This window comes from Ciconia boyciana, chromosome 20, assembly GCF_034638445.1.
Source record: "Ciconia boyciana chromosome 20, ASM3463844v1, whole genome shotgun sequence".
NCBI classification, from domain to species: domain Eukaryota; kingdom Metazoa; phylum Chordata; class Aves; order Ciconiiformes; family Ciconiidae; genus Ciconia; species Ciconia boyciana.
In genome coordinates this window covers 4209746-4353924 of record NC_132953.1, presented here as the reverse complement: position 1 = coordinate 4353924, position 144179 = coordinate 4209746, and the positions used below count along the sequence as shown (strand labels likewise).

Here is a 144179-nt window from a genome sequence, read left to right as displayed (position 1 = left end):
TTCATTCCTTCAATGAGGTTTTTCTGGTTCTTTTTCTTTCTCTCTCTCTTTTTTTTTTTTAAACCTTAACTGCTGAGAAAGGCAAATGCTTAAAGGAGAAAGGACTATCCATTGTCTGGGGTGTCTGCTTCAGCTTCCTTTGTCTGGGAATTATAAGAGAGAGGTAGAGGCTCCTTTTTTTTTTTTTCCTTTTTATGCATCTAAAAAAAAAAATCAATTTTGCATTTAGCAGTGAAAAATAAAATATCATGATGCTAGAGCAGACGGACCAGCCTTTCTCCATTTGCCTTTTCTCACTTCTCCCCCTTCCACTTCTCGGCCCCCCTCCATAAGGTAGTAGTCGGATAAAATTTTCAGTCAAGCCCATCAGTCATTCCTGAATCCATTCCAAGGTTCCCCCTCCACCCCGACTCCTTCCACCTCCCCCTGCTCTCAACTCTGGCTATACTTGTCTAACAAATCATTTTTGTAGGACAAGCGACTGGCTCATGCGGAGATTGCACACATAACCCAGGCACCGCCGACAAACTGTCAGGGGAGGAAGAGCTTTAGTGGATTTTTTTGTTGTTGTTCCTTTATTTGTAAAAACATTCCTGTTCTGGGATGCCCTCCTCCTCTGTGCTCTCCCCCAGCCACTCCAACCTCAAGCTGACCACGCTGATTTTGCCTGAAGCTTCAGCAGAGTGCAGACCATGTTGGGAATTACATCACATAAAATGATCCTTTTATCAGCGTGTGGCGGCATGGTGGGATCCCTTCAGTGCGCAGCAGCCTCACCCAGCCTCATAAAAACATCTTTTGTGCTTTATGCCCAAGAATAGGTTTTCTGGCCACGCATGCAAAAGGTGCTGCTGTTTGCCCCCTCCCCACCCCGCTGTACACGCACAGATTTCGTGCTTCCTAAGGCTGGGGAGAAGGGAAAATTAGCTGGGGAATGACTACAGTTTTCTTTGTTTAGCAGCAGGACGCTCTGTTCATTGGGTTGGGGAGGGGAGGACGGTTGCTAAACTACCTGCAGGTTTTTGGGGGGGCTGCTGAGAGTCTGGGTGGACCGCAGCCAAACCAGCGGGTGACACAGAGCTCTGCCCAGCCTCACGCTGGAGAAGGCTGGTGCCACCCCGCGCTGGCCGTCTCCTCCGCTGCGAGTGCCAACGAGAGCCCCGTGGCAAACGCTCGGTGCCTGCAGCAGCGGGGATGGCAGGCCAGGCAGAGCAGCCGCCTGCCTCCCACAAGGAAAAGCATGGCTACTTTAAACAGCACAAGCTATTTAAAACTGTAGTGCTAAAATAACTCTAGACATGCAGAAAAATGCCCAGGTGAAGCCTCTGGAAACTGCTGATAATGGTGACATCCCCACACAAGGTATATTCAGAGAGCTTTTCTTGGTTATTGTTCTGGCAGACATTTGAACCAATCAATTAAAATTCATTTTAAGATTTTGTAGTCAGAGTCCAAAGTCCTCTGAGATACCAAGTGACTCTGGCTAGAGCTGTGGAAGACCAAGGTTTAAGTCCCCTACCTAATTAATCGGGATGAATTAAGTTCACTCTCTCCTGCTGATGGTTCTTCATTGACAATAAATTACACTGTGCATTTTTTCATTCAGTCATGCTAAGTTTCTAGCAGACACACTATTCTTCCTCATTTGTCACTTTTATTATAGCACTATCTTAGACGCATAGTTGTAGACACTTAATCAATCCTGCTGAGCTGTTATGTCTCTTTGCAACTTGCTGCAACTCTGAAGAAGATTCCTACATGATTCAGAGTCTTCACTAGAAAACCTTGGGACTCTTGCTTGTCTATATATTTTCTAAGGCTGAAAGTTAAGACATTTCATAGTGCCATTTGCCCCCTAAGAAGAGCTCACTGCCGAACAAAAATCACTCCCTGCTTTGCTTAGGTGTCAACTCCCCAAATATAGGGATAAAACGAATTCAAATGTCCCTTCTTTACACACAAGGCACTCCAAATCCAGAGATCTATTTCTCACATATTGACGTTTCTCCAGCTGTGGCCCTCCAAAGGGTTAAAGCAATGGCACATTTGTAGATGAAGACGATGCTGCAGGTGTGAGTGCACTAATTGGATAACTGAACAATAATGAAAGCAAGGGCAGGGGATGGTGGAAAGGGGTTTTGCAGTAGTCTGAAAAATCACAAGTGCAAGATTCTGTGAACGGAGATTAAAACCACAGCGAAGTTTAGTGGCTTGACACTGCCCCACATCCAATGCATGCAATTCCCACTGAGCTCAAGGAGAGTTACGCCGCCAGTGAGGCCGATTCCATACATCCCTCATTCATTTGCCACATCTCTCTAGAAGTACACATACGGCAGACCTCTCCATCCATATCAGGTTCTGCTGACCCAAATTAGTTTGGGCTGTGAGCCCAACCCAAGCCTCCAACTGAGAAGGGACCTGAATATTTGGGCTGTGATGGAACAGCACATCTAAAGTTTTCAGCCAAAGCCCAGGGGAAAAAAAAGTTTGTAATTTGGCTGAAGTTTCAGTGCTAAGGAAATAAAGCTAAATATTATTAATTATTACAAGCAGGTAGGCAAAAATGCCAGCAGTGGAGGATAAAAATAAAATCCCCAACTACGGTTCAGTCCAAGTTCCTTCCCTGAAGCCTGGCTCTGTTAATGGAAGAACCACAAGAGCAACGTAATTCAGTTCACGCATGGTAACCACCAATGGCCCTCTGAGCTTTCAGCAAGCTATGAAAGGGGCAGGCAAATGCAAAACAAGAGCTAATGCTACAGCAACACCCCAACTGTAGGTTTTAATGCCCACAACTGGTCACCTCTAGGGCAGGATCCCAAAATCTATTGGAAAGAGTCGATATGAGCATTAAGAGAAGATCTCTTGAAGCTATGACACACAAGGAAAGACTGAATGAGTTACTGCTGGATTGAAAGATTGGATGACTCGCTGTTTTTAAAAAAGGGGGGCTGGGGGTTAGTGGTGGGATGGGCGGGGTTACACGATTACACGATTACAAATACCTAGAAGGCTGGCACAAAAAGGAAGAGAATAATGATCATTTAGAACAAGAGGCTTCTTAGTCTCAGTACAAGGCACACCAAATTTGCTCACCAAGGGATTCAGCAGAGCCTCCAACAAAACTCTAAGTGGGAAAACATCTGCCAAGGGACAATCTGGGCCTTGTGATCCTGAACTGGAGGGCGGGGATGGACTACAGAGCATCCCCTCTAACCTTATGATTATAAAGCAATTTTTAACTCCTCCATTCTGCAGAAGTGGCCAACTTAGGTACAGTCAGGTGAAATCATGCAAGACACCAAGTCCTGAGAGGGGCTCTCATTATGAAATTACTGGGTTTTTTCCTCAGATGAGTATTAAATGGGCAATGCAGACCTCACACAGTATTTGTTTATTATAGCTAACAGGGAATGAATATCAGAGACTTCTAAAGTAGGAATAGCAAAGAACTTCCAGTGAAATTAAAAATGTAAATGTATTTCTGATATCAGTTTCAGAGTCCTTCCCCCCACCCCACTTCCTGAAAATTAGTGTATAAGCCTCTGCCACCAGATTTCCAAGATAGCTTCCTGTAATACGACTGGAGGCATATGCCATCAGCACCTGAATATTACTTTGTTGTTAGGGACCAGCCATATGTTTCCTATTTAAAAAAATTACTTTATATCACAGGAAGCCACTTTTTCTAGCAACAATAGCAGAGGTTCTTGTAACCGTTTCACCCATAGAGGGAAAAATAATGACTAACCACCAACTATAGCAGCTTTATCAAAGTCACAAGTGTAACCCGTTTTTTGAGTCTTCATATTCAACAAATCTTATGTTCTGATTAATTTATTCAGTGAAATGGTGCTATTGCAACAGCAGCCAGGGGAAATGAAAAGACTTCAGGATATGAACAACATGTTGGAATAGCATCAGCTTCCTCAGTCACTGTGCCTCCTGCCTCAAACTAACACTCAGCTTTACATAGGGACAGAAAACTAAATCTGACAGAACGTTTGGCTCTGACAAGGGGACACCTCTCCATCATGAAAACTGAGACCCAGTCACTTGACATAGAATTTCCAAAATCCTGTTAAAGATAGTTTCTGATACTACACACAAACGTAACATGGAGTATCTGGAATGGAAGGCAGATGGGAGTTTGCCAAAATTATATTAGATTTTTCATTTGAAAAGGAAACTTTCTTTCAAACAACATTATTTGCAATGACAGTGATTTTCCTCCTGAAAAACATCCTGAGTACATTTCAATGTGATAGACCACTGCATCACTCCACGCCCGAGACGGGAGGCTGGGGAGCATCGTGGGAGAGGGAGCAAAGTGTCTCCCATATAAAGAGGGACCAAGAAGCATCGCAATTACAGTTCATAAGACACCACGATGTCTTATTTCTGGAACCTAAATCATTTGGGTTTTCAACTACAATATTTAGTGTTTGATTTCTAGCAGGAACAAAAAAAAATTTTTCTTCCTCAGAAGCTCTTCTGGAAAAGCTCCACATCCCATTCCCTCCTTTGCCAGCTGGCCAAGCATTCAGAAACATGGCACTAGGCAGCAGTTGCTTGTGGGTATTTATTTCCCTTAGATATTGAGGTAGACATTTGATGCGTCTCTTGACAGAAATTGAAAGTGTAAGAAGTTTTAAGAAAAAGTGACAATGATAAGGAAAACCTTCCAAAGATGGAAGGTTCAATATTTCAGTATTGTCAAGGTATTCTGATGGTGGCAGGTACATCTTCCATCTACTTTACGAGAAGAAAGGTATCTGAGTCTCAAACTCTGCTTCGTGAGAAACAAGTTTATTTCTCTTTTCACTCAATTACAGCTGGGATTTTTCAATCGCCAATGTCAGAAAATTTCCAGTCAGATGCAGCGGAGTGCTAAAGCTGGTTTGTCATCGAATTTAGGTTGTCACAACATGTATTTGAAATTGAGTTGAAATTCTCATGATATTTTTGGGAAAATGAAAATATATGACAAACTCTGCCTTGCTCTGAATATAAGCATTTTAGGTTTTATACCCCAATCTAAATGTCCTCCTGAGGGGTAAAGTACTGCTCGTTGTGTAAAACTCTGACACACACGGTCTATCCTGGTCTCGTTACACCGTAATTCATATTGTCCCTCTGAAATTCCCACAAGCTCAGAGTCAGAATAATGATACCCTTTGTCTCAGAGCTTTGGCTGAGCTACTCTCAAGATATTTTGATGTTTCCAGTCCTAGATGAAACCACTCAACTCCCAAATATGTGAAAATTAGCAAACAAATACTTAGGGTTAAAAAAAAAAAAAATTATTCTTTTTCTGCCAAGTAGATATTTTGGACAAAGATTCTGGTTGGCTGCGGGTGTGTGCAAAGTGGTTCAAACTGCCATCTGCATTAGAGACAGTAATGGGATGTGATAGGAGCGCAGACACAACACGGCAAAGGCAGCTCTCCCTCGCTCACGCTATTGTCTTTCAGCCTCTGGGAGCTCTGCCTGCATCTGGCAGAAAAGTTGATCAACTTGGGGTAGCTAATCAGGCTGCTGCAATTTCCGGCCCTTTCTTTCCCAGATTCCTCAGATCAAAGTTCAAGTCCCAGAATTATTATTCCCCGAATGCTTAATGAGCTCCAACCGAGGGACACCAAAGGCAAAGCTAAAACATTGACCGTGCACTTCATTGAGTTTGGCCAATGTAGCTAAAAACAAGAGGGTGGGATCCATAGCATGCAAAATCACAATATACAGATTTGTATTTTAATCCAATTAAGATTCCTATGTGCGAGCAGCACCAGCAAAGGGCTTCAGTCACTTTGTAAAGAGATGTCTGCTTTCCTCATTGCTTTCCCCATATTAAAATTTTGCAAAGGTAGAATTGGCCTTGTCGTCAATCATTTCTAAAGAACTCTCTTTTGGGAGAACAGCAGAGCCCCACAAGCACAAAAGCCTCCTTGAAGACTAAAGTTCAGGATGTTGAAATGCAAAAGTCAGATTTTGCCAGGAGGCACGATTTCTGAAGCCAGATGATTCCACCTCAGATTAAGTTATTGAAGATCTTTGCATGCAGAAACATTTCTTTGTTCTGGCAAACACTCCCGGAGTTTTCTATTCACAAACGTGACCCCTAGGAAAGCCAGTCAAGATTCTTTCACGTTATCAGGTCAGAATGTTCAGGGCCCAATTATTTTAATAGTTATAAAAAAAACCCCCGACAATGGTTCAGTACGCCAGTGAGAACAGTATTCAGGGACTTAACAAGTCACTCTAACATCTGGCATGTTCTTTCGAGAAGACTAAACACATGGAGAGCCTTGCTGCAAAAGTCAATGGAAAGGAATGATAATTGCTCATTAGAATGCCTCCTCCACAGGTTATTTTTAACTTCCCCTACTCTTTGTAATCATGGTGCATGCATCAGATGATACTGAAAAAGGTCAGTGCATAGGTTTCTCCTCTCCAAAAAACACACTTATAACAAAGCCTTTTCATGAAGCTGAAGATTCACGTGCTACACCGATGGCACCTGTTTTGTTTTTAGACTACAAGCAGGGGCCCAAACAAAATACTCCCAAAGCTCCATGCCTTCAGCCAGCAATCCAGATTGCAAAGGCAAAGACACTGACTATAAAAACCAAGAATTTTATTTTAATCTACGATGAAGATAATTGTTTTCCCTCTCCCACAGCTTTAAGAGTGCTGTGCACGGGAAGAATCTGAGATGCCCAAATGCAAAGGCATTAGAAGACATAAGACACGGAGAACAAGGACAGAGTCCTAATATCAGGAGACCGGTGTCAACAAAGCAGTAAAGCAGAAGCCACTAAGTGTCAAATGAAGCAAAACAGCTATTCATCTACTTTTGAAGGAAGAAAAATTCTGGCTGAATTACCACAGCATATTTCACCTCATGTTTTCAAAACTCGGGCTGCAGGTTCTTTGCATTCTTAAAATCAGCGTTACCAGAGCATACCCACGAGTATGCAGAAGAGAGACAGCAAAGTGGTCGGGTCTGCACACTGTTCTTGAAAGGATGGACTGTATCAGCCTAGCTTGGCAGGGACGCCTTTACGTCCCTAGCTGTGTCTCCTCTGCCTTTCAGCCAGTGCAATGCAAAGACATCTCAGCTCAGCACTGTCTAAATGAGTTCAGGTCTTTTCGCTGAACCCATCACCATAGCATCTGAGCCTTTGTAAGTGACACAAAAACTATTTGCATGGGTCACCCCACTTCCTCTCAACCTAGTTACATTAAACTTTTTTTTTTTTAATAGGGGTTCAGCAGAGCATTAGGAAAAAGGGGAGATTCTTTGTGGTGTAACATCAAAGACTGCACACAAGGAATCTTGTTCTGAAGCCTCTTACCAGGAAAAGCCAAATGAATGAAAAGCTCACATCAGACAGTTAGAAGACAGCAAAGGCAAGGGACCTAGAGGCACAAGGAAAGCTTAAATCCAACAGTTTACAGCCAAGACTCAGGAGGCTGTGTCCTTATTTAAGGCTTTTTAAAACAGCAAAAAGCTGTTTGAAGAGGAACTGAAGGACATGCTCATAATGAGCTGTAATTTGTTTGTTTATCTGTCTGTTTTTAATGAAGGAACCACAGAGCCTAGTGGAGAATATTTGAGTTTCACTTCTGTCATTGTCCCAGCCATTCTCTAAAAGTGCTGCGACCACATCAAATAGCTGCCAGAGCTCCCTAGGAATGGGCCTTAAAACTTGTTTTAGAGCACTGAGCCCTGGGGGAAGGCGGTGGCTGGACGCTCCTGGAATGCCAATCTTCTTTCAGCGACCAGACGCGACCCTGACAGTAGCCGTGCAAGCATCCCTCGGGCCTCCTGCACCAACCTGCCCCCGGACCACCCTGGAAGGAGCAACTGCAGGCAGAGGAATTGAGATCAGGCAGAGAGGGCTTTTCAGCCTTGATAACTGGAGCGAAGCTGCCAACGAGCAGGCCACCTGCGCAGCAGCCGCGTACGCTGGGACGCCGGACGCCCTCCGCTCCGGCGGGCCCACGGCTGCCGAACCGCTTCACCTCCACCAAGCAGCTGTCTGGGGCTGCAAGGGCCAAAAACGAGGCAGTGATTCGGAGGTGAAAGCCTGCAGCTCCCCGGCCCAGCTCAGACCAGAGCCATCCCGTGTCCGTTCCCTGCGCCCTGCCTCCGCAAAGGCGTGAAACCCGGACCGCGCTCATTTTGCAGCTTTCCTGTCACGCTTGTGACAAATCCCCGCTCCTCCCAGGAGCATACTCCTCACTAGCACCGGGTTTTGCTGAACACAGAGGTAAAGCAGGGCGGCCAGCTACCCACGAGTGCCCAAAACGACTTAACCCTTCCTTCTGGGTCAAGTTTTCCTCCAAGGCCACGCTGCCTCTTCGCAGCCCCATCCGCAGTGCAACACTGACCTCCTGTGGCTGCCGGGGCCGCGGCTCTGCCCTGCGGCCCCGGCCAGCTCCCGAGGCAAAGAGGGGCTGGCAAACCCCTCTGTGCACATCTCCTCATCCTCCGCCTGCCACCACGGAGAGGAGGAAAGGAAAGCTTGCCTCTACTCAGCTCCCGGCAGCAGTCCCAAAAGAAAAGCCACCTTTAGGAGATAAAACTAGTCCCTGACGGAGGGACGGGAGACACGTACTGCTCCAAAATCAGGCTTGCGCTCGTCGGGGCCCTTGTGAAGCCGTCTACAAACAGATGAATTCCACCCATAGCTCAGTGGCAACGTTAAAGCGACTTCTGTTTTTTCTCGTGGCTGCCTAAATTGAAACAGAAATGGCATCCTGCCTGTGTCAGAAGGGGGTCCTGGGGAAGCCAGGACGTACAGTCATTCCCGTAGATACTGCTCTTCCGAGCAATAGGGTGGGAAGGCAGCTTGTTCGGGTTTTTATGGTTGTGACAGCTACCAGGTGTTGAAACAACTTCCATAGTGTGTTTTCTCTTCCTGCAAACTTATGCTCTTTTACCACAGGCAATAGGAAAATCCCTTCTGGAAGACAAATGCAGATTGTCCATGAGTTTCCACTTGAGAAATCATGCTGACCTGCCGTATAGCTCAGAGCTCACAGAAGCAAGGAATCCCACAGCAAATTCAAGTGCTTTTAAAAGATTACCATGGTAAAGACTTTCAAAATCTACGTCCTACTCAAAAATCATCTGGCCTGCATTCACGGCATTACCTGCCTTAGTTTTGCAAGCAAGCTTGCTCCTGAAGAGCTCTGTTTTCTGGCCGGCACCACCACGGAGCATGTTGGGAGTGGGGAGAGCCTCTCGGCAGCAGACTAATATCCCCATACGACAGTCCCAAGACACATGCCTCAACTCTCCGAGAGCCCAAGAGGAAGAGGGCTCTGGGATCACCTTGCAGGAGAAAGATGACAGCAGGTCCCCCAGGGAATTTCTCCATTCAGGACCATCGTAAGCCTGGCTACACAACGGAGCCATGCACAAGCAGGCAACGCTGGCCTCAGCCACGCTCTCGGATACCCTCTGGGATGCTCAGCAGCACCCAGCCCTGTACTGCCCGACTCCCATGCTGTCAGGAGCCACACACATGTTCCCAGGAACCACAGTTCGACTACCCACAGAGCGTGCTATCTCCAGATACCACCAGACACCTTTTGTGGGTGCTGTTCCTGCCTTGTTTCAAATATTTTAGGATCCTCTTTAGAACAGCCTGGCATTAGAAGACGTTTATACTGAACAGCATTAACACGCCACTCAAGGACAAACAGCTGCCTCCTAGATGCAACAGGAAATCAGCGGGGACCACTGTGTCTCGCAGAGCAAAATTATACCTGTTGGGTTGCTCTGGGTGACCCCAAAACCTGACAAGGTCCTGCAGATATGGCTTGGAAGCTGTACAGAGGGTACGGTCAGCTGATAGCGGTAACTTGCCACGGTGAAAGGAGACTTTCTCTGCCGTGCCAGCAGGAAGCGAGAGGGAACCAAGAACTGCTGCCCTTGCCAAAAGCTGTTAATCAGTTGGTTTTTGCCCCTGTGCAGAGCAGTGGCTCCTGCTGAGCTGAGAATTATAAACCTACATTTTCCCTCCCACCTGCCCCCAGCCTGCCCCTCATTTTGAACATTGGGTTATAAATGATGCATAACCCTTCTGGGCCTTCTGCCTGGGCACAGAAACTTTCCCATATCGAGGGAATTAAAAACTAGGTTAAACATACTTGTCACTCCAGTAAGTTCCTTAAAGCAGATGCAAAAGACTTTTTTTGGTCACTTCTCATTAGAGTTTTCTGACAAGATTCCCTGCAAAGGCTGGAGGTGTTAGATCACAGCTGAAGCACAGCAGAGAGGGGCTTGTGGTGGCCCATCCAGACAGCCACCTCCATGTGTTTAACAGGCTCGTTCTCCAACAACTATCAGCCCTTCCAGAATTTTCAGGGTAAAGCCATAAAAGTCACGTAAGACATTAAACTGACAGTATACCTGAGCGTGCACATTCCTTACCCTGAATGCTTGATCCTTAACTGAGCATATTGTAGCTCTATCACCCCTAAGGAAAGCCGGATGAGAATATTGATGTTCGGATATGAAGCATCCCAAAGTACAAAAGATCAGGTTACCACATGGGGCATCTTCTCTGCCAGATCTACATTATGTAAAGACAAGGTAGAAGCATTCAGAAGATTCTTTTTTAAAGCCCTGTTCTCAACACATGGTATACATGTCATTGATACACAATTAGCTGCATGTGTGCAATGACGGAGACATTGGCAGAAGAAATGTACGTCTAAAGGAAAAGAAAAGCAAAGAGACATGCCGTGACATGTTATCATTAGGGAGTCATAATTTCCTTCCTGTAGTCATACAACAGCTGTCACTAACATCTTGAACACAGACCATGTATTAGAATACCATAGCAAATGCCTTTTCAGGCAAAAGAAAGAGAGGGCATGTTAACTGGGTGAATAGCAGGAAGAATATTTTGACAGCTTGAATGCATTAACCTCCCCGTAGAACGCCCACAACCTTTGCTAGAACTTGGCTTGGTAGATACCTTCCACGTGGCGGGCGAGGAGCGAGGGACTCCAGCAGCTCTGTCGCAGGCACACCCAGAGGCCTCAGCTGTCCAGGGGCCGTTTTGGTAGGCAGGGGAGATGCATTTGCCCACAGTCACCTCTGGGGTGCACCTCTCCATCTCCACCCTCCCTGCTTTGCACTTTTGGGATTCAGAAGGGCCAAAGTGGATGTCTGAAATAGCATGAGTGTCCTGCCTTGTAGACAGAGGGAATGATACCACAGGTTGACCTTATGTTTGAGAATATGTCCTCTAGCCTTGTCTTCAGGAGGAGGGAAAGCATTTTCTTACCTCCTAGCTATGACTGTTAACCAACATAGAGGTCCCACCAAAGATGTTCCAGTTGCCGTTTCGAAACACAAGTAATTCAACCTAAGTAACTAGATTTCTCATGGTTTCTGCCTCAACCTTGTAACTTCTGAGAAAGCCACACACCACTGTCTTCACTAGGAATCCACCTTCTCTTAGCGGTAACATGTCAGCCAATGCATTTTGAGAACACATTTTCCTCAGGTGGATGAGGTCCTCAAAGGTTACCACGATAGGACCATGTTCAGGCACCTTGAATGTTTGCCCTAAGTAGTTTATCTAAGGCACACTGATTATTAAAGCTTTCAGTGCAGCTTTTCCAGGAGCGGTAGTTCTCATTACAAGGCAGGCTGCACCAACTCATCAATCTTGGGCAAAAGATAATTAATCAGCACTCAGAGCCATTTTTGCAAATACAAAGCCTGGTTGAAACAAACCAAAATAAGAGGGGAGGGGGTAAAAAAAAAACCATGACAGAGCTGTTGGCACTTGCCGACTCCTCTTGATTAAACTTATTTTCACCTCCAGGTGCATACACAGGATGAGTTTTGTTAATTAAACCTGCCAGTCAACTCATTATGCATTCAATTAAAAAAGCCTGATGCCTTGATTTTATGCAGCTGGCGGGCTGCACAGTGACAGGCCGTGTTGTTATAGTGCATAAGTTCTTAATGGGGAAGGGAGAAGAGACGCTCCAAAATATGGCTAAGTGTGATATTTGCTAATTGGACATCCTCTTGGTGTTTTGTCTTTTTTTTCCTTTTTTTTGAAGCTATAACGGATGGGGTTGTTTATCAGACATACAGCCTGGCTGCGTAAAGTGAAAGTCGAGGCAGAGAGTGGAAAAGCCTGTTCATCTCATTTGGAAACCCATCTAGATGCTCAGAATATTCATGATAGACTCTGGCAAGGTTAAGAGATGAGGAGAGTGGCACCTAGATGCCATGGTGATGAATGCGGTGTGAATAGATTAGACAGAGGCCCTGAAGCTTCTATAAAATTGTGGGGTTTTAATTTAGATGAAAGATAGCCTTTATTCTTAAGGCATCACACCGAGAGTCAGCAGATCTGGATGCAGGCCCTGGCTCTGCTACAAACTCCTTGCATGACCTTGAATAAATCCCAGAGGACCATGCTTTAAAGGTATCTACAGTTATATCTTTCAAGTGCCAACCCTTAGCCACCTCTGTGTTCCTCATCTATCCACCAGTAACTGAAGGCTATTGCTTCTGCTGTGCCTACCACTCTCTGAGCTATTTATATTCAACTTCCTAAGAACAGACAGTATCTCTTGTCATACCCTGCAAGAAAACCTGTTACAATGGATCTCCAGTCTCAGGTGACAGACAGAATGAAAACCTCTAACATTTGTGACAGAAGAATTTGTGGTCGCATGCAACAGTTTTACGGTTACCTCACACTGACATTTCTAAGTCTGCTTCATGCTGGCCACAAATATGAGAAATGACCTACAACAGAGGTGACCCATCTGTTGTGCTCTGAGGCAGAGAATTAATTTCCTTTCCACTGTTTCTGTTGTTTTCTTCAAGTTTGCAGGCTTTCGATATAGCTGCTTGTACAGACATTAGGTATACTATTCCAGTACTATGTTAATGTGTTAATGACATCTCTCCATCTCAGACCATGCTCCAGTTCTTGTGATAATCTAGGAACTTTATTTAATGCATATACCATCAATGGAAAGACCTTAGGACACTAGCAATAGCACTGATTTCCTCCTTTTTGTTTTTGTGCAGTGCTTTATGATTGTGCCTTTTCACGTCTTTACTGCAGCTCTTCAGTTTGTTACTGGATATTTTGTGACTGATGAGGAATGAACCAGATGTTCTGTGTAGCCCTCTAAACTACACCTCTGTCCTAGAGTTGACTGTAAGTGTGAGGAACTGAACTCTGACCAAGGAGATCCCTTGAGTCTTGTATGTTTTATTAGATCGTGAAACAAAGAGAGTTTTGTTATTATTATTGTAACCTTCTTTGCTACCTGGTTTCATGCCCCCTGCAACTGCTGGAAGCAATGGCCCGGATTCACAAGGATGTCTAAGGACAGAAAAGATACACAAAATACTTGGTAAATCCCAACACATATCTCTAGTGACCTGAATCCCATTGTCCACCAACACATAAGAATTGGTCCAAATCCAGAATGACTCTTCCAGACTCCAGCTAAATGCAAATCAACAGTCAAGCCTCTTTTCCCTTGCTGGATTTTTTTTTTCTGTTAGCAGCTGTGTCCCTATCATCAAAACTAGCAAGGCAATTAGTGGTTGGCAGTAGCTATCGCAGCTGGTCTGAATTTTTTATTACAACTTTCATTGAGAAACACTAGTTTGTCAGAACAAAAAAAAGTTGTGAAGGATGTTGAGTCGGATATTCTCTGTTGGGACCAAACCACAGGATGGATCATAGTCTCAGGGAGACACTGACCCCTATCCAGCCAAATGCCCTTGTGATCGAGTCTGCTGTTTGGAAAATGCCATGCTTAGGTTCAGATCTGCTTTCTGACTCAGACCTGGACTCAAGCCTTCCACATCCCAGGTGAGAACCTGGCCCACTGGGCCAGCAGCTGCTCTGTTCAAGGAGTCTCATTTCCCCATGAAAATCATGGCTTAGCCTCACATCTGGATGGAAGAAAGTGATAAAAACTCCAGCTTTTTTAAGCAACCTGTCATTCTTGAATTCCAGCCAACCATAGATGTTTATCACCTTTTCCAATAGATGGTTTGCAATTCCACCCATGTGTGAACAGTTTATTAACACATCCTAACACACAGAGACCAGCAGCTACTGCTAAACAGTCTTAAGACAGGACAAAATTTTCTGCCCCTCCTCAAACTTCCAGTACAGGAAAATAGGTTTGCATGGAAGATATCCCACCAAAGAGTTACGGTTGTTTCATCTGAAGGCAGCCCAGATCGGATGCTGCATCTGGTTCTCGCAAGAGACACAATGCAGGCAAGCATGTGTGTGCGCGCTGGTGTGTGCACGGAGGGAAGACTATGCATGTAAGATCGACAGCCCATCTAGTCCAAGTATCCTGTATGACCGTGGTACTAGGGAAGAATATAGGAACAGAATATGTAGAGAAAGATCCTTCCGTGCTCTGTCTTTCCAGCCTTGGACACAGGCACTTTAGGGATTTTCTCAGACAGAGGCTACACCAGCTTAAAACTAAACTTGCCACCTCAAAGGAAATTCAAAGTGAATATAAAATAAAAATAACAGATAGTCCAAGAGAAGTTGGAAAGCCTTTTTCCATCCCATCAGTGTAATTGCTCCTCTCCTCTATTCACAGTCATTTGCAAGGATAAAACAGAAAAAGAAAATTACTGGTCTACAAGTAATTGCTTTCTTCCCCTGACCTAGAAAATAATAGTTTGCATTTCTATAGCTCCTTCCATCCAGAGATCTCAAAGCACTTTGCAATTGCTTATTAATCATTGCTCTCAGACCCCTGCAAGGTAGGTAAGCAAAGTACAAAGTACTTTGTACATGCCTGGAGATGCACGGAAAACACATGGCACAGTCACAAATAAGCATATAGGGAATCTGACAGCGTCCCTCTCACCAAGCAATAAACTATATACCCCGTCAAATGGAAACAGCCCCATTCCCCTCCACTCCACTGCTGACTAACAGCACCACGGGAGGTGCATGTCCCTGCTCTCCAGGCTGGAGCAGCTCAGGGCACGGTCCAGGCTCCAGCATCCATGAGAATGGTTTTGCAAAGCTGTTCCTCCGGTCCTTGTAAAACACAACAGTTCTCTCTGTGCGGCTCATCTCTCACCTGATCTTGCTCTCCACTCTATGGACTAGAAAGCTGGATACTGTGCAAGTTTTATGTCACTTTTGCAATGAATGGGGACACTCTGGCTATACGTTCAGCATGTCTTCCCAATAATCAGCCTCTGGACAACTGAAAATTGAGCACAGGATCCGAGAAGGGAAAGGCAGGACGTGTCCAGGGTCTATGTATAAATTCGTCTCATCCTTTAAAGACCTAATGTTGTTATTTCGGTTCCCTATTCCTGTAGGCAACAACTGAAAATACTACCCTTAGCACAGGTCATTGTCAGCAAATTACTGCTTTCTAAAGATGAGACGGCAGTGACTTAAGCAGCAAGGAAAGATTAACATAACCAGAACAAATTCAGAGTTACTGCACTTCATAATGGTAAGTCCTCATTCCTCTAGCTCTTTCCTACTTGAAACGCTTTTATTACCCTTATGGTGTATTGTGTCCAATACTTAACCAGATTAAAAGTATGCCTGAAAGAAGACTATCTGTTTTAGCATATTAGAGTAAATGAAATAATAATTGTTCCCTTACCACTCTGACTTTTTATCCAAGAACTGTAATAATATTTTACATGTATTAAATTAAGACTACTCAATCTCTAGAAGGTAGGAAATATTCCCACTTGGTGGAATCAAGAGACAAAGAATCTGCCACTGTACCTAAAACTGCAGCCTCTATGCACTCTGCTGGGTAGGAAATATGTCTGATTTGCAAGTGTTACTGAGTCATTAGCAGAGCAAAGAAGCTTTGGAAAGCACACAACTGAACTAGGAGCTTCAGTTCTGTTTTCAGAAGTGTCTCAAGACCTTGCAGTTCATGTTACTTTCCAGTGACAGTGGGGTTCTTAACGTGCTTTTGGAAGTGAAGCTGTACTCCCTAACCCACGGCCACTACCCTCAACCCTTGCACCACACTGACTGTGTAGTTTCTTCCATCTGAAATCCTCTACCGATCCTCAAGCCAGATGGCCCTTTAGTACAAACTGACCTCTTTGGACCAGGAGCTAAACGCGTTAACAAAATTTCTTGCAAGAAACACCCTTCTCTACTGAGGTCTGAAAATGATTTCTCCCTCCTGGCAGATGGCAGAGCTGCCATACAAGTCACATCTTGGCACCGCTACAGGCTGGCCCTGCCAGGGGCTTTCTGGAGCACAGGACTATTATGAGATTCATAGAGAAGTCTGGAGGGAGTCAGTGATGCACAGGAAGATGGGGAGGAGCCTTCAGGTGTTGGATGTCAGTTCCATAACGGTATGGCAAAATACCAAACGATGTTGAGGTCAGATAGGGTATTTCAGACATTAAGCACACTTAACAGCATCCCCAAGAAAGCAAGGTTAATTTTGTGCCAGCATTTTAATACTTTACCTTGGATCCAAGTGAATTTGCTTAACAATTTAAAAAACTATTTTGTTCTTATTTACTTTCATAAATGCCAAGAATAGCCTCATCGCACACTGAAGAGTCCCCTTGCACCATTTAAAACTGCAACATGAATAAGCCCTTAGCGTTAGCTTTTTAAAGGAGGGACCTCCTTCACGTGAGAAATAGCTATTCTGGAAAAGAGATGAGGAAGGGGAAAGAACTCCCCGACCCATCACACGAGGGAGAACAACATGCAGCACCAATACAAAAACCAGGCCACAAAAGCATCAGCCCAGGAACAGCTACCCCATCCTAACCACCTCCGGTGGACGTGACCAACTTGTCCTCTCCCTTTTGGTCCCTCACTAGGGTCTCCTGGGACTTCCTAGCTCCTCCTCGACAGGCCACGTGCTCGCAGCAAATAAACAGGACAACCACGTCACGCGTGACCTCTACCAAGGCCAAGGGAGCATCAGAGCTCAGCTGCACTTTTGTCGCAGTTGGGCAGAGGTCAGTGACACAGAAAGGCTCGCACACACCCTGCTCAGGCAAACACTCTCTTGGCCAAAAAACAGAGGTCTTGGCTTCATGGTCCCAATTGTCCCCTTCCCTGCAAGCAGGAGGGCAGAGAAAGACCCATAACACATTTTATGTGTCTACAGTAAGTCCCAGTGTTCCCCACCTTGGCTTGCCTTTCACTCTGAGGCACAGCAAACCCGTATTTCTTCAAAAGCAGAACACATACAAACGTGGTACACACCAGAGCGTTGCCACCTTGGCAAGGTTACAGCCAGAGCCACCAAGCATTTGTCGTTTGAACATTCTTCAGTAAAAAATCCACCCGAGAGAACTCTTCCTCTGAAACCCAACACGTTTTATATCGTCTAAGTGTCCTTTTGTTTTGTTCTTTCCCAGTTCTGAATACCCATCCTTTTAAGCCCATACCCTCACCTAGATAATCTTGACGTTTTCCAAACTGTTCTTTTTGTAATCTCATTCTACCAAAAAATGTGCCCTATTCACTCACCACTTCCTTTCAATAACTAATGCTTGAGCTATTTCTCTGTGTGAGAACTAACTTTGTCTGTGTATTTAACATGTACAAGTATTGCTCAAACAGCCAGAAGGCAAAACTAAAATCGGGGACTGAGAGCTGCATTAGATAAATTGAACGCTGGAATTAAGATACTACAACAAACTCCAGGCTCAATACATAGTGTACCCACTAGATGGGGCAAAAAGCTATATTCTGTTTAAAAAAAAAAAAAAAGAAAGCTCTCCGGGTGCTCCTTTGACTACAGTTTCACCTGGCCCATACGACTAGGGAGAAGGCCAGGGCAGAAAGAGCTCTGGGTGCTAAACTGCTTTTTTCACTTCTAAAACTGCTGCAGGCTGGAGCAGCCCAGCGCCTTGGCTGTGCTCCCATATTCCCCACATATACACTGACCTGCCAGGCCTGAATTACTACAGCCAGGAATTAAATAACCCAGCCAAACCTAGCCCCCACGTCAAAGCTGCCACTTAGGAAAGGGATCCTCTGATGAGGCTGATGGGCAGGGGCTCCTCTGCACCGCCGTGACGTTGCAGAGGAAGGAAGGACATGATCCTTTGAAGAAGTGTACATCCACAGAGCTGCCCCGACTGACAGCTCGGCGTGTTGTAAGTGCCATGAACCCCACGCAAACCCTCAACTCCAAAGAAGCTGAAAGTAGCTAGAGGAAACGAAAGGACCTTAACTCTTCCCCCACCAAAAATTTTCCCTCCCGCACAAACGTTTTACATAGCTTAACGCGCCAAACCATTTGCTGAGCTTGGACCGTCGCCTTCATTTTAAGGCCCTGCTGCTTTGGTCATACGAGAGTCTTTTGTCTAGATAGTGTTGGTGTTAGGAAGTATTTTTAAGCTGGGCCCTGCGCTCAGCTGCTCTGCGTATGGGGTAACTGTTCACCCCCTATGGAATTACACCAGCTTCAAACTGATGACCCTGCGGGGGGGGATCAGGACATCTGCTTCACAAGCAATTGCTCTGGAAGCTGCATTTCTCCCCCTTCAGCATCACAACTATGTCCAGTACTTGCCTTTCACAGGATGAGCACGATATTCTAGTCAGAGCGATTTCAGGCACGGAAGAGGAATGAATTACATATATTCACTAGTATTGCACTAACAAGCTGCCAAAGCAAGCAACCTCCTCCAGTTTTTATGCTTCTAGGACGCAGGAATTTACACACAGCAACGTTAGCAAACAGCACATCAACTTGGAAGGCCATGAACACAGAGCACAGAATCCTGATCCAAAGCCCATTAGAAATTAGTAAGAATTATGGAGAAGCTTCCACTGATCTCCCATGGGCCATCCAGAAAGAAACTCAAGGCTGCTGACACACTGGGAGGGTCCTTTCCCAAAACCTTCCTGGAAAACACTTGGAGGATGAAGTTCAGGTATCAGGTAGGTTTTGCAGGCTGAAATCCCGTTACCAATTGCACCGTAATTCCAAACCCCACCGTCCCAGAGCTTGTCAGCACCTAGAAACCAAGCCTTTACAGGCACACTCATCCCATATCTCTCCTCCTAGCAATTCCTGCAACAACTGGAGTGGGCGTTAGACCCCAGTCTGTACGTAACAAAATAATGTCCATATTTGCTATTGACACGTACTACAAATGAACTTTCGAATCACCACGGTCTCCTCTCCAATGGAAAGGCCATCAACCCACACCCAGAATTACCAGCTGATTAATGAAATGTTCCCACCTCAAAAGGCTTCTTTCCTTCTTCTTTACGCTTTAATGAGACCACGTCACAAGAAATGAAGTAAAACTTGGCGAAGCTCCACAAACAAAAATAAACAAAACCTCAGTTTGAGTTACTGTGAACTTCCACTCTCTGAAGCCAGGAAGATCTGATTCACCAAAACAGTTGCTGTGTCCCTGTAGCTCTTTTTATAGCACAGCTCTGGTCTCTGCTGGGTGCCTGTCTGCCCGTTTCTTGTGGTACTGCACACCTGTGCAAAACCTGGCTCAGAAGTTAACTTTTTGCTTCCTTCAACTTGCTTCGTGCCTTCGCCCCCCTCCTGCAGGCACTCGTCACTTCCAACAGATTCCTTGAAAACGACCCATTCGCACAGGAAAGCCTGATTCAGCACCCAAAATGGAACGCGGCGACTCGCTGTAATCCTCTACGTCTCACCATCGAAATGCAGCTGCTCCTGGTCAGAAGAACGTGAACTTTTTAACAGGGGTATGTGTAAGGCAGGGAATAAGAAATCTTCAGTCCAGACTCAGTGGGACTGACGAAGAGGCTGGATGCTAACTCCCAGGCTGAATCAGAGCATGTATGAATGAATGAAGCCAGCTAATTTAGTTTGCCTTGCCCGTGGCTCAGACTGGCTTGGGTTTCTTATTTCTGTGCTGAAAGCTCTCGTGTACCTCCAAGGATGGCAATTCATCGCTAACAAGCCACAACCCTTTCTCCACCACTACCAAAGCACCTTGCAGTACTCTGAGAGGCAGCATGTGGCTCACGATCCCATTCTAGCTAAATATACTAATGCAGTCCCATTAAAGGTCTCACGTCATGTCTGAAAACCTCATCTTCAATCACACACTTGGCCTGCAGATACTGTACCTCGATTCATTTTTCCCCTCCTTGTTTTGTAATAAATAATTGCCAGGCTTTCAAGGAGGAGGATAAATGGAAACAAGTCATTTGAGGCCTGCATTAAAATCAAGTGCTCTCATCTCTCTTTACCTGACCTGCTGGAAACTTCCTCTTCGGCCCTGCTCCAAATCAATAGCTGAGAGCAGCATGGTGCACACTAAATAGCATCAAGCAAACCTACTTTGTATGGGAAGAACAGAAAGAAAGTCCGTACTTAAATGCCCTAGGGGAACTTTTGCCCAACAGGTAACTGCATCTCACCACAGAGACAGATAAATTTCAGCAGAGCAACTCCCAGTCTTTTGAAGACATGACTGGAAAATATTTCTATACAATATTCAGTGTGAGAAGTCCCTTTCAGCATAGTTAAGTAAGGGAAGCTGATCCCAACTCATATGTCTGCCTTCCTTATGGTGTCAAATCCAGAGCTGAGGGAGGAAGGCAGGCATCTGTCTGTATATACTACAAGGATGCCTGATCTTGTGCGCCCCATCTGCTATAAAACTATGTGTTTGGCTTTGTTGGGGTTTTTTGATTTGTCAAAAAAGTACCCAAATATTGTGCAGAATGCAGTGAAATCTTTCAGAAATAAAGCAGAATTTCCATATATGCCATGATAGCTCCCCCCTTTGAAATACCTCTGTGGGAGTACTGGTGGTCTGAGACTTTAACCTCTGGTGAATAGCTTAGGAAGAGCAAAACTAGGAAAAAAGCCACTATTAGTCGCACTGTAATTAAGCAGCTCCAACCTCCTTATTCATCCTGGTGAGAAATAATTTACTGGAGTCACTGTAGTTCTGGGGTTTTCACTACTACATGATTTTTCTTTAAAGAAAAATTAGAAAAATGTGCCGGAACGCAACTGCTGATAGAAAACCTCATCGCTTCATCTCTTGCCTAAAAAAAGTCAGGGAATACAATCATAGTTCAGACTTAATAGCTCTGGGACCAGACCCTGATTTTGCCATTGTTTACAGGCCGGTTTAAACTCCATGGACTGGAGTGTGAAAGGACAGGCAGGACCTTGCCCTCTTCAGAGAAATCAGTGTTCCCTTACGTGGACTTTTCTTTCATAAAAAAAAGTCAAAATGTCACTGTCCCAGGGCAACTCCTCTTCTTGTGACCTCAGCCATATGGTATACAAGCTGGTCAGAATTATCTCACGCTATACTCAGCGCACAAAACCAGGGCTCCTGCCTCGGGGCGGGGGGGAAAATGGCATGGGGAATTATTCAAGTATTCCAGCAACTCTTAGGAAAGAAGAAAATCAAGGAAGGGCAAACAAAAGCTGCTCGCCATTCCCCAGGATCTGGAGGGACACTGGGGAGGGGGGCGAGGCTCTCTGCGTGCCTTGCAAGCCCCCAGCTCCGCAGGCAGAGGACATACAGTATTACCAGCAAACACAAGAGGGAAGTGCAGCACCAAAATCCAGCCCGTTGCAGGGGAAGAGCAACAGGCTTTCAGGCTCAGCTTAAAGGTTTGTGCTCTGGGGCACGATGGTACAGAAGATGGGTCATTTCGTGGTAGAGCCTTTTCCCCGTCCCCTTCTACTGATGCCTGGGCCCATGAAGAATCTCATTTACCTTACATGGCTTCAAGGAGGCCATTTTAGTGAACAACATTGCAAGCTCAGGCTGAGTGCAAGATGCGTCGCAGCCATAGCCTCCAACTACTTAAGCAAATGCTGTCGTTTAAGCCCAATGTTACATTCAACTGGACTGCAAGTTCTATTGAAGGTACATTTGCAATTATTCCTATTTTTGCTTGTCTAAATTCAACTATTTCATCTACTACTCTTTGACAGAATGCCTCTAAAAAGGCAATGTTACTAGACCCTAAAGCGGGAATCTGAATCCAGTCACTTAGGTCTTTGTCTTCAGTATTTCAGAGGTTAACATGGGAAATCCTACCAGATTTAATGCAGACAGGGAGTTTTCAGACTGTACTTTGAGCACAGCCACAACAATTCTCCATCTTAATGATGCTACAGAACGATTCAAAAACCCCTTGTCCAACAAAACTTTATAATATTTGTTGTTGTTGTTTTGAAGTTGTAAAAAGAATTAATGCAGGGTCCCTTTGCATTTCCAGAAAACCCAAAGGACTGTTCTCTAGGAACTCTAGCAGTTCTGCAAAACCCTTTCACAGAGATGAAAGTCCCTCACACTTCATTACCACGTTTTCACTGAAATAGCACATCGGTCCAGACAGGGAAATGAAGGGGCAAGAGGCGATGAGCTTGCTGAGGCTGCACGCTGCTGAGCAGCAGCGCCAGTGGCTCCACTGCAGGTTCCTCAGCAGCCCCCGAGCTCTCCTCTGCCCCGGGGTCCCCATCCGGCCGCCCAGCCCTGCTGCAATCGCATCTCTATTTTCTACTCTTTCCCGTTTCTGAGCAGGTCTGTGCTTCACTAGGTGTGCAGCGTCAGCCCCTGCACCAGGGACTATCTCCGCTATTAGGCAGCAGCCCGCAGCTCGGTTGTAATTACTGCGGGGTTGCTTTTAGCCCAGCGCAACACCAAGGATCCCTGCAGGGCCATGGGCCGTTTACACAGATCCGAGTGAAATAGGAACCCAGTTCAGAAGTAGGAAGCTCAAAGTGTTCATCCAGACTTTGTGTTCTTTAAAATGAGACGTATACAGTGTGGAAATGTTCCCCGGAGTCAAACAGAATGAGAAACAGATGGGAAATTATTTGCAAACAGGAACTCTTTTCTTTCCTTGTTTGCTTGCCTTGTTTTGTTTACCCCTCAAAATCCTAACAAGAAACACAAGTAGGATAATACGACTGCAAGCTACTTCGTACTAGCAGAGCTGGATAAACAAAGCTACAAAGCACTGACAAAGCAACACATTTATTTTTATGTGATGTGTTGAATAAGGCATCAAGTCTTACCTTGGGCCCCAGTCCAGCAGACGCTGATGCATGGACTTAATTTCATTGCTGGGAGTACAATGAGGCTATGCTGAGCAGTGAAGTTAAACATATGCGTACACTTTCAGGACTGTGGCCTTAACCAGTAAATCTTAATTACTCTTTTTGCGGATGACAAGAGCAAGGTTTATGCTAAGTATTATTAGTAGAGATCAGAGTTTTGATTGAGGGAACAGAGCGTATTTAATTTGCTGCGTCGTTCAGTCAGATAAAGACAGTAGCAGCTGAAATCAAAGCACTACGGAAATTTATGCACTAAGTAGGAATGTAACATTTTAGTAAATGATTGCAAAGAGTTACACATGGAGCCACATACGGTGGAATTTAATTTACTGAGAACAGCTTCTATCTTTTAGCCATTCATATAATGAAGATTTAAATATGAAATAAATTGCAAACACTTGCAGCTGAAGCAGGATGTTGGATGATGTTCATTCATATTGAAATCACATCTTTCGGTTCCTCTCAAGCTACATAAATGTATCTATAACGGACATACACGTACATGTAAAAAAGTCCTCTTCTGTAATAAAAACATGTAGTATTAAAGTGCTGTTTTCCAGATAAAATTCTTATCATAAACATTAAAAATTGGTCTCTCATGCTCCTCAGCATGTTTGATGACTACATTAGAAACATTTTTTTCAAATTTTGTTTCTCTCTACTATTCCTGCTTTATTGCTGTTTTATTATTTCTATTTAAATGAACTCTCTGAAACTTGATTAATCATTTTCACTTTTGCTTGTAAGCACTTTCACTCTCTTCTCCATTCAAAGGCTGTTGCCGTATCCAAAGAGAGGAAAGTTAAAAGCAAAAATAACAAAACAAAAATGAGAAAAGGAACCAAAGCAATCCTTAGTGTCACTCAGCTGCTTTTAGTCTGTTATTGTCTGTCTTTGCAACTAAACCGTATCACCAATCTTCATATCTTTTCAAGCAATTCTACAAAAGAATTAGGAAGATTTCAAGTGACCATAAACAGCCCCTTCCCTTCCTTTTCAATGCTGTATCAAACAAATGCATTTTTCTTGAACTAATCTGAGAAGGGCCTCGTTAACGATACAGGAATGCAGCTAAACGAATCACAACAAAAAGTAGTAATTACAACAAAAGCAAAAGTCAAAAAGAAAGGCCTTTGCAGAAATGCTGCAGACTTTGTACAACCTCCTGCAGATCAGCGTATTTTACTGTGTGTGGGAGTTGGGGAAATCCCAGCAGCTTTCTATTGTATCTCATTATTTCTTGGCTCATTCCCAAGCAAATAAATAATCATCGTAATAAAATAGATTCATACAAGGGTAGCAGAAACAGACATGCAATCCAGTAGATAAGATAGCCAATGCTCAAGATGTTTCTTGCACATGGGCTAGAAGTAGGGAGCCTATTAATCTTTTGTTTGCTCAACTGTTCTTCCACTAACAGAGACCAGGATTACAGAGAGCAGACCATGGCAGGAACTAGCTAACCATGGTCCTCAAGCCCAGCATAAGTGGATTTCATACCAATATGCTAATTTACCGGTGCTTTAGTTCCCCTTGAAAATCCCACCTATGTTACTGAACAGAGCCTGCAAGCGCTTTTCACAGCGCACTGCACGTGCACGTCCCCCGGTCAGCTGGGCTGCCGCAGCAAGCAAGTCTGCAAGGAGAAATTAAAAGCAAGATTTGCTGCCTGCAACTATTTGCCGTATAAATGAAAGAACTAGGTACTGCCCAGGTTAAGAGAGGGTAAAGTCTGCCTTTGCAAAGCCTCAGCTATTCGCTATTCCTACGTATGTGGTTTGTTCGTTTTTTAATGACGCATGAAAGGCCATTCTGCTAAGACTGCCAAATGAAGCTGCCATCCCTCCCGGCAGGCAAATTTTGCTCTCACATACCCTGAGTACCCTCACTCCACGGGGCCACCGATCCGAGAGAACTGGGCTCCAGAGAAGAGTTGGCAGAGTAAATCATTTCCTATGCACATCCAGCAAGAAAGCCAGGAGTCCTTCCTCACACAGAATCCCCTGTTGCCTTCTAACCAAAAATAGCTCAAAGCATTTTAAAATACATATGTTATTTTATTTTTCTTTTACACTGAGAACTGGGATTGAAAGCTAGGCGAGCTGCACTAGATGTCATCTCCTGCCCCTTACTCTCAAAGTGCAATATCTGAAGGACGCTTTGCCTCTTGGCTCATACCTGACGGTCCTGCTCGACTCCATAGCTCTACACACAAATGAAGGGATTATGATGAAATTAAAGTGGATTTTGTTTGTAATGAGCAAAATACACTCCAAATTCGAAGGAAATCCAAGCTAGAAAAGCAAATTCTCCTGTGCCTGTGGCCAGCTTGGATCCTCCAGGCCCAAGCCCCAGCTGCTCTCTAATGAAGCCAATAGCCCTGTGACCAGCCCTGGACCCAAATCCACCTCCACGTCTGCAGCAGAGTTTGGAGCTACAGCCTCAAGGCAATAAAAGCTGGAGATGGATAAAAAATCCCTGGTCCTTCGGGAGTGCTCTGCAGCCCTAATGAATCCTCCCAGAGCCCAAATCTCATGGCAGAGGTTTGAGGTGAGGTAGATACGGTGAAGGGTGAGAAAGTCCTTTCACAGCCTTCTGGACGAAATACAAAATCCTGTTCTCCTATAAACCAGCTGCTCTTTCTATTTTTAAATACTCTGGAGGGACTCAAATATTGCGGTGATGAGAGAAGAGGAGGTTCATGTAAGTACCTAGGCAGATGGATGCTTAGCAAAGGAAGGAAACTACCCCTGCGGGACAGAGCCACAAATAAATGCTCATTCCAGCTCAATTATCGAAGCCCAAACAGGTAAAGTATCTGGACAAAGGTGTTTCAGGCTTTAAGACTAAGTTGCTCTCAGGAATGCTGTTCTTCCACTTTCACCAAGGCTCACCAGTTGTTCCAAACATGCTCAGATGGGTGTTGCAACACAAAGCCCAAGCAGTCACAAAACACTGCCCACAGAGCAATTACCAGCGACATAGGAAATGAGCTGAAGTTTGCTGAAGTTTCTTTGGTCTTAGCTTTGTAAAAACTCTGACTAATAATTTTGACTCAATTTTCATGCTGTTTTGAATCAAGTGTGAGGCAGCTGTTCATTTTCCTCAGTGATAAATCACCGTTTCTTGACATTTGGAAACTTGGGAGACAAAAAAAAAAGAAGAAGGGAAAAAGTGCTGAGGGTGGACTCAATTTTAATTATTTAGCACATTCAGGTGCTCAGCCTCAAAGGCGTGCTGACACCACTTCAACATGCAGGCAAATAATGGAAGGATGGACTTGCCAAAGCAAGACAAGGGGGAATGCGGTAGCCCTCCTTCCCCCCTAGCTGCCGATGGGCCTGGAGTTGCCATGTGGAATATCTGTGTATATAAAATGGCTTAAGCATGCAAATCATTGCAAGATCAGGCTCAAAGGCTAGGAAACGGCCATCTTGCTGTGTCCGTCATTGTTCAGCTCTTACTCAATGGTTGCCTTATGGCAGACTTCTTTTCTCTTCCTCTTCTCTGGGAGCGGGAGGGAGAAGGGACAGTCTTTTCCTTGCTGCTCCTACAAAGGAGGTGCTGGCCCAGAAGGAGCTCCACATCCTGTCCTGTCCCTGTCCCCGTCCCTTCCTCTCCCCCGGGGCAACAACGCAATTCAATTGGTAATAATTCAAAAACAGAGTCTTGAACAAGGACTTTCTGAAAGCATCTGACCCCTTTTTTAAGGGAGGGAAGTTGGGAAGGAGGAAAGCAAAACCCCTGCTCTGTTTCCTGCTGTTGTGCTGTTTATTTCAGAATATTTCCATTGTTAGAGAGTAAACCCTTTGCATGCGAATGCGAGGAGGTAGCATCAGCCTGGAAAGACTGCTAAATTTGTCTCAAATTCCTTAGGACCCTGACCTCTTCCTATTGAAGTATATAGCAACACTCCCACTCGCTGTCCAGTGTGGCATTTTCAAACACTCCCCCCCAATTAATTCTGTGTTGCATTGAAGGAAGTGATATAAATAATCCCCTAAGAAGGCATTTTCCTGTAGGTAAAGGGCTAATATTTGAGTTTTGCTCAGAAACACAGTAGAAGAGTGCAGAGGACACACACAAGCCTGTTGCTGCAGGAACTCGCACACTTGCCTGCCTTCGTGCACTCGGAAGCTGTTGCACTGAAGTCAGGAAAATGATGAGCAGGAATAAGTTAAGCACACATATAAGCTTCTAGGATCAGGCCAGCAGAGGGAAGGCCATGTGAAAAAAAAAGAGAAAGGTTTTATGTGAAAATCTAACAGCATTTAAAAATAAACTGCATATCAGAGGTTTCATACAGGTACAATCCTTCCATATATTTCAATTTTTTCACTAGAATTATTATACATTTGGGGGACTGAAACACAATTTTCTGGGTGTTTGCTTTTTTAAAAATTTGCTTTCTACTCCTTTTTTTTTCCTTTCCCTATTTGATCACTAAGACAGCTTTCATTTTCAGCTTTCAATCAAAAAAAAGGTGGGAGGAAGCATTATTTCAAGGCACATATTTAATTGTTGGGAAAAAAAAAAAAAAGGACTGCTTCCCAATGAAAGGATTTTGATGTAAAAAAGCACAGCCAGATCAAATGCAGAGGCACTCACTGAAGTTAAACGGACATGAGGCGTTTCTCTTAGCAGGCTTGAAATGATTTTTCATTTCGCGGTCGCAGTACGCAGCCAGTTTCACTGATGGGCTACGAATTACATATTCAGCTAGCCTCGCTGGGTAAACATCCTATTTCTGTTCCTTCTTGTTTGTTGTAACATCTTCAATGCTTCCAGTGGAGTTAGTTGCAGCAATTCATCCCACCAACAGAACTTCAATATTATAACTTCTATAATGTGGATTTTTTTTAATCAATCATGTGAATCTGTCACAGCTAGAGGAAAGAGATTCTCATCTGGGCAAAGTCCCTGGAAGCTCCTTCCATAGCAAATTACATTTTTATTGTTATTTCCTGATTGAGTAATACAGCTGGAGCGAAAAAACATCCATGAGTGAAGCATATCGAGTTAAGTCAAAACACAACAATCCTCACAGATTTCTGTGGGCTGCAAATCCCTGTAGATTGATCAGATTCTCCTGGGAATTGCCTGCAGTGCTTGTCTGGGCGGTGGGGATTTTCGCCTTCCCCTTTCACAGGTCCAGAACTAGCTGTATCTTTGTGCTGCTCCTAGCATGGCTGGGTATGAGTTTGTCGGTGACGAACACTTCTGGGAGCTCTGGCAATATATATTTCAGTGCAAATATTGTCATTAGTAACCCTTAACTCTCCTCCTCCATTAAGATTGAATAGATTGGGTGCCTGATCCCGATTTCATGGTTTCAAAATGTCTAACACGGCTGAAATCCATGACTAAACACTTCTTGGTTTCACCCACTGACTTTAACGAAGCTCTTGCTAATTAATAGTGGGGGTAAACCGAAGAATCAGTGCCTCAGCAATATCAAAGGAGTTAAAACTGACTTCAAGAAATGAACAAGTAGCGCTTTGTGCAATGTCCTTCTGGAGCTTTAATTTTCATGGCGCTTGGTAGTTCAGCCAGCGCGAGGATGACTTGCCGGCCTGCTGTCCCTGTGGGAACGCAGACCCAGGCGTAGCACGGGAGTGCTGACGGCAGCGCGCGGCCGTTTCTCATCACGCCTTTGGATAAAGCGGCAGAAAATAAACTGGCACGGGAGGGGAATGAGCAGATAGTTGGGAGGGGATTTCTTCGCTTCTCTGGCTTCACTGATACAACAAAATGGAAATGGGCTGTTTGTTTTCCCTAATGCTAATAATAATAACTGTAGCGATAGATTTGTCATTGCCAACATTGCTTTCCTTCCCCAACCTAAACTCTTGCACTTTTAAAAAATGCCTCTTAATGATTTTCATTTATTTGCAGGGTTGTAATTTCATGCTGTTCCCCACAGCCCTGTGAGCTGGGCCTGCTCTGGGAAGATGAGTAGCGGTATCTGCTTGTCTTTAAAAGTGAAGGGGAAAGCAGGGAGGCTGTGGGGTGGGTGGTGAAGGAGGGAAGAAGGGACGTCGGAAAAAAGACAGAGGAGAAGGAGGATGCCTCTTGCCACATATAAACCCCTTGGTTTACACCCCGAACACAAGCCTGAACTGAACTACAACTAGGAAGAAAGCAGCAGTATTTGTCCCGCGCAGCCCACAGGAACATGCAGCTTTTGCATGGGAGGGGAGAGGGGAGAGGAGCAGAGCTCCGTGCGGCAGCGGAGCTTACCCTGCCCTGGAACTGACAGGCTCTGAGGCCACGTATTGCGAGTGACGGCCTGGCCAGGGCCGAGAAGGATGCAGAAACACAGGAGTGAGGTGGAAATTTTTGGAGCGCAACTCTTTAACTGCAATTGACTTCAACCACTAGTGCTACCACATCAAAGCCGCGTCGAGCGGCGGACAGAGCCCCTGAAGTCCCAGCGTTGTCGTGCAGAGCACCCTACCTCCCCCTCTGCTCTCCCTCCTGCAGAGTTAGGTCAGTATCGGGCAGAGCTTTTCCTCAAAAAAAAAAAAAAAGAAAACCCAAAATGATGGCTTGTGCACGTGCTTTCGTCTTTTACAGCAAGCCTTCACTCTCCCACCTGCTCCAGCAGCCCTCCTGCTCAGCGCACCCCCGCTTACCTCCCCCGGGGTCGGCCCCAGAGCAGCGCCCCGACCCCCTTCCCCGCCCCGCGCCGCGCCGCGCCGCGCCCGCGGGGACGGCCCGGGGCTGGCTGCCGGCCGGGGCCGGGGCCGGGCCCGGGGCCGGGGCCGGGGCCGGCGCTCCGCGCCGGGGCTGCCCCCGCCCGCCCGGAGGCGGCTTTAAGAGCGGGGGCGGGCTGCGCGGGGCCGCGGCGCGGGCGGCTGCTCCGAGCCGCCCGCCGAGCCGCTGCCGAGTCGCCGCTGGCGGCGTGGGCTGCGCGGGGCGCGCACGTGTGGGGCGGCCGGGCCGGGGCGGGCGCGCCGAGCGGCGGCTGGGCTGGGCGCGGAGGAGGGCCCTGCCCCTGCCCCTGCCCCGGCCGCGGCCCCCGGCGGGGCGCTGGGCGCTGCGGGTGTGCATGGCCCTGCGCGGGCGGCGATGGCTGCGTGATGGCCCAGCGCGGGCAGCCCGCACCGCACGCCATGGCTGCCAAAGAGGAGCTGTACAGCAAAGTCATCCCCCGGCGGAACCGGCAGCACCGCGCGGGGACCATCAAACATGGCTCGTCGCTGGAGATCCTGCTGTCAATGGGCTTCCCCAAAGCCCGGGCGTAAGTCGCCGCACGGCCCCTTCCCCCCCGCCCCCCCCTTTCGTTTTACGGCGGCGAGAAGCGCCGGGCGCCTTTCTGCCTCGCTGCTCCAGACCGCGACAGGCGGGCGGCGCGGCGCGGAGCCGAGCCCGCGGGAGGAGGGAGCTCCGGCCGCCGGGGGATGCCGGCCCGCGCCGGGCAGCGGGGGGATGCGCTGCCGGAGCGGCCGGCGATGCGCTCCCGGCAGCGGCCTGGGCAGCGGGGCGATGCGCTCCCGGCAGCGGCCTGGGCAGCGGGGCGATGCGCCCCCCGCGGCTGCCTTCTCGGAGCGGCCGGGGCAGCGGGGGATGCGCCCCCGGAGCGGCCCGGGGCTGCCTTCTCGGAGCGGCCGGAGCAGCGGGGGATGCGCTCCCGGAGCGGCCCGGCGCGGCTCGGGGGTGCCGTACCGGCCGAGGGCTGCGCCGGGTCCGCCGCAGCCAGGCAGGAGCGCTGCCCCGGCGGCGGCGGGCGAGGGAGGCGGCGAGGTGCCGGGGGGCGGCAGGTGCCGTCCCGTCCCGTCCCGTCGCCGCCGCCCGCGGGAGCCGGGGTGCTGAAGGGCCCCCGCCCCGCCCGGGGCAGCCCGCCTGCACCGCCCGGCAGGCATCGCCGGAAAGTTGGGCATCGGCAGGGAGGGAGTTTTTTGCACCCCCGGTCGAAAGCAGAGCCCGTCGTTCCTCCGCTTTGGGAAGGAGTAGTCCTCGGCGCGATTGCTTTGGTCACCCGGGAGGTTTTCTTTAGACCGCGTACAAGTCAACCAGAAAGGAACGGAGCAATAGAAGAAAATTTCCGTAGTCCAAAGTGGTAGGTTTTTCTTGCCCGATTTAGCCGTGCCCTGGTGTAGTCTCCCTGCATGTGCTTATGCTTTAAATTAATTAGGCAGCAACCTAATGATAACTTAACAATGACTCTCCCAGCTTTAAACGTGGTGACTCCTGAAGTGGGACTGGGCGCTTTAGGATGCAGATGAAGCCAGCGGGGATTTGGATGATTCCTTGATCTGCTTAAGTTTTCCTTTTGTTCTTGATACCAGTCAGAACTCAGTGGTTTTGCAGCCTGTCTTTGTGCAGTTTTTTATAAATACAGAGATACACACATGCAGTTTTAAGGACGTATGTCATCTATGGATTCATGAGATTGCCGTAGACCCACTAGCACGTACAGAAAATCTAATGTGTTTTCCATTGTCCTACTTATGGTCCTTATGTCTGTCAGTGATCTATAGTTATCTATTGAAATCAATGTACAGCATTTATATACAACGCCTGCAAACCGAGATAGTAGGAGACCGGTGACTTCATGCTCTGCTCGTTTGGAAAAACAGATGCGCATCTTTCAGTGTAGCTAGAGAAAAAAGCAGCTTGGTACTATGAATGAAACTAGTTATTACCTGTACGACAGTGCCATCAAGGCTGACAGTCAGCCCTGGTCCTACCTAACCGTTAGCTGAGGAACTATGTCTATGGTTCATATTCTTGCCCAAGAAAACACTAACATTTGACAAAAATGGACCCAAAACTTCATCATTCAAGACAGGGAAGGTTAAACAGAGGGAGCAAGCCAGAGAAATGGGCAAAATATCCCCAACTGCAAAGAGTACTTATTGCAAATATAACCAGTCAGACGGGTCAAGCTGTCTTCATACTAGATTCAAGGTACTGCGATACGACCCTGTTTGACAACTCAGCTGTCTGCTGGGAGGGGGACCGCTTTCCTGATCTGAAGTAGCGATTAGTGCCCCCGTTCCAGCCTGATGGAAATACTACCAATAATTCATGACTAGAATTCAGATAAGAAGCAAAACAGAAATAAAACCAAACCACTAAGTACTGCCACCAAGGGCACACTATGGAACGGCACACAGGTTCGGAAGCACGAGAGACAGGACTGCATGGCAGAAAGACATTCCCTAAAGGTCGCTGCTTCCCAGAAGCAGCTTTTTAGCTCACAGCATGTTACTCTGCAAGTGTGAATGAAAGAGATTACCGAGTTGCCAAGGAGGTCAAAACACCCTGTCTCCCAAAGACGTTACTGAGAAGTAGCCTTAGAGTAAAGCCCTTTTGAGTCTTCTCCCAAAACTCTCCCACCCCTGTTTTCTACCCCAAAGCCGCAGTTACAAAAGGAGACAGACAATTCAGCGAAACATGGGATTTCAGATCTGTGCCTGTAGATCCTGCGTACAAATACAAGCCGGGCTGATACTTAAAAGTGGTGACCATCTGTTTGCATGGCTTATGCAAAACAAAGCTCGGAGCTGTCAGACGAGTCTATCAGGCATGTCACAAAATGCCGTTGCTGTTGGCATCAGTGGCCTCCCGGCTTCTTGTTAGAGCCAGGGGGACTGATTGGGGCAGGGGACAGAGAGGACTGTTGAAGCCAGGGCAGGAGACACAGGAGCTACCTGGAGATCACAAGAGTGCTGTTTTCAGATGGGGTATTGAGCCAGTACTGAGATCCTTGGGAGTACTCACATCGCCTAACTTTCAGCTTCTAATTCAGCTCCAGTAACTTCATGTACCTCACACCCCCACCAATGGACAGGTCAGCTTTTGTCTCTCCAAAACAGAAATCACTAATTATTTGATAATACTTTTCCATGCTTACAGTTTATAATGGCAACAAGAGCTCAGACGGCCAGGATGATCCTGGGCTTGCACTGCTGACAGGAGCTGAAGATTGTTCTGTCCATTTTATTTTCCTGGTTCCATGTTATTTTGGGCAAGCCACTTCCACCCTACATATGCTAAAATAATCAAAGGTGAAAGACTAAATATGATTTCCAAGTATTACTGGATGGTTAGTATAGACTTGCTCAGTTAAGGGTAGAAAACTGTATGAGCCAGGCTGAAACCAAGAGAGGATGTCATAGGCATTTACGCTTCAGGTATCAAGTGCAAAACTGCCATGGATCTTTTGTTCAAGTCATTATTAAATAAGTCTTTATTTGTCCATCCTGCATGTGGTTTATGGGGGACTGCGGATAAAGGGTCCGTCGAAGAAGGACATATCCTTCCGTTCTGAACAAAGATAAATTGAGATCAGGTGTTGAAATGAATGGAGCTCTACTGATGTCAATGTCCCACAACACAGACTGAGACCCCGGAGGTTTTCCCCACTCCCCCACTAAAGTCCTTGTCGGCACAGGTAGAAGAGCAGCTCTGTCGTGTGCTCCTGGACACGTGTCTGTCTGTCTGTCTCTCTTTTCCTCCTTCCCAGCAACAGCTTCAATTCAGCTGGGCTACTCTAAATTAAATGGTGATGCAGGGATGTACAAACCACCTTTGGATGCATTCACCTGTGCATGGCAATTGCTCAAACCACTGTAGTATGTCATTGCTTTGGACTATTACTATGAAGAGCTGTTCTATTTTGGGTTTTTTTGGCAGCACACAATCCGTATTTTTTTATTTCGCAATTAGCCCATTATATTACATACTGTCTAGTCACACAGGAGGAGGCTGTCCCTATCCCAAGTAGTTTCTGATTTAAAGAAGGAAGGAAGGCAAAGGTGATGTTCTGATTGCCATTTTGCAATTTGGGCACCAAGACAAGCATTTTACCCGGGGTCACACAAAAGCCTAACCAGATCCTCAGTGTCTCAAGACCCTAAGCAAAAGAACAGGCTTCCTCTAGAAAGAGATTTAGCACAACTATTATTTCCCAGTTGCCCCAAAATATTGTATCTCATCTCATTATGGATCTGCTGTCAGCAGTTGCACCCACAGACCTAATCTGACTGCCAGCGCCTCTCATTATTGTGTGATAATCCCTATACAGGTGTTGATAGTCTTCCTGAGAGTGAATAGAAAGGGAAGCACAGTGTAGTTTACAGGCCATTGAAACCACAGGGGATCATTGAAAACTATTATACATGTACAAGCAATTAAAAAAATGGATGCATAACATGTATCTCTGTAAAATGCTAAACACAGGAAAATTTAGTGATGGACTGCAGTTTCTTTCAGGATGGAAGAAAGCCTTTGACCAAGCTTCCGTTACTGGAACTAATACAGGGATAAGCAGTTGAAATCCTCTAGCCTGCACGGTGCAGAAATCAGTGTGGCTCCAGAACCTGCGAGTTCAGTGATTCACAAGTTTAAAAGTTTCATGTCAGAATTTAAACTCCTCAAAACATCCTCGAAAACAAAGTTTAAATTTTAGTATGAGAAAAAATTCTGCTTTCTTTCTGTTAATTCTGGGTGCACATATGTGCATGAATATATAAATATATAAAATTTAAAATGTTACTTGAGTTTCTGCATACAAGTCTGAATTCAAGCCACAGCCCTGAGGTACTGTTTCAGAAGAGATCCAGACCTAGGAAAATGAAGATAATTCTCTGGCCCCTGTCATTACTCAAACAGGGTAAATCACTGTCCATAAACAGAACACTTAAATTAGAGGCATCATGCTTTTTTGGTTGCCATGCTCTGTGTGATAAGCGTAAGAGATAAGCACTGTTCTTGACACAGGTGGCAAAGCTTTCCAAAACTAAACGGATGTTCCTGCCCATCATCTCAGCCTGAAAAAGGGGGACCATCTTCTGCAGACAGGTCCATCATGTTGGTTCAATGTGTAATGCTGTGCTCCTGCGTGGATCTGCTGATGCTAGACATAATTGCAGACACTTCCCCCTCATAAAAATGGGATAGACGGGAATATTGTACAGTTTACCATGAATCAACTTCACCACTTCCCCTATGCTACACATTTCCTCCCTCCCACAAAAGACCACCTGGGTTTAACTCTGTGTTCATGGGCGTGAAGAGGAGTTAATTCACAAAGCTGTACCACATTTCCCCCGGACCTGAATAGAACCAAGCCAGTCTGATTTTGATTTGCTTTCTCAGTAACGATGAGAATTTAGGAGTATTAAGAGTTTCATTATTCTCAAAGAAAAGAAGCTCAGATCCAGTTTACAAACAGTAAAATCTTCTCTTGTGTTTTGAAAATGTTTTCTAGGCTGCTAAAACATGTTTTGCCTAGTAACAGACTTAGCAACATAGCAGTATTTCAGCACAGAAAGGCTGCGAAGTCTCTCGTTCCTCTAGGGTTTGAGCTGGATTTGGGAAAATACTGCATGGGAAAAAAGCACTGCAGATAATCTTTCGGTTTTGAAGTGGTTTGTGTTCCTTCAGGGCCTTGCCTTCAGGGTATTAGTCTTCTGCAAATACTCTTGGCTGAAATTCATCCTACTACAAAGGACCAGCCCAAAACATAGGCATCCCGTAAGTCCCACTTAAGCCCAAGCTTTAGAAGGGTTTTCATGATTCACAGTGACTTGTGTTGGCCCGGGGTGTGGAGGGAAACCCCATCCCGAGTGAAGAAGTTGATGGATAGAAATGCTTCTAGAAGCAACAGTTTAGAAGGGTATGTTGAAGGTGGATTTCCAGGTTTGTTAACAGCACTGGAGGAAGCCTTCAGCTACTGAATAGAAAATCCAGGTGGTGTAGCTGCAAGGGCTTAGGGAAAAGCTTCCCCTAACGCTCTGTCTGTGGCCATCATTCAAGACAGTGGGTTTTGGGCTTGGATAGAGCCACTGGACCATGCGGTAGAGAAACCATCTAACCAAAATACTTCTACTTCCAGTACTGCATATCAGCCATCAGGCCGATAGACATTTTTAAGTAGGAGCTTGGTAGGAAGTATTTGTGACCTGTTTACACTCTACAAATAGCAAAAGAGGAAGAACTTGCTGGAGGTGCACCCTTTGGCAGGTCACTTGGACAAGACCTTCGTCCCCTACTGTGACCCTCCCTTTCCATGTGCCTGCCGCAGCTTTTGTGAGAAGTTGTGGAGCAGGCAGCTCTTTGTGCACACTGGGGTTTAACGGATGAGATTCTGCATTGTAACTTGAGCAACAATTTGAGCAATTAACTGGTCTAGTTCATGTATTGCAATTCCTGGGTTCAGCACAGAGGCCTCTGAACAATTTTGAACATCTGTGCTGGAAGGGATCCAACAGGTCTGCACTGCGCAGTGGAACATGGATGCTGCAATTGAGTTAGCAGCTGCCAGGAAGGTGCACTGGAGAAAGGCTTGAGCAAACGTACATTCGGGACTGAGTCCCATGGCTCCTCTACATATGGATTTTTTTTTCATTGGCTTTATTGCAGATTTCTGCTGGGGGACTGAGCGATGATTAGTGCAGTATTCAGACTGTTACGTGCCAGCGGCTCCATTGTGTTTGGTGTGGGGGAGATCTCTATCAGACGGTTCCTTACGTTAAAGATCTACAGTGATAAAACATAGAGGGCTCTTTATTTCCACTGTATAGTCTGGAAACTGAGGCACAGGGAAACTTAGATATATGTCAGACCTGTAGTTGGGCTGGCACTTGCACCTAAATCCGTAGCGTTTCAGTCTATTAGCTTAATAACAAGACTTAGATATCTGGTCTAAGTAGAACATCTATTTCCATGACATTGTATAAAATTTTCAAATGGAGAGAGACCTTCCCTTATCAGAGGCTGAAGAAGTCATTCCTGTGATAAGATCACGCTCTAAAATGGTAATGGCAGCAGTAGCACTCCATGTTACCTCAGTGATTCAGGATACTGTATACATAACTGCCATTAATCGTATCTGATAGTTGGGAGAAGTGGAACAATCAGATATTCAGGTCTGGTATCGACAAAGAAAATGCTTCTGCCACAAACATCGAGAAAATTGTTTAAGGACAGAGCATCCCTATACAAAAATTGCTCGCAGTAGAGCCAAGGTCAGTGAGTCACTGCAATAATTGCTGCATAAGTGCTAGCTGGCCAGAAAGCAAGCTTGCACGTGTTCAGGGGAGAAGAAAACCCCACCTTTAGAGTGCCTTCACACACCATGCTTCACTGGGATCTCATATTTAAATGTCTAAGTAGCATCACCATATGCAGTGAGTTCCTGGTTCAGTGGCAAGTCAGCCAGAAGACAGCGTTTCTGTCTGGATTTCTGAGATGTGTTTTTCAGGGCTATCTAACTTTGGCAAACACTGTAAGTGATGTCAGAAAGTTTCCTGGTCCCTGAGTACTTAGTTTGTTTTGGTATTAAAATAACATGGTGACAAGAAAACATTTGCTTGTGCTTCTGTCTCTCTGATGATTTTTTTGTCTTGGAGCAAAGGTCCTGAACTTGACCCTGCCCTCTACACTAGGAAGGAGAGGAGCTTCAGTAAGTGCAACCCAGACCCCACACGTCACTGACAGAGCCTGAAAAATTACATTGTGCCTTCTGTGTCAAAAACCCAAGCAGTTAAGAACTTGATCCTTAGTATGCAATTCCCTTTCAAGCTACATACCAGTTTTGAGTGATAGAGATACCAGTGTTATCTTTTCCTTTTCTGTCCCTTTTTCTCTCTCACTTCACAGACCTGATACTACTGTCAGGAGCCAGTATAAGTTTACTGATGAGATTCTCAAGACAAAGACTCGCTAGCGAAACACATGACTTCAGATATCCAGCATGGACTATTTGAATGGAGCCTTGTTCATATAAAATGCTGATTATTCTTCCTCCTTGGAGGCTTGGTGACAGAGGCAGCATGTTGGCCCGTTTCTGCAGAATTCTGCAGCACTTCCTTATAAAGCCCTCCAGAAGTTTACCCCTAGACTACTGCTGCCACTTTGCAATGCAAGAGCCCGTCCTCGAAGGGTGCTGCCAGCACTCGGGACCTCCTGAATAAATACACCGACGGAAGTTGCGGGGGAATTCCGCTCTTTGAAAGATCATGAGCAAAAGTTTAAATAAAAAAATAATTTGTTGCTTTTAAATGTCAAGTGCTAACTCTGCTGGCTCCTGATGAGACTTGCATTTTTAAGTCACCTTTGAAAGTGAATCTTAGCCTCCCAAGTCTTGCTCACACTTGAAAACGTTGCCCTAGGTTTTAACTGGTGCTCATAGTGGATTCACAGCATGTGCTCTGCAATTGCAGAAAGAATAGAGACATCCGTGTGTGTGTCTGTACTGCACCAGTCTAATTATCCTCAACAAGCAGAGTCATCAAAAGAGCTGTAGTTTAGCAGCTGACAGCGTTTTGGATTCCATCACCGAGACTCGCTGCAGGCTTTGTGCATTACAATGGGGTGCGACGCGGCGCCTGTGTCTTACTCACCCCCTATATAAACAGACCTGAGAAGAATAGGCCGTGGCTTTGCTCGGCATTATTCTGTCCCCACCATATCCTACACTGCCCGGTCTGTGCACAAAGACTGACTCTAGAGAGCAGCGTAAAGTGGAGGGGAAAAAACCAGCAGCAAGAAATAATAGGATGGGTTGAGGGAATTGCTAAAGTTACCGCAACAAAGCAGCTGATGACCTACATAAACAGTGTTTTAGACATCTTGTACCTCTTGTCTATGTTCATAAGACACAAGTGCTGTCCTTTCAAGTCCACTCTCCCAATATTTCTCCTGAAGCTTTGACAAGTCCCAGTAGCAAAAGGCGCTTTTTAAGGTACTCCTGAAGTACCCACAGCTCACAGTATGCAGCTAAGAAATGCCGCTCTCGCACCCCTGGGAAGCAGGAGCCATCGCTCCTCTGTTCTCTGGGAAGCCTCAGCCTTCCCCTTTTTTTTTTTATGAGGATTCCCAAAAGAATAAAGATAGGCACGGAGAGCAGAGCTGCATGTGCAGATACAACGATATCCTGACAGGTATTGTCAGGACCTGGGTGGTTTCTGTCACCCACCAAGCAACAACGTGAAATTTAAACAGAAGGCAAGCAATTATAAACTGGAACCTGGAATGAGTGACAGGAGATGTGTTTGATGTCTTTGCTTTTCCCAGACACCAGATTCAAGTCCTTGGGACTGAAGTCTCCTGTCATTGCCAGCACGAATACCTTGCAGGCCAGTCCCTGTCAGCAGGAATTAGCATGAAAATGCTAGCAAAAGGTTATGCAGGTGGCTGAGCAAACAGCAGCCCTGAGTAAACGTTGGGATATCTGTCTTCTGTGCTAGAAATGCAGAGGCATACCCATACGCATAACTCTGATAAACACCCTGGCCCTTCATAGCCTGACGTCGAAAGAGGTTTTAACTGCATTTCACTCACACCCATCACCCCCCTGTTATTATCAAACGCAAGGCAAGTGCCACTTTTTTCCCTTTCATGTAGTATTAGCTAGGCTCTGCAGTTCATGATAGTGCAGAATTAATCATTCGTGGTTGGTGACTGTGAAATAATTGCCAGCGTAGAGGCGGGTGTGTTTCGGAGAGATTTTTCATCTCCCGATTTGTAAAAATGACTGTTTTCTTTCTCCTCTACCTAATGAAATGTAGCAAGTTCTTACACGACACAAACTCATTAATGGCCTGATTCAGCAAAGCCCTTGAGCACGTGCTTCTCTTGAATGGCTGAGATCAAGACGTTCAATACATTTCTCCTGAGCATGAAGGGGGATGCGTTAAATGGCATTGGAAATACCTGAAATAGATGAAGTGGTACTTTTTTTTCTTCTAAGCTGTTCCTCATTTTATGGAGAGCAATTGAATCAGTTTCATGACGCAGATTTCCAGCGCTGAGTTTGCGCTGACATGAAACACTAGTATCGTTTTTCCCTTGTATGGCACCAGTGAGTAGAAGCCTGATTTTTATGCACCACAACCCTGTTGTGCTGAGGGCTGTACAAACAGAAAAGGAAAACATCATCCCTGCTCCAAGAGCCGGCAATCTAAATAGGAGCCAGAAAGAGCAAACGTCTCTAGAGAGGAGGACAGGGAGAGGCCACATGAGGAAGCAGACAGCATCATCTCCTGCTGACAGGCAGTGATCCCAGCATTGCCTCCAGAACCCTTTACTCCCAGTCGTTACCCATAGTTCCAGCCAGTTAGATTGATGGGTGAAATTCACAGCTGCATGAGAATGGCACTGTTATGAACAGCTACTTTGAAATAAGTATAATTCCCATTTTACAGACAGAAAAATTAAAAATGAGACAATACATCAAGTCGCTTGATGCCAGAGAGGGCACCTTAATTAACATTTGCCATCCACTCGAGACAAAGGGCGCTCCAGAATTGCAGGCTGTAAATGGTGTCAATGATGTCCTGCTCCCTTGTTCCACTATTATATTGAATTTATTCTTCACAATCAATATTTCTTTCTGAGAGTAGCTGCCAAGTCCTAGCAAGTGTCAAATCACAATATATTACCCATGGATAAGTTGCAGTCAGTTCTCCCAGGCACCGTTCAAAGAAATCGCAAACTAAACGAGAACTGGATCTGGTTCATATTCACACTAGTCTATGGGCAACGGAAACAAGCCTTGGAATAAATGTAACTTACAGCTGCACCTTACAAGACACATTTATATTCCCTTTACAGTCTCTTCGACCCCCTCCCATAGCGTGGCTGTATCATAAATGCATTCATGTTCTAAAGGGCAAAGCCTCCAGTAGTGTAAATCAGCCCAGCACCATTTACTTTGTTGGAGCGATACTAATACACACCAGCTGAGGATCTTACCCAGAAATAACCCGACTTCCATTGCTACGAAAGTTTGCTTTAGAGAAATAGGTTTTTTACACCATTCAGGTAATGCAAAGAGCCTGTGTGTGAATAAGAATCAGTACCAAAGGCTCTGGGAGAAAAATGTAAGCCTCGGGTGTTGTCTCGCCTGCCCACAGCGTATTTGTACGTTGGGGCCACAGAGTCTTTTACAGATAGTGGCTCCAGCTCTGCGCCGCGGCACAGCTACTTGCTGCCCAGCTGCCGTGTGCTCGGGGAGCACCGAGGCCTCACAGTGCTCTCCAGGGCTGGTGCACGTAATAACATTTTCCCGGGCAGGGCGGGTGCAGCTGGCTCCCCAGGTACCCCGATTATTTGGGTCTGAAACGCATCAGCCAAGCGCAGCAGGCTGGGGAGAGGATGAGTCAGGATGGGTCCACAGAGACCCGAATCGTGCACGCTCCCCGCAGCGGGCAGATAGCTTGTGCTGTGATGGCGCAGGACAGCTGATGCCGTTTCCTTCCAGTATTAACAGCGATTACAGGTTCACTGCTCCACGAGCATCCACCCTCTATGCTGTTTAACCCCCTCTCTTCTCAGAGTTAGCTCTGGTGTGCACGAGAGGCCTCCTGTGTGGGGCGAGTTGCACAACTGGGACCTCTTACACCAACCTGAAACCAGCTGTATGGGGGTATTTTAAGTCTCACTTTGATTTGATAAATATAGTGCAATTGGGGGAGGGGGGGGGAATGACCCGCTCCCCCATGGTATTTCCTCTTTTCTCCCTAAGGTAAAATTTTCTACTTGCAAATGGGAAGGTCAGCCTTTATAAGAATTCTCCATTTCATCATCCAGCTTCCCAAAGAAGCTCATCAGATGCCATCTCTGAGAGAGGAATGAACTCCCTATGAAGACCCTGACTTTGGGGGTCAATGTATCTTTCCAGCTTCCGCCAGTTCCTGGCCCAAAGCTGCTGATCCTCATCGGGACCGAAGGACTTTAAGCCCTTGGGAATTCTCTAAGGGAGAGAATGGCGTGTTAGAAGTGCATGATGTGACGGGGGTTGGTTTGATTCCCGTATGCCTACCAACATTTGACAGCCGTCATTCTCACAACCTTTAACTCCTCTGAAAGTGCATCGCACAGAGAGAAACTTCTGCTGGTGCATCACCCCTGTGATTTCAGCCTCGGCTGTGTCTTAGCGACTCGAGCGCCCAAGAAACGCGTCTCACCAGGCTTCTTGTGTGAGTCAGCCTAACCAAGGGCGCTGGGCAGCCTGCTGCGATCCTTTTCACGTTCTCCTAGGAAACTCCTGTGACCAGCTGCTGATTTCTTTGCTTGCACTTGGTGTTTAGATAGGCCCATCTGCTGCAACGTGAACTTTAAAAGGGTAGAGCCAAGGCCGCCCCACTAAAATGTGACAACAGGCAGGAAAAAATGAATAGGTCTTTTAGGACGATGCAGAAACGGGCTGCAGGAGCCTGAGGTCAGATTGGCAGAACTACATTTGGAAGTAGGTACTGGGATCCTTTGGGCTTAGAGATCCCTTAGCATGGGAACAGGATTGCCATGTCTTAATGATCTTTCCTCCCTCCAGTCGCCCCCCACCTCTGCTCCACCAGTCTGCATGACAAATGGGGATAAAATTCTCCCGTTGTTGTTGCGGCCACTGCCTCTTTTCAACCATAGGACTAAGAGCTTGCTGAGGTGTCATAGGATTTCCCTGGACGACAGCGTAAGAATTTTACATGCTTGTTGTCACTAGCTTGTTCTAGGGAAGAAGGATGGCAGAGACGACATTTCAGTCCTTCCTGACGGCCAGTGGGGTTATGCAGATTTGGGAAGGGATGAAGGCAGTGTATGCCAGAGCATGCAACCCAAGCCGAGCACCTAACGCCCTCTCTTACTTCTATGGGAGTGGGGGGCAGCGGAGAGGACACAGTCACCAGGGTCTGTTTTATCATCCTTTCTGACATCTAAAGGTCAGTGGAAAACCTTGTCAGATCTGACAGGAAGCTCAAGTGAGCAACACGGCGAGAGCCCCTGCAGAGCAGCCCGCCCAGCAGACCAGCTGCTGGCTTAGGAGGAGAAACATCTGCCTGGGATCCTTGCACCACAGCCAGCTTCAAGGGCAAGGTGCTGCTTTCTTTTGGCTTCAGGCGCCCATTGGTGGAGGAGTATAGTAACTCCCTGTCTCACAGGTGTTTCGGAGGATAAATACATTAAAGATTGGGAATAGAAAGGTGCGAGCTATGATAGTGATGGGGCGCAGGGGTTGTATATGGACAACAAAAAGGGCATGATTCCCCCCCAGATCACCAAAAGCCAAAAAAAAACCCACCCCAAAAATTACTTAGCAGCACACAGGAGAAAGTTGTATTGCTGGGTTTTGCCATTTTTTTCTTGCAAATAAGAGTTGATTCACTGAAAGAAACTAACTATGAAACCTGAGTGCTTTGCTGTGTCTGGAAACCAAGCCCTTTTCAGAGGTCCAAAATGGATTACCTAAAGTCAGCAACCACTCTGGAAAATCTTGGCTAGCTGATGCTCAGTGTCTCTGCAAATTAAACACCTCCCAACAAGCATGAGAGCATTATAAGGTATTTGCCTGAGGACACAAAGAGAGTCTCTTGCAGTACTGGGTTTAGATCTAGGTAATTTGGATTCGCCATCAGGCCATAAATAACACAAAAATGTACTCTTATGTGGCAATTAGATACTGTTCCAGGCATCTAGCTCAACTTTCCACCTACTAAATATGATTTCAATTTTGCTGCAGCATATCCCCCAGTCTTACAGGACCTTTGATGTGACTTTCATTTCAGTAATAGACAAGAAATTTTGTGGTTTCATAGGTTGGGTGTAAGTAATGGTAAGGCAGGAATCCTTTTTGCATGCTGCTTTATCTTTCCCTGACTTGCAACGCATTAGTTTTGAGTGTCAGGAACATGCAGTCAGTTTATTTGTGGAGTATCTTTCTAATCACAAAAGTATTTGAAGCAGTTGAACAATTTAGATGAGATTATGCAAATGGGATTGAATGTTGTGACTAGATAATTGTCCCTTTGCTTCAAGGTACGCGTCAAAGCAGAGACAAGTTTTCAGTTGGAATGAAAATTCCTGAAAACTACGGCTTTGGCTTTTTTGTTATTGTTATCGGTGGTCGGTGCGAAAATAATCGGCGAATCCTAGCAGCATCCCGTCTACGCCCTGCAAGGTCTGGGCAGAGTTGTTTCCGCTGCTGAAGGGTAGTTTAAGGTACGCCTAGTGTACAAACATCCCTGCGGCTTTTGGCGTTTAAGGCGAAGTCGAGCTTTGCAGCGGCACGCCAGGCAGCGGGAATGCCGTCCTTTGAACGGCGCGCTCTGGGGAACCACACAGGTTTCCACAGGCTCCCCCGCCAGGCCCCACGCTCCAGGAGGAAATCGGGATGAATTTAGGTGCCGATCTGGCAAAGGATTCAAACGTGTTGCTCGAGTTCAAACACATGAATAGTTCCATTGGTTTTAATTGAGATCACTCAGGCGCGTAAATGCATGGCTAGCTTGTGGCCTTTGAAGCAATTTTGTTTTTAAATACTGTGGCGCAGGGTGGAGTTTTGCTGATAGTCCTTTGCTGTTGTTGTTACCATTAGCTAACTGCCATCCCACATTAGAACTGCTTGATTTGGTTATCTGGATTAGTGTCTCTAATTTCATTTCCTCTTCGGTATTAATCAAGAAGGTTTTTTCCCATATGTGTATACGTGCATCCTGTTTGTTCTGAAATGTGCAATTCCATTAGGTAGCTCTAATTATTGCTGTACCCGCTGCCCATGCTGTTGCCCGTGTCCTTGATGTGCTACTTGTAAAGGAACAGGGTTTCAAGTACAGACATTGCCCCGTAATAGCTGTGAATGTTCTGCTGCCCACTGCAGTGTAAGGAAGGCAGAGAAATTTCCGGCAGCTTTCTTTGCCATCAGCAGGGTGATAAGTGTTATCGCCATCCTTGTTTCACAGATATGGAAACTGCAAGCACAGAAGGATTAAGCTTCTGTTTTCAAAACTGGCTTTCAATTTTTCGGTTTCAAACATGTAAAAACAGGCATGTGTCAGTGCTCACTCATCCAGTCCCCGATGCATCACACTCACCATCTTTGAAAATCCTTGCACTAGTGAAATGGAAGCATTCAAAATCAGCACCTGCTTTTGACAAACTGAGTCTATGTAATTTGTCCAAAGCCAAACTACCAGTCCAATTTGCATATACAACCTGGTATGGCATGTCTAACATAATCTATGAATTCAATAGCTATTTTCAAAGGTGATTTGGGGCTAGATTTTCAAAAGTATTTAGGCATCTAGACACGCAACAATTCCATCTTGTTTCCAACTATCTTTTTTAAAAGAAACCGCAGGTACGGTCCTGCCCTGGTCCCCACGTGAAATCCAGGACCAGCCCAGGACGGGTTCAGCCATCACCTCCTGTTCATTCTCAGCAGTTCTCTCAGCACTGTCTTGGCTGCTACCACGTGCCGTTCTGCACTTTCCTGCCTGCCAGATTTTGCTGTACATCTGAAATCGCTCCACTCATACCTGTGGTGTTACATTGCCTAAATGCAGCATATAAGTCGGAAGAAAAAGAGGCTAATATTCTACCTTATTCGGGTTAACCTTTCTTTTTCAATACTAGTGCTTAAGATCTTCTAACCACACGGAGGAGGCAAGGGGATCTAACATCTAACAGAAGAGCTTTCTTTAAAGATGTAGATTGCATTATAGGAAATGAGAAGCAATAATCAAAGGAAGTTCTTCATTCTCATTATCAGTTCTCACCGTCTCATTTCTCACAATAGAGTATTTCTGTATATCCAGCACAGCCCCTCTCAATTCTCTTCATTTGAGACTGGAGCCTGCCTGCCTCTCATCATCGCAACCTCTGCACAGCCACAATCACCTTCCCCAAGCCAGCATGGATTTTGCCTTTACTTTTAAACAACTCATTTTCAAACCGAGCAAAAGACGCAGCTCCTTTCCCTCAAAAATCAATTGCTATCAAAGCCTTCTTTTGTCTACTCTCATTCAGAGCATGCTGACTTGAAGAGGAATCATTCCCTTGGATTCAGCAGCCTTTGAATTGGGTTGTAAGCATTGATTTTCCTCCCTCGCTTGTGTGCTAGTGATATCCAAGTCATCTATAAACTAGCTTCAGCCAGGAAATGTGATGAGCCTGGCCAGCGAGATTGGCACGGCTTCAGCTGGTCAGAAGACCAGGCTGAGAAGCGAACGTGTAAATGTTTGCAATAATTGGTGACAATGAATCTTTGGTGACAATGAATCTTCTATGCCGATGGCTGAATGGGATCTATTAAGACATGCAGAGAAGGACATTTAGGTTCCCATTCGAGAAAGCCCTAAACACATGTTTACATCCCATTGATTTCAGGGAATGGGCTGGACTGAGGTAGAGAAATATTTTGCTGTCTCCCTCCCTGTGCAAGCTAAGCACAGCGGGCAGCCTGTCAGAACAGGAGTCGTTTCCCCACTTTGCACGTGTTCAAAATGGCTGCATAAAGCAAATGGCAGTACGAAACCCATCCCTCCAGGTTTCAGGGAGCGGTGTGCTTTACCGATACCGGCTGAAGTTTTCAGAAAGCACTGAAGGAACTAGAGGGTTTGACTCGGAGGAGGTTTCTGACTCACTGTGAGCATCCAGCTCTGTGCCATTTTCACCCCACCGGGCTTTCAGTGCCAGCTGACACGTTTGCAGAGGTTTGTCTCTGCGAGCGACGTTTGGGGAAACAAGAAGAGCAGATGTGGAGAGGGCCGTAGCCATCGTGACCTCCCGTCCAGCTGCAGAGCGTTTCCCTCACCGCCTTCCCTCCCCGCAGAGGTCATTCAGCATTAGTGTAAACACATGGCAAACCTTTCCTCCCCGTCGTGCTAACGCTTTCCAGGCATGCTCCACCGGCAGCTTTTGCCGGGGTTATTGTGCGTATTTTTTCCCTTCTCAGGGTCTCCGCTTTTGCAGAATCTCCTATTCCCATGATGTGATAGCTGACAGCAAAGCAGCATTGAACGTGGCCCAGAAACACAGTCCCTGGCTTCCTTTCCATCCCTTCCCTCTCCCAGGAGCGCGTCGGACAGAGTGCAGCACGCAACTGTCCTTGCTCTGGGCAGGAAACAAAGGTCAGAAATCTGGAGCTGTAAATCTGCCATCAGTGGCCATATCTGGTTTTAGCTCTGGTTACAGGAATATACTCTGGTGAAAGGTGATTTTGCTGGCCCACCTTAGGTGAAAAGAAATGTTGAAATACAGGATTTTTGTGTCTTCCTCTCTCCTCCTCTTTATGATGCATTCAAAGGAGAGAAACAGTAATTCTCCCCCCGTGAACTCTGCAAGTTTTAAAACTGCTATGACTTTTTATAAGTCATATTCTTCTGGTTTCTTGCCAAGGCCAGGGCAGCCCCAGGAGCACTTCTGACTTTCACCCATTTCCATAATCTTTACAAGCCACAAGAGAAGCACAGAGTATCTAGAAGATAGTGGAGGCCCCTTCCACCACCCAAACACTGGTACTCGGGTTTGCTCCCTGCTCGGCCTCCCCGACCATCCTGGGGAACTTGTCGTGACACAACACGGGCAGTTTGTCTCCTGTGTATTTCTGAATCTGGGAAGGAAAGGAAAGGGCTTCTTCCATCTCTGCAACCCTTCTGCAGCTATCTAGCTCACCCAAAACATCTTAAAGCAATTGCATATCTATTCAAATACAACATATCTATAGTGCTGAAAATCCCTGAGATTACGTAGGGCTAGTAGCTGTAAAAATACACAACAATGTACCTACTTACTATTTATATACAGGCGCATGCACACATTTATATATGCATACACAAGCATATGTTCCTGCAATATATACAATGAAGTATGCAGGGTATGTACAGTTGAAGTTAGGCAGCAATTTGTGGCCAATGTGTGGTTTTCTTTCTTTTTTTTTTCCCCCCCTCTCTACAAACCAAACCAAATACAAACCAAACCATCCGAATTAGCAGTAGAAGCCAGGAGAGCTTGTTGATTCGGAAAAGAACCTGGAGACTGACGACAAACACCACTTAAAAAAGCTGAACGACACATCCCAACCAGCCAGCGAACTATTGCGGAGGGGCTGCAGTGTTAAGCGATTCAGACCACAAGCAAAGTATGTGCAAGGGCCGGCACTAGAAACACAAACCTGTCCTACAGCATATTTGTTCTGAAGAGGTATGTCTTCCTGACCACACTCATAGGAACTTGATGCCTGATTAATAAAGTCTTACGTTTGCACCGCATATTACGTTACTATTTCACCCATGCTTTGCAAGTTGTGGCCTGGATTAACAGCGGGCTATTGTCAAGCAATACATAGGACAGACAGGGCTTAAAAAGAACAGGACACTCAGCAAATCGCCCTCAGACCCTTATTGAGATGAACAGTGCTTTGGGGAAAGTGGTGTGTATATATTGTCTTGCAAGGCCTCATTTTCTGTGGTTTCATCTAAGAGATGCACACCATTGCATGGTTGAACATATACAGGATGTGAGCCAGTGGTTTCAGGAAATGAATGGGCTTAATTCTGATCACGTTTGCACAGTGATAAATGAGCAGTCCAAATCCCCTGCTGCCAGTGGGGCTCTACCGTGGTTATCACACTGAACTCAGTGATCAGTCCTGGCCTGCTACGACACAAGGGATGTCAGAAATCATTCGTCCATGCTATAAAGAATAACGGCTTGCCCTTCCTCTAATGTGCACGCATAAAAATGTAAGACTTGGACAGCCCGTTAGCTGAAAGGTTCATTTAGCTTAATACGCCACTAAGCAGTTCTTCTGTTCTTAGTCTGTGCCAATCAGCAACTTGGAAATTTTCTGAGCCAAACTTTGCATTTGGCCCAAAAGGGTTGAAAGCCAACACTAAGCCAATCTTAATTTATATTTCCTTTTCTTAATGCAGTTATACTTTAACCTCCACAACACTATGTGCCAGTAACTTCCACCACTCAGTAATGCATTATCTTAAAAGTATTGAGTTTGCTTATGTTTTTAAGCACAAAAGACCTTGACTCTTTTAAGCTCAGATCTCGGGTTGCTTGAATAACCATCTAAACCAACTCCAGAGGGTGCCCAAGGTTCCTAAGCTTTTATTTTAGGTGGCTCAGTTAAACACAGCTAGTTATGTGAGAAGCATCCAAACCTGAGTTTAGCAAACAAGATTCAGCAGAGAGGACTGAATTTTACTGGTTAAAAAAGGTAAACTGCCTTCCCACTCTCCCCAAAGACACCTAAGCCCTTTATTCCTCAGCCACTCGTGTGGGTGCTGCTTGTGTATTTTAAAAATTGATAGACCTGGGAAAAAGCATGGACATGGTATGCCCTTAGTTCTTTTAAATGCATTTGAAAAAACTTAGTTATTAATCTTAGTATAGGTTTTGACAGCACAGAAAGTATTAGATCAGATACATTTTCATCCTGGCCTTCAATGGGTATTAACAAACCCATAGCTCGTCTGGGCTGAGCATCTGCTTGCTCTAACTCCATCAAGTACTACACTGAGGCCGTGAGCACATTATGGAGAGGTTTCAAAGACAATACTGCAAAGCCACATGAAAATCAATGGGAGCACATGGGATCAAATCATAGCAAATACAGTTTAGAAGTCCAATCTTATTGATTTTTTAAGGAAATGGAGAGAACCTGAGGATGTAAGTTACTGCAAGAGTCCAGACAAACAGAGATCGCCGGCTATTATTTAGCTGCATTCTCTTTTAATGGGAAGCAAAAAGGCATCCAGTAGAAGTGGGAAATCCCGCTTCTCCCTTTTAGATAAAAAAATGAGCTTAAAGTTTCAGCGTGAGAATCTTGTCTCCAGCCTGCTGCATGGGATTCCCCTGTTTTCCAGTCTGCAACGAGGGCTGTGTAATACTTCAGTATTAAAGTATTCTGAACTCAGCCTAGGTTGAACACCCCAGAAAGTTGTCAGCAAGAATAGGAGCGAGCCATTATCAGGCAAAGCAGTCATGTGTTTCTTCTCTGAGCCAGCTCTGGGATGAAGAGAATTATAAACCAGTTTACAGAATCGTGTAGAAGTGTGATATAAGCAAATCCCAGTGCCTAATTCCTTTGATTCTTAGCTGAGCTTATTATTGCATGGATGATAAAGGTTAATTGAACGGGGTGGGGGGGGGAACGATACAGGAATAGTTGGGAGCAGAGTCTGCCCCTTTGGTCTGTGCAGTTTATCCAGAAGGAAGTACTCCCATGTGAGCTTACGTCTGCACAGCCAAGAAACTGGAAGGACCTCAGAATTTGTCCTGCAGTTAACATAGTCTACAATCTGAACAAGAGCCAAATTGTGCAATCACTGGGATCCCTGCCATTCGATTTCCTTCGACCTGAATGGAAAGGTCACAGCCTCTACATTTTAAAAGTGACTAAGACTAATAAACAGCTGGTCCATCTTTTGGTAGCAGGAGAAGGTGTCATTGTATCTGCTATGTGGGTGGGAAAACACCTTACTTCTCTTTGGTGTCTGTCTATTCGTTCATCCCGGATGACACTTGATAACAGACCTTGCTCTAAAAGCTGTGGCTTGTCCCCTGAGCAGCAGGCAGCGTGCGTACCCTCAGCTGGGTGCGCAGGTGAGGGCAGCGAAGGCCATGAAATCATGCTGTGACCACCAGTGACTCCGTGCTAGCTGCACTTTTACCCCTCTTTCTTCAGAACAGGTCACTTCAACTGGAAGAGGATTTTTCCTGAGTAGTTTGCAAGAAGAAGATGATTCTTGGCGAAACAGGAGAGGCCAAAAGGTTCAGGGACAATTGCAGGGCTACCGGGATAAGGACTCTACCCAGATGGGTTTGGGTGGAAGCACTTTGGCAGCGAAGACTGAAATCGGCATGTGTATATGAGTGAACCTTTATTCTGCAACCAAATGCACACCAGATGCTGGGATTAAAACTGAAACTTTCCTACGGTCCTAGGAAGGCAGAATAAAATCTAAACATGGGCCACTTCAAAGATCAGCGGCAGTTTGAAAGCTATTTTGCTGTGATCTCTGGTGGTTCTGCTCTTAGCAGGTGCAGCGGTTGTAGTTGACAGGAGATTCAGCTGCTGACGGTACGGAAAAAGCTTCACACAGAGAGGTCACTTTTCAGTTTTGGAGCGAAGTGGAAAGTCATGTGAATGAGCAAGTGTTGGGCAGTTTTATAACCACTGGCTCCCCCCTGCCACAATCACACATCCTGTACACGTCTTAGACTGGGGGGGGTTGCCAAAGTCTACAGGATTACAATTTGGGGAAATACTGAAGGGAGAGAATTAGTCCATTGGCTTCTGTCACAGCCTGCAGCTAAAACCATAGATTACCGCCTCACATAGTCCACTTTCTTGGATGTTTGTGCCGAGAGATGATCGATCTCAGTAATAAATCTCAGTATTTGCCACGTAAAGCCCCTCTACCTATTGTTAAGAGCAGGTGATTCCGCTGGCACAGTAGTCTCTTACACAAGAGCCTCAGAGCGTTTTGCAGTGCTGCGTGACAGGGGTTTGGGGACGTAGGGGTGTCGGGGGCCACCCTGTGCGTGCAGAGTGGGATGTCCCGTGTGAAAGCTGAGGAGCTGCCTCCCCACGGCCCCGGCTGCTGTGGGTCCGTAAGAGTGCTGCAAGCTCCTTGTTCAAGCTTTGCTTTCAATTCCTTGCAGCAGCTTGAGCCATTACAGATTTACCTATTTGGCGGCTTGTCGGGCAGCTGAACAAGAGACAGCCAAGGGCTGTGCTGGTTTATGTGGAAGGGGAATAACCGAAATGATAGTGCTACTGCAGACATTACACTGCCTTGTGAAAGAAAAGCTTAGTAAAACAAGGGCTGAGACCTACGCAACACATCTGACCCACTCCCGCTTTGATGCCAGGAGGTCCCAAGGATGATATACTGTTTACTCCATTCTCTGTCTTCTCTGTTTAAGCTGTGAGTACTTCAGGGCAGGGATTGTGCCTTATCCTTTGAACAAACAGCCGCTCTGGGCCTGAAGGAAATTAAAGCATCTCTCTCAGCCTGCATATTTTAGCATGCCTAAGGAGCCTGGCTGTGAAAGCTCTGGGGAACGGCACACCGGGTTCAGCTCTTAAACTAACAGAATACACGAGATGGGAGAAAGTATAGTAAACATGTCTGGGTTATTACTGTTTATTTGATAGGGGGTTTGGGGATGTAGGTGGTGTGATCTTTTTTTCCCCAGTCACATCATAGTTTCTTGACTATTGGGTTGTGCCATGTTATAGTGAGAATTGATGGTTTGTTCCCGTGGAAATAGATGGAGCATTCGCAGAAACAACACCCTATTAGTTATGAGCAGATTTAACACCCCTGCAAAGCTACCATCTGCCACCAAGAAAGGGAAATTAAAGCAAGATGCCTGAGATTCAGACGGCTGCCAGGGTTTGACTGCCTCCTTGCTTTCTGCTTTCCCTCTAAGCAGTGATTCGTTCTAGGTAAGCATCAGCAAAAAAGAAAGCTGACATGTAGTTCAGGTTTTGTGCCATTAAAAGAGCATTTCTGTAACTTCTTGAAGATGAGAAACTGTTGCGTTTGTTTGGGGTTTTGCGTTTGTCATTGATAATTGTCAGCCTTGGGGCTATAATTAGCTTTTCTGTACCATGTATTTATACTGGGGAAAACGGTGCTTTAAAGATCACGATTTTCCCTCTGTTAACAAAATGGTTGTACCACATGCTGTTTGCTCTTTGCTGAGTCTTTCAGGGCTCAGATGAATACAAAACTAGCAGTACTGTTCATCTCGCCCCATCGATAGCACAGGAAGTGGTTCTCTGAGTATTTCCTAGACAACTACAAGAAGGAAGTACTCACCGAGGCAAGACTCCCCAAATGTCACTCTCCAGGTCCAGACCAAAAGGCCAGGGGGAATTATATTCATATAGGGACACCCACAATGTATCCCAGCCTACAGACAAGGGCAGTGCCTATTCCATAATGGTCTTAATCTAAGCATGGAGGCAGACGAAGGGAGCGAGAACCAGGTGGTATTACACAAGTCAGATGGATTCCCTGCTGGCAGAAAGAAGAGATACTTTGGTCCCTGTGAAGTCACGCAAAGGGACTGGTGTGAGCAGGGGCGGCATTTGGATAAAGGAGAGAGGAATTTCTTAGGACTTGAGGAACTTTGCATGAATTTATAAATAGCTGTGCATTTAGACTGCGATTCTTTTCAGTATTTCCATAGAGGGTTGCCAAACTCCAGGCGTAGCTGGAGACTGAGGGACACATCTGTGGGCACTGCCCTGGGACGTTATCTGTGCTGCGATATCTCTGCGGTGCCCCATTGCGCTGGAACGCAGCACCCCACCATGCGGGCACTGAGCTCTTTCAGGGGGATGGGGAAAATGACGCCAGAAGTATAAGTCTGAGTCTTCTCCCTTTTCTGGGGGTGTACTGTCCCTAGCAGGCTGTAAGCACGGAAATGACCAAGCAAGCTCGTTGGGTTTTTTGGTTCTTTTGCTCTCTTCCAAATCAGTCAACACGGTGTGGTAAAAAAGTGAGCACGCCAGAACTAGGTTTTGTCAGCTCTTCTGCCCATTTCCAAGGTCAAAATGACTGGGAGCCCATAAAAAAGCCCACATCCAGGATTATTCCTATGCTGATAAAATTAATTTCTACAAATGTACTGATCTGCTCAACACATGAAAATCAGAATTTCCTGGAAATAGCTGGACCAAACCGTGACCATTATCAAGGCAATGGTCTTTACAGAAAAGGATGGACAATTCCAGAGATATGAACTATTCACCATTATTAATAAAATTCATAACATGGCTCAGTCAGATGTTTTCATCTCTAATGTGCTTAGATAATTCCAACATGAAATTTTACTGTATATGCTTCCTTTTTTTCTTCCTTTATAAATGATGTCCCCATCATTCTGCCACTAACATTCCTGCTTAACTTTTTGCCCTTAAGTCCCTGAATATATTATTATCTATGAAAAGACAATTCTTGAGGCAAAAAACAATAGGAGCAGAAGAAAGATGAGAGATATTTTTTTTCTTCTAATGTTCAGCGAGCAGGACAGGGGAATTAGCTTGTTCCTTGTTCTCTCACTGAATTACCGTGTTCTAAGTTTAGCTACTAAACCCATTCGTGCTGTGGTTTTCTCTCCGTTAATAAGGGTAATGACTACCTGAGACGGCAGCGTAGAGTTTAATCCAGTGAGCACTATAAAGCATTCTGAAATTCTCAGAAAATAGGGTGCAAGAGTAATGCTTACCTTCAAATTATGGAAAATTCAAATTTATTCTGAAGCGAAACACTGTCCCTTTAAGTCATTAAATATGTAACTGCAATACAGACACACTTAAATAAATTATTTAAAGTTATTTCTAGTTGTGTGTGGGAGGTGGGTGGGCGATGAAGTTGATACTTAGTGGTTAGAGCAGCCTTTAGCCTTTACATTTCTCCCCGCTTTTGCACAAGCTTTTTTTTTTTTTTGTCTTTTTAACTCCTCTGTCTGATACAGACAATTGAGCTGGCTTTGATCAAACTTTTTGAGGGGTTGTGAGAGTTTATTCTAATTCTGCAGTTTTCTCATGCCAATTTCTGCACCTTGAAAATGTCAGTTTGCAGCAATACAAAAGCAGCTTTGCACTGTCCCATCAGTGACATGATGAGAGGCCACGCAGGACTCCTCATGCTTCAGAAGGCTTGTCAGACTCTTGGCTTCTATACTTTTTATTTAAGGATTAAAACATATCATTTCCATGGGATCCTAGTGGCTTTTTTCATGGAACTTCATCTGTCTATAACCAAAACTCAAAAATCGTTCCTAAGCCTGAATTACAGCCCTGTGAATGTTCCTTAATGAACCCAAAATTCAATGCCAGTTTCTCTCCCCATCTATCGCACGTCTAATCACTGCGGTACCCAGGTACAAACGTTCCTGCTGCAGGAGACGGAGCAAATTACATAAACCTCAATACTGACTTCTCCCTTTTGCCACACTTCTTTACCTTCTATTTCCTCTTCTAAAAATTGTTGGTTAGGAAAAATTCTTAACAGACAATTTGGCCTTTTTCTTTTTAACAAAAAATAAAAAAATTGACTTTAGCCAATGAATTTAGTATGAATAGGATTTAGTTTCAGAGAGAAGCAGGAAAACAGCAATGCTAGAAGATGAAAAGTGATGATTCTGTGAAAAAAACTGATCAGAAAGGTTCTTACAGGGTCGAAAAATACAGTTGCAGTTGACTTAGATCTGGATTGAGAAGGAACTACAGAGACTCGTGCATTGAGGACAGACACATACACTGACACCTTGAAAGCTGAATATATCATTCCTGTAAATGGCTTTTAATGTGTATTTGTTTATGAGTTGCCTCCCTGAAACCGATATATGAGCCTAGCATACATTTTCTGTCTTTCTCCACAGCTATAATCTGCTCGTCCCCATACCGCACAACCACAATCAGATTTTGTTGACTGGACATAAAAAATGCTCACCATTTTAAACACAATTTCTCAAGTTAATAAGAAAAATCTATTGAAGTTTTGAAAATGCCAGTGTTTTTAAGGAGCTCTAGCTTAGACACAGCAAGTACAAATGAAGCCGCTTGATCTATCCTCACAGACCTTTATATACCATAGTACAAGGGAAGAAAATTCTGGTTCCTCACAACTAGTTGCTACGATATTTGCATTAATAATGCATATGCTGGTAGAACCAAAAAGCCTCCTTCTGACATCAAGGTCACAAGCTGGTAAGCACTGTGCATACATATATTGATGCCCTTTACTACACAACGTTCCACCTCAGTAATGGAGAGGTAACATCATGTGAATACAGACAGGGAAAATGCACGGAAAGATGGGGACTGTAGCACAGGAAGACCTGCCCGCTTCATCATCCTATACAGAGATGGGCTTTGCATGGCAAATGGGAGTGCAGGACTGCAAATTGTCTACCCATAGAGCTTCCTAGAAAGACAGAAACATTAGCCCTTGTAACGTACCATGTATGTATAATGTGCTTCATTTCCCTCTGCAAGTTACTGACCCCACACCGAGCTACATTTCAGCATGCACAGCATGGACATTATAGATGAGCTCTAACTTACAAAGTCTTTCAGGGATGGGGTTTTCAGAGGAGGCTAAAGAAGTTAAGCAATTTAGATCTTTGCAAAGCAAGGTGATTTTTAAAACCAAAGTTGTTTTGGGAAGCTCACACTTCAGCGTGCCAGAAAAAAATCCCAGCTCAGGTGCTCCAGAATGCACAGGAAGAAAAAAATCATCAAAGACTTTGTCCTGCTGAGGTACCTACAGCAGAGACCTATCGACAAAGCAAGGAAATTCAGAGAAAAGCTGCAATGAATGCATGGAAGGAATAAAATGTAGGTTGGCTGAGCGGCAGGGAGATGCATCTCATGCCCTTGCTGGAGCACCGTGCACTGGCAAAGTGGTCGGTACGTAGGACTAACAGCCCAGGGCTGTTACCCGTTAGTGGACGCGCTGCCTTGCTGTGACTGCCAAAGCTCTGTGCTCTGGCTCTGAGGACCCTGGCTTCAAAGCCTGCTTTCAATCCATGCAAAAAAAAGTCCTTCCCTGAGCAGCCAGAAGGGAATGCAATTAAGGTTGCCTTGTGAAGTTCATAAAGGCTAATGCATGAAAATGAGCAAAGACAAATTACGGTGGAATATTAGGAAGAACATTTCTAATTGTAAGGTCGGCTGGCCTTGTTCCTTGAGCGTCTGACTACTGAGCTGAAGAAAGCAAACGAGACGATACTACCGGGAACAATTCTGTGCTGTCTGGGAGATGGGCAGGATGAATAATATGGAAGCTCCTTCTCTACAATATAATGCACTTTTTCAGCCTTTGTCTAGAAATCCAGCCACAGTTTCTGGCACTTATTTGTGAACCTGTGTCCTTCAGAAATGAAAATCTTTTTTTGTTGTTTTTGCCAAGCTGTTTTCTCTCTCCTCACTGGCATGTTTCCTTAGCGTAGTTTAGGATGTTAGCACAGGCTTTACTGATTCAGGAAAAAGGAATATCTCCTATCCTTAAACTCTCAGTCACTGCTGGAATTGGTCTCCAACTCATCTTCATGTATTTGGCTCTTCTTTTTGGTTTGTTTTCAGAATTTGGCTGTGACTTGAGCTTGAATTGCAAAAATACCACATGCACACACTGGAAAAAAAAAAACCTGTTCTCAATGTTTCCTGCCATGAAAAGCCAGATATTCTGCCTATTCTGGCCTTCTTTCCAAGCAGCTCTTGCAGGCTTGTGTGGTTCTTGTAGTTTAGTTCAGAGGGAAGCCTGGGAAAGCATCACCTTGAATCCATCTCCCGTCTTCTCACTGCTTAGGATCACCCACCAACTTCTTGTTTTTTCCCTGTGCCTGTTTTCCAGATTGTAAAATGGGGATATCCCATTAGTAACCCAGGCACTCTAGCAAAAACCAGCAAGCTTTTTCATGAGAGTCTAACTGTGGGAATTAGCATATTTGTCACAAATGTACCAGGGATTAAAACTGTTTCAGGGTTCATTCATGCCTCAGTGGGGAATGTGAGGTGAATATGAATATGTACATACATTTTTATTCTGTATCTCGTGTCTTCCAAGACAGCTGCGGGGCAGGGGGGATGGACAAATACTAGCATTATTCTGAAGTATGGGTGAGTGTATCTCACACACTCACGTACAGGGAAAAAATCATAAGATGGTGGTTAAATAAGTCTTTGTGTAATTTTTATCTATGATTTTCCACTATGAGTCACCATCATTTACATGTTATCTAACTTTGAGAATCCCAAGTTTATGCTACTTTCGGTTCTATTCAATGCTCGGTGGGAGAAACCGACTTCTTGAGGCTTATCCAGCCTGCTTGGAAGAGGTCCTCTCGGGCTGAAGGAGTTAATGGTTTGCTAGAATAACTGTCATCAGACAATTGTGTTATAAAGAGCAGCAGTTACCAAAATACGTTTCAGCCTGCAGCATACAAGAACAATACAGCTATTGTATTGTAACCAGAGAACTTGGCACACAGATAAGCTTGAAAGGGAATTGTGTTTTGTTTATTACGGAAGTGATGGAATCCATTGAAAGGTTATTGTTTGACTCCTTTTGAAGCAAATTCCAGCCCCTTTGTGAAGGGTGTTTGCAGTCTTTGGGTCAAAGGCAGAAGGGAGTTGATTCAGTGGTGTTACCTTTCTTCCACCAGAGATAGTCTGGAGGATAACAAAATCAACCTGCCTCCAGGTGACCCTTCAGAAACCCCTACCAAACCATAATTTCTATTACAAAGGCAAGGAAAGGGTGAAATGTTCCGTAGAAGAGTTTATCAGCATTTTCTATTCTCATCAGAAAACCCACTCCCTAAAAACAAATCCAAGTTTGAAAATCAGCACATTTTCAGCTCTTTTCAACAATGACGAAAAATGCATGTTTTGTTTGCAAACATGTAGTTCTCAGACAGGAAGAAAAGTTGATTTTCAGGCTACATAAAATGCTTAATCCTCATGGAAACGGGCGAGGTTTGAGGCTGTCACTTATTTGGCTTTTACCCAGGATCCTGCGTTCCGGTCTTAGTCAAGGTCCTCCATCACTTGATCTGTAGCGTGCTGGCGTATTATACTGACAGCCTCAGTTACCATTTTACACATTGCTTTGGCCACAAGCTACGTAAGAGGCTGCCTGGGTCCTACAGCTGGTGCGGGAGGCAAAAGGCTTAAAACAAGCTCAGGGAAGACATTTTTCACGCAGCGAATAACTACAGTGTGGAAGTCACAGAGGCAGGGTGTCGTAAAGGGGGAGCGGGGGTTCAGAGATCATCTATCACAGCCATTCAGATGCACTTTTTGGCTCCAGAAATACTTAAACTGCCAGTTGCTGAATGCTGGGAAGGCGCAAAGGTATGGGCAGAGGAAGACAACTTCTGTGTGCCTGCTTTTATACTGGTTTTAAGTGCTCACTGCTGGCCACGGAACAGGAAAAAAAAAAATGGTCTGCATGAGCCTTTTATCTGATGTAATATAACACTTCTCAAGTATCACAAAGATCAAGTGTCAAATACTGCAATAAAAACGAAAAATCATGAGTGGACTAGAATGCTCACAGAGATGGTTCTTTCAGCAAGTACAGACTTTTTCGCTTTTTCTGTATGAGTAATGTCTGAATTAATTCAAGCCACCTTGATTTGAGAGAAGAGAGGAGGAAAATGATGGGGACTTTAATATAGCGAGTAGATTTTTAAATGGTAGTGGATTGCCCCAAAAAACGCCCTTGCAGGTCTCCCCATTAATGGGATGGAGGGAGACAGAAAATTAGCCACATCCTCACCATAGACTGACATATATTTTTAATTCCTGTGGGGAACTGCCACAAAGTTTGAGGGATGGAAGAACTGGAGTTTCTGCCCCCTTTTTCTCTCCACCTTGCAGCTGCTCCAATAGAGGACTGCAAAACTTAGGGCTTATGACTAAGGACAGAAGCTCATGAGGTTGGCTTAAAGACAGTGAGATTTAATAACCAGAACATTAAAACTTGAATTTTTTTTTTGTCATGGTCTCCAAGGTTTTAGGATACACTTAAGTTGTTTTCTTAAGCCTTTCTCCCCAGCCAGGAAGGATATGGATTGACTTTGCTTTTTCTAATGAAACTCATTGATTCTGAAATAATCACTTGATATTAGGAGCTGTGCCATTAAAAAAAAAAGGAAGTAAAATTACAGGATTGAGGAACTCTAATAATATGAATATGAAAGGGCTTTTAAAATTCTTCAAAGGTTATTATGCCCTCAACACTTTGCTGATTTTTTAAAGTGCATAATTTCATTTGAGTCATTTCCCCTATAAATTACATACTTAAAAACCTGCTGATGTTGCCTCCAATACTTACAAAACCATCCCATTTTAGACTTTTTTCCCATCCCCCACTGTATCTCAATTTTACTTCAATAGATACTTTCAGGCATTTTTTTTTTTTAACCTCAGGAGTGCACAGATGAACTCAATTACAGTTAGCTATCACATACAATGCAGAGCCATCTTAAATCTTCAGTCCTAGTTGTTTTTCAACAGAAGGTTTATTTTCTGTGATTTTAATTAACTTTGGACTTGGTATTACTAATTTTAAGCCAAGTTCAGTAGGGAGCAGTGGCATTTCATATACTGTGGGATCTTATCCAAAATGCCTACACCTTTAATTAGAAATATTAAAGCCAAAGACATTCAGGCTTGGGTTTGTTAAGTTAAGCAGCAACATCCATATAAAGCAGAACAAAAGCAACCTGGTTTGACAAAAATACCGAGTGTTTGCTGATCCTCAGCCACAGATTACAACAACACATTTGAAATTCAAGGCAATTTTATTTAGGTTCGTATTGAAATGCCTGACCTCAGTGACTGACATTTGAAATTTTTTGCCCAAATAATCAAAATTCACAGTGCCTTGTGCAGCCCACAGCTTGTAAAACCCTCCTCCATCTTACAGATGCTGAAACCAAATGCAGAGAAGCAGATCCCTCCCTCCATGTAGCCGTCTTGAACTGGAGCACAGCCATAAAACAATCCTTTCACCCATCCTGAAAGAGTCAGACCAATTCATATAGATATCCCAAAGGCTTTTGTAAGCCACTGGGATTTTCTTCTGTGGGCTTCAGCAGGTTTTAGAAGAAATCTATGGTAACCTAAAGAATACCAGCAGCAGCCAGAGACCTCACTACCTCTATTTTGGGCACAGTATAAAATGCACCCAGAAATAAATAGATTTGTCAACATCAACCAGCAAAAGAGAACCAAATCCAGCACTCGATCTAGCTACTCAAGCCCCCTCATGACTTCAATAGTCATGTTTCTCCCTGAGTTTTGCTTGACCTTCCTTTTCTGCAATGAAGAGCTCCTCCACTAGAAAAAAAAAGCTACTTCTAATTTCTCTTCCGCCCACAGTCAGTCTGTCCGTCCATCCATTCATCCATCCATCCATCAGGGTACCACAAAGAACTGTGATTTCATGACACGGATGATGTGCCGCGGGAATTCATGAGATCTCATCAGTATTGGTGAATTACCAAACAACAGAGGTTCTATATTCACGTAAACACCCAGAGACAAAAATAGGGAAAACTCAGAGAAGTATAAATATGTTTATATCCAGAACAGTCTCCACAAAGAATACTTTGTACAGTTTTAGTAGTGTTGTTTTTTCCCGGAAGCATCAGCAGTTCCTTAGGCATGTAATTTATAAGAGGCTAAAATCTAAATTATGCATCAAAAAGGGAGAGATGCAACTTCAGGGTAATAATGCATTTCAAAAATAACTTCAAATGCATAGTTCAGAGCAGCAGCCTATAGCTGGAAACGAGTGCCCAGTCAGCAAAGGCAGCAGAGGAGTAAAAATGACTCTTCGCTACATAAAAAAAAACGGGTAGAGATCTTTATTTTTAAATCTGGCAGCAGCAGGGCTGTATCCTGGAATCCTGAATCTATTTGAAGGACTTATCTGAGGGGGTGATCCTTCAGAAATACGCTATACAAACTAAACAAGTGAGTCCTGCATGCAGGGCAGCCGGGTTTGCAGTACTGACCTCTTCCTTCATACGTGGCTGGATATCCGAAAGGACGTTGCAAATCAACAATGCAGCAACTGTCTGAAATGGTATTTCAAACCGAAAAGAGTCCCTCCTGTTTAACAGACACACCACTATGATATAGCCCAGGGCAGACGTTCGTACAAATACGAGTCCTAAAGCTGTCACTTTGAAATCTGAGAGAGCTCTGCAAGAGTACGATCCCTTTTAGTCCTCCTTGAGCTGCTGTACGCCAGTCTACAGCAGGGATATAGCTAAACTTCACTGAAACCTAGAGATGGCTGATCTTTTACTAATAATTTCTATCAGACTTCTCACAAGGGGTATTTAGTTGAGGATAAAGAAACTCTGAGTCACACATAAAAGGTGCTTGCATGGCTTAAGGGTAGAAGAACTTCCCCCTCAGCTCTTTTGATAGCGTAGAGACCACACTACGAATAGTTTGTTTCTCACGGCTGATTTTTTTTTCTGTCTGTATGTACTAATTGGAAAGTATTGTACTGTTATTTTTGTGAGGCTGCTGCTGAAAGATCCCAAGATACTGTCACGCTGACGTCATGCATTACAGGAGTTTACAGTGCCGAGGGGAATTTGTGATCTAAATATACAGGAGAAAAGGATGGAGCGCACCAGCAAGAGACAGAGAACAGGCACCGAGAAACAGAGGGCAGGAGCACTTTCACATAACCTGACATGTCAGCAGGTGATGCCCGTGTCTGGACCAGTCGACTCACTCTTTTTCCAGGCAATGGGGAGAAACAGGCACTTACAGAGCATGACTCACCTGACCTATTTTAAATGCCTACCCTCGCCAAAAGTAAACATGCCCTACAAGTGCCTCCGTTGACTGTAAAGACAAGTCTAGGTACAGGTCTCTACAGTATGAATAACTATATTTAAAAGGAATGATGCCACCACCACAAGATTCATTCACTTCACTGAAACTACCCACAAACTCAGTAATTGGTGCCACCACTGCTGATTTAATGGAGTGAATACCCCTCGACCTTTCCTTGACGCAAAAGTCCGTCCTTACACTACTGCCACGTCACGAGGCTTTTTAACTGTCCACATTTACTGCCACAAAGGAACAGATTCAACCTGAAATTCGACTAGACAAAGGAAAGGTGGAGAAATCGAGGCATAAAATGATGAAGAACCACCAGAATGGGATGATACAGATTCTCCTTCATGTTGTCTTACTGTTTCCCACTAACAGCTGGCACTCACAGTATAAGCCAGATTCTGCTCCCGGCGACCCAGATGGAGTCACTCCAGATTTGCTGTGAATCCAGCACAGTTTCTGGGGATTCCTGCCAGGATAACTGAGAAGAGCACATCCTCCCCAGCTCCCTTCACACTGCGCTGCAAGAGTAAAAGTGTGAAACGCTTGTTTGGGAGGTGACAAAGCCCTGTGCCCACAGGTGGCCGCCTTACACTCTCTTGGTCGACCAAAAAAAGCCTTTTTTTTTCAGGCGAGTGCTAGAAACAAAACAATAGCAACAGGGAAAGCAATAGCTCTGAGCTAGTACACCTCTCCTTACTCCCCTTCCCACAAAGCTACAGGAGAGATGACTTTGGACGTGCAATTTGTTATCTCTCAGGCTTTAGTTTCTCATCAGGTCTGTCGCAAATGGAGTCCTTGACCATCACAGTGAGCAAATTTTTATCCGTCACCGATATCAGGGCTCCAGTTAGGTGTCAGGACCAGGGCTGGAGCTGGCAACAGATTTTTCCCTTCCTCTTTTAATGGAGTTTCTCATTTTCCTCTTGTGACTAGGTTTACTGCTCCCAGGGAACACAGTCACATTGAAATACTACCAGAATATGTGATCGTAATGTAAGGAGATACAACAATAATCACTGATTAAAAAGGAAGAATGAAAAGAGTAAGAGCTGGTGGCAGGATTGCTAAATGCTGATCAGTGCTGTAAGACAACCTTTGATTTTTTTAATTAATTATACATTCCCTCATACTTTGTACTGCTGTTGATTTAATTGGACTCCTTATTTTTAGACAACTACAGCAAGAGGAAGATAGGGTACAGCTTTCAGAAGCTCAGCTCTAGCCTAATTCTGCCTCATTCAATACCACTGGGAGCAAAATTAGGCTAATGCTGAGCTCTTCTGAAAACCTCGTGGTCTTGATGCAGTTTAGCACACTGCATGTTTATCTGTCTTGCAGGATGGAGTAATTTCTATGCAGTTCAGCCCATCCACACAGGAAACCCTGCAGAACTGGGCTTAGCATCCACAAACATCCCAAAAGCTTAATGCGGGAACGAGTAAGTGTTGAGCAGCAGAAAATGGTACCGAGGTCTGTCTCCTACCAACAGAATTTTTCATGATATTCACCGCAGCCTCACTCCATGCAATTTATTTGCACCCTATATAGAAACATGACTGCCAACGTGCTTTGCGGAGATAAAGCATTAAATGTTAAACTGCAGAAGGGGCAAAGAGGAATGCACCGTCTGTTTTCAGATGCAGCCTGAAATCATGTATTGCCACAGGCGAAAAGGACATGGGGAGAGAGAGAAGATCCCTGCATGCACACAATAATTCATATTTCATGGAACCTCCTTACCTGTGCTTCCCAAGCGTGTTTTGTGAAACTGTGGAGAGACATAGGAGCAGTGAGAGTCTAGCAGAAGCAGGTCTGTTCCGAGAACGGGGAAGGACTGAGGAAAGGTTACGTTCTCTGACATGCCTGTACACACATGAAATGGCAGCTGCCAGCATTGGGGGCACAGGAGCCTGCAGATCGGCAGCTGGGAGGCCATTATCCTGCAATATTCGTTGACTTTCTCTAAGCCTCAGCTCCTGTAGTGGTGGGATCCTCCAGACACGTATGTCTTGTTGAAACACACATTCTGCTCTTTCGGCTTTCCCAGGATAGCAATTTCTGCAAAACTTTCCCAATATATCTGCAACTGTAGCACATATTCTGTGCTTGTGTTGATATACTTTATGCGCTTTCAGATCTGAACTCTTGTGCAGTCCTGATCTTGCTCAGGCTTTCACTGTCTGCACAAAAGCCCTGCCTACCCTGATGAATCTACGGCAGAAAAATGTGTAGAGCATGCTGTAGCTGCCTTTGAACCTTCCCTGTCTTTGAACAATCAGCTCTGGGAATGCCAGAACTCACAAAGCCTCATTTTGTGCACATGTCTTTCTGATGGTTGACTGCAGCATTTCTTAGGGCTTGCTTCTGTGAGGATCCTCTGATGTCTAATAACCAGTAAGCTCACCTCACAATCTTTTCCAGCCGGTGCACTCCTAAGGTTACTTATGGCTATCCAAGAACCTATTTTTACAGAAGTTGCAAGACATGAAATATCCTTGATAGTTCTACATCTCTGTCACACTGGGTTTAAATATACTAGTAAGTTCAGAAGTTATTGAAGGGAGTTGGAGAGACTCACAGATGCACACACGGACGCAGCGCGGTCCTATAAGCCTCAGCTCCTTTGAGAACCAGACTAAAGAAAGGCCTCACTACAGAGGAAAGCTTGAAACGTGTTCCCGGGATACCCTCAAATTTTAAAACCTAGAAAAAATGCAAGAAGAAATCACAGTGTCTTCCTTTTCAATGTTTTTGAGAAGTAGGTTCCATTTTTTCAACTCCTTCGACATAAAATTTTGTATTTTCTCTTTTTGCCTTAATCTGAGGATCTCTGAGCCTGTCTCCTGGCTTGGTGATGGCAAGCCTGCAGCTGACTCAGGCTGCAGACTGTAGGGCAGCAGCTCACATGGGCAGTGACACCCTGAATGCGTTTGCATTGAGAAGGCAATGCTGGGCAGGGATAAAAGCAGGGCTGCAGCTTTCTATTCCTATGAAACCCACTGGAATGAGTTTGTCTCTTGGAATAATGGGATTCTGGACTCCAGAAGGGCTCTCCCACCTCTTGCAGCACACTTACATGCACGATTTACCACACATGCCTTGCTATTAGCCTCTGAAATTTACTGCAAAGAATTATTCTGAACTAGCATCTAGTATTCTCCTTTCTTGCCTACTTTTCACAAGGCAGCTCTTAAATATTTACCGAGAAGGAAGCTCATTCAGTCTAGGTCCTCTACCATAATGACAGGAGCCTGCCTAACAAAGTACTCTTTAAAAACCAAGGGGACTTTATAACTGATCCTTATCCACACTAAGTACCTGTCATTCATTTAACGTATAGCTCGCTCTTATTTCATCTCCCAAGAGCTCCCTCTGACAGGGCAGAGAGAGGGGGTCTCGCTGTAAGCACTGCTATTATTTTGCAGTACCAGTGCTGCAAGGTGCTCTTCCTGGGTACCGCCGCTGACGTGCCGCACTTGCTAATGCTGCTGTTAGTGACAGCGGTCTGGCTAGCAAGAGCTGAAGTGGGTCAGTGACATACAGCACAGGACAGGCTGCCTCGTCAGCGTGATGGAAAGAAAAGCTGCAATATTATTACCATTCTTTCTGCATTTAAGAAAAAAATTGCGCTTAGAATGCTTTCAAGATATCAGACACATACGCAAAACAGATAAGATGGGGATCAGTTGTAAAAGATTTGCATCGTGAATAATTTTAGAAATACACCCCCACATCAGTACTTATACTCCAGCGCGGGGGAGAGCTACGCTATGGAAATGAGGTGATGCTAGTGCGTATGTGTCTCTGTCTGTCTAACAATACCTGCCTGAAAAGATCAATCTGGATAACAAGGTCTTCAAGGCAAGCATCCAAGACTTGGCCTCCTACACAACCCTGGCAAGAGGATGAAGTGTGCCTCCACATGGGAGATGCTTCTGGTAAAGTGCTAAGGCGAGACGCTGGGTGTCTTTGGTGACTGGCAAAGGAAAAATCATGAGAAAAAACACCCTTTACTCAGACAACACATCTCATCTGCGAATCCTTATGGTCAAAACTCTTAACTAAAGGGAAGCCCCAAATCTCCCACCATTTAGGTACTCCAGCAATCACAAAACTTCAGTAGTCATATTGGCCAAGCATATGAGTAGAGGAGGCAGAGGACAGGCCAGGTTATGTCTCTGATCCTCATACACATGCACAACGAGCTTTTCTCAGACAAAAGGAGCAAGGATTATCTGCTTACTTATTCCCAGCCCATTGCTCCCAGTACCTGCTTTCTTACGTGTCAGAAATTAAAATGATAATGCTGAGAGGAGGAGAAGGAAGGAGACATAGCTAGACTGTGGGACCCGCTTCACATATTCTAGATGTGCAAAATGCAGAATAGGAGTCAAGCACCTTTACGGTCGGCGCTGTAAAGTTTGCAGGGTTTCAGCCGTGCTTAGCCTCTGGGAATTCCCATCCCTTGCAGTCGGATGAAACTGTGTGCTGAGCACTTTTTAAGACCTAACGCTGCTTGTGTTTACTCAGATGGCTCAGAAGAGACTGAAATGACTGGGGGAGAGACCCGCTGAGCTGATGTTTTATGATCTGTACTGTGGTGTGCCCTACCAAGGCCTCTGAGCCCCATTGTTCCAGGCACTGGAAAGTGCTGCAGCTGCAGAGAGCATTTTACGTTGTTAAACAGACATCTTGGAGTACAGAAAGGTGAAGTTATTCCTCCACAAACGTGAGAACTGAGCGCTAGAGTAAACCAGTGCGTCACGATATCTGCTAGATTTGGGAGCCCTTAATCGGAGGCTAGGAACTGGGTCAAGGAGAATCCCGTGGTGAGGGGACAGAGCGGGACCGTGCGGGTGATGTGCTGTGCTGAAGGTTGCGACAGACCTTCCTTCGGTCTGTTGCTGCTGCTGCTGCTTCGGGGTTTTTTTGAGAGGGGGTCGGGGTGTTAAGTACAGTCCTGCCCCAGCAAATACATATCCATTTGTTACTTGCTGGCATCAAATCCTCAAGTTTTCAGTGAACTGAAAAAAGTTACTTTTACCATGGCGAATGCTTGTTTTAAAATCCTTAGAAATTCTGCTGGAAGAAAGAATAGACCCAAAGCCTTGATTTGCAATAACCTTTCAGCACATGCTTTGCAGAAGAGCAGTTGGCGTGTGCATATGCCTCGCTAAAGTCTATAAGTACGTGCTTGAAGTTAAATATATGCATAAGCACTCTTTGGTGCAGGGATAATTACGAAATCCAGGTCTCATTAAGGTCTTCCTATTTTCTTTTTTGTAATTCGCTTACTTATTCTGCAAGAATATGATCAGATACGGGAATAAAGACTCTACAGTTAGAAGGTACAGTTTCTTCTGACAGGCCAGAAGAAAACCAGAAAAGTATGCAGGGAAATATTCCCAGTCTGTGGTAAAGTTTTCTCATTACATTCTCAGATCCTTCTTTATCTCATTGTTTCTCAGTTTATCACAATTCTTCATTTCCTGTTCCCATTTAGACTTCAAACATATATATTTTTAATGTGGCTTTTTTTTCATGCTTCCATAGTTAGTATTTAAACCTTTCAGAGACTCTTGGCTAGACCTCATGTACAAATTCCAGATAACTTAACTGGACACTACAAGGAGGTTTTTAATCTGGTATTAGAGTTTAAAGTCTGGCCAAGAGTTTATGACTTCTCATTGTTATTAATGTTATAACAGCAAAATAATTGTACTGTGCATTTTTACAGCTTCTGCCACTTCAGGCTGGTAAAGGACAGATATTAGCACAGCAATACTTCACTCCAATTTGGATAGCTCACCTTACTTTAGCGTACAGGACTCTCAAAAGCATCCACATTTGCCTAAATTTCCTCCTATTGCAACAAGAAGTAGAAGAGGCAAGCCAAAGCTGAGCTAACTTAAAAATCTCCACCAAAGTTTTTGTTACAGCTTCAGTTGACTGGAGTTTTCCTGATGTCCTGGTCTGCAGGGTTGCTTTAGAGAGTTCACCACAACCAGCAAAGACTTGTATCGGCTGAGGACTACAGAGCGATCTGAAGGAGACCAAATACTGTTACCCAAATTGAAATTCAGACCAGAGCTTGCTAACTAACTTTTTTTTCCCCCAATGGAAACTTTGACATTAGCTTTAGCTTACTGGTTTAACCACACACTTCAGAACCTCTGAGGCAAGAGGCTGAGACCTCTGTGCGATTTCTCACCCCAAGATGGAGCTTCTCGTACCATGGCACTCCCAACCCCAACACTGTTTGGGGGGTGTTTTAGCCTTGAGTCAGTGGCAAGCGTGGCTCATCATCTGCTGCATTAACCCTCCTTTCCCCCATTTCCTACAGCACTTAGGGGTTCTTGCCCAGGTCTCCCATATGAATATTGACATAACTTGGTCCTATCTAGATGGCGAGAAACAGTAAGCAAGGAAAAGCTATTTGAAATATTTTTAAATATTTGTGTTATTGAAAACAGCAAGGCTTATAAAAATTTCCTGAACAGAGCTGTCTAGAGCAGGAGGCTATTTTGAGTATCTCTTTTTGCCTTTAACCCAACTATCTCAGCACCCCACCCTTCTTCCTTCCACCTTCCTTAATTTCTTAGACTTCCTTCTTGTTGCTTTGCGTGAGTCTATTTTAGGTGTGAGAGCGTGGTTAGCTTTTCGCTAGGCATCTACTTCCCATCTTCTGTCCCTGGGGTTTGCCTTTTCAGCAAAGTTGTGAGTCCATCAGTACATACGACATGTAAGATTCCTCATGATAAACAGACCTTGCCCATAAAGAAGAGAAAATAACTGCTTGAGAAGAAAATAAGGTGCCAGAACGAACACAGCTAGGCTCTTCCAAACGCAGGAAATAATGCAAAAACTGTGTCCTGGTTTCAGCTGAGATAGAGTTAATTTTCTTTATAGTGGCTGGTATGGGGCTATGTTTGGGATTTGTGCTGAAAACAGTGTTGATAATACAGGGATGTTTTAGTTGTTGCTGCACTCGTCAAGGACTTTTCAGCTTCCCCTGCTCTGCCAGGTGCAGAAGAAGCTGGGAGGGGGCACAGCCAGGACAGTTGATCCAAACTGACCAAAGGGCTATTCCAGACCATATGGCATCATGCTCAGTATATAAAGCTGGGGAAGAAGAAGGAAGGGGGAGACGTTCGGAGTGATGGCGTTTGTCTTCCCAAGTAACCACTACGCGTGACGGAGCCCTGCTTTCCTGGAGGTGGCTGAACACCTGCCCGCCCATGGGAAGCAGTGAATGAATTCCTTGCTTTGCTTTGCTTGTGTGCGCGGCTTTTGCTTTACCTGTTAAACTGTTTTTATCTCAGCCCTCGAGTTTTCTTACTTTTGCTCTTCCAATTCTCTCCCCCATCCCACCGGGGGGGAGTGAGCGAGCGGCTGCGTGGTGCTTAGTTGCCGGCTGGGGCTAAACCACGACAAACTGACAATGCAAAGAATACCAAATTAAGCTTGCTGAGTCCAGCTGTCAGGACATGGGTGTCTTAACTCTTCCATCTCCGGCAAAAGATATTCGGACTAACAACAAAATATCATCACTTTGATACGAACCATCGCCTTTCCTCTTGGTGGAAAGTTATTCCATCTCACGCACTGACCAACTTTAATATTAAATTCCAGATAGGCCCATGAAGCCTTACTGTGGAGCCCACAGTGGGATTTAGTTGTGATATATTCCCTTCCCTCTACTAGCGGGAAAGGGACTGAAACAGTGAATGCATTTGGCTATGCAGGCCCCGACCTGATGCTTCACTGTCTTTGAACAAAACTTTGGGGGTGCTCGTTGTTTGCACCTAAGTGGACGGTATAGTCCAAATCTCATTGCTGTCAAGTCAGAGCAAGTTCAGACAAACATTCACTCTCTCCTCTGAGGATGTGCATGATACAAAGACCTGGACTCTAACCTAGAAGGAAGTTTGCATCACAAGTTTCATCACAAGATCCAAACCGAGTAGCTCAATGCTTTGTTTTCAGTCTTTAGCTATACCATGTTGACGTTGGTCTATGTTATCTCTACCCGCTTCCTCTCTGTCAGGCTGGGAAAACTTCCCCTTAGCTCTGGGGTTTACTCTGTCTCTGGAGAACGTCAGCGCTCCACTGGCACTCAAGAGGAGCTGAAACCACAAGGTTCCTACTAATAGGAGCAGCACATCAAAACCTCCTCGCATCGCACTGAGAATTTGTCCCAGAAAATGAAGGCCTTGGTGGCTTGCAGGGCTCTAGTTCCTGGTAGAGCCCAGTGTCACTGACTTCACAGAACAGCAGCTTTCTGGCAAATTGTGCAACTGCACCGCCCCCAAACTTCCTGTTTTGAAACCCCAAGAAGCTGGAAAATGTTAACACCGACACTTTAAAGTGCTACTTGTGGCTTTTTTTTTTTTCTTCTTCCTAAAGATCTACATAATACTAAAAAATTCTACATGCAAAGGAGTAAAGTGGGGCTGCCTTAAGGAACTGGGGGCAGAAAAGCAAGCGCACGTCTCTCCAGGGAGCCCCAAGCCAGGCAGAGCACAGCACGTCAGAGCATCCCTAGCAAAACCGTCCCCTCTTCCATGACCTGTCTGACATGAGGCAGCTCACTGTCCCTCCACCTCCCATCTTGCCCTCTCCGAATTAGGGTGTATGGGGTGTGCTCCGTCGCTGGGGCTGTTGGTAAGGTTTTCGGCAGCAGGTCCTGCTGCTTCCAGCTGGAACTGTGCTGGGCACTGCGAATGCTTGCTGAAACGGCGGTCGCCGAAGGCGAGCTGTGCCACTCGGAGTAAGAGGCGAGGTGACAGATGGAGGGGAAGGTGCTCGTGAAGTGGCAGCGAGACAACTGCGATTCACGTGTCGGGCAGCGCTCACCAGGCACCACGTGCCATGAGCAGCCACCTGGCCTGGCTTCCCGCTCTGGCCAAGCCATGTGGCAGATCCACCCTCTGCCTGAACCCCACCCCTGATGGGAAAAAGAGGCCCTAGCAATAAGAGGACCTTGATACAGAAAACAGAGGTAGGGCAAATCTCTGTTCCATCCCAGCTCATTTCTGTAGAGGAAGAAAAGCAATTAGAAAGAAGAAAGCATCGTGTTTGTCTTGAATGCTGCGAGGGAACTTACTTATTTCCAATCAGCATGACAACTGCTTCCTTTCCTGGCTATCGCTGAAGCTCCAGATGGTACATTTGAGCATACTTAAACCTCGAACTTGGCTCCTTGCAAAGACATTGTCTTCCTGGTTAGCTAAAAATGTATTAATAGTATTGGGATGAAAGCTCCTGCTCGCCTGCACTGCGCTATTTGAATAATGAAATCTTGGTCATTCTGCAGCATTTTGGCTAGTATTAAAATTAGGCGTTTGAAGGGGATGAGCAACTGCTGACTGTGCGCCAGTTATAACCACCTTCTATTTGAATTTATTTGTATTATCTATATTTGACTATTTTGCTAATACTCAGAATTCTGCAAACCCTTAACAGCAGCGGTATTACCTGTCTTCCTTATCCCTGTCACCCTTTTCCAGTGATTGCTCTGCATCAAGATTTTGGACCTTTCTGAATCAGCCAGCTGAGGTGCTGCCAACTCTTACGGTTTTATTAGGGAATTGTGAGACATCATTTTCTTACATCTCCAGCTTCAGGACTCCTGTTATTTTCAGAGACTGCTTTTGAGCAGTCTTTGTTTGAGCAGCTGTACATTTCTAGATTCGCACACAGGGAGAAAAGCTTAAGGAAGTGAACTAGGAAGCCAGACAACAAATGGAATCCAAACCAAAAGCTAAAAAGAAAAACAATATCATCATTGTAAGCAAAACTAATGACAAGTTTTTGCACCTGAAGCTGAAGGGGAGAATAAAAGGACAGAGGAATTTTGATGGGGTGTGACCGATTCAAATCAGCCAAAATACCCATGCCTCGTTCCTCCTCCGTCACACAGGGACCTGGTGGAGTGGCTGGCAACTGCGAGCTCAGGACTTTGACATCTAAGCCCATGCCTCATAAAAAGCTGTACTGTTATTGTTCTAAAGAAAATAATATCCTGTTTCCTTTCTAAACTGTGTATCTCTAAAAATGTTAAATGGCTGCTACATTCCTGCCTTTATCCCGGACACTTTTTATGACTTTGTACTTCCCTCTTCTTTTGCTTTAACAAGCCAGCTAAGGAGAGGATTAGGGGAATGACTTAGTGCACATGTGCTGAAGAAGAGGGGAAAAATCCGCCTTCAAAATCTTACATAACTTAAAAAAATAAACACATAAAACAGAGACACACGCCCAGGCCCTCACTCTTTGCACTTAAAAATATAATCATCATCATCATGTGGCCAGACTGCAGTTTGCCAGCTGGACTGTCCTCTGAAAAAATGAACATTTTAAATTATGGAAACTAGAAATATATAGCAGCGGGTTTCCCAAACTTATTTCTGATGATGTTTCCCATTTCTCTCTCTTTCCTATTACCAGAGCTTGCTATTCAATAGCTGGGAGTAAGCAGCCACCCCTTGGGAAGGAGGAGGAAGAGAACTACCGAGCCCTATCATGCTGTCAGGCACCTTCTATAAATATTTATGTGACCTACAGGATATAGCACAGTTTGAAATCTTGCAGCCTCCGTAGCCACTGTGCAGTCAGGCAGTTCCCCGTACTCCTCTGAAAGTTCCCGTATTTCAGGCAAGACCTGGGTCGTTACATGGCTGTGATCCGCTTATAGCATTCGCTGACCTAAATTGGGGGTGTTGTACCGAACGGCGTGTTCCTAAGGGGATCTGGGTGTGTAGCAATGAACTTGCGTTTTGTGGAGGATGTGGCTGCAATTAGAGTCACTCAATAAACGTGAGGAGGACTTTGTGTCCTCCATCATGTACGGAAAGCAACAGAAGGATAAACTAAGGTAATGCTTGAAGGATTTGAGCCAAAGCTCAGTGAAGGGAAGAAAAAGTAATTATTCTGCCATGCACTTATGTGAGAGTCATTCCTGGCTTGCAGAAACACCCAGTTTGGGGTTTTTTTTTTCTTAGCAAACTGCAGAAAAGGAACCTACCCAACCCCCTACCCTAAACAGGAACTTGATCCCTAGTGATACCTTCCTGTCCTGTCCCTATTTATAGAAGTAAGGTCACCCAAATAAGAACAGAAAAGATATCATATGATTTTTGGTGACCAACTGAATTCTGCATACTGAGAATTCAGAGGAACACATTTAAATAACCCACATTCAAAACTATTTGGAAAGAACACCTCACTGTGGCCATTTTTGTGTGTAGAACAACTAAGCAATTCATGAGACACGTGGTAAACTATTTGGAATTTGGGTATCTTTCCTTACGTCAAATAATCAAGTCATTACCTGGACAGAAATTTTGCTTGCAAAACTGTTCTTCAATGTGCAATTGTTTATTGAAAGCCTAAAATAGACACGTGTCCACTATGGTACTGTTAATGGTATAAACAATTGATGAAAACTGCAAAACTTCAGGAGTCTGTAAAGGTCACTTGATGGGCAATTGGGAAACACACACACAAAGAGCTGGGAATTTTACTGTTTGCAAAGAATTTGTAACTGCTTCCCTATACATATTGCTATACAGCAGGGTTTGAATTCAGGACCCCCGCCCCATGACTGAGTTTGACATGTAAGCTAAGGGGGGAGTTAACTATTGGGCTTCTGACCTGTACCTGGACTGACAGGCGTGCTCCAAACAGCAACTGCAGCCACATCTAGAAAAGGCCTATTTTTTGTCATTCCCTGGAGCCGGCCAGCATTTTGTTTTCTATTCTTTTACCATAAACCAACATAGACTGGAAAAAGTCAAGCTTTAAATAGATACATATACCTATTTGAATATACGTTTACATAAATACATATTTTATACGCAAGCAAAAATAAAGGTGCTTATTTTATAATCCTAACAAAAATGTTCTATTTGACAGCATTTTTCTTTCAAACTCATTTTGCATAAATCATGATCCATAATTCCTATCTTATCATGTCAGGCAGTCCTTTGAACTGAAACTAATGATGATGAGAGCCAAGTACTTCCATCATGTTTAATGCAGTTTCCAAAAAATCTTTATTTACACAGCTAAATATTTTATGGGCCAAAGATTCAGGGCTACTTGAAATGAAGAACGCATCCCTCCGAGGGGTTTTGTTCACGGATAAGAAGTTTGTCTAGGCTTGAGGCACATAATGAAAGGGAAGATTTAGTCATTCCCTTTCTTTTACAGGCTGCCTCCATCCTTCCGTTGCTCATTCACAAATCCCTCGGTGCCTCCGTAGGCAGACAACTCGTAGGTGGATCTGAGGTAGAGGCTGCTGCTAGCATTTTCTCCTGCCTCTGTGAGCAGCAGCACGCAGCGGAGCAAGCTCCCTCTTACAAACAGAGGTCAGCTCTGCCGACGGCAGGGTTTGAATCTCTGCTTATTACAGCAAAGGGAAACGGGGAAATTCAGTCCTAAGCAGCAGCCAGAGGGGCCAGCTTTACATCAATGAGCCATTGCTTCTGGAGAACAAGCAGGCTCTCCGGACCCAAGGGTTCAAACCAGCTGCGTGACTCAGCCTTGGGGTATTTGAGCGTGTGAGGAGGAGAGGAGGTTGCCTCCAGCGGTCTCTGCTCTGTAGGTGCCTGAAGGGCCAGCGCCGAGGGCTTGAACGTCTCAGCCCCTGCAGCCCAGCGATGGGGCTGGGAACCCTGCTCGGCCACGGTGCACAAAGGCACTCGCCTTCCCCGCCCCAGCACAGCGCCTCGCACGCCGGCTGAGCTCTGCTGTGGGCATCGACACCCCAAAGTTTGCATACCTTTTTAGTGATAAAATACAATGCAGGTGCAGATAAGGAACTATCTCAAAATAGTTCCCCTGTCCCTTGCTGTCGTGCTGTTTGCATTAACTTTCCCACATGGCAGTTCATTACCCCGCGGACTTTGGCACCATTGGCAGCCATACATACCCTCCTTTTTTAAACTGGAGTAGAATAGGAAAGCTGGGCACTTACAGAGGAAGGATTTCTGTGTGGTGCTTCTGAGACTGAAGGGTGTCTTTATGGTTAATGCATCATTCCCCATTACAGTCATTTCCTCTTGAAGTAAATGGGATTTTGCCATTATGCTTTATGTTTATTGATATATGTTTCCTAGCTGAATTGACATTCCCCTGTTGCCTTTTTTTTTTCTACCCTGAAATTGCAGGAAGCCAAAAATCCTTCAACAGTAATGAGTTAAGTTCTGTAGCACGCAGAGCTGTGTGCTCTCCCATTAAGTGGGCTGGGGTTAAAATGGGCACCATTTACACATTAATATGTATTCCAGGGCAGCAACACCGGTTCTGCTGTAATGTTTCAGGCTAAGGGGTCAACTGTTTAGCAGGGACGCTTCCTAGCAGTATTTTGATACTGTTTAACCAGTGATTGAATGGAGGAAGACTTTCCTTGTGACTTGACATTGAAGAGTGTCACAGGGAGGCCTTTGGCGTTGAAGAATCAAAAAAATCTGATTCTCTGTGGTGGCTAAAATACCTGCAGTGCTTTTGGAGGACACTGCTATTAGGATCTTCTTTCCCCTTCCCTAAATCCTCCATCTCCAGACCTGCAGTTGGACATAGCATCTCCCTTGCTCTCTGCTCAAAATTGCTATTACGTGTTGCTGTGCATCATTAAATTATTTCCCTGCACTTCATCTCAGAGGCAGGAGAAGTTAAGAGATGGAGGAATTGCGTGGCTCGAGGGACTACTAATGCTGTACAAAGCTTTTCACCGCCTGTCTGAATCCAGCTGCAATTTTTGCATGGCCAGAAATGTGCGATGCCGGTTTGGTAGATTCTGAAAAATAAGTTATTTTCTGGCTTTTCTTCTTTTCTGGTGCATCTGCATCACAAAACCACTTCTTACCACTAGCTACAATACTACAGCCAACTCTTGCTACCCAGCATGAGTAATTCTGAGCACCTAAGCCATAGCTAGTCACCTAATTAAGTGACCTGATTTTCTCAGGAGCAGAATATGTCTTCCAGCTCCCACTGCACTCAGCAGTTGTGAAAATCAGGCCACTTTTGCAAGTGGCCAAACATAGCTGTGACTAGTTTTGAGTACTCAACTTCTAAAAAGTTGATCTTGAGAGGGCCTGGGAGCTGGAGCACCCAAAGGATGGGTCCTCTCCAGGTTCTGGCTGGTGGCGACAGAGGAGGCTATTTGGGAGGGATGCAGTGCATGCCCTGTTTTGTGACTAACCAGAGGCTATCAGTCATCATCACCATTCCCAGCACTAAATTAAAAAAAAAAAAAAAAAAAAAGTCTGTCAGCTTCAGGTCCCATGATAGAAATATACCTTGGCTTTTGTTTGCTTTATGCAGTATTTCCTCCTTGCACTGAAAATTAAATTGAAAAGGGAGTTTATTGTCCCCATGGAAGAGATAGGCACCTTTTGAAATCACGCATGAACAAAAGCATGTGGGGCCCAGCCTAATGTTTTCTAACGCCCTTTGGGGTCCCAGGAGCACAAAGGCAGCGGAGAAGGAGCTGGAGTCAATTCCAGCAGAGCTCTATTGTGCGATTTGTTCCAAGGAAACATCAATTCATTAAGCAAACAAGTCAACAGGGGTGGGTGGCAGAACCGTCTGTCCTGCTAGATTGCGCATGACTCCTTCAGAGGTCTGCTCTGGGGTCTGGAGAGAGTAAATAACGACTGAGAGCCAGCTTGTCTGCCCTCACTTTGCAACAGGAGAGACTGCTCATTTCAAAGCCAGAGCTTCACTGGGAGGGTGTTTTTAATGCACTGCCTCGGATGCAACGCAGAGAGATGCAGTTCAGTAGCAAGACCTATGGTTAGGAGAGTCAAATTTTAGTCGTGTTTTAAAGAGCATAAACAACCTCAGCAAGAAGGGAGGTGAACTGAGCAAAGGCAACGTAACAGAAATGGATGATGAAACCAGGGTAGGGAGGATCCACAGCCAGCCAGCTGGGGCAGCTGGACATTGCTCTGCTCAAGGAGCAGCCTCCCTGAAAGGTTCCCAGCCTGTGCAAGGGGAGAGCTTTTTGCTCTTCGCTCTTGTCTGAACTACTTTTCAAAGCAAAGCAGTGGCTGTTTTGCATAGTGCGTCTGAGCCAGACTAGGAAAAGGTCAGCAACACAGAACAGACCAAACTACCATGTTGAGCGTGCAAGATACATCCTTCCAGAAGGCAGGTGCTTGGACTAGCACTCTGCTGATCTCAAATGCTGGCAGATAAGGGCAGCAAAATGCTTCAGGAGGAAGTATTTTCATAATCACACATTTGCAACACAGCCCTTTTTTGCAGCATTATCTTTCTGCCTTCCTCTTACTCTCACAGTTAACAAAAATATGTATATTCAAGGGGAGGGGAAGCCAAGGGCAGAGCTGAAACACAGCTGAGTCAACAACACATGTCTACGAGCTGGTGGGTAAAATTGCATATTCCTGCATGGTTATCAGAGTGCTTTCGAAAGTCATCACTGCAGACAGAAAGGGTGACAGAAGCGCAGTAAACATCCTACACAGCACTATGGGCAGAAACAAGAAATGCTGGAGGGTCCCAGCTGTCCTAACCCTAGAGCCGCGGGTTGGACCCTGGAGTGATCCTTTTCCCTCACTTGGACCCGCTTCCTATAACCAACCAGCAGCATCTTCTCGCAGCAGATAACACAGGGTGCGTAGTACCTTGCTCTTGTCCCTTTGGTCAGACACATTCCCTCTAGCTTAAAGATGTCAGCAAGTCTTTTGCACTATTATCAAGCTGTAACATACCATATTTAGTAAGATTAGGTTACGGCTTGAGGGCAGCCGGTGTAAACTAGAAGTTTTCCTGTCCTCAGTCAGATTTTCTGTCGCTAACAGCAGGCAGCTCTGAGACACAACATACAACGCACAGAGCAAAAGGGAGGCAGCTGCTTCGGCCAAATTAACAACAGGAGAATACAACTGGCTGTCACCTTTGTCAGCCGCTGGGCTGAAGCTGAAGCTCGTGCTTCACACGCGAATGGCAGCCAGCGGAGCTTTACCTTCGGTGGGAGCTGCACTGGTGCCTGAATGCATTCCATGTTAATCCATAACACGGGGAAAGACACCCCTGTCTACTAGTGCAGCGTGGTGGGTCTGTAGGATGTAGATCCTTTTCTGGCACTACCCATCTGGAGGATCCCTTCCCCTTCCCTGACTTCTGGGGACAACTGCCTGGAGACCCCACTCTTGCCTTCTGTGGAGGCTTCTTGCTCTTCAGACCTTCCTCCACCCACACCATTTTGCACGAGTGTGTTCTGATTAATTAGGTTAAACCAGCATCCCGTTCATTTTGGCCTCCTTCCTACCACACCTGTAGCACTTGTTTGAGAGCAATGCTGCCCTTCTGCCCTTAAGTAGGAAGCTCTGAAATCACCTATTCATGGGGAATTTGTCTCCTGAGACCCAACTGAGGGCCTGACTTCTACCCCACAACCCTAACATTTCTATCCTTTTCTGCCTCCTTCGTTCATAATTTTTGCTAAATATTTATGCCATTTGGATTCTGGGTGAGTTCCTCATTTTGGCAGTCTCTGGTGTTACAAAGCTGAGCTGATCCACAGCTGCATTTCGATGCTGATGTCAAGCATTTGGAAAACACTATTACATGTGTTACAAGTTAAACGGCACTGTGCTGGTTTGTTCTGCAACTGGAAAACTTGCTGAACGGAAGACTTGGGTCTTCCTAGCTGGAGTGAAAAGGGATTTATAGGCATCCTGAAGGGAAATAAGCAGAAGAGCACTTCCAATGTAGCAAGGACTGAAGGGAGCTAGCAAATTTTGGCCGGTTATTTTAACCTGAAAAATCTCTGGTTTGTGCCCCCTGGTGGCAGTTGAATTTTTCTTGTCGTCAGTGCTCTTGCAATGGCTGCGCTTCCAGACCCAAACCTTTTGATTTTCATGCTGAGCAAATCACCAGCAAAGAGGTCATTAAATGCCAATCGCCGGCGCTTCACTATCCAGAAAAACATCGGGCCAAGCAGGGAAAACCCAAAGGTCCATATCTCATACTTTGAACAGGCTGCATGGCTTTGCCCCTCAAACAGAGTACGGCGATTTGACAGGCGGCACGTCCGAAAGAAAGCCCCAGGGCTGAGGGAATCCGTCTGGAAAGCGTATCCCGCAGGTTTCTAAACACCCTGTTACAGCCCTTCCCAGCAAGGACCCAAGGTTCAAGCGATAGATGTGACTATAGCCATATAATCCAGCATCACTGAAATATTAATTTTATTTTGTTCTCTCTTCAGACAAAAAGCACTGGCATCGACAGGTGGAAGAAGCGTTCAAGCAGCATGCGACTGGTTGGTATGAAGTAATAAATGTTAAAAAGAGTAAAAGAAATTAGTGAATTTAATGTTTAAGATTTTAGCCATTGGAATGTGGAATGTTTAAACAGGGGCATTATCTGAAAAGCACTAGCAAAATTAGTGAGACATTATTTAAGTGCTGTAAATAAGCAATCCAGAAACAAGCCTTGTCTGAGAGAGTTTGTGATCTCGAATAATAGCAAAAAAAGGTGAGAGAAAGGAGCCACTACTCTCTCCACCCTAGCACCTTAACAGAAAACCGAGAGCTGCCTTTTCAAAGATGTTGAGCAATTTCTAGTGCTCTTCTCCCTGTGTTTTGTACACCGAAAGTCAGAAAGGCAGAAGCAGTGACCCAGGTTAGATCTTCAGAGCCTCAGTCTGAAACTAAAACCCAATTTTCTGTATTACTTATTACTGGTAATGGGCTGCAAGTGAGACAGTGCACCTCTCTGCCTGACCTGCCAGAGCTGATTTTTTCCATAAAGGGAGAACAAAAGGGAGTGAGGACAGGGGAAGTTAATGTTGCTGGAAAAGAATTATGTCTTTATCTGTCAATCTAACACTTCTGTCTTCCTCTCAGGCTGTTCTCCCATGTGGGTGACCCATTCCTCGATGACACCCTGCCTCGGGAGTACGTCCTCTACCTGCGCCCCACTGGCCCCCTGGCTCAGAAGCTGTCTGAGTTCTGGCAGCAGTCAAAGCAGATCTGTGGGAAGAACAAAGCTCACAACATTTTCCCACATATCACCCTTTGCCAGTTCTTTATGGTAAACCAGAGCTCCTCTTTCCGTTGCCTTTATGCATGCATTCATGAGCAGCCCTTGCCAGCTCCAGACTGGAGATGTTACACGCTTCATTCAGTCGCTGCGGAAGGGTTTGTGCTCGGGAGTTCGGAGGGGGGGTTGTTACCAGAACCGCCTCATGCCTGGGCTTGTTGAGGACATAATTGGTGTTTAAGCAGGTTGTTTTCAGGGAAGAGCAGCAGCAGAAGACCAAATTCTCATAATCTCAAGTGATCGTTAACGTGAGAATAGCCGGGAGGGGGGATGAGGTTAGGAAGGTTACTTGGGGATAGCTGATCCTGCTTTGAGGACAAGGGAGAGGCAGGTGATTTCTACACATACCTTTTTCTATGACCCTGTGCTTTTTCTCACTGCATAACAGCAAAGGTAGACTATTCACACCCACCCACTTGGCCTTTTCTTTCTCTACCGAGTGCACTAGAGAGCTAAGCACAGGCGTGAGGAATGATTCTCCACCTGAGAAATGCTTGTCCCGTTTCCTTTGGCAGTGTGAGGACAGCAAGGTCGATGCTCTCACTGAAGCTCTGCAGGCCACCGTGATGCGGTGGAGATGCAAATTCCCTGCCCCTCTGCCTTTGGAGCTCTACACATCCTCAAACTTCATTGGGCTTTTTGTCAAGGAAGAAAGTGCTGAGGTGCTCAAGAAGTTTGCTGCAGACTTCGCTGCAGAGGCTGCTTCTAAAGCAGGTGAGTGACTATGCTGGCGGCTACAAAGGGCTCACGGCTTGGTCAAGGCTAGGGCGTTTTCAGAAACCACAGTTTTGATGGTATGAAGAAATGAAGTTCATGAAACCAATACCTCATTTTTAAAAGTGGCCTGAAGGCTAAGAGCCCAAGAGGAACACCCCACCGGGTGCTTTGGGTTTCAGTGCTTTTTCAGTTGAAAGATCACCTCACACTTAGTCTCAAGTGTTATCTCCTGAAAGGGAAGTTGACATTTGGTGGTTCCTTAACCTTTCAGATAGACGCATTGTCTGCAAGGCTGAGCACTTCCTGCTCCACTTGCTACCTCAAGCCACTGTCACAAAACTTTCCTCAGCCATGTAAAGGCTGTGTTTGGTTTTTTTTCTGCATTTCTGAGATGCAAACAGGGCTCTGTGAGAGGACCTCAAGTACCCTGGCAACCTAGGAGGGAACCTTTTCAAATTGCCCTATCTCAGTACTGACACGGCTGGCTCCGTTGCCTGGTCCTCTACTGCTTCAGGAGCTGGGAGGGGGGAGATAACCAGAGCATCCCGTGCTCTGACGGTCACTGCCACTGAACAGGCTCTCCGGGTGTCCTCCAATTACCTCCAAACCTGGAAGTCAGAACAGCATCGGAGCATTATAATAGCTCCCTGACTAATGCTCCCACCCTCCGTCGCTGTAGTGCTCAGCCTGGACTAGTCACAACACAGCCGGTTTAGTCCTTCATTATCACAGGCTTATCCTGGAGTTTAAGTGCATCAAGATACGGCAACTTCTGAGTCCCTGGGCTGTTTCCGTGCTAGACAGGGACCCCATAACACCATGCAGAACAGCTAGAAGTCTCTGCCCCTGGTTCAGAGGAAGAGATACAGATGTGTCATGGGTTCATCACACCTCTGAAATGCATTGCTTTCATCTGACAGTGACCCAGAGCTTTTCTTCCCTTTAGAAGAGGGAGGAAATGGCTGTTATCTTTACAAATGCACATTTTGGAAGGCAGCAACAAGCACAGAGACATGAGGCGGGTCCAAGGACGGCTGCAGCCATGTAAGAATTGTACAAGTGTTCCCCTGCACAGCGTAGACATACCCTCCAAACCAACAGAGTCAGAAGGGGCAGTTCTTACCCCAAAAACACTGGCCCAGCAGAAGGAAGCATCAAGGGCTCCCAGCAAGCTTCTACCCCTGCGACTGCTCCAATTCAGACAAATTGGTTCTTTCTTAGGGGAAGCCGATTGCTGCATTGCAGTCCACAGCTTGGTCAGGTTATCCCATTAAAGTCTCTGGGGCTTTTTCAGAGATCCAGAGCATATTTTTTCTTGCTGATCAAAAAAAAGATGGATGAGCTTGCAAAGCTACCCCTGGCTGGCACTTGGAGCCAAGTCTCTGAATAGCTGCAATTTTGACTGAATAATCAGTCAAATTTAATTGCAATTTTTGGTTGAATAAGCAAGAATAAATTACATGCAAACAATGTATCCTGCGATTTCCACATCTACTGGAAGAGTCCCAATATTTCACATACTTTCACCTTTCTGCTTCCTGGAATCTTTTTCTAATAAAGGTTCTTTTTCTGCAGGATCATTTTGAATCATTTTCATATCAATGTCTGCTTCCACATTTTTTTAATACCTCACCCTCAGTGGGCAAACCGGTAATCCAGCTAATGTCCAGGGAAAAGGTTTCATCCACTCACATGAACCTGTAAATTCCATGGATCTGTAATTGCTACTGCAGGAGAGAGAACAGAGGAGGGAGAGGAAAAATTCGTGATTTTTAATTTGCTTATTTTGGAGAGATCTTCATCTGCTAATGAAAGAAAGGACACCCCTTTCCTGGAAAAGTGTCTTTTTTGGCAGATGACCCAGTGGGTTCAAAATGACAATAATTGTTATCACACCATCCAGAAACCCGTTGTTTTCTGAATGCAAATGAGTTTTGGCATTTTGGCAAGGATGCCTTGTCTACCACCCTGGTGCGACTCAGGACTGAAGCAGACCACAAATCTCTAATAATTTGATCCTAGGTACAACATATATAGGGAACTCACGTTTGACTTCCCCAAAGCCTTTTCAGAAACTGCCCTACAATTTGTTCCACTTGAGCTATCTTTAAAAGTTCAGCTCCCAGCTCCTGTTCGGAGGCGATAGACACTCTTACACCTTCGAAAAGCTGCTAATCTCGACAGTCACTTGTCGTTAACTGACATCTTCTCGTTGCAGATGTTCACGTGGAGCCCCACAAGAAGCAGCTCCACGTGACGCTGGCCTATCACTTCCAGACCAGCCACCTGCCCACACTGGAGAAGTTAGCGCAGAACATCGATGTCAAGCTGGGCTGCGACTGGGTTGCCGCGATATTCTCCCGAGACATACGCTTTGTTAATCATGAGGTAAATTTTTGGAGCTTGTTTCAGTCCAAAAATTAAAAAAAAATAAAAAGAGGACCTAGCAGAGTCGCAGGCTGTTTTAGCTGCATTTGCAGCTGGAGAGTGCTCACAAGCTGCGAGTTGAATGAGGACTCCCATGGCCGCTGCCGAGAGCTGCACGGATACACAGCGCAGACTATACAGACATTAAGGAATTTGCCTCGGGTCCCGCAAGGACACCCAGAACATAGATCTCCCACATCCCACCAGTCATCTTAACAAACAAGCCATCTTGCCTTTTTTTGCTTTTTACTCATACTGTCTAGACTTGCTATTTCACCCACCTCATTTCTTGCTTCTTGCGGGAACCACGTCCTGCTGGATTAATTAATTCTAACAATGACTCTCCTCTCAGCTCAAAGTAAGCTGGTCTGATCTCGCAAGAACCAGGCCAGTATATTAACCTGACCACAATCCACTTCTTCTGTACAGACTTGACATTATTATTAATCACAGCATTTGGTTTCGTCACGTAAGAAACATTTACCCTCATGGCCTATATACTTCAACTACTCGTATGGATTCTATAACTGCAGTATCTAAGTGTCTTAACATAGTTTTCTGAATAATGTTGTTGTCCAACACAATATACAGAAAAAAATACATTATTTCCATTTTGTAGATTGGGATCTTGGGCATAGAGAAACCACGCGTGAGATTCATCTCACCTCCCTGTAAATATCCCCAAGTTAGACCTCTTAAGTCTGAGCCAGTCTGCGGCTCCCTTTGCACTGAGGCTCGGTGCGGAGGAACTGGCACCTCCAGAAAGTGAGTCATCTGACCCATCTAAGATGTCTATCACGGGACAAGATGAATCAACTTCTGGAGGAGGGAGCCTCCAGAAGGTGCCTTGCTCAGGCTTAGGCAGCTAACTAGACTCCTAAGGTTGGGGAGATTAACCCCACCAAAGTGCATTGTCCAGAATCGGGCACACAAAACCTGTGGCAGAGTGGGAAAAAGTTATTTTAGTCCAGCACACGATACACCACAGAGTAAACACATGCCAAAGCTTCCAGAGAGCTGAAGGCTCTCATGCACGGGGCTCTGACCCAGCCCAGGCCACGCTTCCCATGCGTGACAGCCTCCTTTCCTATCCAAAGAGTCATCTTGTCCTTTAGAAGCTGCAAGTAGTCAACACTATCACTGATTGCAAAGGGAGTTGCTGATGAAAACCAGCTCGCATCTTTGCACATCTAACTTCAGGCAGCCATGTGTGAAAGTTTTGGCCTTGTGGTATCAGGTGACAGTGACTAGTTTCCATCTTCCTTTGAAGATACCACAAACAGTCTAGGAGGATTAGTGAGCAAACGGGCTGACACCATCAGGAGATCAGAGCTGCTCAGCAGATGATGGTTTTTGTTTGCGTGATGCCATTGCAGAAGTTAGGCTTGGCCAGGGACAATAACAGGTTTGTTCTCCCTTTAAATGGGGGACTGCTGTAGCCATTTCTGAGGAAAGTTACTGATAGACATTTAATACATGTGGATTCCTCATGCTCCAGTGAAGAGAAGATTACAGAATTATACTCACTGATCTTTTCCCCCACCTTTTAACTTAATCCTGTTCATGTTAGGAGATACAAAGAAAACAATGTGGCCACATCCCAATATTTCTCACCACCTGTGTTTTTCCCTGTGTGTTCTCATGAACAGTTTTGAGAGCAGGGTGTCACAGATTCAAACCTGTTAGCCTCCCAACAGTGTCTCTGCCTCGTCTTCTAAAGCAGCAGCAACAAGGAGAACCGCTCTTTCAGATCAAGCACGAGTAGGTAAACCAGAAATGGTTACTGACCACTAGAGCTGCATACATTCCAGGTCCCAATAAGAATTTGGTTCCGTTTTTAACAGGGAACTTAGATTTAAGCACATGGTCATGTTTTTGCCCACTCTAAAAAATCATGCCCCCCTTTCCCTCCTGGTTATCAAAGACAGGCCTGGAATCAAAGAGGAAAGAAGGAGTAAATACCAAGAAAAGCTTTCCAACAGCAAAGAGTGGCAAGTGGCAGGAATTCCCTGAAGGTAAAGCTTTCCTGGATAAAGCACAGAGTGATGCATTACAAGGAGAGCTGTTCCCACCTTGCTAAGGTTAAAGGTCTATATGGGATTGCTCCTACCCCATTCTGCTAAAGGTTCCCTTCCATTAACAATCCTTTCATTCATTTGTGCTTCTGTTTCTCCCCCAGACTCTGCAAGTGATCTATCCTTACACCCCTCAGAATGATGACGAACTGGAGCTGGTCCCAGGGGATTTTATTTTCATGTCCCCAGTGGAACAAACCAGTACAAGTGAGGGCTGGATTTACGGCATTTCCCTTGCAACTGGCTGTTCTGGGCTACTGCCTGAAAATTACATCACGAAGGCGGATGAATGTGGGACCTGGGTGTTTCATGGGTAGGTAAAGCTGCTCAGTTCAGTTGCCATCGCTGTAAAAAGGGGGCCCGGCAGCTGGGATTTCACCTGGGTAAGTGAAGAGTCTCCCAGGGCTGCTGAGAAGGTCACTTGGGGGAAACATACTGGCACACAAAGCCCCATCTCATAAGCAAAGGAAGAGCAGATGCTATCCCTGTGCATGGGATTAGAGGACGATGTGATTTATTTAGCTAAGATGTTACAGCAACTATTACTCATAGGATCGCTGCTGCTGGTTAACGGAGACAGAGCAGATGGCCGCTGTAGAGCCACTGCTGTGTAGACACCTCTGTGGTGGGACTAGGATCAGGAAGGTTTAAATTTGAGCATTAATTTGGGAAGCGAGATCTGCGGTGTATCGTTCCCTGGGGAAAAGGACTTGGGATCAGCGATGTTTCTTAAGATACTTAGAAAGATTTTCAGAAGCGGTTAGTTGCCTGCCTGCCATTGGCTTCAATGAGAATGCAGACCTCACATTTTGAATAAGGTTATGGCTTATGCCTCTTGATTTTGATGGGAATTAGTTAAACAGCAATAAAAAACTAGTGCTTGAGGGGTGGGTCTGAGCACTCCTGCAAGGCTGTCTGCATCTCGAAGCACCCAAACACCTTTGACAAATCTGGAGCGTAGGGAGTAGTCTGTATGTAGGAGCACAAGAGGACAAGGAGAGGGGAGAGGCACGTTCCTGCCTGCTGCCCCCCTGCAAAGCACCGTGCAGGTACAGAAGTTTGGTTACAGTCACAGCAGCGAGCGGGTTAGTTACAAAGGGAAGGGACGGAGATAGAGAACAAAACACAGACAGTTCGTATTTCAGATTGCAGTGGGCAAACATGACCTGTGGGGAGGGTCTCTGAGCAGAAAGGGCAAGCGTTCGGTAACCCATGTCAGCCAGAGGAACGGACCTAACTCGGCGCTTAGTAGAAACTGATCCAACAACTCCTCAAATCAAGCAAAATCCAGGAAACAAAAAGAGCAAAAAGGGCAAGCAGGCTTTTTCTTTGCCTGTGACTTTTCAGGCATAACACATGCAACGTGGTGAATGACAGATGGAGAGCAGGCACAGGGCAATCATAGCTTGCAGGCTGGCTTCCAGATGTGACTGCCACCGACCGCTGCCCTTCTGTAAACCAGCCCTGAGTCCTCCCCAACCCAGAATTCCGTCAGGCAGCGACAAGCATAGCAAGAGATCACTCATTTACCCCTCTTGCCACAACCATCTGTTCTTTTTTTGGCTGCCCTCTGAGAAATGGACATCATTAATAAAGGGCTTTTATCCATATGTTTGCGAAATGCAACAAACTTATCTATACAGAGTCTGTCACCATCAAACTTCAACTCACCTTTCATTACGAGGAAAGAAAAGACCTCCAGTAACCAGGGCTTAAAGAAACAAAAATCAAGACACATGGGCAAAGTCAATCAGAGAGTTTGTATGAAGACGGGACTTAATGCAGACCCCCCAATCTCCAATCCAGCAAGACCATCCTTTCTTCCCCTAAAATTTGCCAGCCAAAATGGTCTCAGGTCCACATACGCTGCAGCAGCCTGCTCCAGTGGATTCTGCTTTTTTTTCTTACAGTGCCTGGAAGGGTTTTGAGGCCTAGGGACTAGCATGGGAAAGAATTACTATTGCAGCAGAGACTAAAAGGAAAGCCAAATGTTTTGTAACTCCAGCACCTCTGCCTCCAGACAAGCAAAGAAAGGAAATGTCCCTTCCCTGATTACCACTAAAGACTATAAATCATGAATCGGAGCATGCAATATGAGGCATTTATCAAAAACATTATTACATACCTGGAAACAGTCTCATTTTACACAACAGCTTCCCACGGGGAATATTAGGTTACAGAATGTCATTTGGTCAAAACAATATAGCAAGCTAAGGACAACCTAAGCCCCGCTGCCGTCTAGGCCACAGTATTCATGGTAGGATCCTTGTGGTAAGAGAAGAGCGGCGCACAGATACCTTCATTTCGTAGACATGCAAGTAAGCATGGCAGTACTCACCGGGACTGCAGGAGAACTGCCGCAGTGCAGGAGATGGGACCCAACTCACGGCGTTGGGACCGAGGCTGCTGTTGGCGAGTGATGCTGTGATCCCGGGGGCTGGTTTGTGCTGCCTCTGTGTACACAGCCACGTCCTGTTTCATCCCTGCAGAGGAAGAAAGAAATAACAGCCATGGAGCTTTCCCTCCTAGTCACAAGAGACTGCATTCTTCAAGTGAAAATCATGCATTATTGAGATCATCACAAAAATACAGCTCACTCTGGGCTGCAGCACCCTGGCTATACCACGCAAGAGATGTGACAGGCAAAATGCTATTCTGGGATATTTGATCGAATCTCTAATACAGCAAAATTAGATTGCTAGCACATTTCACCTGAAAAAGGTTTCCCTGTTGCACTGCTCAAGTGAGGCAGAAGCTGAATTGTGGCCTTTGCAGGACATGGGGTTCATGGCCAATACCCAAATAGTGCCTTCAAGAGCTCTGCCTGGCACACAGACTTTCCTGGCTAGCGCTGTACAAACATAAAACAGAAAGGTGTCCCTGCCCTACAGTAAGGTCTGTACCTCAGCTGCAGACCAACAGGCTGCCATCACTAGGAAGGCAAGCCTGATGAGCTATTTAACAGGGGAGAACAGGCTTTGCCTTCGGGGCAGAGTTACTGCCCATGAAACCAGGTTGTGTCTTGAGAGACTCCAGGTCTGAATCCTTTCCCTGTCTCCTAAAAATAGGAATGGTATCACTTCTATTCTGCAAACCCCAAGGATTTTCCGTACACCTAAACTACATTTCTTTGCTGGCTGTGGGACATCCCTGCATGATTTCTTCTCATGCCAAGGACTGGACCTGCTGGTAACAGTGAGGAGAAACATTCGATCTCTGATCAGTGCTATAGGTTGGAAAATAATTGAAGATAAATTGCTTCAGCATCCCAATGCTTCAGCAAAACAGATCCTAAGTCTGTGTAACCCATTCTTGCCATCCCTTCAGTAAGGGTATGCAAGTGAAAAATAACCTTTCTGAAACAAGCACTGGCCTTTCCTTTGGGGAGGAACGGGTTGTGTTTGTATCAATGTCAGGAGATCTGTTCTGACTGAGCCTAGGAGAGGACCTGGCCGTAGGTATGTTAAAAACAAAATACTTTTCCCCTGTATGGTATCAAGGTGGAAAGCCTCTCCTGGTACCAGCAGAAGCTACTGGTGAGCTGAAACGACTTGGTATGAATCCAAACTACAGATCCAGTATTAAAGATTTATATATGTATATCTGCCTTAAAAGCTCCCCAGCAAACTGCTTGCACGGTATTTTCTAAGTTGCCTTTCATGCCTGAAAATTAGTGGGCTACCAAGTCAAAAGAAGAAACTGTCCACCCTCAGCCCAGAGGAAGTGGGAAACCCAGCGAAGGTAAAGGAATTTACTTGCCCCACAGAAACCACAAAAACCAAGCGTTCAATACCATGGGGCTCTCTGCATGTGCATGTAAAGGCATATGGCAGAAGTAAATGTGCTATCTTGGTATCTGTGGACCCCGCACCACCCAAAAGCTAAAACTTGTGATGGTTCCCTGCACTGCTTTTCCATTACCAGCAAAGCCAGAAATAGCCACCTCCTCTGCCCCAAAATGGATAGAAGCGCTGTAGATACTCCACAGCAGTCTATTTTGGCTCCCCGTGAGATGCCAAAGCTATTCCTTGCCCCTTTAGTAAGCCTGAGAAATCAGACTTGGCACGAGTAGCAGGGGGAGGAAAAACAGCCCTAATTTTTCAAGCTATATTTGGGCCTCGGTAGGTTTTTTTCCACTCTGTCTTCCTCCCGTTCTGCAACAATGGCTGGTTCGTTTTCCCCGGGGATCCCTCTCCTCTAGATGATGACGAGTGATGCGGCAGAGGAGTCTTTTTCTACACAGAGCTGAGGACTAGCGCTGCTGTGCCACGAGAGAGACCCTTTCGCCATCCTCTGCTGCAGCATCTCCATTCTTCAAGGGGCCTTTCCTGGCGGGGGGGACATTGCCTGCAGGGACACAGCAGTGTCACTGACAGAGCAGTGAAGGCAAGGCATCATCCAGAAGACAGTAGGTGTTGTTTTCCACCTTCAGTCTCTGCCAAGCAGAGGAACCACAAGCCTTTGGGAAAAGCTTCCAAACAATGACCTATGCTTAGAAGATGACTAAGCTGAAATAGCTTCAGCGGTTTCTATTTTGCAGCAACATCAAGGAGATACAACTGAAGTCAGGCTGGTGGCTCTCCTCCAGCAAGATAGTGTGCCTTTGCCTCATCATCATTCGCAGCGAATCCTGGCATTTATAAATAGACAGGACAGCGTCCATGGCCTTTTAACAAGGGCTTAGAGAGAAAGAAAGTCTCAGAAATTGTGCAACAGTTCCTGGGCGTAAAGGGAAGAGGGGTAATCAAACAAATCCTTAGTATTCTCCAGGCCAGCATCCTTAAAAGACTGTCATATGGGCAAAGCAGGAAAGGGCTGAGATAGGATGGGGGGTTGGAAGCTGCAACACAGAAGTACAGACAGAGAGCTCAGGCTCAAGGTCCACTTCGTACAGCAATAGAGATGGGGCCTAGCTAAGAAATTCAGATTCTTCTCATATTGAAATATTCAAGTTTTGGGGTCAGTGAGGATGTATCTGTGCTAGCTGCACCCACACTCCAAGCTGACCACTTAATACAGTGATAAATGTCTGTTCATGCTCCCTGCTCAGGGCTTAGCCACCTTGGGCTTGGCACACGCGAATGCACTCGGGCAGCTTTTGGATCAGAGTTGGCCTTATCCTGCCAGCTGGAAGTGTGGTCTGAGTGTACTTCTGCCTGCAATGTATCGCATGCATATATTCCGAGATATCGGATGCATATATTCTGAGGAGGAGGGTTAGACATGATTTCTCACTGCAGCACCCAGTAATATTTCCCTCAGCTTACCCACAAAGCTCTCCTGCCTACATTTAACTCCTCTTGAAGATCCACCATCCCTGTTGCACCTTAGAGTCGTACCGTGCCTAACTCAGAGGTATTTGCTGCCCTGACCTCTGAGCTCCTCAGAGAGGAACAGTTCCTTGGAGCAAGCCCAGACCTTCTTGAGAACTCACCATGAATAACATAAGTACAGTTATAAGAACCTGTAAACCTAGAAGCTCAGGTCTGAAAGAGTAAGAGCAGGAGGCTGGAGAGGTTATCTGCTGCCAGGTGGCTGCTGCAGGGCTGCTGCCTCATGCTGTTGGACGGGGATCAACAGTGCTGTCCCCGGCACAGCTGGTTCCCACCTCCCGCTCCCCTTGCCTGCCAGCACTTCTCTGCATGGCACCTTCACCTGACCAAATAAGCCAGTAGCTCAGTCTCACCCTTGCACCCTAATTCCACCAGATAAGGGACCAACATCAGAGTGGTATTTTTTTCTTCTTTAAACTGGTGCAAATCATGATCTCGCAGAAGATCAGTTCTTTACAAAAATGCAGATGACCTATTTTTGTTCCATTGGTAGAGGCACTTGGTGTTATTTTAACAGCTATGAGAAACCCCTCTGAGATTTATCCTAACTAGGTGCTAGTCAGGAAGCAACTTCTGAGATATTTAAGGCTCTGAAAAGTGCAAGCAAAGGCAACTATTTCTGTCAAAGTAAATGACCATCTACATTAACTGACAACTTTTTTTTTAATGACTAAGCAAACGTAACCCATACAATGTAACCGAATCAGCAGAAGGTCACTGCAGCTTTTGTAATTGTCTGTCAGAGTTTACTCCCGCGGGTCTTGGTCAAAGTCCTTGAATGTCTGGGCAAAGTCTGGGCATAAGAGCTTTATTCAGAGGGACCATCATTAGATAAGCCCCTTGAGGGAGAATAGGATCTATTATATCCCTTTGGCTACACTTAACAGAAAGCACTGGTGAGAAAAAATTCCCACTGTAGATGGGAAAGGGAATAGACAGCACTGAAAAATGTAGAAACAGCAACCCAGACCGTGTGGCATGTCCCTGCCAGGGGATACAAGCTATTTTGTGTGCATGAACCCTGAAAACTGCCCAGCATGAGCGGCAGGGCTGCGCTCCAGCTTTCTACTGAAGCAATAGCTGATGCCACAAAGGGGAGTGAAAACTCTCTGTAGCCATTAGTTTCCAAACGTTGGTCCAGAAGACCATGGCAAGGAATGTGCAGCTGGTTCCCAGATGATGTTAGTGAGCATCCTGTGGCTGTGAGGAAGGTCTTGGCATTTTCCATGAGAATATTTGAGGGCTGACAGAGCCTCGCAGACCAAAGTTTGGGAGCTGTTGCTCTGTGAAATTGTTTCTAAGGAAGCAGAAGCCTGTTGAGATGGGATTTGTCTCTTCATGTGTGTACGTTACCTAGCAAGGTGCTCTCTAGGCAGCACTAAAATACAATAATAATGTAATAACATGACAACAGTAATTCTCATCAGTTCCTGAAGACTACAGAAATGTCCTTACTGCAGCCTGAGCACACAAAGTCCAAAGCATTCCCAAAGCCAACATCTTTCTATTTTTGGCAGGTCCTACTCAATTCTGAATACTACATCTTCCCCATCCCTTCAAGCCTTCACTGACGGAGCTCTGGAAAGAAGACAGCAGGAAGACCAAGGACCCGGGGACGCGGGGCCACTCACTATCATCTGCCAGAACGTGCAGGTAGGGACCCCCACACACATATAAAACACAGTTTTAGTGGCAAGTTTCTAGCAACTGGGTTTTCCCCAACAACTTACCATCTGGTCTCCTTTCACTGCCTGCATCAGAAGTTACAAGTTAAAGTTCTCTACAAGCTTTTGAATGACATGATTAAGCACAGGCACAGAAGACATCGCTGTCCCCAAACTTGCTCTTAGCATGGGGTGGCAGGGCCCCACCCTCTGCTCACTTTAGCAGTTTTATACCAGCATAAATTTACCAACTTCAGAAGAGTTTCCCATGCCTGCATTTGCACTAGGGTAAAGCAAGAGGTGCCTGGTCCTGACTCCCGTTCATAGATCAGATCTCAGAAAAACCCTTGCACTTTCATGAAGGTCAAACACCCTGTAATTTTTCTTCCAGCCCCTGAGAATAACCAGCCAGCCAGGGCCTCAGAAACGCTGCCTGTTTGTCTGCAGACACGGGGAAAGGATGGACGTCGTTTTTGGGAAGTACTGGTTGTCGCAGTGTTTCGATGCCAAAGGTGAGTCTGCTCCCGTGGGTCTCTCAGGCTCTAGGTTTAGATGAAGGAAGGAGAGCGGCAACTGCCTGGGGCAAAGCTTAGATGGAAGCTGTGGTTTCCTAACACAAAACATTGCTTTGAGCACTTAGGAGTGGCAGAGCACCTCAGCGCAGAGCTCTGCGATGGCAGGGCTGCAGTCAGAAGCAGAAACACAAGCCAGGGCGTAAATACTGCGTTTGCTAGTATTTGGGAAACTATTGTAGGAAAGATTACATTGAAGTAACGTTGCCAAAGAGCATTTTCATTTGGAAATGAAGTCATGATGTTAGTAGTCAGTGTCCACTGCAAACATCTACTACCATCAGGAAGACCTTCTGCACAGCTGGCTCTCAGTCCTAAATGAAAATAACACCAGTACAGGTACAGTTCAGAGTGCCTTTTGGGGCATAAATTGGAGTTTGCAACCCAGTAATATGCTTGAGTTTCAGACTATAGTTAACAGACTATAACTTCAGGCTCTGTTAGCATTAGAGCTGATGGGAAACGTACCAAAAGTCGGTTTTTTATTCAAAAAATACCAATATCTTGTAGTCAAAATTGTTGGAAAAAAGGATTATTTTACAACTACCTTCTGTCTCAATTGCGTTCAAAGAGCTCTGACATTTTAGCTTCCTGTAAAAGTGTAACATTTGAGGTTTCATTTGTTGTGGGGTGAAAATTACTTTCCTTTGGGGCATTAAATCTGTCCTAAAGATAGCTTTAAAAACTTTAGCAACATTCTGTGCTGATTTTGAACTGATACTTAATTTTTTCAGAATCCTGATAGTTTTACATGGGAAAAACTGCTCAACAGCCTGGCCTAGGCAGCACCTGCAAGGTGCAGACGTTGTGGCGAAAGAGGGTAGAAACAGGCGTGATGCTCTCTGCCTCTCTCTGATCAAATAATTCCAGCAACTGCTTCTAACCTTTCCCTCACAGGAAGGTATATGCGTAGTAACCTGAATATGCCTCACAGCTTACCTCAAAGAAGCGGCGGTTTCAGGGATTATGAAAAAGACGCGCCAATCACCGTGCTGGGCTGTACGCAGGCAAGGCTTGTTGGTAAGTTGTCCTCAGCAGACAAGAGCTTGCCCAGGAAGCTTTGCTATCTTCCTCCCACACACCCAGACAGAGAAAGAGAAAGTGCAAGGCAGGAAAAAATGAATCGGGTGACCTGAACTAACGGGATTTAGACGGTTCAAGAACCTTTGCAAAGTCCCTTCACCTTCCCCAGCAAGCCCCCTCTTTCAAAGGAAACCTTGTCTCCTTCAGCTGCTGCAGCTGAAGACAAGAGAAAGCACAAAATCTAGGGCATGGCATGAAATCAGAGCCATCGGCAGCACAGTTGCAGAGCATTCACTACCGCCCTGTAAACGTGCCACGCTGGAAGGTGCTGTTATTACCAATGTTGGTGAGAAATGCAGCAGGGTGACGGTCACCTCATGCAAAATATGCTTTTTCCTTGTCTTTGACAATCTTAAATTTTGACCTGCAGTTTGCTACACCAATATACTTTTGTCAGCCTGTCTGGCTTTATGTTTATGCGGCAAAAACACAGTCCAAATTATTTCCAGTGTTCTCCCACCCCTCCATCCTTGTCCCTGACTTCTGAGCCTGTTGGTTTGTGTATAGACAGACAATTATTTGGTAGTCACAGAGCACATATTGAGCATTGTGATTAGCGGAGCCCAGCCCCTTAAAGACACGAGCTTCAGAGACCAGTACGTACCATTTTCTCAAATTCAGATGGTTTAGAGTACTTCGTGTTGGTCACATTCAAACTAGGGCAGCTAAAATTATACTTGCTTTTTAAACAAAAATAAATCACTGTACAACAGCAGGATGCTCAGACTCCTGGCCACATGGCATCAGGGTTCGCAATATGCACATAATAGAGGGCAAATCTGGGAGCAATCACAGCACACTTTGCTGGTATCATTAAATGGGTCCGAGTATGCAACTGCATATGTGACCCAGACGCCATCAACCTGCCAGCGCGGCTGCAGCATGCCAGCCATCTGCAGGCAACCGCTCCCTGCTGCAGCAGCACAGATTCGACCTTGACGATTGCCGGAGCCGTAATTCCTCCAATGACTAAAGCAAATGAGCAGCTTCCCCATGACGAAGGGCTGTTAGATGTGCCGCTCCTTCTAAATTACCCCACTTCTCTCAAGAGATTTATAGATCGGTTTGACATGGTTACAGCCATCATTAAACATATGAAGTCAAGGTTAATAACCCCTTCTTGGTCCCACTTCTTTGTCCTGCCTCTTCAAATATAACAAAAATATAACTCTTTCTTACTACAAGTCTGGGCAATGCTGAGCAGATTCCTGCTCTCATTTGGTTCCCTTAGGCATTGCCAGAATATTAATAACCCTAATAGTGGAGTTGATTCTTATCTCATTTTCAGTGATCTTCCACCTGTGTAATGAAATGGTAATTTATACTAGCGAAGAATCAAGCCAATCGAATTAAGTTGGGTTTGAGTTAAGTTGAATCATTCTGATTTACAGCTTATAAATGAAATGAAATTAAATTCAAGCTCTCGACAATTTTTCTCAGCACACTCTTTGCTTTTTGGCTAAATCTAAGAGAAGCAGAAACTGAGCAAAAGCTGCTGTGATTTCTTTGCATACTGGTTAAGTACGTAGATGCACGTGGAGCAACACACAGAGAAAAATGTCTCCCGGTTCCACAGCTGTGCACATCACAGTGCCCAACACACTGCTGAAATAGAACACGATGGGTACACGTATTTCCCGAAACACAAGCAGTGCAGCTGGGAAGCTGCTTTAGCTCCTTGCTGGGGGGCAGACACCCTGCACGCCGCTGTTGCTGTTGCAATGCCATTTGTCTGGTTTTATTCACGGGTGTTGAAACTTGCTTGCAGGTGAAGCCTTGCTAGAAACTAATACCATTGTAGACTACATCTACAGCTCCCCATCCCTACGGTGTGTACAGACAGCACACAATATCCTGAAAGGTAAGAACCCAACGAGCAGGAAAGGCTGCATTCTCCTCACTTGCTGGGCAAAACACTGCCAACCAGATAAAAGGGAGCCTGGCACGGGAGACCCAAGTAAATGGTAATTTGGGGTGAGGATTATTTCCGTGGGAGTTTACTCCCCATTAGCGCAACACTGTCCGTAAGGAGCCCTTTTCTAATTGCATAGTGTGACAAGTGCTTAGGCAAGCGGCATGCTGGCCCTAACACCAGCTGCCGGTCAGGGCTGGGTTTATTGCCCCCCCCGCAGAAGCCAGAGGTCTGTCCGGGATGGGTGGGCACGTCCGGCTCAGCATGCCCTGCGCCCTTGCCTGCTCACACTCCTGCGGCCGCTCGCTGCTGCGTGCTCCCGCAGCAATTGCTACCACCGAGAAACATGTTACCCCCAGTAGGAATAATTTACTGCAGAACCTGGGAAGGGAAATGGTGATAGAGGCATGAGAGGCCCTGGCATTGGAAACAGGTGAAAAACAGCTCCAAAATACAGTCACGCCTAGGTTCAGTATATTGCATGTAGCTGCCGGCCAGAGGTTTACCTTCCCTGGCTTATCATATGCCAAGTACATATATTAAATACTTCATCTTTCATACCTACTATTAATCAACAATTTTTTTTAGAGAGAGAAAAAAAAATTACAATCAAACTGAAGTATTGAAGCTGCAAAGTCTTGCTGCCTTCCTCCCCAGCTGCTTTCATTGATATCTGGTCTCCTTTCTCCCTTTTCCAGGTATGCAACAAGAGAACAACCTGAAAATTCGAATAGAGCCAGGCTTGTTTGAATGGACCAAGTGGGTCTCTGGGAACACACTACCTGCCTGGATACCCCCCGTGGATTTAGCTGCAGCTACTCTAAGCGTTGATACAACCTACAGGTAGCAGAAAGGGGGGTGAGAGGGTCTTGCATTGCTTTTTGGCTTTGTTTTTGAAGAGTAACACTCTGATGAGCTCTTAAATTTAAGCTGTGACTGGAAGAGCTGCTGAGGCTCCTAGAAAAAACTTGGAGCAGGCTCGAGGCTGCTGTGTTGAACACGACCTGAGAATGGCTTATTATAAACCAAATTTCCCAGATCACCAGCAAGGTCCAGCTATATTGCTGATCATGGAGGTCCCCTTTCCAGTACTCCTTCCGTCCTGGGCATCTTTCAGGTGTCCAGGAAACCCTCAAAGTATATTTGTTCGGTTTAACCCTTTTCCTAAAACTTAGGAGTTTGGGCTCAGCTAACAGAACTAGTGTTGCTGACTCAGTTCCCTGACCATCATGTTCATAGACTGAACCGGATCCTGGGCTCATTCACACCTGCCCTTCCGTTCCCCAGAGGAAAAAGCTTGTCTGTCTTTCTATTACGATTAATATGGTGACGGATCTTAATTGTAAATTTTGCAACACCCTGGGGAACATGTTTACATCTGTCAGGAATTCAGGGTCTCCTGTGACATCAAAATTCAGAGGTTTTCTATCAAAGAGCTAAACCTTAAGCATTTATCACTCCTCAGCAGTTACATCTGAAATGTTTTTAGTGGAAAAAATTGCAGGTTTCTGACTCAGGTTTTCATGGTATTCAAAGCAAAAGCAGTTGGTGAAAGCAAACAAAGCAAACGTCTAGTTAAAAAACATTTGAATGGCAAATGGATAAGCACCACTGATCTTTCCTCCCACTTTGCAGAAAAGGGAAACACAAAGATAACTAGCTCAGCTTTCAGGGGCCCTGGCAGAGCCGCTCCAAAAGCGCAGAGCTGACCTTCCCAGAGCTCGGCATTTTTGCCAGCCACCCCTGCGGCCGCACAGATCAGTCCCGGTGCCTGGTGAGGCTCCATATCCCGAACTCACGCCCTTGCTGCCAGCCTCTGCTGCTTTCCTTTTATCCAGCCACATGGCCGTACCTCTGCGTTCCCAATAGCATTGCCAACAAGCACTGCGGGGCTGCTGGGAGCAACCTGCAGCCTGAGTCTGGAGGGAAACTCAAGCCTCTTCTGACTCCCCAGTGAAGCAGCACAGCCGGGGTGCCCTCCACCCTAACACGCAAAATGCTTTTTACTGTAAGCTGCAGAGAGAAAGGCTAAATAAAACCCAGCATAAAGTCATGTGGCAAAGAATAGACAAGATGATCTGTTCAGGCTTCCTACTGTCAAATTTATGATTCATATATACAAGCCAGACTCAAAGAGCTCCCACAAGAAGGAAACTCCAGAAAGGTCACACGGTTCCAGTGCTCCACCGCACCTCACTGCTGAAATATCTGTATCACTACGACTTCTTGCAGAGACTAGCCCTTGCTATCTAGTGGGAGCCCGATCACCATCTGAGCGATGTCAGATAAAAACAAAACATTTATAATACACATATAGTATGCATACACAGGAGTTCCACCTACATAGGCTTGCTGACAAATATTTCGTGGCTGGGCTTGTGTGGTTTATGGTATCACCAGAAACCCTGATGTTTCCCGGTGTCCCAGTGCACCCGTGCGTTCAAGAACCCTCAAGTGGAATAAGCAGCTGAAACATTAAAAAGAAAAACAAGAAAGAAAATTTAAAGAAAAAAAACCTGATTTTTTTCATACCTAATTATACCATAAATGACTTCTGCTGCGTCCTTTTGGTCTGCAGCTAAAATTCCAGCACTCTGAGGGTATTTAAATAGAAGTCCTTACACTGTATTTATCCCTGAAAGGGTACCGCTGGCTAACACTCGGCAGAGCAGCTAGACCACAGGAGAGTCTCTGCTTCAGAAAATACATGCCTTCTGGGAAGACCATAACGAATATTCTCGGCACAAGAAAAGAGTCTGCTCTTGTGCGGTCAGCTGGTTAGGTGGGGGACTGGGAGACAGCGCTCCGGGTGCTCTCCGTCTCCTCTCACGAGTGTAATTCCTGTAGATACATCAGATCACTGGATGGAGGGAAGAGTTAGGTCTTTTCCTTGTACCGCTGCAGGAAAATACAGCCTTCTGCTTCCTATCCCTTGCTTCTCTGTGCACTTCAACCTCCTCCAGCTGATACAATTGGCCAGAGTCCCACCAGGCAATTCACTGAAACGCCCTGGCCCGGGAGGAGGCCGGCTAATTCCCGGCATTTCCCAGCAAGGCAGCTTTACAGATGGCCAAAGCAGCAGTTTGCCTCTGCCCTTCACCATCACAGCATGAGCAGCGAGGAGAGCCAGCATCTGCCTTCTCCACGCTCCACGTTTCTGCCTGTACCTGCCCGGTCTCCCCAGACAGACACAGATGTTGTTGCCCACCCTCGAAGCTGGAAGCCGTGGTAGCACGGTGCAGACCTCAGTCTGGCAAAGACGGCTGGGGTGGTGGCTTGTCACGCTGCTGTGACCGCACAGCTCCCAGCCAGCAGAGCCCACCCGTCTGTCCGCAGGCGGCTGCGCCGACACCGTCCTTGTCCTGCTGTCCCTTCCCGCTCACCTGCTCCTGCTGGGAACAGATTTTGTTCTCCCGCCACTCACTAACTTTACGTGGGTGGGTGAGCCCTGAAATCTGCTAATCAAAGGACACATGCCCAAATAAACACAAAGTGGCATCGTTACTGCTGCATGCCATTGCAGAAGTAACACAAGTATAATCAGCTTGTGTATGCTGCCTCCGCTAACTGGTCCACATTAGGGGCAGCAGTTATCGTTTTTCCCAGCTAACTGAAATATCTTAATGCAGGAATGGTAAACATCTCGGTCTTGAAGTTTAAAAATCATCATAGTGGTCCTGACACAAGGCGCAGTTCTGGTTATTTGGGGAATTAGAGATACTTTCAGATTAATCATAACTTGCACTTAAAATTTTATCGCTTCTTCCAATTTACCGTATTTGTTTTTCTGCTCACAGACCTCATATTCCTGTCAGCAAGTTAGTGGTTTCCGAATCTTATGATACATACATAAGTAGAAGCTACCAAGTAACAAAAGAAATCATCAGTGAATGTAAAGGCAAAGGTAAGTGCTACAGAGGGGGTGAAAAATAAGACGGGCTCTCTGGGGCGTGAATGCCAATATTCCCAACCAGTCTCTCCGTCTTCAGGGAGATGAATCCCCATATCTGAGTCTCTCATCCCCTCTCCCAGAGACATTGGGAACTCCAGGTTCAACTGTATGTGTCAGAACTATGAGTTCAGATACACTCAGCTTACGAGAAGGGTCCATAAACTTTAGTAGCAGAAGTATTTTGGGGATCCCTACCCCCCATGCAAGCGATCTGTTTCTCAAGGGAATAAATAAGCCATTTGCACTCTGCTGTCTGTTACCAGCATCAGATGGGGCATCTTCCATCCCCTATCTGAGCTACTCTTCTGAGGTATATACCCATAAAAACTGTAGAACATTTCTCCAAACACGATATTGAAATAAAGAAATCTCTAGCTTCTATTTTTCATTCACAATATAGGAACAGGATGTTTCTAAGTTCTGGTGATTTCACTAATTTCATTTCAGTGATCCGTCTCTACATTCTAACCTTTTATTTTAGTAGTTTGTGCACAAACCTCGATAGCACAGTATGACATTGGTTGTAAAGGATCTTGGAAATAGAAATCTAAAGCAATTGCTGTGGAAAATGAGCAACTGAAATTAAAGTGCTTGTTTTAATCAGAATTAATTTGGGGGTAAACAAAAAGTATTTGCTTCACAAGAAGCTGAAATCTCACTGGAATTCTTGTTTTCTTCAGAAAGCCATTTTAAAACTAAGTAGCACTGAATTAACCATTACTCTGAAAATTGAGAAATGCTCTAAATATGTTACCAAACCATGCTTTTTCCCCCATATACATGTAGTTTAATGTATTGTTATATGATAAACTTAACCCATTTTGAACATTTTAAATGGTCAGCTTGATCTTGGGCACCGGTCCCTAAAGCTGGCTTCACCCCCCTCCTCAGCCTGCGTTTCTTGCTTTATTTCAGGAAATAACATCCTGATAGTGGCACACGCGTCCTCCCTGGAGGCTTGTACCTGCCAGCTCCAAGGGCTCTCGCCGCAGAACTCCAAGGACTTTGTACAGATGGTCCGAAAGGTAATTACCACCAGCAAGGAGTAAAGCTCGCTGGCTTTACAAAGAGAAAAGAAATTTGCAATCTGCTTAACCAGGCAGAGAACACTTTGTTCCTCCCATCTGATCATTCTGCCCGTTACTGAGTTTCATCCATTTCAGAAGTCATCGGAGTAAAGCAGATTGGTTTAAGAGGCTTATCTTAACGTGTCACTTCTCTAACAGGTAGCATGGGATCAGATGCCCACCTACAAATGGGCTTGCAGTGACTCTGCTCTACGCTTGTAGATCCTGGGGCTGTACAGACTCCCACAGTGCTCTCCAGTGCCGAAAACACCCTAACCACGGTTAACAGGGCACTTCTGCCCTACAACACTTCCCCTTCTCATTTCACTCTAAAGAGCTTTTAATGGTCAGGGAAAAGGCCTGAAAATTATAATGGGGTCTTCTGCCTTCATTGCTTTACTCCCACCCTGGCTAAGGAGATGGCATTGTCCTGCCAGCCTTGCAGACACTCGCTGGGATATTCATAGCTGATACTTGACCTGAGGACACCTGAGCCAGAGTAGCATCCATATTTCTCCCCCATAGCTGTGCTGGCCTCCAGGTTTTGGGACCACATCAGCCAACAGGACATCTTTGGTTTGAACTGGCCCATATTTAAACTACGTTACAAGGGTACAATCTGTCTTTCCCAGTGTTTTGCACGTACAAAGGTGCACAAAGTCTGGCTGTCACACGAGTCCTACAGTCATCTTTTGAAAATGGACTTTGGGGAGAGGGAAAGAGAGAGAAGACAGTGAAATGCTTCAGTAGCACCGCAGGACTTCAGCCCTTAGAGGAGCTCCCTCCTTGCACAGCTCAGTCCCTGCTCATTGCCTTTATTTCCATCTCTCTTCACACAGATTCCATACTTGGGGTTTTGTTCGTGCGAAGAACTGGGAGATACAGGTGTTTGGCAGCTTACGGACCCCCCCATCCTCCCTCTCACACACGGACCAACTGGAGGCTTTAACTGGAGAGAAACCTTACTACAAGAATAGGCAAAGCTACATGAGCAAGGAAAACCCATGGCCTTTCTAAGCGTTGGAGAATGTCTCTTCTTTCTTGTGTTTATTGACAGTGGAAAAATAGTCATAATATGTTCAGTGGATCACACAAACAGCTGTTCTAGCATATCTCTCACACAGCCACAGTCATGCAAAAATTCTCATATACAGCTAGGCAAATACAAAAGGGAGTGATTTGAGGGAAAAAATATTAAAATACAGATTGAAGCTCTTGCGCAGCAGGGAGTCTCTGTTTAGTCGGTAGCTCGGGTAGGTTTTCCCACCTTGGAGCTCTGATAACACCAGTAACTTTCACTGCCTTCTGCACCGCGTGAGAAACAACTAGCACTGTGTAGAAGTTGAGCATTCAGGATGCTGGGGGTTTTTTCACTCCTGTTTTTGCAAAGCATTAGCAGGCTTGTTCAGGAGCACGTGTTGAGACCCCCCTCACTCACAACCCCCAAATTCTCAGCACCTTCCATAAAGCGTATCACCACCAGCTGGAAATGAGAGTCCAGCATTGCCTCTGCAGGCAGCATTGAATTATTCCTCTCCTCTGTTTGAGCACTGTGCTAGGGGTTGTGTTGGGCATACCATGGATGCAAAGACTGATCGACGCTGATCCGCGTCAAAAGAAAATTCTGAATTTCACCTCAGTTACAGATGAAGTTTGCACATCGAAAGACAGCACCGTTGTGAACTAAGACTGGGAGCAGTTTCTTTTAAGTGGAGATGAAATACACCTTTTCCAACCAAACCTGAAGGATTTAGAAGGTTGGGGGTTTTTTTTTCCTTTATTTAGATTGTTGAAATCCACCCTTGTGCACAGACCCAGCCTAAAGCGTTTGTGTCATTTAAATTCCCTTCAGAAGACCTTGAAAAAGGGTTTTCCCTTTTATACTGAGATTTTGTGCTGGTCATTTACACAGTGGTGGCTTTCTGTCCCTTGTGAGCTTTTCCGTCAGCCCTGGTGAGGTTCTGCAGTAAGTAGCTTTCTTCAGGGGGTAATGACAAAATCAAAAAGACGCTGAAATTCAGCCTCCGCTGCATGCTTTGCTTCCTTTTCCTTAATTCCTAAGTGCCATCTGTCATAAAGACAAAGCAGAGCTGAAAAAACAGTACACTTAAATTTAGGAGCAACATGCTTTGGCCTATTAAGATGCTTTTTATCTGGTGGGGGAAGGGTTATGTTTTGGGGAGAAGGGGAAGAGAAGGGTTTCCATCTGTAGCTAAAATCTTTGAAATCACAAGAAGGGTCCTCTTAGTGCAACAGCCTGCAAGATCCCAATACCAGCTGCTTCCCAGGAGAATGCAAAATACACCGCAGTGGGTAGTTTTATAATATAAACTGGCTTCAGAGCAGGTTTCTTTTAGATTAATATTATCTTAAGTCATCAGCCTTGGGTCAAAGAGGTCCTGCAGACATTTGTACAGGTCTTATCAGTGTAGGCTCACTTTGTGAAGGTACTTAAAAATGTGCTTAAATGGGATGAAAGAGATTTAGGCATACTCCTTTCTTGGTTTGGACCGTAAGTCTGAGTATTCCCATAAATACCATCAAAGGTAAGTTCAGAAGTACCAGGAAAGAAATTCTGGCATCCTAGGTACCCCTCTTCTGTCCAGCTTTCCCTCTGCAGAAAGCGTTCATGTCCTCATTTGAAATGTTTGTATGGCACAGAAGTTTATGCTGGCCAACTTTGAGAAAGGCTTATTACTCATAGCAAGATTAAAGTTTGATTTTGCGTTGGTGTCTTTTAACCTCTCAAGCTTTCAGCAGGACTGCTCTCGCCTTCAGTAGGATATGACTGAGCTGCACTTCCAGCAGTCAGAACAAGTAAGGAGTGATAAACTGCAATCCCTTCTTCCTAAATGTGGCAAAACACCCAGCGACTGCTATGTAACCAATCTTAAGAGGTTTTAGCTTAGCTTTGTCTCTGGGTTTTATTGAGCTTGCCAGGGGGAGTACACCTGATTCTGTACAGATTTTGAGTCAGCAGAGAGCTCATCCTGTGCAATATGTACATTGTCACGATCCATAACGATAGTCCATTATTTATACATTTATTACTATGTAATACATAGTAGGCCATTCATAAGTGCATTACTATACCAGGGATGTATACGGAAAAGTCAGGGAGATAACTTACGAGATGACAGAAGAAACTGCTCCCGTGCAGTTATATTGCTGTCACTTTAGTTTTTAACTGTAATTTAAACTATTTTTGGCTGTGTACAGACATTCTGAAGAGCACTTCTGGCTTGCTTTCCTCCATGCTTACTCACTGCAAATTTGCAAAGAGTTTAAAACTAAATAGATGACAATCACACCAAAACTAATTTGGTTACTGATGCACGTGTAATTCTCCGGGCTGCTTTTTGTTTCACACTATGGGCCAGCAAGATGTAATTTGAGGCAACAAGTATTGCCTATACAAAACAGTGGAGCCTGCTCAGGTCCTACTGCAGTTAAGCAACATTACAAGGAGTTTATTTAGACAGAAGCATGAAACAGAGAGGGAACAAAACCTGAATGCACAATTTAAATATTATACTAACTGATCTTTGCATATAGTAATATAGAAACAAGTGTTCTGCTTGAGAAGGTAGATGTTAAAATACTCTCTTCTTTAAAAAAAAAAAGTATATTTTTGGATGTTTGGGAAAGTATTTTAACAATTGTAGTCTTATCTCAAATTAGATTTTTCAGGTGTCAGGGATCTCAGAAAGAAAAATCTTATTTTCTTCTAGCATTTTGATTTCTCACAGAGGTTTTGTGTTAAGTAGTCTCAAGTTGATAAGGCTTATTGGGGGGAAAAAAGAAGAAAAAAATGTTCCTTTTAAATTTTTAATCGACATGTTAAGAATACAAAACAATTGCTGCTTCACTTTCACTCCATTGCTGCTCATTAACATGTATTTAATGTCACTTCAGTGTTTTGTCCCAGAAGAACATTAGACTTGATCTATCTCAAGTGCGTGCAAGTCTTTTCCTTGCCTTCACTGTGAGCTGCATCAGATCCCAACAGTTTAATTAGGGTATAGGAGGCAAATAGCAGTTCCTAGGTTTTTCCCTGTCTTCCCAATTAAGGAATAAAGCTGGAAATCTGCCAAGAATAAGATGTTCGTCCAGTATTTTCATATACTGCAACTTAAGGGTTGGGCTAGAAAAATACAAGAATGAAAGTGCAGAATCAAATTCTAGCACAGCAGCAGCTGACGGGATGACACTCGGCACCCGACGGTCAAACCCAGGGTATTTGAAAAAAGTTCAGGTTTGACCAAGAGTTTATCCTTATCACTGGACTTTATATCTCCCTCTGCTGAAGTGGATGGGAGGGGGCTGCAGCACGCCCCAACGCCAAGGCTTGAGCTCTGCCTGGGGATATCTTTCTAGTTTAATGCAGGTGCCAGGTCTAAAGTTTCACACTTTTCCCTTACATTTAGTGCAGTGGCAGCTACAGCCAAATACTTTAATCCTCTGAGCATGGAGCCAGGTTCTCCGTGAGTGCAAATTGACACTGTATACTCAAACCAACAGAGCTTTGCTCGTTTATGCAAACTGAGGATCCAGGCCATAACTTCAGAAAAAAACCGTATTTCCCTTTTCACTCAGTCTGAACAGTTTGAGAAGGAAGTCAGCTGATGGCAGGAGCCTCCTTCTCTCCTCTGGTGTTAGCTTCTAGTGTCAACGTTATTATGGAAGTGACAATTTACATCACCAAATGAGTGGTTGTTTACAAGAATTCTGCGGGAATTATCTTTAGTGAAGGCAACGCAAGCAGTAATTCTGCAAAACAAAGAGGGTAGAAGGGATGCTAGAGCGTTATTTCCCAGCGTATTATTTTGTATCCGCAGCCCCCCAGGTAGCAATCTCTCAGGGACGTGGGTACTGTCATCTTTGACTGCGTGCTAACTGCAGCTCCTGGAAAAAAAGGTCCGAGGATGGGGAGGAGGTTGTGTACAGCACTGCGACAAACTCAGCCTCTCTACTTAGCTCCCACGTACCGCTCCGGGTGCGAGGGGTTGTAAACTTTTCCCTCTGGGTCCCCTGGGTCCTTACAAAGGCCTGATGCAGAGCCCAGGGAAACAGAGAGGAGGATTTCTCCTGATTTCCTCAGGCTTGGAATGAAGCCGCACAAAGCCTGGTCCTACCACGGGCTGCTCCCCCCCACCTGCCACTGACTTAATGAGGAATTTGGAGGACTCGTATTTGTGCGGCATCGAGCCCTTCCAGTCCTGATTTAAGAAATGCATGCAGAAGTAGGGTGAGATTTAGTGTCTGATTATATTCATGTTCATTTCAAAAAGAGGGATGCTAGATAGTTGAGTTAGGCTGTAGTCGACTAACCCTCATTTAAACTCAGAGCTGGAAATTAGTCTGCGACGCTTCACAACTTAGAATGTATTGAAATTCCATATGAAAACTATTGTTTAGAAAGGGAGCCTTAATAGGTTTGGTTTGTGGTTTGTTTTGTGTTTAAAAAAGACCCTAAGCACAGAGGAAATTATTTGAACTTTAAAAAATATACGTGAAATGATGGTGTAGCAGACATGCTTCAAACGGTGAATGAATAAACGAAAAAAAATTATTAAGCAGTAAGTGTGATTGGTTGCATACACTCTAAATTGCTACTTACTTCTCACCGCTTCCTCAAATACTTGTTCCCTGGGGAATATTCATGAACCATACATGCTACATAACAGAAAATACACAGCCAGTTCCTTTCTATTACTTCCCATTAAAATGTATTTTCTGAAGTTTCTCTCTGTGGACACCTCTTAAAACTTGATGTTATCAATGGATACTTTTTTTTTTTTTAATTTTAAACCTGTTGTATCATTCTGTTTATTATGTTTTTTTAGTGTGAGCAGATTGTATTTATTTGAGAAAAATGTTTGCTGTTTAAAAAAACCAATAATTGTATTGCCAAAAATAGCTGTAATTACCTGTGACATCTGTATTTTTTTATTTTGGGGGGGGTGGGTTGGTTGTTTTTAATCTCAGTTTCAAGTGCTAACAACTGTTAAAACAACCACTGCATTTTAATTTGCTTATGACATTAAATGGATTTCTCGGAAGTCGGACAACAATGTCTCGTAGATGATTTAATAAAGATGCCACGCACCCGCACCTTGCCCTTCCTATTTAAATTTTCCTCTCAAGCGTGTTGGACTTTGCCGGAGTGAATATTCTGACACAGACCTTCAACGAAGTGCCCCTTCAGAGGGGCCCGTGCGTTGCTGGGGTGCACCCGAGCAATATTTTCAGTGGCTCCAGCAAGACGTAGGTAGGAAAAACGCCCGTCCTGGGCGTATGCCTAGAGAACAGCTGGATTGGGACCTTGAAACAAGAAGGGAGTCAGGGCTGTTTCTCAGTTGGGGTTGCAATGCTGCCCTCCACATCCCTCTTCGGGATGCCCACCCAGATGGGGTGTCAGCCTCAGAAGCATCAAGGGGAATCTACAAGGGAAAAATACATTTTTCTTTCCTCCACTGAAGGTGAAGTTCATTTATTTGACGGCAGATGGCACAAAACCATCTCAAGTCTGGTTTTCCTTCCACTGCACAGGGACGGAGTTTTCCCTCTGGGTTGGAGGCGGGCGGCTTCAGTGGCTTTGCTGCTTGATGGCTTTTGTCCCCAGATAACTAACAGAGTTATTTTACTGTCAGGTTTAGATGTGTGGAACTGGAAGCACAACTTTTAAACCAAAGCAATGCTTACCTTTGCAACACTTGTCTTCTTTCTTGATCTGGATTTTTTAATCCAGCAGTAGTTTTATCAGCCAGTGAGACTCTTTCCTTTCAAACCAACTATCACATTAAACTTTATGGCCTACAGCTCTGTTTTCCAGTAAAAGTGATTATATTACGATTAACATAAAAGCCATAGCTTTTATCAATCAAATATACACTAATAGAATGACGTACTTCCATGCATCCGGAAGTTTAATGGAAACAGGTTCTAATAAATTAGAAGTGAAATGCCTAATGTATTTATAATTGACCATTTTGTCCAGTTCACTCAAAGCCATGTCTTGCAAATGCACACAGTTTTTAAACCATATTTCTTATCTTATTAAAGTCAGCTCATTTTGACAGTATTAGTCATTTGCACTAAATGTCGGGCAGTTGCAGAGAAGTGCCAGAAGAGGATCTGCCAAAGCCTTTTTGGAAATCAGGACACGTGGCTCCATCATGAAAAGAGTTCTGCCTACAACAGGGTTGGATAAATCTTGTGATGTTGCTGGACATCACACACCCAGGAGACACAAAAAGCTTTGCTATGCCCCAGATTGCTCCTGAAATAATCAGACCTGCAAGGGGACACGGGAAACCCAGATTCTGCCACCAGTCCTCTGGGACCTCCTTGACATAGTCATCCCTCCACCCCCTGCTTCAGTGCTCAGTGAACCTTTCACAACCACCTCACCAATACCCTTCATTCCCTGGAGAGCCACAAACCGCACGCAGTGAATTACCTTTCTCTCGTTAAATTTGTTTTGCCAGGATCCCTGCACGCAGAGCAATGCAAACCTCCCGTGCATGCGGCAGTACAAGATGCAGAGTGATGCAAGACTGTTTTTCCAGGGATTTAAGCAACCTTGCCAATTACTGCACTACAGCGGTGTCCACCAAATACGCTCTGCCTTCCCGAGTGCCTCCCCATCCTGGGGAATTAAATCCTGCAGACAGTGCACCTGTAGGATCACTGCAGCAGGGGTTCCCGGTGGGGTTACCCCAGGCCCACGTTTCTCTTAACCTTTACCTGCTTCCCCCCGTGTACATCTCTCCCCCACACGGATGCTGAGCAAGACGGAGCTGGAAGGGGTGCAAGGCAAATTGCCCCCAGTCCTGCCACCCACCAGTTTCATTTTAGGGACCTGTGAGGTCACCGATTTCTCAGCAGTCACCAACACATAGGAAACGTGAGACGGGGGGAGAAGAGAGCGGAACACCAGAGAGAAGGAAAGGAGGCAGAGACCCCAGCAGTGATGAAGTCATGGTAAATCCGCTCCCCCTGTGCTGAAAAGGGACTGGCTGCACAGCAGCCCCGGCAGAGAGAGGAAGCCAGCACAGACCGCCAGCGCCCACACAGCAAGATGACTTTCACCCGGGTGCTACACGTCGTGACTCTGTTCCTGATGCAAGGTAAGCGATACGCGTTGTCTCACACGATCTCCCCTTTGCGAGCAGTCCAGCTTGGAGAACTCGATTTCCAGAGTTTCAGCACACCATGCGCAAGGCAGCTTTGCTGTTGTTGTTTTCTTGTTGACAATGCCGTATTGTCACCCAATTTCCAAAGCATGCTGGTGCTGAATTCCAGCTGACTCCTAAACCCCGTATGGAGGAGACCAATGCACCTCCTAGCAGCTGGCGGCGTGCTTGAGATGGCAAAGCATTGGGAAATCGAAAGATTCTCCCTTAAATTTGGACAGTGGACCACTGCGTACTTTCCATGCCTTGGATATCTGTGTATGCATTTGTTCATGTATTGTGTAAAAAGAGGCTAATATAAGAAGTCAGAATAATTTGGAAATCACTTGCAAAGTACTTCAAAAAGGAAAAGCACTTTAAATGCTCAATCTCCTTACTCCTACTAGAGGATGTAGCTTATGCCTACTTTGCTAATCTTCTTTCATACACAGGAGAGTATGAGAGATTCATATCTGACCATGTCAAATAGGGAAAGATTTAAGTAAGGAAAGCAGCAGGATGGCTATCTACAGCTCAGGGTTCTTGCAGGCTTCACTCCTGACCCTTGCAGGAGGAACGCACGCACGAGCCTGGTGCTGGCCGAAGCAACAGTCCCTCTCCCTTCTTAACAAATGCTGGAGCAGAAACCGTAGCAGTGCCATTGCTGACACTTTGCTAAAACTCTCACACGCAAAGGTATTGTTAACAGAGAACAGATCAAATCTCAGTGTCTAAACAGCAACAAAACATTCTGTAATACCGTACGCTTAGGATATTTTATTACCGCCGATTGTGTTTAACAGAAGCCAGGCCTTAAGGAGCTGTCAGTTATATTCTAGCTGAACTAGCACTTGCAGTGCCCTTTAAACTTGCTCCAAATCGGCAGCTTCCACTCCGAGCGTACAACTCCTCTTCCCCCAATATTGCCACAGACTCCTGCACGATGAATTTGTACCTGCTGACCGCTAACTGCTCTTGGCCATCAGAATTAATTCAGACTCCCACTCACAGGTTGGCAGCCACACATCAAAAAGAACTCATTAAACAGGATGTCTCTATAGGCTACAGTTTTAAAGATAAATCTGAAATGACGCATTGAGTGCACGTCACCGCACCAAGTTCTCTGTGCATTTTCTGATGGCTGAAATAACAGCAACCAGAGGCATGAACCATTCTGCTCAGCTGCATCCTGCAATTTCTAGCAAGAAATTGTTGTCCTTTCTTGCCAAGAAGGGGGATATATCACTGTATTTGATGCCAGACTAATTTTTCCAGGTAGCTGGGGCACCTGGGATCCACAGGGTACAAGAACCACTGTCCTCTGGAGCTGGCATGGGAGCATCTCCCACGCCCCAGTGACTGCACTGTGGTGGGCTACAGTGGCTTGAAGGCCACAGCCACGTCAAACTGCCCCCTACACAAGGACGGAAATTTGACCTGTGAGTCATGGTCTGAATGAAGCCGTGGTCTCTCATGGAAATTACATATATGCTGTGTTCTGGGGGCTGGTTTTTTCTGTTTCAGAAAAGCAAGCAACACCCCCACCTTTTCTTGTTCAGTCTTGCTGCTCTCACCTCAAAAGGTGCAACTTGAAAGACCCCACACTGCTGTTAGGGACAGGAAACCGTCACTACGAAAAAATGCAGAAGGGCCCTGTGGAAAACCACAGACAAGGCCCTCTGTGCTACCTTAACAACGTACACCTCCTGACACAGGTCTTCACAAGTGGAACCCACGCAAGGAAGTTTTCCTCTTCTACTGCTCCGCTGCAAATGAGCCCCATGTGGCACAAGCCCTGAGAAACCAGCGGAGACACTAACCCTAGGAAATGGAGGTGGAATCAAGAGGAAATATAAGCCAAAGGCGCTGATGTGCCATATGTGATGGTAAATCAGTTATGGCCACTCTAATTTCAACAGGGCTTCACCGGTGTCCAGCGATTCAGTTGAAGCCAGCCTGTGGTGTCTCCTGGCACCAAGCAAGGACAGACAGCAGATCTGTATTGCACAGTTTCTCCTTAGCTAAAGCAGCATACATTATACTTACAAATTCAGAAGTAAAAATACTGAGATATTACAAGGAATTCTCTTCTATAGGCTTATAGGGTTCAAAGATTAGTTAGTGAAGGAAGAGAAAAGGTCCATGGTGTATTTGCTATTTGTGAAGCCCCAGGCTACTCATGGACCATTTTTCCGTGCCACCTCTGGCCCAGGAAATGCCATGTGTGCTCAACTCAAGGGTGAGGCATGGGATCCCCCCCATGGGAAACTACTGTCTTACAGGGAGACAAGTCCTTCCTCTGATTTTAGTGATAAAAGATCAGGTCCAGCAAGAATGCCCCACGATAGCTTCATTTCTGGTATATTTTAAAATGTTTTTAAGAAAATGAAAAGCTTTCCTGAAGCCCAGAAAGATTCATTTCCCCAAACCGCAGTGCTCATGTATGCAGCAGGAACTTGCAGCAAACAGCTACCTGGAAAATAAAATCAAAATACACAAAACAGGAATGAAGAATAAAACCCTCTTACTGCCTATTTACTTAACTCTGACCCAGGCACTGCTCTTAGTAATTTCTCCAGGGCATGCTTTTTTCTGGAGAAGGCAATTCATTCCAGGTCATCAAATATTTTCACAAAGTATATTATATATCTTAGAATGTCTGGAGAGAAAACCATACTTTACTGCCCATCTGTAAAATGAACTGGGAGGAGAGAGAATGAAATTTCATTTTAGTAACCAGTGCAGGGCCGGGTTTGCGGATCCTGCCTGGGAAAGAAGTTTCAAGCCAGTTCAAAGCAGCTGCAGCATTACACTTTCTGAATCAAAAAGCCTCATTTTTAAGAGGTGCTGATCATTCACTGCTCAGGTTCAACAGCTCCAGAATGGAACACGGAATAATGAAAATTAATGTTTGTGTTAACATACAGGGAGAACGTGCATTAAAAGGGTCTGCTATCAATTCTTCAATGGCTTGTGTGGAGTAACATCCCAGAACTAAAGCTGGTTGTGCTGGCAGGTGAAGATCACAAACCTTTGGTACAAGTCTTACCTAGTGACTGTGTGACCTATCTAACGACTGTGATCTATTTATATCAGCAAAAATCACACTGGCAAGTTTCCTAATGTAGAAAAACCTTTACACCCTTGAAAAAAGAAAGTTGACATATTTGTCTGTGCAAAACATTGTCGCTTTACTTCATGTCACATTTTAATACTTGTTTTTTCCCCTCATGTCTGGCAGGGGATTTTCCAGGAGCTGGCAGTGAAACCATAACTCTAAAGGAAGGAGAGGACCTAAATCTCCGCTGCACCCTCAGCAGCGACGACCGTTCTGCCCGGCAGTGGTTAAACCCTCACGGGTTTGCAATTTTTCTGAACAGCCAGCAGGGTAAGTGTGCAAACTGAATACAGTACTTTCCACGTGGGGCTGGAGGGTCACTCAGAAGTGGGCTTTCCCGGCTCCGACCCGTGGCCAGTCTGACTCACCTGCTACCCAACCACTCGAGATGGTTTCACATTCAGCCCCTTTCTGGCAGGAAGCTGATGAAATGGAAACCCCCACAAGAGTGGTCTGGCACTAGAGCTTTTAGCAGTGAACTGTAGTTACCACCAGCACCAAGAGATTAGCACAAGAACCCACTCTTGGCTTACAAGAGAGACAGGAGCGCACATGCCTGAAAGCCCTGGGTACTCTTCTGCTTATCAGGGAATTCGATGTAGTGCATCATGAGAAAACTTTTAGAAAACAAGCAGTGATTTCTAATATGTGCTGACAAAGCCAAAGTTACACTTATTGTGTTCTCTTCCACTCTCGACACCTCATGCCTCTCTGGTCCTTATCTCTCCTCTTGTTGGTCCAAATTCGACAGCTCTGCAAGATGAGGACTGCCTTAGTCTTCTCCATTTGTACAGTGCCTAGTCAGCATCCCTGCTCGTTAAAGCCTTTAGGCTTTAATGATAATAAAGACTGCAGTTTATCCAGATGACACTGGGTACCCAACTCCCATTGAAACTGCACAGGAACCGCAGCCACCAGGTCTTGCCACTTGCATCAAACCAGCCTACTAATATTTCCCGCAAGTATTGCCAGTATTTCTAAATGGAAAATGTTGTGAGTAACTGTTGCTCCTATTTACTCCGTTACAAGAGCAAGTGGGATGAGTGTTCATTAGCAATTTTAAATGACTCACACATGTATATATTAGGAACTGTTTCCTGTGGACTCCAGGATCCCGAGTTCAGTACAATGCATATGAACCATTAGATTCAAATGGGATCCAAAATACCTCAGTGCTGAGCCACCGACAGCTAATCAATATGGGAAACAGAACTATTGCAACCTGCTCTGTGCTGCTTTGACATCCGAGCCTCCAAAAACCACAGCAGGCTATGGCAGGGGTCCCTCTCTCCTGTTGCAGTCTATTAGTCCAATCGCACCCAAGGACGGCAAGACCTAGGAGGAATTCCCCTCTCTATCAGTTATCTCTATTTTTGACATATATGTATGTTCTCAGTATTTTACACTGTAGAGGTAGATGAGTAGCAAGAATCCCTTCATTTATACGAGTTCTCTACCACGTCTCCATCTTTTAATGGCTCTAGCCCTTTTGATGCTTAAAGTTTTGCTGAGTTGACACAGCAATTTAATAAGGTTAGGGAAAGAACGTATCCACTGGTATCTATAGGAGCAGACTCTAACCTGAGTGAACTAAATCACCTGAGAATTCAGCCCATAGTTTCAACATCCCACAATTATTCTTCAGTAAGACGCATGATATAACACCCACAAGGACTAGAGTTTGCAAAGCCTTTGGATCCTTGGTAAGTCAGACACACTGAATTTTTTTCCTTTTACAACACAGAAGAAAACAGTCCTCATTTAGAGAGAAACCAAGAAACCGTTACGCACGGACATTTTCATTTTTTATTCTGAATCACCACTGTGAATCTCTGTCACATTGCTTCTCCAATAAACCACTTCGTGAATCAGTTCCCTCCAGTCTCATTGTAGCTAAAAATATGACAAGCTAGCTACAAGTCTTACGTCACGGTGATTTCAAAATCCTTTAATATTTAATCACCATAAATTATAGTACTGCTGTGATTTTCTCCCAACTCTGTATTTTTACAAGACCTTAGCTAAAAAATTAAAAAGACAGTTATGGAGGTCTTTTTCTCCCTAATGACTGATACACAACCCCAGTTTCAGTTCAATTTAAGAGCAGAAAGTTACACTTTCTGTGCTGTGATTGTGGGAAAAGTCCATGTGACTTGCTGGCCTGACCCTGAGGACTCCCATGGGTCAACCAGCAGGAAGAATGAAGCAAAGACTAGAAAGTCGAGAGAGAGAAAGGGGACTGTACAGCAGAGTACAGATATCCTAGGAGATGGTCCCATTAAAATCAAGGTAATTAGGCAAGGATAGGAGAAGCGAAACAGCCAATTAATAAGCAGTTAATAAAGAGGTGTGTGCTGACCATAGTGTTCCTTTATATATCACAAAATACACCCAAAGAGGGAAGTGATTTTTTCAAGGCCAAATAAAGGCTTGGGGAATGAGGAAGGGAAAGGTCCTCAGTTCATGCACCTATACTCTATATTCAAAGGTCATATTACTTTTCTGACCATGTATCATGTCCTCACACCCCAATGTTTACTTAGATTTATCCATCTAGACACTTAAAGAACCCAAATTGCTATAATACCTGGTAACACAGGAACAAGACCCTCTGAAAATAAAAGTGAGAAAACCCATGACTTTTTTCCCTGCCAGCAGCACACATCCCTTTCGGCTGTTCACTGCTGCCTCGGTACTAGCGCAGCACTGGCTAGAAATGCTTTGTGCTAGAACTGCTCCCTTACGTCAAATGTTGATGTATTTAAAAAAGCAATACAGAAAACGATCCTCATTCATTACTGCTTTGATTATCTGTCTTCCTCTTATGTACCATCACGCATAGCATGCTGGGTTTTATTTTCCTTACAGCTTTAAGAGATCAGAGGTACAAACTTACCCATTATTCAAAGGATGAATTATCCATCCAACTGTCTAACGTAACGGTGCACGATGAAGGCGTATATAAATGCTTCTACTACGGCATCCCATTCAAAAGCGAGAACAAGACTGTTAAGGTATTAGGTAAGTTCCTTCACCTGCTTTGCTCCAGAGGAGCAGAACAACAAAGCCAGCTCCTCAACTCCAGACCTGCATTTTTGCATGCAATTGTACGGTACTTAACACAAGATAATCCTGGTCTTAAATCAGTCCCCCCAAATAATGCTATGTATGCAGCCATTCATAAAGCCAAGTAGAAAGATGTACTATAACTGATTCTAAATCTTCTTGCTGCAGCTGCTCCTTCTAATCCAGTACTGGATGTATCCCAAGACACAGAAAGAAGCGTTACACTGTCTTGCTATACCCAAGGATGTAAACCACAGCCCCGGATTACCTGGCTGTTGGACAATGGGATAGAGCTCCCTGGTAAGTGTTAAAGAACCAGGGACTGATTACTAACAATTTCTTCTTAACAGCCTTGGGCATGTTTAAAAATACTGGAGGGTGAAACACCTTCTGCAACACACCAGCTGGGACTACCACTCATCCTCCACTCATTTAGTACAATTTGGTCCCCATGGTGCTGGTTTGGAGAAAAGTCAGCACTAAATTCCAGTGTTTGTGCAAGGGAGAGGGCTCATCTGCTGTGCTTACATTCAGTGCAGAACAGCAGCACTTGGCACCAAAATCCTGTGAGAGTCTGGAGTGAAATTCCACTGATATAAAATGAAACCAAAACTCCGGAGGCACAATTTTCAAAGCCCAAGTATAAAGTCAGTTAACAAATCCATGATAACTATTTCCATGTTGTGACCAGGAGACAGATTTTCCCCAGCTTTGCTGAGCAGCTCACACACAGACCAGCAGCCTTTTGCTCTCATAAATCTGTTCAGAGCCAGGCAGCTCACGAGCAGAAGCAAGAAGAGAGCTCAGGAAACACAGCCCACGCCGCCCTCTGAGGCTCTCCCCAGTGAGAGCTCTGCACACATCTGGGTGGACACACGGGAGGAGGAACAGAGCCATCACGTAGCTCAGTTTAACTTGTGTACTATATAAATAGCTGCTTTGAAGGCCTTGTTCTAATAATAACCACCTTATTAGCTGTAACTATAGCACAGTGGAGAGGAAAAGCACGTCCGTATCAAAGTGTGAAGAAAATACCCATAGATGCAAATGTATTTCTTTCATGTATTAACAAGCTCTTATTTGTATTTTGTATCATCAAGCATTCAAAGCTTAGCCTGTAATCCCCCCCCGCCGATGCCTTTTTTAACTAAGAGCTCTAGAAAACAACAGAGAAGCATGCTAGCCTGAATATAGCTAGAAATCAAGACCAAAGAAAGAAATCCAGGCTGCCAGGTGCACAGGCATTAATGCAACCACATAAAGCCCTATGCTTAAAGGAATTGCACTCAGGGGAAGTAGCATAGCTGGTTAAGTGAGCCACATGAAAGCCAGGGCAGAGAGCTATCTGTGATTGCAGGGGGAAAGGTGCTCTGGAGCAGTGCATAGGTCTTGGAAAAGCAGGTTCTAAAATCCTGCATGTCTTTGGGAAGAGCTGGGCTGCGTCTGACTGTAAGGGCTTGGGGGAATACTAGCTGTGAAGTTATGAAGAGCTCAGGGAAGCAATACATCACCTCTAAGTTTTTATATACATTTTTCCTAGTGTTCTTCTAAAAACAGGGGTTTCCTTAAACTTGAAACAACCTCAGTTCTGGCCTGATAAAGTACATTACTTGTAACATCACACAACACAACTCAAACACTAACACCTCCCACAAGACATAAACCCAACCATGCGTTTCTCCACTTATTTTAACAAAAACCTATACTTACCTTTATCTCCTCCTTGCCTTTGCAGCACTAACCCAGTCAGGCATTAGAGCAAGCCATAGCAGTGGGAACTGCCTAACCTGCCCCCTCACGCCCCACGGGCACTGGGAATGCAATCAAGCACCCCAGGCCTGTGCTGGGGCTGGGTGGTTGGTCTCATCTGTGGCTGGTTTTCAGAGGAAGGAATATTTGCATGAAGAGGTGCCGATTTCACTATGCGGCCTGCTTGTGGCAGACACAATATGTTTGAAAGGAAAAAATAACTGTTCTCATTCAGTGTTTCTCAAACTTTCTGCATGTGCCTTGCCTTTTTTTTTTTTTTTTTTTTTTGCAGGTGACTCTCTTTGAGCAACACTCCTTTCTCCCCCTTCCATTCTCAGCTTTAATCACTTACTGCAAATATTTATACTAATTATAAAATAGCTAATACGTCTTAATTACTGGCAGCACCTCAGTCCCACCAGGGCTCAGCAGGGGCGAACCAGCTGTAATTACTGAGCTGTTGCTGACAAAGATTATTTCCTTCCTAGCAAAAACACTTTGAAATCCTTTTGAGCTCTTACATGACCCTGCTGGGAATAGAAAAGAGGGTTAAGCAATACTGGTCTATGTGATACAGCAAGTTATCTGTAAAGGCTAATTTGGAAACAAGAATTTTCTTTCATTTAAGAAATAATGGTGTTACCAAGGGTAACAGATCAAGAGAAAGCATCAGTTTGTTTGCAGAGAACCTCTACATTACAAACAGACAGTAGAAATTATTGTGCCGCTGTGGGTGTTTAAGGTAAACATCTGGAAAAAGCTCCCTCTCCACCAGAGCTATTCAAACGCGTCTCTTTGTGTCACATGAAATACATCTTTATTTTTCCATATCGTACAAATGAGTAGCAGTTAGTATTACCTAGAGGACTAGGAGCTACATCAGACAAGTTACATGGCGTGCTCTAATTCATTACGGCAAGGCAATTAATCTTTGCATTTAACTTCCCCCGGCTGCAAAAGGGGAAGAGTCAAACCTGCACTGTAGGCATGATGGAGGACTTGTACAGGATTTAATAGACTTGTACCAATGTTTATTTATTGCGAACGTAAATAATTGCACATCAATACAAATTTAACAACATCTTTTTACCTTTGGGGTGACAAATCCACAGCTACTAAGACACAAATTCAATGCCCTTGGACATCACATAGAAGAATCAGAACTTTTTTAGATCTCGGTTGTGCTGCGAAAGGGCAGGTCCTTGCCCCGAGGCTCCCCGCTGCGGGCCCTGCGTGGCTCTGGCACACAGCAAAGCAATTTATTCCGTTCAGTAAAGACCAAAAGTGCCAGTGGGTGTTTGGACATTTTGCCGCGGTCCTACAGGGCGCTGCAGGGGAATTTCCCCATGGGAGTCATGAAACCGTGCAGAGGCTTTGGGTTGAGCGCAGGAGGTGCAGCGAGGTCTGCGCTTAAACAACTGCCAAGGAAGAAAACATGACCTTGCTGCCTTTGGGCTCCCAGGTAATCCATTTACACAATGAACCACTTGTGCACAGTAATCAGGTGCTGCTTTAGCACAGCAAAGTAATGCAGATCGCGCCTGGAAGGTTTTTCATTAAATTGCTCTTGACTAGAAAGCACTTAAATGTTTTCTTCCAATGGGTGTATAGGTGACACTAAGCACAAGTTAGAAGCTGATGGGAAGAAATGGACCACAACCAGCACGCTGACAGTCCTCGCCTATGGGCCCAATTCAACAGCCAGCTGCATCATTCGCCACCAAGCATTAAGAGAAGAGAAGCGGATGGTGTCTTTCCGGTTTGAGGACCTCCCTAGGACGGGTACCGCTGGCTCCTTCACCAGAGCCTATCCCATTTTACCACTCTGAAGTGGTGAAAGTTATGCAGATGCATATGCAAAGCTGAAGCCCATAGTCTACTGCCCCATGTGTGGAATCTATTTTTAAATGAGAGGGCTACCTGGGGCAAAAGAACTACTCCAAACTAAGATTTTGGGGCTTTTTCCTGCTTCTTAACTACCTTAAAATTCATTAAGTCACAGCAGCCCAGGCACGTCAGTTCCCCAGTGCTGCTGCTAGAATTCAGGTGATGTTTGTCCTAAAGCTTTAAAGGTAACTCAAAGTTTATGTTCTCAACAAGCTGTGAGCTTCCCATGTCTTCTGTGTATCAGATACATCCACCTGGAAAGCTAGCAGGGTGTAAATATTGTAAATTAACACTGAAGCTGCTTACCTAATAATTCTCAGAATAGAGTTTGCCTTCTGCCTATTTATTCATCTTTAGGATGAATAAATGGATCTAATTACTCTTACTTGGTTCATTCTTAGATTGCTTGATTCAACAAATGCTTATGAAGCGCTCTGAAAGTTGTACTGTTGTTGGGTTTTTTCAGTGACAAAAACAAATCCTGCACCCGCTGCGCTAGAGGTGGACACACGTGTCTCTGAGAACGAGCAATCTACAGGTAAGCATTAACTGCTTGGCCTCTTTTTAATTAACGCATAGGTCAGATAAACACAGCATCTATCACCAGTTGCCATCAGCACTGAGGGACATTTTGCACAGCCTTCAGAACTACTTTGGTTTTTTCCCCAGTGACCGCAGCAATGTCAGACCTGAACAGCAGCACAGCCTCCGCTCCAAGCTACCCACAGCATACTGGTAAGGGTTTCACTTTCATTTTTTCCCTCATTTCATAGAGTTAAATATATTCAGACGACAGGGAAGCTGAAGGTGGGAGGGTAGGACTGTAAGTCTAACCACTGATCAGATGGAGCACCCAAACAGTCCGGGGCATGGAGCATACAGGGCAGGTTTCATTTTTCAAGGATGAGTTCAATGGCAAAGCGTGTCTTCTGATTTTTGTCTTGTGTCTGGGGGGCTCTTTTAGGATCCGAACAACCAACCGTCCCTTCTGCAGTACCAGAGGCTCCAGTAGTTACCAGCTCAGCATCAACACCAACCCAGCAAAACCTCCAAACAGATGTCACATCTACTTGTAAGTTTGGTCTTAGTTACATAAATTTACCAAACCAGGACAGAAATGCTACCGACAACAGCGTTACATTCCACATTACAAACAAGCGCGTAACATAAAACACAGCATTCCTTGCTTGTGCGGGGAGCCCTCGGTTTTACGGCCATGAAAGCAAAGTCTCTCTCGCCAGATGCAGAAGAACATCAGCGTTAGCTGCAGCAGCCAGACCACTATCGCAGCACGGTGGGAGGCCAGGCTGGGATTTCTCTGGACGGTTGCACTAGGTGGCACTGTGCAATAACAGTTATCTGTGCATATTGCAGGCTGCAGGTTGTGGTTCTTGAACTGAGGAGTTGTTTCCAGCAGAAGAATTAAGAGCTCCACTGCCCAAATTTATTGGCCAAAACCCACCAAGGTGGGCAGATGTGCCTGCTTAGTGTGACAGGCCCTGCAGTGAAAAATCAATTGGCTGGTTTAGATATACATGAACTCTTTGTTTATATTTGTTTAAAAGTGCTACATCGGTGATTACAAATGTCACGGAATGGCTACATCCTGATAAACAATTCATACAGATGTCAATAAACAATTTGTACAGAAGTTGATAAACATACATTGAAAGCTTGACTTTTAACAGGACTTTCACTAGGTGTGCTGACATATCTGATAGGGAAGAAAATCTCTTATGAACGTAACGTTTTGGTAGACACAGAACACATTATCATTTTAGTCTTACAAATCAATGTTAATTATACAAAGATACATTGTCTGCGTGTGTTAAGAAAGTCAGAGCTCACCTCTGTTTCCACAGGGTCCGAACCAACGCCAGCTGCTGCAGAAAAGGAAGAACTGGCTGGTTCGTCGAGTTACCGTGTCCCCAACGGTACGACCCTGCGTCATCAGACGTGGGTGGCGGTGGCAAAGGACAGGGATTCTCACACTGGGTGACAGCAATGCTGTGAGCTGTGAAGACAGTGAAAGAGTGGTCAGGGATAGGAATACCAGAAAAAATACCTGCTTTAAGGAAAAGGATACATGCTCATTCCTGGTTTTGCAAGCAAGCAAAGCAAACCGATGGACAGGGAGAGCCCCAAAATGACCAAAGAGGCAAAGCTCAGCTTTGTTTTAATTTGGCTGTAAATGGGAACCATTGAGTTCAACAATGTGTAAGAGACTCTGAGGATTTTCTGTTCATAAAGCTTAGGTGGTCTTCAGATTAAAACGAAACACAGCGTTAAGGAAGTGAGCACAGAGCTTTAATTCAAGGGCTCCAGAAGTCCCTTTCTGCTGCAGTACCAGGTGCCCTGGACTTCAAAGCTGCTGGGAAAATATGTATTTCTTAAACATCCCTTTGCCCTTCAGAGAAATACTGTTCTTCTTTCCATTCCTCCAGGGACTGAAACAGCATTCAATGGCAATGTCACAGAAGAGGAACTTTCCAGGACAGAAGCCTCACTACCAAGTGAAAATGTAACTGCGGTTTCCATCATCACCTTCGGTACGAACTCTCTAATGACAGCTTCCAAACATGCAATGAGCTTTCTTACACCAAGCTGGTTCTCTCTGACCACATATCCACCTCCAAACCTTTTGTCAGTGCACTAGGCTAACGCTGGCTTGCAATCTTGGGGAGAGACCACAGAAACACAACCATTTTTATCATCTAGAAAAAAGCTAAATTTTACTGTTTGTTGTGCCAGAGCACGAGTCCACTGATTTCAATCAGTTGTTCTTGTTCACACAAGAAGAAAAAATTTGACCTCACATCCTAAAATTAAGTCCAATAAGGTGACTTCTGCTCTCCCACCATGTTCGTCTGGCTTGGTCCAAGATATAGCGTTCTTGTCTTAATTACCAGAGATTCACAGGAAGGTATTTAACAACACAAACATACACCTGCCTCTTTTACAGAGCAAGATCTGAAATCTGAAGGCATCCAAAAGAAGGAGAATAATCTCTTGCTGCCGATCTTGGTGGCTGCTCTGATTTTCGTGCTGCTCATCATTGTCCTGCTTTTTATGAGGAAGCTGAAAAAAGCTCATGGAGTGTGGAAGAGAGGTGGGTGATGGCCCTGTCCAAGCAACTGCTGACATTGCTTTATTCAGAGGGGCCGGAGAGCTAATGGGCCCGTTAAACACAGACAAGACACGGCTCCTCCAGCCACCGATTAAATGTTCTTCTCCCATAGACAGTGATTGTGACTTCTTGCAAACATCTATTGAAGAGTCCCTGTAAACTGACGGCCTCAGGCCACGCTTCAACTGACACGATGTGCCACAAAAGCCAATGAAATTGTTGTCTTAAGCATACCTCTTAGATGGTCAGGATGACTGAACCCCCATTTTATGACTAGTCTCTCAGGATTTTTATGCTCAAGACAGAGAGTGAGGAAGAGTCATGGAAAAATCTCATCATATTAATTTCATTTGTTTTCTGCACAGAAAATGATGTTTCAGAGCAGACGCTGGAGAGTTATAAATCCAAATCTAATGAAGACAGTCCAGGCCACGAGACGAATGGGCACGGTAAAAAGCTTTACCCAACATAAACTAACTCCTGTTAGAGCATTGCTACTGACCGCAGCCAGAGCAGATTGCAGTCAATCTTACTATACAGAGATATTTGCAAATTGCATGTTTTAAACCTGAATATTCTAAACCCAACCCTTTCATACCCAGAGGTCCACCACAGATTTATACTTTCAGCAAGAGTGATGCAGAACCGTACAAAATGAAAATCATTGCTTTTTATTTGATAGGTTAGACTGGATAATCACAATGGATTTATCTAGTTTCTAAATATAATCTACTGAAACACTATTAAAAACAATATGCGTGGTATGTACCAGGAACGCTACTATTGTTAAACTGTCCTGAATGGCTCTTACCTGATTTCACCACCAACAAAACATTGGTGCTTCATCGGTCCTGTCCTCAGCCAGTGCCTACAGATGGAGACAGGTCTGTCAGCCTCCTCAGCTGGGGTATTTCTGCTCCACACTTGGACTTTTGCCTAAACAAAGGCAGCTTTCGGCAGGTGAATAAGCCCACGTGGCAAAAATGGGGGAACTTTGCCGGCATCTTTCAACATGAGTTTATTGCAGCACCTAAACTGCATTAAAAGAGAAAGTGGCTCGTAATTATCGTCAAAATATTTTCAAAACTTCCCTTCTTTTTCAAATATTTTTAAACACAAAATATTTAAACTATGCAGGTATCCCCCTCCTTTACAAATTCAGTAATAAATGTGTGTTTATCTTTCAGTTGTCAATCAGAAGCCCAACGTGCAATATGTAACAGAAGGATATGTGGAAACAACGCAGAAGAATCCAAGAGACAAAAACATTGCAGTAAGTGAGGAACTGTTTGGATGTGGAAAGGAAACGAATGTATAGCAATGGCAAATCTGTACAATGTGCAGAAACACCACTGTTTCCTGATATTTATATTACAGCATTCAGATATCAATATGATTTCAAGGAGCAGAAGTACAAACAGCTACCCTCAATCCAAAAGCCAGTTTGGACTGCTTTTCCTGAAGCAGTGGGACAGGTAGATGGGACCAGTGCTCCTGGAAACCTAGTAGCAATGAACACTCTGATTGACCTGTAATCCTCAGAGGATTTAATTAGCCACTGCCAGAAATAGAACTCATCGATCCCACCTCAGGTCCTAGCAGCAGTTAGAGTCCTGGCAAGGGAACATGCAATTAGCCCCGAGGACCGCAGGATACGAGGATATTAATGTAATGCTTCGGCCACCTCCTCTGCAAGCACAGGACTGAGCAGGAAACCCTGGGAGGTGCAAACCAGCTGGGACTTGTTTTATCTCATTCGGACCCCAAACCTGGACATCCAGCTGTATTTAACCAAGCAGGAAACACCCTGATGTCCAAGGCGTTTAAAAAAACCAAAGGTTGTCCCCCTTGCTCGGGCTTCAGCCTCCGTTTCTCACCTGTACAATGATACCATCGCTCTCCGCTGTGCACGACTGCATCAGCACGGGTCCGCAAGGGGCTCTGAAACCTTTTGGGAACCACGACTGTGCAGTCTCCCACACCGCATAAGCTGCCAGGGGAGTTACTGAGAGCATGGCAGTCTTCGAACAAGGGGTTGGCAAAGTGAAGAGGAAGGGCAGTGTCACGGGTGGGACTCCCCAAATCCAGGGACAAAGGCACTTGCCTGCCGGTGGGCAAGCTAGGAGAATCGCCGAGCCATTACGTCTGCAGAGCCCCGTGATGCCATCACCGGGAACCTTTTCTGCTGCGGAAAGATAAAACTGAATTCCTAAAATAAAGGAAATTTGCATTACAACAGAAAGCTGTATTTATTTTTCTCATTAGAGATGACTATTTCTCACTAGAAGTAAGAAAAATGCTGAAAACTGTTTCGGAATAGGCATGAAATAAACGCCCGTGACGCCACTGCCAGCAATAATTCCCTTTTTAGGCGGAAAGCGGCTTCGCCCTGCGGCCCCTCGCCCAGCCCGGGCGCTACCACGCTCTCCGCGGAGGGGGGGGACGCGCTCCCCCCGCCGCCCTGGCGCTTGGTAGGTGCGGCGCGGCGTCCGCCAGTGCAGCCATGGCGACGGGGCGGCGGGTCGGGCTGGGGCGGAGGGAGGCCTTGGGGCAGAGCGGGGACCGGCGAGGGCGAGGGGACGGCGGTGAGGGGGTTGCCGTGAAGGGAGTCGGGGTGAGGGGATCTGGGGGCGAGGCGAGGCCTCGGGGGGGGACGCGCGCCTGGCCTGGCTTTTCTCAGGGGGCCGTAGGCCTGCCTTCAGGCCGGAGAGAGGCTCCCGGGACGGGGCTGCCAGGCAGGGCCTCACCTCCCTCGCCGGACGCGCTGCGGGGCTGCTCGCGGAGGGGCAGTTTCCAGCGGAAACTTCCTCGCCGGTGCCAGGCTTTCCTCTGCGGGCTGCAGGGCGTGCGCCGCCTCCCAGCAGCGATCGGCGGCGGGAGCAGCGTTTGCAGGCGTCCACCGGAGGGTAGCCTTGCGTGTGACAAGCAGTGCTAACCCTGAAAAATGAGAAATTATATATTGCATTTCCATATCTTGGCAGTCGCCCACGTACTAAAGTGAAACTCACTATGTGCCTTTAAAGTGATTGTTCGCACTGCATGCACTGTAACTGGCTAATGGAGGGTTCTTCACAAAACACTGCCTTTTTCCTTCCTCCCAGACACTTTATCTTGTAAGTATCTGGCACTGCAAATGACTTACGAACGTTTAAATGCGATCAAATGAAAAGCAACTATTTTTCTAATTTAAGAAGTGTTATTTTCACTGTGTTCTCTGTCACGCTTTCTTGCTGATAGCTTACATGTCAAGATGGTATAAAGTTGAATAAAGAGAACATAACAAAATTTCTTTTACCTCTCAGAAGTTAACAGATGAAATTTTGTAGCATTGTCTTAGCTTAATTTTCTTTTTCATAAGCTGTTTGTACATTATTAGCTTTGTTACCACTAATAGTTTAAGGTAGATTTCATAGTAATAAGTCATGCATTTGCAGTATAGGGACCTTGGTATTGACTACTTAAAGGAAAATCAGTGTAACGGATGAGCGTAAAGAATTGTTTTAACTATAGATCAAATTCTGAGTCCAAGCCAATGATACTACCCACAATTCCAGCTTTTAACAAATATAATCATTCTCGTAGAGTGAAGAACCTTTTTATGTTTACTCTCATGTTTTCCAAATACAGGACTGGTGTATACCATCAGTGCAAAACACGGAATGAATCTTTCACGTACGAAGTATATTTCAGTTTCTTCTCCACACACTTGCAACATGAGTAAAAAACATTTTCCCCAAAGCATACTCATGCAACCAGATTTTCATCCTGCAAACTGGAAAAGGCCGTCTGTAAACGAAGGGGGCTTTGCCTCAAGTCCGCATGACTCCCAAGAGTCTGATTCTGAAAGCCTTGTTCAGGAGAGTCGGTATCAGTTAGAACTCCAGCAGCGGATTCGTGAAAATGAAGAGCTGGTAGGACTGTATTCTGATGAGTTGGAGAATGACAGCTTAGAAGAAGATAGCTTGGAGGAGATGAGTTTAAAAGAACAAGAAGGAGCTGAGTATGACACAAATCGGTATACAAATGGAATACAAAAGAATGATGGTAATGGAAGGTAAGGCATAGGATTTTAGTAGATGAGTAGAATAGTTCTGACACTTTAAAACCTTATGCTCCTCAGAATATACATTTCACATTCAAGACCAATTTATATTGCCAAAGTGCTATTAAGAGCACCTAAGGACTTAGTTGCACACAAAGATGTACTGTTTCATTTTACCCACATTCATAATTATTATGCCCATTTCTCCAGCATAGCTTCAACTGTTTATTAGCTGAAACACCAGTGTAGGAGGGGAAGGTGGAAAAGAAAACATCCCTCACAGACCTGTATAGGCTCCCCACATACTGGCTCTAGACAGTGCATACAGAGGTGCACGCTACATGCCCATTTAGGTGCCTCTAAAACAGGCAGGCAAGAAGGTGTAAGTGGTGAACTGATATATGCTAGCTGCTACATTACTGGGTAAGCTAATGGGGGAGCATTTAACTACAGTTTCTTCTGGTAAAGGCCTATTAAATGTAGATCCCCTCTTATTCCTGTCTACGTGACCCAGAACTGCAGTCAGCAGAAGGAGTCCCATAACTGTAATGGGCTGTGGACCAGGCACTACAATATTTAGTAGTACGTGCTGGCTATATCTCAAATAGGCAACCATTACTGTCAGTCCTTCAGATCTGAGATCATGGGCTAGAGGGTTTCTGGAGCTGGGCTGTGAGAAAGAACCAGAGAGAAAACAAGGACCAGTACCAACGCATCCTCTTTTTGTTCCTTACAGAAAGACCTGTGCTGAGCAAACCAAGCCACTTCCTGTAAGAAAACTCAGGGGCAAAAATTGGTGGGTTGAATAAATGCAGTTTTGTCCTTATAGCTGTATAAATCTAAAATTAAAATTTCTAGGGTTACTGTCACCTTTAAACATTCTTTAGAAAGTGTTAACTTGGTACATAAAATAAAATTTAATTTGCTGTCATAAGCATAAAAGGCTTAACACTGTATAAATTGGGAATAATTCTCAAGTTTAAAGGGATTAAATTAAACCTGAAGTAATAATAATGTGCAGTTTCAATTTAATTGTCTACTTAAAATAAAATGGCAAACAAATGAAGGCTAAATGATTAATAGCATGCTTTTATTCACCTCCTCAACAGGCAAAATGGCCAGTTATTGAATATTTTATTGTGAGTGCAAATGATGTTAATTGTACTAGAAACATGCTCTAATTTTTAGTAATTTTTTTGACTGAATACTATGCTGAATGTGAGGCTCTTCATTAAATGGAAATTTGATTTTATTTTGTTTGAACTTAGCCTAGTAAGTACTCAAATACAGTCCATTAACCGGAGCAAATATCACAGCATATACATATGAAACCCCCTCTCTACATCCATTACTAACCTTGGAACTTGAAGAGGAAATGCTGCATCTGTTGTCTACATACAACACTTTTGTTGATGAGTACAGAGTCCATCTAACCTTTATATCAAGTTGGAGGGAGGAATAAAAGGTGCACTTTTTGTCTGCAGATGATTAGAGATGAAGGAGCTCTTCACACTCATTTTGTTCCTGTGCAGTGACCTGGCCTGCATAATACAATTGAGCTGCTGTGCACACATTTCAGCACAATGGAACTCTTTAGCATTATACTCTGTTATTTGAATCATTGCAATTATATCACATATTTCTGTACTCATTTCAAAATATGGTCACCTATTTCTGTTTACCTGTGGTGTATGACAACTAGGAATAATAACGTTTTCACCGATGTAAATCATGTAATCTCTAGTATACAGGATACCACGGTACCAATGCTTACCTGAAATGAAAAGCATTGCTAGAGAAACAGATTATTTTATTTTTAGGAGCCACTTGAAATATAGGCATAGGCATGTAACTAATTTAGAAAGGCTGAATAAATGATTTATGGAAATGTTAATATAATTAACTATGCCATGGTTTGCAGAATCCAGCAGATCAGTAGATTTCTTTTAACAGGGGCTGAAGAGTCAACCAGGTTTCAGTGCCTATAAATGTCACTTTGAAAGGCTCACCGTTTGTCAGTGTCCAAGGACTATACTGCAGGTCCAGTTAAGAAAAAGCAGTGTTAAAAGCTTTTCTCTCCCACGCTCCTTACTACTGCCACTCCCCGCACATCTCCTGGAAGCCTATTTGTATGTATTTGGCTCCTGCAGTTGGTTTTCCTCCTGTTGGATCAGACTGTAAATCATAAACAGAATCAATTGTGGGTTTTTTAAGGCAGACAATCTTTGTTTGCTTTATGACAAATGTAGTTCAGAGCAACAATTTGGACACATGTTAAAAAAAAAAAGCCAAACCCACAAACCTTTCTGATTTATGTTTTTCTACTCTTACCTCAATTACAGACTGTTTTTAAATGAGAACTTACTTTAAGTCTTTTATAGAGAGTTTTTTTATTGAAACATCATGATGTTTCACAGGAATGTGAAGAGAGAATGAAAGTACAGAGCTGTAGGCTGTTCTTGCTCAGACAGTCAGTTCTACTGACATTTGAGAGAGGGATTTTACCAGGAATATCACTTTTCTTTCACACAGCAGAGTCTTTGAAGAATGAGCAACACATACAGTCTTTTGTGCAGGCTACATCATTTAAAGGAAACAACAGAAGCAGTATGTTATAATAATTTCATCTTTTAGTTGATTCTAATAGTGCTTATGATTTCTATGCTAAATTTAGGATAAAGACTGTATTCTACTGTGATCTGAATGTTAGGCCAATTTATCATTCACTGGTAATGAAAATTAAAAATGAAGAGGAGGTCCTGCCTAAATTTTCTACTAAAAAAAGTTTGACAACACTGTTCCGATCCCAGTCCTACAAATGGCCATACTGTATGCATTGAAATAATCCAGTTGACCATATTTGACGGACATTTGTTTGCTCAAATTGCACGCTGAAATAATATAGAATTTATACAATTTATACATCAATAATTTCGTGTTTCTTTTTTAAATAGGAAACAACGGTCTGTGGACAAATATTTCAGCCTAAGGTACAATCCTAACTGGAAGAACACAAAAGAAGTAGCAGAATTTTCTGAGGCAGAAAAAGCAGGTCAACTTTCTGGAGAAAGCAGCGTGGACTTTTCGCAAGATTCATTTTACCTCCATTCCAGTGGCTTCCCAGAAGAAAAGAATCAACAGGAGGCAAAGTCACAAGATTCATTCTCAGAGTTTGGTACAGAATTACTAAGCTTTCATGAACCAAGTGCCGTGGTCAGCAATGAACCTTTTAGGCTACTTACCAAAGGGAAGGAATCTGCAGATGGCTGTCATTTCAAAGATAGTCCCAGTACATATGGCAGTGCTTTTTCTCTTCAGATTCAAGAAGATCGACCACAAAGAGCAAAAACAGACTTTGTGGAAAAAAATAAACGGACTTTAGGATTACGTTCAGAGAAGATAAATTCCTATCTTCAATTGCACAATAAAAAGCAGGAAGTTCTTCAAGAGCAGGTAAGTAACTTTTACATGTTTTCTAATTGGTATAAACTGACGACTGTCTAGTGTTAAAATGGAGTAGCTGCATGATGGGTTTGCAAAGGAGGTAAGTAGATTTACATCTATCATGCAACTGATAACTTATGATCTTGTTCACCCTTCATGGAATAATTGGCAAGTCCTCAGTTACTTATAACCCCAGTGATGGCCTTGGTACAAGCCTAGTTAAAGCTACATATATTCTTGGCCATGAAGCATGTCTGCGTGGTCACAGAGGTGGTCTCTCACTAGTCTTTAATCTTGATGCAAAAGAAATGCTCTCTTCCTTCCTATGGGATCTACATTGCACCTTATCAGTTGTTCTTTTTTTGCTGCCTCTGATTTTTCTCTGCTTGGCCAACATGAATTTGGTAATGATCATCTCTGCTAATAGCATATTCCCAGTTTTGCTCAATGCGACAAATGCAAATTGCTTCTAATAGCAGAACACTCACAATTTTTTAACTGCAGTAGGAAACCTTGATGTTACCATTTGGCTTAAAAAGCTCTATTAGTGTTTTTCCACCTGCATTGACCTTAACAAAAAAGTATATGTGAAGTTACAATTGAGTTTGAGAACCAGAAGACATATTGTGGTCACACTGCTTTCAAGAGTCATGCATGCTCTTGCTTGTCACTGTCATTTAGGGTCATACATGTAGGAATATCCAATAAATATGTGTCAGATTTGGGTGGTCAGACAACCCTTTCCCCCTACTTCCTTTCTCAGCCAGACCAAACCTTATATTTGAAATTAGTCAGCAGAGTCATGTACAGTAGTTGGACTTGAAGGACCTAGCTTTCTTATGCTTGACTGCAAAATGTCAGGCAACTTGTATTAAGGATTAAGTGGAAATGTAATTACAGTTCCTAATGAACGATTATACATGAGTTTGTTGCTTTTACTTGCTACTTCTTATGCATAATGGGAAGGTGGGAGTCATTGAACCGCTCCACAAGTTGTAGCATAGGAAATTCTTAACTTGCAAAACTACAGAGACTTTCTGCTTCAAGTGACACATTTTCCAAGGCTAATGAACAGATGACACAACACTAGAGGGCATCTGCTGACTACATTACAATGAGTGTAACGGTGGACAAGCTTTTTTCTAGCAGAGCTATTAAGAGCACTTGTTTTTTTCAGTTATAATTTGGTTGATGGTAAAAATAATTAGTGTAGATTGATACTAATTAAAGCTGTGTTGATATGATTATGTTTACTATTTGGGGAATTCTGAAAATGTTTCATATGTAAGTATTGGAGCCAGGGATCAGGACTTCATTGTGTAGACACTATCCGAAGATATGTAATAGAAAAAAAAAAAAATCTGTTAAAATCAGGGCTGTGTTCTAAGATGACCTTGCTGAAGTAGCCATGGGGACAGCAGAGCTGTGACATAGCAGGAGCCAGGCAGCATGTGTGTAGAAAGGTGTGTTTTTTCCCTTAACAAGTTGATACAGCCACAACAGCATCACCACCTACTGTCAGCTAGCTTTGTATTTGCTGCGGATAGGCACAGGAAGAAGTACTTACCTCTCTTACTCTTAATCGAGACATCCATTGCTCCATCTTGTTGGAGGGGGTGAAAGAAGGCCTGACGGAAGCATCTTGTTGACCAGAGCTGACCCATGAGCCAACTTTGGTCACCTCACCTGGAAAACTGTATCAAAAGTGCAAAACCACCAAGAATGCGAAGAAGCAAACAAGCCACATGTCTTCTGCTGGAATGATCAAACATGTTCTGAACACTGTTTTTTCCTAAACTGGATTGTTTTGAGCTTTGCAGAATGTTGAAGCTGTTTTTATTGATACAGTCACTGTTGGCTGTCAGGTACTGTGGTAGGAAATAGTGTTTGCACTGAAGTAAGTACTTGGTGTACAGCTTTTTTCAACTGACAAAACAATAGGTAAAATATTTGCAGCCTCATTCTTGCAAGATTTACAGCTGTTATCTCTGTGCATACAGACAGCAGGCTGTAGATACCAAAACATACCATAAATGTGTGTCGATCTGTATATTTACTAATTTATATAGCATTTTATAAAGCATCAAGTTCTTTGCAGTGTTGCCTGATTCTTTAAGAACCTGATGATGAGTTTGTTTGAGAGAGAGGGAGAGAAAGAGAGAGAAGTAGTGGCCCAATCTAGCTCAGCTGTACTCAATATGAGTTGCTTTCCTACCTACAAGCCCCTTACTTCAAAGCAAGGAACATAATGTACAATTTTTTAATGGCTCTAGACCAAGGCACTCAGACTCTCTGTGCACTGCGCCTTACCTCAGTGTAAACACCTAATCAAGATTGCCTGCGCTTCAACAATAGCAGCCGAATGCAATTCGAGAACCACAAGCCTTTGAAGTCCTCACTGCAAAGGCCGGTTTTCTAGTCTGGGATAATGACATGCCATGATTGCTGTCTTTGTTGTATCTTTTCAGTAGAGAAGCAATTATGGGCCTCAATTTAACAGAATAGGCATTACACAGCTTATGATGCTCAAAATGCAATTTCATTTGATCATTTTCTCAATTTGATTGGTATTAATAGAATAGTTCACAAAAAATGCTGGCAGAGGTTGTGTCCTGTTCCTCTTTCAAAGAGATAATGTAGAAGTATGCTTTACCTGCCCAGTAAACTATCAATACAGTGAGTCAGTTGGTTCCACCAAAAACAGCTTACTGACTGCAAAGCTGTATCTATCCACAGTTCAGGAAACCTGTGTGGTAACTTTTAATTTGTGAACTTTTCTAGTCACAATGGATAGAATCTGCATCGCCATTTGGAGCAATGAGATCACCTGAAAACTCAGCAATAGACCCTATCTACCTTTTCCTAGTTGTCCTAATCTCTCACCCCCAAAGATGAGAGGCTCAGCTCCCCAGAAGAATTTAACACTTCCTTCACACTGATTTCACTGTTACGATTTTCGGTTAATAATTCTCTTGGTCACAAATATCTTCTCCATGCAAGTTCTCCTGTGTTAGCCAGTGTCGCTCTTCAGTGGTGCATAGGTACTTCTACCACAAGCATGAGTCCGGCACATAGTTAGCTGTAGTCTCTTTATGGTGAGACTGCCTAACTACACACTTAATTGAGGTCACACCTGCTATAGTACTTAGCAGGATAGTTTGGGACAACACAAGTATAAGTAAAAAATAAAAAAGCATTGTTTTTTGTGAAGTTTTATAGATTGGAAAAAAAGTTTGATGCTTCAAGAAAAAAATTAATTCTTGCCGTATTTATGACGGTATCTCTTGGCTTCGAAATCTGTCGTGCCAGCAGGCACCCTCAAAAAATTGCTCAAATTTGATTTCCAGCCATCGTGCTACCACGACTGTGGCCACGTGAAGATGTTCTTCTTGTTTGTGGGCTTGCTATTTTGCACAAGCCGTTTGGTATGCTGACAGGCTATGTGTATTAGATGTTTTATTTCTGCAGCTACTCCTTGTACTTTTCTACCAGTATTACTATGTTTTGCCATCTTTTTCTGCATGACTCTATTGTTCAAGACCTTGCTATGGTGTGTGTCATCCATCAGTACCTTGGTACACTGGCTGATTGCTTGGGCAATGATGATTGCCTAGTTGCTTTTCTGTTATTAGGTACATCCACTGGCTCTCATAAACGGAGAAGCCCAGACATTTGAGAGTTACAAGTAGGTTTCTGTGCTGCATACTTCCTGCAATTTTCTTTTTCTCTCTTCTTCTTAAAAGTAGAAGGAATACTCCCTACTCCCACACCACTGTTAATTGGGGGTTTGCTTCCTTTTTCATTTTCTCTTTTAGCTGTTCATTTTCTTGTTATCTATTATACAATGCCTAACTTTAGCATTTTAGCTTTAATAGGAGGCAAATTATTTCTCATTCTTTCCCCAATCCTTTCCCCAATTCTTTTAAATCCTTTCATTTGGCTGGGCTGTGGACATAAACATTCTTGGTTTTTAGGTTACAGATCCTGAAACTGTTCATGAGGAACCAGTTCAGAGTGTCCTACCATTCCAGACTGTGAAAATGGAGCCTGAAGACAAATGGTACCTGAAGGCACAGCAGCTCAAGGTTCTCTTTCGATAGAACATAATAATTGAAATATATGTGTAAAAGCATTGAAGTTTGAATATTTAAAGCTGTAATCTCATTACTTTTAAAGTACCAATTACTGACAATAAATCCTTAGATATGTATCAGTAGATAATCACCAAAATTTGATGCATATGCTGCTTTATATACTGAATTATTTTAAATCAAAATAGATCCCAAATCCAAAAAAAAATGCTGAGCTCAAAGAATCTTATCTATTTAGGACATTATTTGGTTGATAATAATGTAAAAGTGCAAACTAGTACATGGTCGTGTTTGATGGTTCATGAGGATTCTGAGCTAGAACTTAACTAGTGTTGCATTACTTGTCCCCTAAAATCCCCGTGAACATCAAGGGGTTACCATAAAACAGAAAACATTACACGGAGAAAAAGTTGCACTGACCTCCTCCGTACACATAAGTCTAGAGATCTGTTTTATGCTGGCCTGTCAAACCAATGCAATGGGATAATCTTTGGAGCAATAAAAGGGAGAAGGTTATCATCCCTGATGAAAAACCAAGAACTTCAGAACCAGAACTTCAAGCCAGCTGGAATTATTGGCAAACCTAGTTACTCCCTTTGTATTACAAGTATTGGAAGTAATTCAGGCAGACTGTTTAAATTCCCCGCTGTTCACTTAAGACTGGAAGCTGCACTTCTGTAAAGGACAAACAAGATTTTATGCTGCTGTTCATTGTGAGAGATATGCTTTATGTATGGAATTTCAGAATGAAGGAGGTATTTTACAGGGCTGCTCATTCCATTTAAATGGGAAAACATTGGCCTGGTCCCAGTTTGGCAGCAGTTCATGCTTTCCACCAATGGCACAGTATGCCAGAACATTAATCGTTACAGCAGAGGTCGAGCTAACAAATCATCATCTTGGCACCAGGAGTCAGGATTCCCCAGTGCTAAAGCTTCGCCAAAACATTCTGCTCTATATGTGGATTTAATACCTACCATTAAGTAGTTATTCTGAGTGCATATGCTATGTAGTGATTGCAAGTGTTGCTAACAAAAGAACCCTAGAGAGACAGGAGGATGAAAAGGAGGATTTTAGCGCTGACAAAGATTAAATGGACTGAGAACGGATTTGTATATTCCCTAGAAGGAAAGCCATGTCTTTCCTCAGAATGGGCAACACCTGATGCTGTAATTGGAAAGTGATAAATTTTAAATAAACTCCAGATCTAGAGTATGTCAGTTTAGCTCAAGACAGTAGTCCTGGTGTGCTTAAATGCTTAAATTGTTTCTTATTATTTTGGATAATGTTTTGCAGGATACAGGGCAGGGAGGAGTGCTTAGTTTAGAAATGAAATAATTCAAATAATTGACATGAGTCTGTTTCTACTGTGGACCAGTCTAATAGTGTGTACATAGCCATCTTTTCCTGAAATTTAGTACAGTTTACTTTCATTAGAGGATAAAAATGAAGAACTGATTTGATATTTGAAACATTTTCCCCAGATGGTTGACAGTGAGCTACCACTTGTCTACAGGATTAGAAACAAGTAGTCCTGTGCATTTAAGGGCACCTGGTTTTGCACCTCATTCAGATAAAACTCCCTCATTCCATATTTACCACAGCATCATTTATTAGATATGGTCTGCATCTGTAAGGAACCATTTTTATAGTGTTCTGCTTCAGAATTTGTCTCAGGCCATTAAGCAAAGTTTTGATGCAGTGTTATGCATTGTCTCTGCAGTATCTGAATAGCATCTGTGCTTCTGTTCTTGACTAGGGGTTCCTACATATTTTAATTTTGGATTAAGTCTAGCCAGGCCATCACCTGGTCTAGCCACGAGCATAATTTACTGAGTCAGGGTTAGATACAAGCAGCACGGAGTGATTTTGATGGGTCTAATCAAACCTGTGCAAACTGGCCTAACTCATTATCAGTAGGTTAAAGAACTGTTATCATAGTCGTGAAGGACCAACACGATACCTAGGTCTCTTTAAGGGCCCTTCTATCAGGACATGTTTTGTTAATTCAAAAACCCCAAACCCAAAGCCTTACAAATGATACAGAGAAAGACTGTTCTTCATACCATACTAGACTCCAGGATGCAGATACTTTTCCTTTTACACTTCACTCTCTGCTAAGAGCTCACTTTTAAAACTGATTTCCATCGCGATACTCATCCAGCCATATAAAACATTGCTATAACCCTTTTCTAGTTGTGAGTGTACATTAAACAGGGGTGGCTGGCTCCATGCATCCCTGATTTTTAAAGGCACAGATGATTATGCACTCCAGCCTGTTCAGGCCTGTTCAAGGCACCATATCAACACATGTTCAAAGTTCAGTACATGTTCCGAACTCAGCTTCATTGTAACCTGCACAGCTATTTAAGGGCTGTCTAAAATAAGAATGTTGTCCTCAATTAGAATCATAGAATATGATGTAATCTAGTCAAAACATCAGTTAATCAGTTAATTTGTAGAATTCTAAGAAATAGCTATGTGAAAGGCATTGTGACAGGCAAACTTACCCATACACTTGTATATTGTTGATCTTAATGAACATTTAAAATAGCAACCACTGAAATTGACCCCACTTTTGATAACTTGTTTTAGGACCACCAAAATAAGTCTTCCCAGAGAAATAAAATAAAATCCAATCAGAGTCTCAAAGGGAGAGCTTTGCCAAGGAATGATAGCCAACAACCACCAGGAAGACCAGCAGAACCAAAGTCTTGGCACCACAGGCACCACCAAATATCAGAATTTCAGACTGCTCCCATGCAGGCAGTGGAGCAAGACTACAGCAGCGCACTGCAGAAATGGCTGTATCCAACTCCTTCTCTTGGCCCTGACACTAATACAGCAGCAAATTCAGATACTGGCTTAAATAATTTCCCAAATTCAAGACATTTTGTTAATGAGGATTTTACCACATCTACCTATCCTTTTCATCCAACATTACATAAATTTAACCCAGCAGAGGTTATATCTCCAGCATGTAGCAGCAAGGAGAACAAGAAATATCAGCACGATTCTCCAAACAGACTTCCACATGACCAGCAACATTTATACAACCACGTCACTGTGCAGCTTTTTGCAAGAGATAACAGTACCAATGGTCAAGCACACCCAAATCAGAGGAATATTTCATCTACTTTTAATGCCGATTTTCAAGAATTGGTGAAGGATCAAGTATCATTTCAGGATTGCAAAGAACACATTTATGCGGATAAAAGGTATCAGAACTATGCTATCAGTAGTTTATGGTAAGGATGTAAGTGTTGAAACAGTATTATCATAACACTATGATACCCAGAAAAAATAGACATGGACAAGAAAATGTTTTAAAGTCCAAAGTATAAAATTATTTTGCTACAAACCTGCCACTATAGATTACTACTAACTTAACATTCATTATAACTATTGATTTTTAAATGTGGTATTGGAAAAGGACAGTTCTATACTCCAGGCTCTCTTGCACATAGAATTTTCCACAATTGAAAGTTTGCTTCTGAAAGGCTAGAAGGTGAAGTTTAAAAAATAGGTAGCAAAGAGCACCGTGCATAAACTAAGTCTACTGCTAGCTGCATAGAGTTATATCAAAACTTGCCTTGCAAGGTGAATATCCAGAGTCATTCCAGTGCCAGTTCTGGCTCGCTACATATGGGGAAGGGCATGAAAATCCTTAGTTATGTAAAATTTCACCTGCCTTGATAAAAATGAAGGTTTCATTTCACATAGACAATTAATTCTTTCAGTACGCAGCAGGCCAGATCCAAAGCCATTTAAAGGCAGTTTTCATTGGCTTAAGCTAGCTTTGCATCAGGCTGAAAGTTTCCCCATCTATAATTTTTCCATTTATTTTAAACATACACTTGGGTGCAAGCAAAGTCAGTCATAGTGAAATACCCGTCTTTCCATCTTCATGTTCCCAGTATATTCTGTGAGCAAGGATCACTCCATGTACAGATTGCTTGTTGAGCTATCTGCTATATACAAATCAAGATTCTTGTTTTTCCCCCTCTTTCTTTTTTGAGGCCTTCTCAACCTTCCGTTCACAGTTCACCAACAGCCTCTTGTACAACCTCCCAAATTACACAAACGATGGAGCGGCATCATCAAGAAATCACTCATTTGACAGAAGCTCAGTTAGCTGACAGGCAGTTGTTCAGCCTACTTCCACCTATAATCCCACAGGTAGAAAGTGGTTCAGGGGTAGATCCAGAGAGCGGTGAAGGAAATCAAGTGAAAATAAGCCGAAGCAACTCAGAAGGATATCTCATGCAAATGGAAAAGCAAAAACAGCCTAAAGTAAGCAAGAAGGTAAGCAAATAGATGTGGATTGGATGGTTTTACATTTCTGTTTCCCCTTCTGATTAATATTTTTTTTAATAATCCAAAGATCTGCACAAAAGAAAAAAAAAAGGAATGAGGACTGAGAAATATTTCATTGTTGCAGAGAGCACACTGACACACTGACTTGTCCAGAGCATTAAAACCAAGGAACAAAGCTGGAAACAGACACTAACATCATTTTAGTCTAAAGAGCAAGGCAGTTCACTACCACCTCTCCCTATGTCACTTTCAGTCTTGATTAGCTGTAAGAACATACAGAGCAGTGTTTGTCCTTTAAGTTATCCAGTGATAAAATGATTTAGAATAAAGCTATTTGTATAAAGCAGCAGGTAGCCAGGCCTCAGATCTGAGCAAGTCATTATCCTGGTCATGCTCATTTGCTATCCAACTCAAATCTCTTGGTTTCCAAGGGAATCAAACTGAACAACAACAAACTTAGAGGATTTGTAAAGCTAACGGCATAAACATTATTACAAGTCTCCTGATGATCCCATTTTGGTCCTTATTAAAACTTGGTTCTTTTTGTCTTTTCTGTGTGTCCAGTTTCATACTGTAACCAGTTAACACAGATGCAGTGGAACAGCATAGAGATATCCCTGTGTGTCCATGACAAATTAAATGTTTAAGAAGTTAGCTCCAAGTCTCAGGGCAGACAAACTAAGCTGGAATAATTACTCATGTGTTTCATCTAGGAGGCAGTTTGTGTATTGCTGCTTGAATGCCTCTAAGAAGAATTAGCTGGATTATGATAGTAACTGAAGGGCAGATTTCCTTCCCTTTCTGTTCCCCTGAGTTCAAACCATTGTTTCTGTCCTGTATTTTCACTAGCTTTCTCATGCTTCATATGTGAGGAATGCCACAGAGAATAAGACTGTTTATGTCTCACAGAAAAATCCAGCTTTTCCTAATAAACAAATGCAGTCATATCGCATGAAGTGACAAAACCCTGATTTTGTTGTAGACAGCTAAATGATTAACTCTTCACAGTACCTTAAATTAAAAGTTAGGTGTAAGTATATCACAAAAGAATAGGGATAACTGACACAAAGAGACATCAAATAGAAAATTCAGTGCATAGAATTAGTTTATCTGCAATTGAGTTTAACTTGAACATGCCCGTTGAAGAAATGCACATTTTATTTGCATATAGAAATTTCTTGGTGTTTCTGCATTATTCTGTGATTGAAATTACTTCAGAGCTGATCATAATGAGTTTCGACTGACAAGTTTTTAAAACATAGTCCACTTCTAAAAATTCATCTAGTGTTCTTGAAAGAGATGAAAAAGATTCTGGAAGTATTGGGATCTTTGCAGTAATGTCGTGAAGTATTGAAATGGCATCACCCATCACTCATGTTCTGTCTTCCCAATACACTTGTAAAGCTTTTGCTGTGCTGCAAAGCATGTATTTTTCATCTGTCTGTGAACAATTTTCCATTGCAGTTTTGAGAACAAAGAAAGGTTACTATTACTAATAACATTTGCCTTATTTTTTTACCACCAAAATCAGGTACTTTTATCTGCTTCTCTTATAACAGGTTCTTTCGAGTTTCATTCTAATAACAGTCAAATGGGTCACTTTAAGCTGTTTAAAAATAAAGCTCACAAAAGATCATTTTTGACTGAGAAAGTATTGCATTGTGATTTGTATGATTGGCAATTATCCACCTAGATTCAAAGGAAATACAGTGTAATTTGACTTGTGCAATTAACTTAATCTTTTTGGTCACTTACAATCCTTAAAATGAGACATGCCAGAGGTAAGACTGAGACTGCAAATTGAATCCTGCTCTTATGGTGGGTGTCCACTACAAGACTTGCTTTAATTATGCTCTCCATGAAATCATATACAGGAAAATCTGTCACTGCTGTTTGTTTTTCAGCCACGTAGCTCAAAAGCCTACATAAATCTGAATGTGAAGCTTGGAGGCCTTGGACCTGACTATGAAGCAATCAAAGAGAAAGTAAGCGGTCCCTATTATATGATCTGCTTTTCAGTTGTGCAAAGTGAACTTAGGCAGGGAACAATGGCAAAGAAATCACTGCTGAGAAGCAGCTTATGTTTTGTCTGGTACTTTATGTCCTTGACTCTAGGTCGAGCTTGAGATCCTAAGGGGAGATTCAAATAGAAGGAAAGACAACTGTATTGTGGATAATTTTAACCCTCTAATTTTGTAGTTCCAGAAACAGGGGTAGTTCACAGAATTCAACAAGGCTAATTGCACATCGGTAAATTACACACTCATGGGACTGAGTTGCATTGTCATTCCCAGTGTAGAAGGTTTGCCTAACCTTCAAAGTGAAAGTAAAAGAAGAAGTTGTGTAAACACAAGAAGAAAATAGCTGGATGCGCATTACCCTGTTGAAATGGAGACAGATTGTTCAGAACAAGTATCTGAACAATTGGTGTCATTTGACCTGTTCTCTGCTGATAATGGGGGTCTGGTAGCAGCTGTATATCTGAGGTGCTGCAGACTCCATCCTGCATGCTTTGAGACCCTATTAATCTGACAACAGGTGCTGTATATGTCATTCTTTATGGAAACATTGTAGGACAGCAGGAAGGAAAAATGATAAAATGACCATCCCTTTGGACTCATTGAGAAGCCCCTGTATTTTCTTCCTCCTTGCCATAAATGAAACAGATTAGAGATCTGAAATGGGAATGGCCAGAGTGATGCATAGCCCAGGACTCTGTGTGTTTTTAACACCATCGTAACACTTCTGGAACCTGGCATGTCACTGGGGTGTCATTGCATTGAAAGGAGATAATTGACATTGGCTGATAACAGGGGCAAGGTAGAGCATACTGCTGAATTTGAGCATAATGAATTGCTGGAAATATAAAGACACAAAATATCAGTTAAGTAAATGAAGTATGTCATTCAGGACCTTAAAAGTAAGTACAGAGTCATTGCAAAAGCTGATAGAAATTAGCACAGCCATTTTAGAACTGAATAGATATATTGAAACATTCAGAATAAAGATGCATCTGTCACATTTCTGTTGAGCTCTATCCTCAATACAGTCCAAGAAAAAGCTCTTAAAAATGAAGAGTGACTTAAAAAGCTGTGCCATTTATCAGGATTTCCTGTTGTGTTCTGCTGAGGAATGATCAATAGCATAGCCAGGTTAAACAGCAACAGAGGTGTAAATGGAAGACTCTGGTGGAAAAAGTGTTTCATTGATGGACCCACTGAGTCATTTAATTAACCATACACATTTTTCCTTTTGTCAGAAAGAGAAGTTAAAGCAACAAAAGGAATATGCAAAGCAAATTAAGGAACACAATATGAAAAGCATTGCTTCGGTTCAGAGGTTACCTGTAAAACCCCAGGTCGTATCTTCAGTGTCAAGACAAAAGGTAAGGACAGAGTCCTTTTAAAATGCATGCAGGGAGAGATTCTGGACTTTGCACAAAGGAAAAGAAAAGCATAAATTTAACTCACAGTAGGCTAAAATAGTTTCTCCATTTTGATTTTCCTTTTAACAACTCTAAGGACTTCTACTCTCATGGGATCCTAGCAAGTGCTCATCTGTGCACCTATTCTGTAAATGGCTGTAGATGTATGCCCAGAGTTGCTGATTTCTTTGCCAACAGCAGTCTTCAGTCCATGCATCTGCCTTGCTCTTCATGAGACCGTACCAAGTGGAAGCGGAGCAGTACTCCATCCAAGCTACCAGCACTCAACTTGCCTTAAACAGCTAGTGATGTTTTCCCATGGAAAGGGTGGATATAAAGGAGAGGTGGGACCCCCCTAGGAACTTTACCCAGTGCAGCACATGCTCTGCTTCACATCAGTGGTAGAGGCCACACTACTGCAGAGCGCACTGTTCTAATGGACCACAGATATCCTCTTGTTAGTCTATTATCCACCTGCCTGTCAGTCTCGCTCACAAACTCTTTTCACTTCAGTTGCATAGCTACAGTAATTGGTCTTATTTTTCAAGGCCATACAACATCACTTTAGCCTTCACTGGCCTTCAAAAAGAGCCCAAATGAGCAACAACTGTCTACATGACAGTGGCATACATAAACAAACAAAAGGAGCACCTTTTCCCTATTGCAGGAAGCAAGAAAGCTCTGGAAATAGCATATATTTTATCCAATCAGTTCTGCAGGAGCTCACCTGCCGGGTGCTGAAAGCACGCTAACAGGTATTTCTCCAAGGTGATGAATGAGAACTGTATGCTTCAGGAAAAAAGTTGTGGAGTTTAATATCAGTTGAATTCCTCAGTTACTTGCATTTATTTCCAAACCTCACATAAACCACAAAGAGATGAAACTGCATTATTTGGATGTCCAAAGGGCTTTGGATTCCTTCAGAAGACTTCCTAGACACTCTTTCACCAAGAACGTGAGATAATGCAGCTTCAACTTGAGACATAACAGGTGTTTCCAAATACATGCGACTGAAACACAGACACCAAAAAATGTCCCAGGTTAAACCAGAGCTCTCTCAGTTTCAGGATTTCTGTAATACTGTTTCCATCCCCTCTGCAAGACAGCTTTCCAGGTTCCATACGTCATTCTGTACTATTTGACACTCTTACAGGTATCTGCTTTGCATTCCTCTTTCAGCATGGCCCTGCTCAGCTTCAGTGAGGCATGTCAAATCTAGAACAACAGCTTTAAGGGTTGGCATGTCTAATACCATTCTCACTTGTTCAGAAACCTTTTCTTGTTCATAACTGTCTTAGCTTTGAAATTAACCAAAAAGGAATTTGGCAAGGGATTATATTAAATCAGGTTCCAGAGAATTCAAAACAACTACCTAGACTTCATTTCAAAATTTGTTTTAACATTGTAGGCCTTTCAATACATCAATTCCTTAGAATTTGTCATAGGAGCAGTCAGTTTCCATCCTTGTCATACTAACCTGCAGAACTCCCTGCTATAAGATATGACTGAGGACAAGAACTTAATGAAACTGAAAAAAAAAATGTTTATAAACTTAATAGACTTGTCTTGCTTTTTCTTTTTTAAAGAAAAAACACTGCTTCAGTATTTAAGGTGGCCTTCAGTGGTAAGTGTCAAAAAGCAAATCTCCTTGAGGTGGGTTATTTTGCCCACTGCAGAGGTTTCTTGCAGTCGCCACTGAAGCGTCTAGTATTGAACACTGTCAGAAACAAGATCAGGAATTAGGAGAACTGTTAATTTCACTCAACATAGAAACACCTACATTCTCGTGGAAATATTGGTCAGGTTTTCTCTTAATCAGCTACCCCAATTTTCATGTTTTTAGGCGCTGGAATATGCTAAGAAGATTCCTAGACCAAAGACTTTCACGGCAAGACAATCAGATGAAGAGGTGAAAGAGGGAAGAGTTCCGCCACAGACTTTAAATGGAGACAGCTTACCTCAAATTGCATCCTTGGAAACTTTGCAAAATAGACATGAGAAGGAGAAGCAAGTTGTAGCTGCTTTCAGAACCCTTCATATCTTATAAGTATTTTGAAATTATTAGGGGTATCTTCAAGGCAAAAATGTCTGAACTATTTAATTATGAGCTATGACCATCACATATTGATTTACCATTCCATTGAAATATAAAGTGGCTTAAGTTTAATAATTGTTAAATTTTAGAATCAGTTCTACTATACCTAATTTCAAAAAAATGTAAACAGTTGCATATGTCGCATTTTAAATATGGTCATCTCTGTTGTTATTTTTCTTTGAAATCATCTGATCTAGCAGTTGCGTCTTTCAGACTAATCAGCTGTTGGCTTGTCACAGCTGGATCATTTTTAGACATGTCAAACATATGACCATATCTGCAAAACATTAAAAATAAACATCAGTTTCATTTGATGATCTTAATACCAGCAATGTTTCTCTTTTTGAAGTGCAGAGGAGACTTTGGCAGATTGTCCAGAAATAAAGCCAAAAATAATCCATTGCTGGCAAGAAAGAGAACAAAAATGTGCACCAAACATAGCAGCTGGTAATGATACAATACTAATTATTCAAATGTTACTCTTGTTATCTGTTAGTGAATAGTTGTCACA

At 44.3% G+C, this 144179-nt stretch overlaps 3 protein-coding genes across 7 annotated transcripts; all 3 read left to right on the top strand.

Annotated features, from left to right (window-relative positions):
* The first annotated feature begins 29962 nt into the window (after positions 1-29962).
* Positions 29963-107229, top strand: UBASH3B (ubiquitin associated and SH3 domain containing B). 2 transcript variants are annotated; one of them, XM_072884620.1, is made up of 14 exons: positions 29963-30349; positions 79494-79547; positions 80134-80320; positions 80845-81043; positions 83265-83434; positions 85653-85861; positions 92399-92534; positions 92937-93057; positions 94015-94137; positions 95969-96061; positions 96811-96955; positions 99910-100016; positions 100980-101089; positions 101971-107229. In XM_072884620.1, the coding sequence occupies exons 1-14, from the start codon at positions 30189-30191 to the stop codon at positions 102106-102108; spliced, it is 1953 nt and encodes a 650-aa protein (XP_072740721.1). In that variant the 5' UTR covers positions 29963-30188; the 3' UTR covers positions 102109-107229. The 2 variants fall into 2 exon arrangements, with proteins under 2 accessions (XP_072740721.1, XP_072740722.1); XM_072884621.1 differs by having other exon boundaries at positions 79494-79551.
* Positions 107230-109214: 1985 nt separating this feature from the next.
* On the top strand, positions 109215-123573 carry CRTAM (cytotoxic and regulatory T cell molecule). The gene is made up of 12 exons (XM_072884849.1): positions 109215-109263; positions 112550-112696; positions 115295-115447; positions 115661-115792; positions 118853-119023; positions 119595-119666; positions 119798-119863; positions 120991-121062; positions 121573-121677; positions 122091-122237; positions 122621-122704; positions 123443-123573. The coding sequence occupies exons 1-12, from the start codon at positions 109215-109217 to the stop codon at positions 123571-123573; spliced, it is 1329 nt and encodes a 442-aa protein (XP_072740950.1).
* A 1319-nt stretch (positions 123574-124892) lies between these two features.
* JHY (junctional cadherin complex regulator) lies at positions 124893-143932 on the top strand. 4 transcript variants are annotated; one of them, XM_072884775.1, is made up of 10 exons: positions 124893-125368; positions 125883-126309; positions 127034-127093; positions 129252-129750; positions 133716-133826; positions 136428-137050; positions 137876-138137; positions 140054-140134; positions 141409-141534; positions 143417-143932. In XM_072884775.1, the coding sequence occupies exons 2-10, from the start codon at positions 125915-125917 to the stop codon at positions 143618-143620; spliced, it is 2361 nt and encodes a 786-aa protein (XP_072740876.1). In that variant the 5' UTR covers positions 124893-125368; positions 125883-125914; the 3' UTR covers positions 143621-143932. The 4 variants fall into 4 exon arrangements, with proteins under 4 accessions (XP_072740876.1, XP_072740875.1, XP_072740877.1 ...); XM_072884774.1 differs by having other exon boundaries at positions 137852-138137; XM_072884776.1 differs by lacking the exon at positions 127034-127093 and having other exon boundaries at positions 137852-138137.
* The last annotated feature ends 247 nt before the right edge of the window (positions 143933-144179 follow it).

What these genes read in the sequence shown, in the direction of transcription:
- CRTAM (XM_072884849.1), top strand. Translation starts at nt 109,215, where the DNA reads ATGACTTTCACCCGGGTGCTACACGTCGTGACTCTGTTCCTGATGCAA. An exon ending in AAGCTACCCACAGCATACTG is followed by an intron (nt 119,864 to 120,990) that starts GTAAGGGTTTCA and finishes CTGTTTCCACAG; the next exon opens with GGTCCGAACCAACGCCAGCT. An exon ending in CCACGAGACGAATGGGCACG is followed by an intron (nt 122,705 to 123,442) that starts GTAAAAAGCTTT and finishes TTTATCTTTCAG; the next exon opens with TTGTCAATCAGAAGCCCAAC.
- UBASH3B (XM_072884620.1), top strand. Translation starts at nt 30,189, where the DNA reads ATGGCCCAGCGCGGGCAGCCCGCACCGCACGCCATGGCTGCCAAAGAG. An exon ending in CCCTTTGCCAGTTCTTTATG is followed by an intron (nt 80,321 to 80,844) that starts GTAAACCAGAGC and finishes TTCCTTTGGCAG; the next exon opens with TGTGAGGACAGCAAGGTCGA. An exon ending in AGCACACAATATCCTGAAAG is followed by an intron (nt 96,062 to 96,810) that starts GTAAGAACCCAA and finishes TCCCTTTTCCAG; the next exon opens with GTATGCAACAAGAGAACAAC.
- JHY (XM_072884774.1), top strand. Translation starts at nt 125,915, where the DNA reads ATGAATCTTTCACGTACGAAGTATATTTCAGTTTCTTCTCCACACACT. An exon ending in CACATTTATGCGGATAAAAG is followed by an intron (nt 137,051 to 137,851) that starts GTATCAGAACTA and finishes TTCTTTTTTGAG; the next exon opens with GCCTTCTCAACCTTCCGTTC. An exon ending in CTTCAGTGTCAAGACAAAAG is followed by an intron (nt 141,535 to 143,416) that starts GTAAGGACAGAG and finishes TCATGTTTTTAG; the next exon opens with GCGCTGGAATATGCTAAGAA.